General features: G+C 40.2%; 1 protein-coding gene across 1 annotated transcript; it reads right to left on the bottom strand.

The window, feature by feature from the left end:
- Window positions 1-49,856: 49,856 nt before the first annotated feature.
- Window positions 49,857-130,890, bottom strand: PARM1 (prostate androgen-regulated mucin-like protein 1). The gene is made up of 4 exons (XM_075202127.1): window positions 130,504-130,890; window positions 82,726-83,466; window positions 67,201-67,279; window positions 49,857-52,524 (listed from the first exon to the last, which is right to left on the bottom strand). Exons 1-4 carry the CDS (start codon window positions 130,586-130,588, stop codon window positions 52,440-52,442), a joined length of 990 nt encoding a protein of 329 aa, XP_075058228.1. The 5' UTR covers window positions 130,589-130,890; the 3' UTR covers window positions 49,857-52,439.
- Between the last annotated feature and the right edge of the window lie 13,289 nt (window positions 130,891-144,179).

The following is a 144,179-nucleotide window of genomic DNA, read 5'->3' as shown; positions in this document are numbered from 1 at the left end:
GGGTCTTGATCTTTCCCTACTTTATCCTCCAAATTTTTGGTCTCCATTATATGTAGCACAAGATACTGCAGAATGTGTGAACTTGGTAATATTGCAGTACCAATGGACTTATACTGCTGGATTGGTTTTGCAAATTTGGTTATAATTATTATTTTTTATTTTTTTTTTAAATTTTTTATTTTTTTTTACTTTTTTCTTATTTTTAAAAAACTTGGGAATAGTGGGGAAATAACTATGCCCTTAGAAGCACAGAGCACAGGACACAGCACCACTGGACTGAACAGGACACGGCACAGGACCCAGCAGCACTACGGAACTCAGCAGGACAGAGCACAGGACACAGCACCACTGGACTGATACTGCAGAATGTGTGAACTTGGTAATATTGCAGTACCAATGGACTTATAATGCTGGATTGGTTTTGCAAATTTGGTTATAATTATTATATATTTTTTTTTTTTTAATTTTTTATTTTTTTTTACTTTTTTTTTATTTTTTAAAAACTTGGGAATAATGGGGAAATAACTATGCCCTTAGAAGCACAGAGCACAGGACACAGCACCACTGGACTGAACAGGACACGGCACAGGACCCAGCAGCACTACGGAACTCAGCAGGACAGAGCACAGGACACAGCACCACTGGACTGATACTGCAGAATGTGTGAACTTGGTAATATTGCAGTACCAATGGACTTATAATGCTGGATTGGTTTTGCAAATTTGGTTATAATTATTATATATTTTTTTTTTTAAAATTTTTTATTTTTTTTTACTTTTTTTTTATTTTTTAAAAACTTGGGAATAATGGGGAAATAACTATGCCCTTAGAAGCACAGAGCACAGGACACAGCACCACTGGACTGAACAGGACACGGCACAGGACCCAGCAGCACTACGGAACTCAGCAGGACAGAGCACAGGACACAGCACCACTGGACTGATACTGCAGAATGTGTAAACTTTGTAATATTGCAGTACCACTGGACTTTTACTGCTGAATGTGTGAACTTGGTAATATTGCAGTACCAATGGGCTTATACTGCAGGATTGGTTGTGAAAATTTTGTGGTAATTAAAAAATATTAAAGTAGTTTTTGGTATTTTTTAAAAAAACTTTTTTTTATTTTTTTAAACACAGGGGAATATTGGGGAAATAACTATGCCCTTAGAAGCACAGAGCACAGGACACAGCACCACTGGACTGAACAGGACACAGCACAGGACCCAGCAGCACCACTGACCTCAGAAGGACAGAGCACAGCACACAGCACCACTGGACTGATACTGCAGAACACAGCACAGCACAGCACAGCACAGCACAGCACAGCACTAAACAGCACAGCACAGCACAGCACTAAACAGCACAGAACTAAACAGCACAGAACTAAACAGCACAGAGGACCACCTAACACACCCTCCCTCTACCCTGATCAATGCCCGAGTGAAGATTGCGGCGACTAGCGGGGAATTTATAGGATCCGAGTATCGCGAGATCCGACAACGGGATTATGAGTCAGAGCCTCAGTTTCACTTTTGAATTTGGCGCCAATACCCGGATCTGTCTCGGATCCGACTCGGATCCGCAACGTTCGGGTGGGCTCGGATTTCATAAATCCGAGTGCGCTCATCCCTAGTTCAGAGTGACTGTGCTTATCAATAAAAATCTTGTTCTAGCTGTGGTTGACTCTGGGAGTGAGCATCTGCCCATCCCAAAACCATAACTACTTGGTTGCCCAAGGTGAAGGTGCTTTGCATACATGAGAGGACTGAAGAACACGAGAGAACTTTTCTGCCAGTCACACACAGAAACCAAACCATTATGGTGGTGGTTGCCATAGTGCCTAAGCTGCCGCATCCGCTTATTCTGGGATGAGACTTCCCACTGTTTAAAGAGGTCCTCTGAGAGCAAGTCCAGCCGGACATGTCAGCAACTGATTCAGCAGTCAGAAGCCTGGTCTTAAAGCATCTGTCCAAGAATTCACAGTGTTTGGATCTTGATCTTTGGGTACTGCCAATCTGGAATGCTATCCTGGGGGACACTGAAGAACTTCCACAAAAGTTTCACAATTTGGAGAAACTTGGACAGTCGAAGACAGTGGTAGGTGGCGATGAGTAGCGACTTCGCAGATGAGCATTCCTCGCCTGTCGGTGAGGACACAGACTGATCCACAATATCAACCTTGTTTCCTTTGCAGGACTTTGCTCATGACCAGATTAATGAGGCAACTTTGGCACATGCATTTAAACATGTGATTGAGGCAAATAATGTAGAAAAAGACACCCAGTCTGCATATTTTGTTATTTAAAAATAATTTTCTGTATAGAATTGGTATTGTACAAGTGAAAAAGGTACGTTAATGTTTCCACAGGTTCATGTACCTCTAGTGTTAAAGCAGCACATACACATATCTGTGGAGGATACATGGGGAAAAATAAAACACAGGAATGAATACTGATCAGGGTTTACTAGCCCATTGTACATATGGCAGTGAACAGATATTGCCGGTCATATCCCATTTGTCAGAGAACCTGTCCCAAAACCATGTATAGGACACCACACATATCAATACCTATAGCACAGGTCCCTTTTGAATGTATAGGTATGGCCCTTGTGGGGGCACTGGAGAAGTCCACTCGTGTACACCACAATATATTAGTAAAGTCCAGCACCATAGCTAAAGAGGTCTTGTTGATGTTTACAAGCTTGGAAATATCCAAGTAAATTCTCACTGACCAGAGCACCGCGCTCATGTCCAAGCTGATAAAGGACATGTGTCAGCTATTTGTGGTGACAGTTCTTCATACCTCCGTGTAAATCCACAAGCAGATGGCTTGGTGAGCACTTTAACCACACATTAATGCACATGCTAAGAATGACCGTGGGGCAGGAGAAAAAAAGATTGGGACACTCTTATCCCATATTTTATGTTTGCCATCTGTGAGGTACCTCAAACATCAACAGGGTTTAGTCCTTTTCAGTTATTGTTCGGGTATTTTTGATATGTTGTAGGAAGAGTGGGAAGAGCAAGGCCCCAGACAGCCAAATCTGGTAACATTTATGGCCCAAATGTGTGAGGTGATGGGAACGATAGGGCCGATTGTACAACAACGTGTAAAAGACACTCAGGAACGGCAAAAGAAATGTTATGATAAAACTGTTGTAGTTCGATCTTTCAATCCTGGGGATAAGGTCCTAGTTCTGGTCCCAAACTTTTCACCCACTGGCAAAGTTCTTATGAAGCCCTAGAGGCTGGTCTGAACCAAATTCACTTTAGGGATTTGCAAACCGCAGCACATCGGATGCAGTTTGAGTTTTCAGATCGGAAATCCTGTAATTTAGGTCTAAAAACCTCATACAATGTGTGGTGGTTTGCAAACCACACACAAAATCGATGGTTAGTAAAATCTCCCCCTCTTTTTGCTGCCTGGCTGAGTAGTGCATTTTTATTTCTGCACTGTTAGTGAATTGCCTCTTACTTTATTTGCACCTTTTTTGCTTTTTGTAAATTAATCAATCATCTTTCATTTTTCCTCATATAAACACCACACTCATGAATTGAAAATAGGAAATGAGTTTCTAAAAATGAAATTGATAAACCAAGTTCTAAATATTATCACATTTTTTTTGAGTGCAACATAATAACTATGTTGGAGTAAAAAGAGCATGTGAATTCATATTGTCATATTCATTTATAATATAAGACTTTTACTAAAATATTATAGTTCATTTTATATTACTATTAAAGTAATTTAAATACAACAAATAAAAAGCAACGTACAAAGAAATAATAATATTGCGTTCTATATATTGCCTGGATTTCAGTCATATATTCATTTATTAACATTTTTCTTTTTATTAATGTCTAAACGTATAAAACATTGGTGAATTTTGCCATTATTTTTCTTTGGTAAAAATGTTCCACATTAATCTGATTTATAGTTAAGTACTGTTACTCGCCCTACAACCTCCTGCTCATTTATATTTGTTTGTATTTTGCAAAGTTTTTTTGAGTTTAGATTCAGCTTTTGCTGTTTATTGGTGGATCAAATGTCCTCTTGGTGTATTATCGTCTGGAACAATCTGCTTCACCTCTGTTGTTCTCACTCAAAGCTGGGAATTGCTGTCTACACTTAGCAGTGTGAAGTGTACGGGGCTAATAATAACACCATTACATGGAAAATCTAACAAGGTCTGTGCGACAGTGCGTTGAACAGTAATTTACTGGTAATGCACGCAACATACTGAAATTGATGTGGAGTGTTACAAGTTTGGAGTATTCATGAAAGGTAAAAGTCTGTTTTGAAAGGTCATTGAAGGAAAATATACTTAATGTAGAATTAAGCAAAACAAAATGTGATTTATTAAAAGTAAACTTTCCTACTTTTCCTTCAATATCAGAAAAGCTTGAATTACTTAAAGAAAATGCTCATTTCTCTATGCTATTCTTCTGTGACTACTCGCATCTTGAATCACAAACTTAAATAAAATAGTGCTTCTTAGAAGGAATGCATACGGTTTGTTTTATTTGTGCGTTGTACTATGTTTACCTGTTTCTGTATCATTTTTTTTTTTTTTTTAAATGTCCAGTAGTTGAATTTGGTATACATAGTACACAAAGCAAAATGCTGACTATATCCATGGTAGTCAATCTGACAGATTCTGGAAAAGGCCACACAGTGCTTTTTTTTAAGCTGCTCTCTTTCTAAAAATAAAACAAGAAAATAAATTAAAAAAAATAAAATAAAATAAATATATATATATATATATATATATATATATATATTTTTTTTATTTTTTTATTATTATTTTTTATTTTTTTACCTGCATTTACTATGAACCCCTATGTGGATCTTCTCCAGGGAGCTTGTGAACCACTAGGCAGCATCAACACTGTTGAGTATGACAAAAGTAGCAGTAATGCCGAGTAATATATATATTTATGTAATACATTAATATGCCACCTCAGTACTTCTAGTGCTCACTAGTGCCCAGTAATGTACCACCACAGAAGTACTAGTGCTCAGTAATGTGCCACCACAATAATCATTGCATCTAGTAATATGTCATCAGGAGTGCCCTAGGGTAGGAGTGGCTACAAAGTACCAGGACCAAGGAGTTCCTTGAGGGCAAGGTGTATTATAATGGAGGAGATAAGAGGGGCCCACAGCTCCAGTCTCGTCTATCCATCCACAGCCCCCTATGAGAAAGATTACAAATAGGGACAGGCTTCCATTTGTCTGGATGGTTACAGCACTGGCTTTTGTCAAGGCTGTGCATTCAGACAGGAGGGTTCAATGAGTCACCAGATCAGAACCCAAATTTAGTCGTAGCAGTGATTCTCCTTCACTTTGGAATTGAAGTCACTTGTGGTGAGTAGCAGGTGCCTCCATAATAAAAATCACTCATTAATTGAGTTTGAATAGAGAAAAGTACTCATTCTCCTGTTTTGTGTCATTGTGCGTTTTGCAATGAGCATGGAGAAAAGAAAGAAAGATATAGAATTCCCTGAATAAGTCAGACGGAAGATTGTAACCAAGTGTCAGGCGTCGTCCCTCCACGTGTCTTCTGGAACCGCTGTCAGTCTCGGTTCCCCCTATGCAACCAGACGCCATACATCCAGCTTCCCGGAAGTATGCTGGGCAGCGGTATGCGATCTTGGCCCAGGTGGCGGCTGGTGATGTCACAGCCACCGTTAATTAGTGTCTGGCCATTTCTATTTAAAGAGGTCTCTGGCACCCTTGGGGTGCCAGAGTATTAGGTCCCACCTCTACTCTAGCGTTTTGTGTGTTTACCTCTCGGTTCCTGGTTATTGACTTCGGCTTGTTTCCTGACTACCCTTTGCCTGACCCTTGCTGCCTTATTCTCGTAGATTTTGACCTTGGCTTGTTTCCTGACGCTTCTTCTTGACTACGATTTGGTACCACCTTTGTCCGCTTGGTTCTGACACAGATCACCTGACCATTCTTCTTCTACCTCACTGGCAGCTATACTGGAGAATGCGACCTGCAAGTCCCTAGCAGCCAATTCCATACCTTCTTGCGGCAGTCCCTGGTGAAGACCAGGGGCGCTTTAAACTCCTCGCCTCCAGTTTCAGCAGCTCAAATACCAGCAGGTAGCATCTCTCTTGGGCGTGACAGTATACTCTGGCCATGTATGAAGGTACATACAAACCCTCTGCCTGGGATCTGCTTCTCCATCTGACCCGTCAGGTAGAGCAGCATGAAACGGACCAAGCCCAGATATTACAGTGTTTTCAAACTGTTGTCTCCTGCTTGGACTGTCTACAGAACTTTTTGGCAGCTACCTTGCAGACTCCTATGCCACAACCCTCAGCTACTGCTATCCCCTCAGCTCTGGTCACTAGTGCTTCCAAGGCCATCCGGATCCCTTCTCCCGAGAAATATGATGGGGACCCTAGGAGATGTAGAGGTTTCCTCAACCAGTGTGCTATGCAATTTGAATTGAATGCAGAGAGCTTCTCCTCTGAAAGGGCCAAGGCCTTTATTATTTCCCTGCTTTCTGGTCAGGCCTTGGCCTGGGCCTCATCTCTCTGGGAGCATGATAACCCTATACTACAGAGTTCCATCAGGTTTATCGAAACCTGTCGTAAGGTCTTTGACGAGCCCGGATGCGTCTCTTCCACTGCATCAAGTCTGTTGAACCTTCGCCAGGGGTCTCTTCCTGTGGGGCAATATGTGGTCCATTTTCGTACCCTGGAGTCTGAATTGAAATGGAAAAATGAGGCCCTTGTCGCTACTTTCTGGCAGTGTCTCACTGACCGAATTAAGGATGAGTTGGCCTCTACAAAGATCCTTCTGATCTGGACTCTCTCATTTCTGGACTCTCTCATTTCTCTTTGTATACAGGTGGATCTTCGGTTTAGGGAGCATACCCTGGAGAAAGACCGTTCTCGACGCCCAACACCGTGGGAGCGACCAATCTGCATTGGTTCCTCCGGTGGAAGCCGGTGCTTCAACCAGGGAAACCAATGCAGATTGGCCTCTCCCGCCTTATGCCCAAAGAGAGAGACAGTTGATTCAATAATAAACTCTGCATCTATTGTGGGTATCCTGGACACTTGCTGTCTTTCTGCCCGAAGAAGCCGGGAAACACACCCTCCTAGCCGGTGGCAGGGAGGCTCTATTAAGAGTGTGGAGTACTTCTTCCTTTTCTTCTACTTGACCTGAATTTGTTATGCCTGTCTTCCTAGACACTCCTAGTGGGTCCATATCTACATCAGCCTTTGTGCCCTTGTATTGACCATTGACATCTCAATGCCATTGCCGTGAAGAACCGCTACCCGCTGCCCCTTATTACTGAACTGTTTTCTCATATTAGCGGCTCCAAGATATTCACCAAGCTGGATCTCAGAGGGGCATATCTCATCCGCATACATAAAGGGAACGAATGGAAGACTGCCTTTAACACCAGGGACAGGCACTATGAATACCTAATAATTCCCTTCAGATTATGCGATGCCCCAGCAGTGTTTTAGGCATTCGTGAATGAGATTTTCCGAGATCTCCTTTACCACTCTGTTGTCGTATATCTTGATGACATCTTAATTTTTTTTTCCAAACATTCAGTCTCATTATTCTCATGTTAAAGAGGTACTTTCACGTCTGTGAAAAAAGCACTTGTATTGCAAGCTGGAGAAATGTATATTCCATGTCTCTCAAGTATCCTTTTTGGGTTACTTAGTCTCTAGTTCAGGTCTGGAGATGGATGTGGATAAGGTTTCTGCCACCATGAATTGGCCTCTCCTGCTTGGCCTGAAGGCAGTTCAGCGATTCATCAGTTTTGCAAATTATTATCGACAATTTATTCAATATTCTTCCAGTCTCATCGCACCCATCACTAAACTTACCCGTAAAAACCTCCAACCCTAAACAATGGTCCTCTAAAGCGGTGGCTGCCTTTTCATTCTTAAAAAGACCTTCTCTTCTGCGCCAGTTCTTATACAGCCGGACCAACGAAGACCATTCTTTTTGGAAGTAGATGCTTCCTCTGTTGATATAGGTACTATCCTTTCCCAGAAGAATTCCTCTTCAAGCCCATTTTTACCGTCAATATTCTTGTTTTGTGACTTAACTCTTACATTTCGTTCTGGATCCAAAAATTCCCGGGCCGATGCACTTTCTCGCTCCTTTGACAAGTCTGATCTTCCTGCAGTCACTGAACTTCATCCTGTAGTCAACCCCGCAAACATTGTAGCCCTCATCGGTACCAAGACCCCCCTGTTGGCTGTTCCTTCCTGGGTACACACCTTCATGTCAAGGCTCTAAAGTGGGCACATAATGCTAAATTTTCTGGTCATCCTGGAGTGTAAAAGACTTTAGCTCTTTTGGCACGTAATTATTGGTGGCCTACCATTCGGCAGGATGTTCACAAATTTGGCGCTGCTTGCAACATTTGTGCCAGGCACAAGAGTCCACGACATCCATCTCTGGTACTTCTCCTTCCTGTACCAGAGATGGTACAGGAAGATACCTGTTCCTGACTATCCTTGGTCCAGCATTTGAATGGATTTTTTTACCAATCTTCTTGCAAGCCACGGCTTCAGCACCATCTGGGTAGTGGTGGATTGGTTCTCCAAATTGTCGTACTTTATTCCTCTGAAAGATCTGCCATCTGCCTCTGAGTTTATCAATGCAATTATTAAAGAGATTTTCCACCTTCATGGTTGTCTGCAAGAGATTATCTCTGATTGGGGAGTTCAATTTGTATTGGCTTCTGGAGATCGTTCTGCAAAAGCTTAGATATTGGGCTAAAATTTTCCTCTGGGTATCACCCGCAGACCAATGGACAGACTGAAAGCATTAATCAAGATTTGGAACTGTTTCTAAGTTGTTTCTCCTCAGACGACCAGTCCGAATGTTAACATGGGCTGAATTTGCCCACAACAATCATATTCCTGAGTCCTCGGGGTCCTATCAGTTTTTCATTGTATTCGACCAAAATCCTTTACTGCCTACATTGGTTCCTAACACCATCTCTACGGTCCCTGCTGCGGATACCTTGGTGCGTAAATTTTCTCACATCTGAACCAAAACGAGAACCAAACTTCTAGAGTTCTTCTACCGTTACAAGGTGGAAGCTGATCATCGTAGGAAGATGTTCCCTGATCTCCATGTGGGAGATTGGCTTTTATTAAGTTAATTTTGTTACTTACCAAAAAACTTCATCCAATGCGATTATTGTGGTTCCAACGCACAAAAATATTTAATTGCAAAATATAGCAGGGTTTACAGTAAGCCATCATAACGCATAATAGATATTACAATAAAGCAGGAAAGTATAAAAACACAGAACACATTACATTTTTTCGCTAGCGATCCCCCTGGGCCCAGGTTAAGATACAGTCATGTTGTCTGTTGTCAGGCAGAGAGATCAATGGCACAGAGAAGCTTGCTTATATGCAGTTTCAGTTTACAAAAACAAATTGATTATGTCACTATGTACACATACGACACCTAGAGAGGTCTTCATTGGCTCAGGGTTCAGGTCAGTCCAGTATAATGCAAATCATAGGTCAATTCAAAGGATTCTACTCATAAGGTGTGGCCTGCTCACTCCAACAGCTCAGCACATGTTGTGCCTAAGAGAACTGACCTAATCCAGTTTTCACCAACCTATTCACATTCCAAACACAATATCATTTTGAGCATTAATCCTTTATCTTTCATAACTAGCGATCGCTAGGTTAGCTGCATTATGGTCTATCATCTTTCCCATGTCAACCTCAGCTTCTGGTCCATTGAAAGGGTTTCGGCCCCGAAGAGAGGTCTTGGCATTTTTGCTAATCAGCATTGGTAGTGTACAGATGTAACAATAATTGGCCACCAGAATGGTTCCATATCTTGCTGCCATATATGTCACCTAATCCAGCCACTTGTCTCATCAGGTATAGTACTACCCTGGCAGTGATTACTCTTTAATTATGATGAAGGGTTGCATAGCCATGTTCTACATCCACATCCCAATCAGAAGTCAGAGGTGTAAACCCTATGTAATTAGAAAATTAGAAGTGAAGACAGACTAGTGAAATTTTACCAATACTATTACAGCCGCTAACACATCTCTCCTTTCAGAAATTCAGAAATCCCACATTTGGTGAAGGAAGGAAAATGTCAAACTGAGGTTTTTTTTTTTTTTTAAAAAAAGATGAATAAATAAGAAGAAAAAAAGAAGAACAAAATGAGCACAAAAGTAGAATTTGCTAGTGCTACCAGACAGCAGGTGGAAAATGATTTTTGTGTTTTTTTATGTTGTGACTTTAATAAAGTATTATTTCAGGATATATTTTCCACATATAAATTTGTTTAAGTGGGTCTTTATTTTTATTTGTGGCTCTAATTATTCTGCAAGTACTCATATCAACATTAATTAGTTACATTTCACTATAATACAGACTAAAAACATTGTTTTTAGTCTTTCCAAAATCTGTTTTCCAAAATCTGACTAAATGTGGGATAAAATGAATTTACATGTGCCTGACTTGTCACTAAACTGGCAGCATTAAAAAAAAATAATAATTATCAAGTAAACAGTAACCACAATTAAAGACACTGGTAAACAAACACAGCCAACAAAGGTATTTTCTGATAACAAACCCAGATCTCAAGAAAAAATATTTATTCCCTTTATAAGGTAGTGATGAGCAAAATTAGAGGAGAAATGGATATTAATTTTATGTTTGTCCGAAAGTATTTGGTATTTAATACAGAAATAGTTTCTGAACCCTATTAAGTTATAGTGTATTCTATTCTATTAATCCACTATTATCTGAAAAATGATAAATACATTGTCCCCAGGCTTCAGTTCTTTGGCATGTTGTTAATGACAAATGTTATTTACCAACACTGTATTTTTGCAAGCCTCAGGATTACCAGACACTGTTAAGGCAGGCATCTGTTTCAAATAGTATGCAATTAATCTATTATGAGACATCCTCTATTAACATTTCCTCAGTTATACAATATCCTTTTATAAAGTCATAACAATTAATTCAGTCTGCATTTTTATTGAACCAATGTAAGAGTTCAAAGTTCATACTCTATTAACCAGGTACAACGTTATTTGTAACTGTAATAGAGACCTGGTGTTCTGCAATAATAATGATACAATGCCTTTGATCTTATTATTAACTAATCTCATTAATTTTTGGGATATAAAGAAATTTGCGACTTATTTGTTGTTTTAGTCACATCGAATAACACACACCCGTGACATCTTACTTAAGATGCATTATTTTACACAACCTTTTTAAATATTTGCCTTGAACCACGCCAACTGTAAACAAGGTATTCCAATTGTAATGCTTACGCATCCCAACTAGAAATCTGTAAGAGCAACTTACGTGATTCCTCCGTATGACCAGGCTTTATGCCGCCTAAGTATTACACATCTATTGATCTCCACGTCAGATAGCCCACCATTATGTGTTAACCGCTACAGAATACCAATCTATCATTCACTTTGCTATACTGCATTATCAATAGATTTATCCTTTCCCTCAGTTGGCTAAACATACAAACAGTCACAAGGTACACAATCTTTTACTTTACAAAGATAACCTTGAGATCAAATATACAGTACATGAAAGGCTTACATACAATTCCGATAATACATTATTGATTCAGTAGCCATATGGTTAATATAGATTTTACTAAGCTACTTCAGAAGTGAGTTATAATCCACATGTTATTTGTTATACTATTCTGTTGTTGTGTTAACTTTATATTTCAGTATTCCTCATCTGTGTATTTAAATTCAGGGATTGCATTGTATGTGGGTGTGTGTGTGTTTATATGTTACCCAGTTACCCAGAAGGAACGTGCATATGTTACCCAGTAGGAACGTGGTTCTGAGCGCCATAAAGGAGCTCAGTGGTGGCAGCATTGTAAGCCCCTCCTACTTCGGCAAGAGGGCGCATTTGGGATAACGAAAGGGAACGGTGGCAAAGTAAGCCCAGCCGGTTCCCAGCAACAACAGGCAGGGTGGCATAGGCGGTCCATCCTGTCACATGAGTGTGTTATCAGTATTTGCTCTTTTTCTATGCATATTTATGTAGAGAGTGAGAGAGAAAACAAGAAACAAGTGTGTGTGTGTGTGTGTGTGTGTATGTGTGTGTGTGTGTGTGTGTGTGTGTGTGTGTGTAAGTAAGTTAAATGAGAGAGAGAGAGAGAGAGATAGATGAAATTATGAGTAGATAGGAAGATAAATGAGAGATAAATAAGAGAAATAAAGAGAGTACCAGCATGCCTGAGATAGGAAGTATCAAGTAGCAGGGGGAGGGAGCCAATATGTGTGAGCATGTGTTTAGGCCTGTGTGTAGGCCTGCAAAAAGTATGCCTTTGAGAGAGATGGGGGGAGGAAGCCAGCCAATGTAAAGCATGTGTAAGAGAAGGTTAAACATTATATAGCTTATGGTGGAGAGGATGCATAATACAAGCCACCAACTGTCCACCCCAGCGAAGCCCCACATTTTGAGGAACTAACAGAGCAGGTCAGTGCTGTGGCTCCTATTCAGAGATCTGTGGCTGAGGTCAAACAACTGTAAGTGAACACAAATATTTTTCAATTATATTGTGCTCAGAATACAGCAGCAAAATTGCCACCTTCTTTCAATATTGTCAAGTACACAAATGTTGTGCAAATTCTGGGAATAACACACCCAAAACCTTTACTGAATACAACAAAACTAAATTTTTTGAATATTACATTAAGACCTGTTTTATGTTTAAGAAATTGCGCATGGGTGTGTAGCAGTCTGTAATTAATGTGCGACTTTTACACGAAAAAAAAATCCTATATTTAAAAAATCTATATGTATGTCTGCACCAGTATTTTGAACTTGTTTTTGCCAGTAGATATTGCAACATTCTTAACTTTGGACATTTCACACAGGTGGCAGGACTTAAAGTACAGGCTTAAGAATAAACTGCGAAACCACCACAAATGTTCCAGGGAAATAGGTCCCATGGAATCCTTGGACCTCAGTCATGCATTAACTAATTAAATAACTGTAATGTTGTGACTAATTAAATCTTAACACCTCCACCATCAATGTATATAGTCCCGTGTTTTCTAAACTTATCTCCACTTACCTTTTTACACCTACCCCACCAAAGCTTAGGGCCCTAAGACTGCAACTTAGTCAGCCTATTGGATAATCTGGCCATGTGGTCAAGTTTATTTTGCATTTTCGTGATGATCGCTTGGAGAATAATTAAGTTAAATGGATGCATATTTAAAATTTATATCAAGCCGTATCCATATTGTCAATTGATTTCATATAACTTTTTCTACAAATGACCCCACATATACACAGAACAAAAAAAATATACATTTCACATGTGAATTCACTAGTGTGTGTTAAGAAATCTACTTATATAATGCTAAAAGTAGGATGTTATGGATAAACACATGTATGATTTTAATGTTATTTTTTTTCCTATTATGTGAGCTGTACATGCCGAGGAATCCAGTAAGGGTAAAGATGACCCCACAGGCGAGGACAGCAATGACGGAGGAAGAATCCTGCTGCTGGATATCTGGACAGGGGCAATATGTCAATATCTCAACAATTATGAAAAGATCAAAAAATGAAGCTCGTGGCACTAGGTTACAATCCAGTACAATAAACCGTGAATATAATAAATCATAACATACCAATCAAAATATGAACTTACAGTAAGGCTGCAAGTTCTCTTTTTACATCTGTTTTCAAGAGCAGTAATCTAAAACAAAACACAAACAGCAGAAGCACCAATCATAGCATAGTAAATAAGACAACAAATATCCATATAAAGAAGAGATGAGTGGTTCGGATTCAGAGTTATCCAACAAATCCAAGATTTGGGGCTCTAAGTAGATAGAAAACACGACTCTTTTCTTTGCAACAAAATTGAATATGAAAATAAGGCAAAACGTAATTTCCAGGAAAATATGGAACCAAATTGCTTGTTATACGGGAAGTATATCATTGCACTTCCTGTTAATGCGTTCTGAGCTGGAACACATTCCGCTGGAGTGTGCATTTGATAGTGGAGGTGCATTATTGCACCTCCTTGGTACATGTATTATATACTCATGGGGAATACACACCTGCTAGACAGGTGTCCCAGTGAATCACCTAGGAATTGGTGCATTGGAAGATGAAGTAACATTGGTGACAAGTAAGAAACAAGGGTTAATGTTAACCTAAGGGGCTCTACCTAAAGCAGATTTTATATTTAGTGTGTAGATTTCCTTAATGTATTTTAAGGTGAATAAAAATATAAATTAAATAATAGCAATGAAGAATATGAGATCATGTATTATTTATTGCAGAATGCACTCCAAATATGTCTATATGTTTAATAATGCAGTTACTCTAATATTAATATATTCTTGATAAAACTTTGTCCAAAAGGGAAGTAAGATCCCCCATTGCATCAATGATTTTGAGACCAAAAATAAATGATTTTATCTGTACAGAATCTTGATCTTTTAATAATCGGACTTACAAATGTTCCTAGGCACTAAAGAGATTCTAATAAAATTTTGTTGTTTGTGTTATAAGTTGGATGGTAAGGTACCGAAATGAGATTGTCTCCCAAATTTCTTTTGTGTTGTAAAGTAGAACAATTAGTGCATCTTATATATTCTTTATTTATGCATTTTAATACAGAGAACAACTCTGCAGTAACAAAGCAGGATATTCATAACATCCATTAGTCTAACTTGAGAGGAGTGATGACTCTGCAAGTTTCAATAATTTATAGCTCCAAATAATCTAAAGAATTTCAAGCCAATTCTTAATCAAACTAAAAAGTATCAAAATGCAGGGATTCATCACATGGTCTGAGATTTTAATAGTGTAGTGCACTACTAATATATTATTGCTGCAAAGTGTTGTACTGCTGCTTCTGATACAATACATACCACTGACATTAACCTCATATAACCTGGATCAAAAAATATATTTTATTAGATACCCTACATGCAGGGCCGGTGCAAGGTCTGTAGGCGTCCTAGGCAAACTTTCAGCCTAGCGGCCCCCCCCCCACCCCCCTCTCCCCCCTGGGTTCTCACCTAAAAAAAAAAAATACAATTTATAATACCCAAAAAATAAATAAATTAAATATACTTACCGTTTTTGATGATCAGATGCAGGGAGGCTCTTCCTTAATGGCTGCCCACCGCTCCTCAGCTTCTTTCCAGAAAAAGGAGAGGGGTGGAGCAGCCTGTGCATGCTGGGAAGAGAGGGGGGCGCTGGGTAAACTTTACTCCTGACAGACAGGGGCACAGCAGGCGGCGCCGGGTAAACATATGTCACCTGATCACTGACGTCAGTGATCAGGTGTGCAGCCCGGGCGCATCTGACAGCGGCGGCGGCGGACATTTAAAAAACAGCGGCGGCACCGCGCCGCCGCTGCACCTCTATCCCACATCTCTCCGCTGACTAGATTTTCATTGTCATGCCTGGGCATAAAACAAAAAAATCCACTTCTTATGTGTGGAATTATTTCTACCCAAATCCAGACAACAATTGTATAGCCATTTGTAGTGTATGTGAAGCCACAGTCAGTCGAGGGAGGGACCTTAACCATCTTGGAACCTCGTCTATGTTACGCCATTTAACGAGAGTTCATGGCAAAGTGTTGGGAAAAGCTGAAAGTTCTTCCCAAAAGAATACAAGCACTCCCTCATCAGCTAAGACCCTCCGCTCACCGACATACCGACGGCTACAAAATACACCCACCACACCATCCTCATCAATATCCTCAGTAGCGCTCGGAGTTAGCCCGGCATCCCACTTAAGGCTGGATGACTCCGGCACTATTATTGATTCCTCTGAAGAAAGCGTTAGTCCTGCTGCTGCTGTTGCTGCTGCTGGGGGTGAATCGTCATCCCAGAGGCAGGTTAATAAAATGAGCAGTCCTACATTTCAGCAATTAACTGTGAAACAATCATTTGCGAGGGGAAGCAAATATGACAGCAGTCACCCAGTCGCCAAGCGAATCACAGACGCAATGGCTGCAATGTTAGTGTTAGATCTGCATCCAATCTCCACAATAAACGCAGCTGGTTTTTCACAGTTAATTGAGGTTTTGTGTCCGCGTTACAGAATTCCATCGCGACACCATTTCTCCCGTAAAGCTATTCCACAACTATACCAAAAAGTGTGTAAAAATGTAGAGATTGCGCTGAAAAATGCCATTCTGCCCACTGTTCACTTAACCACAGATATGTGGACAAGTGGAAGTGGCCAAACCAAAGACTATATGACTGTGACAGCCCACTGGGTTGGTCATTCACCTTCACCAGCAGGAACAGCAGCAGCATGTACACCACTACGTAACATTTGTCACAGGCAGGCCACTCTTTGTATCACCGGCTTCACTAACAGGCATACGGCTGACAATTTGTTACGCAAACTGAGAGATGTGATTGATGCATGGCTTATACCACTCGGACTCTCCCCAGGGTATGTCATTTCAGATAACGCCAACAATATAGTGCGAGCATTACAGCTGGGTGATTTCCAACATATTCCCTGTTTTGCTCACACCATCAACTTGGTGGTGCAGAGCTTCCTACGAAATAACCGTGAGGTGCAGGAGATGCTTTCGGTGGCCCGTAAAATTTCAGGCCATTTCAGGCATTCAGCCACAGCATGTAGGAGATTACAGCAGCTCCAAGAGCAGTTTAACTTGCCCTGCCACCAACTTAAGCAAGAGGTGGTAACTCGGTGGAATTCCACCCTGTACATGCTTCAGAGGATGGAGGAACAGCGCAAAGCCATCCAAGCATATTGCACAAGTCATGACATTGGGAAAGGAGGGGGGATGTATTTCACTCTTGCACAGTGGGGAATCCTTTCAGTGCTGTGCAAGGTGCTGAAACCATTTGAAGTTGTGACATGTGAGGTCAGTGCAGACTCTGCTAGTTTGAGCCAAGTCATTCCTTTAATTAGACTATTGGAAAAGCAGCTTGAGAAAATGAAGGAGGAGCTGAAAGCAAGCAATTCAGCAAAGTATGTTGGCCTTGTCGATCAAGTACTTAATTCGCTTCACAATGATCCTCAAGTTATTAAGATCTTGAACTCGGATCAGTACGTTTTGGCCACTGTGCTTGATCCAAGGTTTAAAACCTACATTGAGTCTTTACTTGTAAATGAGCGAGATGTGAACTTTTGCAAGGAGCTATTGCTCAGCAAGTTGGCCGCTGAACTGGGCCTCGGCTTGACGACGTGTCCTCCTTCACTTTCTCAAGCTGTTGCTCGTAAAAAATTAAATTTCCAAAAAAGAAGCAGGGAAGACACAGGGGGCAGACGAGAACAATTGAACATCTGGGCTGGTTTGAAGGATTTTTCAAAAAAATGTGTCACTTTGCCCATAACTCCATCCAATATGAGTATAAACATGCAAAGGATGGTGGAGGATTACTTTCAAGAGGTAGTTGATATGGAAATGTCAGACAGTCCCTTTCCTTACTGGGAAGAAAAGCAGGCCATTTGGAAACCCATGTACAAACTTGCTTTGCAATACCTAAGCTGCCCACCCTCCAGTGTGTACTCTGAACGAGTGTTCAGCACAGCAGGGAACTTAGTCAGTGATCGCCGTAGAAGGTTACTTCCCAAAAATGTGGAGAAAATGATGTTTATAAAAATGAACTACATCTTCCACGAGGAAGGCTTTCACCATCCAAAACATCCAAGCACTGACTGTTCTCTAATGGCGGATTCAAGCGGCGATGAATTGATAGTCTGTGATGATGACGTACACACTGATGAGGGTGAGGATTAAGCTGAAGATGATGCCGATAACATCTTTTTAAAACTTTCTATGTAAGTGTAGGGTGCAATCTACCCCCAAAGAGGAAAGGGACTTGTGGCATTTCCATATCACATACCATCTTGAAAGGCTGCTGTTAGGGCAATTTATCCTTAAGGGTAGGGTGTCATAGACGGAGTGACCCCAAACTGTCTTTCTCCATGTCAATTAATATTGTACAGTCTATAATGGCTGAATTTTTTAGTATTTTATACAAGTGGAGGGGGGCCTAGAGAGACAGAAACCAAACTGGCTTTCTCCATGTCAATTAATATTGTACAGTCTATAATGGCTGAATTTTTTGGTATTTTATACAAGTGGAGGGGGGCCTAGAGAGACAGAAACCAAACTGACTTTCTCCATGTCAATTAATATTGTACAGTCTATAATGGCTGATTTTTTTGGTATTTTATACAAGTGGAGGGGGGCCTTGAGAGACAGAAACCAAACTGGCTTTTTCCATTTCTTTACATATTTAACTATAAGTGTAGGGTGTAATATACATTCAAAGACGATGGCTGCATTGCCAATATGCATAGATGGAGAGGAAGACAATCTGTTTTGTGTGTAGAATAGGCCTACCAACGAAGAATTAAACTGTTTTTTTGGATGATTTATTACCTCAACAATTAGATTACTTGTCTCTAAAACAGTTGGAGCACTAAATTGGGTTAATTTAGGCCCAAAAACATGGATTTTCCCAAAAAATAGCAAAACAAAACCAAACAAAACCAAAACCAAAACCAAAACACGCAATGGCGGTTTTGCAAAACCAAAACCAAAACCAAAACACAACGGTAATCCAGATCCAAAACCGAATCCAAAACCAAAACACGGGGGTCAGTGACCATCTCTAACATAAACCAATCCCAATCACATATGTCCAGCCCTAGGTCAGTGGTGGAAAAAAATATGTAGAATTCAGAAGCCAGTCTCAACTATAGCAATCAGCATGGTGCTGTAAAGCAAAAGTAAACTTCTGGCCATATCATAATATTTATGCTAAGCAGTCACAGGATTCAGCAGAAGTGGGGCTCACAGGGCTGAAAGCTCATCACAGGGCAACATGTGAGCAGCCCACATCCTACCCAGGACTTCATTACTTCTAAACCAAATGAATGCTGAATCTATTGGCTGCATCACAATAAATATTAGAATGTAGTCGAGGGGATCCTACCCTTTAAGAAGCCAGGTAAAATGGGCAATAATCACCTCAATAACATCACTCCCAAAATGAGATGGTACATTGGCACCTCATCATCTTGGTCCTGTGTCAGTTCTTGCAGCCCATTCATAAAACACATTTCTAATGTGAGGCAAGATGACAATCTGGTCCCATATCCCTTCCATTTCTCGGTCACAGCTCTTATTGCGTTTAGAGAAGCAGTGTGATGCTAATAACCTATATTTTCTCCTGCAATCATCAGCTGCTACAAATGTTATTCTGCTAATTTGTTTCATATGTTCCCACAACTCTTATATTGTAAGCTCATTTGGGCAGATCCATCTTTACCTTCTGTTTCATGTCTTTGTATGTAATTCGTTTGCGTTATATGATGCCCTCAATGTGCAGCGCTGCATATTATGTCAGCACTTTATAAATAAAATAAATAAATAATGATAATAATTACTATGCTTTCAGTCACTGCATTGTTAATGTAATGAATTCAAATATGAAGCCCAGGTGTTTGCAGTCACACTGCATTCTGCAAACAATGTTGTACGTGCAGTGATTGTTGGATGTATGGAACTCCAGGGAGAAGAGCAATCATCTAATAGGCTGATCAGGCTGCAGCCTAGAGCACAGACTTTGCTACTCTTTTTTCCTCTCCAGTTACTTTTGTTTTTAGTCTCTGGACTCATCGGAGCCGGCTTCGGTCTAAAGGGGCATGTACAGGCAGTTTCAATTATATGACAGGCAGCAGGGTAGCAAATCCAATAGCTGTTAGCTGCTTGTCTGTACAGGCCTCGCTTCCTAGTCTGGTGTCGCGAGATTACCAAATCCTGCTAGACTGCACTAAGAACCATCGCCTGTATTGACAGACAACTAAGAGCAGCATATCGTATTTGCCACCAGGCTGCCTGTGACAATAACTGCTGTGCCTGTGCTCAGAGAGGAAAAGAATGTAAGCACGTAAGTTAGCCTTCAGCAGGTGGAGGTATAAATTGCCTGAGGGTTGCGGGGTGAAGAAATGGTTGGAAGAGGGGGGTTGATGACATAACTGGGGATGGAAAAACATGGCTAGGCGAGTGATGAGATGGCAGAGGGGGGGAGTGATGACATCATTGGGGGGTGAAGATATGGCAGGGGGGTGATAACATGCTGGGGTGTGTGAAAACATTGCTGGGGGGTGTTGACGTGGGGGTGATGGAACATCTGGTGGAGTGAAGTAGCGGCTGGGGGATGATGACATGGCTGTGTGGGGATGATGACATGACTGGGGATGTGAAAAAAAAGCTGTGGGGGTGATGATATGACTAAGGGGTGAGTGATAATATTATTGGAAGGGTGAAGATATGGCTGGGGAGTAATGGCATGGCTGGGATGTGTGAAAACATGGCTGGGGGTGTTGGTGTAGCAGTAGGGGTTATATTATGGCTGGAGGGATGATAGCATGGCTGGAGTGAGAAGACATAGCTGGGGGATGCTGATATGACTGATGGGTGATGTGTTGGCTGGGGGATAATAAAATGGCTATGGGGTTATGAAATAGTGGGGGACATTTAAAAAATACAGCAACTTGTGTCATTTTGGATATATCAATTTTTGGACATTTTCATGTGAATTGTGTGGCAGTAAAGAGAATGCCCTCTGTATTGTGTGGCAGTCACAAGAATGTTCTCTGTATTATAGGGCAGTTACAAGGACAACAGGTAGCCAATTATGCGATAACAGCAAAAAGAAAGAATTGCACAGGCTTTCTAAATTTGAATGCTAGTGAATACTACTCAATATTTTCTAGGCCGGCCAGAAAACATAACCAGGCCCAGAACAAGGGTCAACATCCCAATTGCTGTTTTTAACATCATAAGTTGGCTAATTTGGCTATGTGCTAGGTCAAAAAGCACCATGACTGCATTGACAAAGTAAATCCTGTAATATTTGTTTTGGAAAATTCATTAAAGTGAAGATCTCCAGCTGCAGAGGTGGGAATTCGGACCATCATTCTCTACTTATTATATCAGAAGTAGGAAGTGACAATTTATTGGCGTTTTTTGGAAGAATTGTAATATACTATTTGGTTTGGAATTAGAGTTTTTTATATTGCCACTGGGTTCCTCAGCATACCTGGTGAGAGGAATCTCACAATTAGGATAATCTCACCTCTTCTCAAACACAGTGCCTCCTCCAGACTAAGGTTCTCTCTTAGAGGTTGACGATTTAAGCAAGAACTAACAAGGTTTTAATGAATTTTTGGGGGGACACTATTGTGGGCTAGTGACTACGTTCCTGCTTTTTTTTTTATTACTTTTCCTTTAATTTTGGAATTTACTCTACTTCAAACCTCTTTGGACACGTTCTTGCATTATGGCCTGCACCACCACATACATTACAGCAAATGGTTCTCTTTCCTCCTTCTTGATATGTACTCCTTGTCTCTCAGGTGATTTGTGTTTCTTTCTATTTCCCATTTGAGGTGCCTCTGAAGCCTTCCCTTATCATCAGGTCATTGTGCTTCCCCTGTTCTTGGATCAATTTGAATAGTTTGGCTTCCCACCTGGACACCTGGTCTGAAGGGACCACAGCAAATCTCTTCAACATACACACCAGAGACTCCAAAATCCCTTCTCCTGACATTGCCTTCATTAATGTTAGGAAGGAGTTGGGATTTCTCCCTTGCTCAATAAGTATGGGCCACTGGATTATGTGTCCAAGCCTCTTGGAGCAGTTGTGCTAAGCAATGTTGGTCCACTTCTCCAGCAAATGCTCCTTCATCTACCACTATCTGGTGTATCAGCTTGTCAAGCCGGTATAAATTCTCTGACAACTTCACTCCAGGCTCCTGGCAAGTGGTCCTCAACTGATATAGCAAGTCTTCTACATCCTCCACAAGCACATATGCATCTACTAGAATTTGCCAGGCTGACTCCTCAGGCTTCCAACAGCTGCCAGCTTTTGAACATTGCTACTCCTCCAAGCATTGGGTAGAAGTGTTCCTCCTCGACAGGTATCCTTATTCTCCACCTGGGACATGTTTTATCCTTTTTATATATGAGAATGTGTTTATTTGTTTGTAGCCTACTTTACTTGCAGTTCATATTGGCTAGAGTACATTCTCTCTTTGGGGTTGCAGATCTTAGAAAGGTCTTTTGAACTTGGACCAGAGCTGGATTAAGGCTCTGGGGGGCCCGGGGCACTTTAGACAGGGGGGCCCCTATGATGTAACATGGTTATCATTTTATACAAATGCACAGGCAATACAGTGTGCACTACTGTTAATTGCACACAGCTCTGCCTTCACCAGCAGTACAGTGTGAAGCGGGACATACCTCCCAACTGTCCTTGTAGTCGGACCCAATCCTGACTACACGAGACAGTCACCCAAATTCAGGACTGCCCGACCAGATTCAGGACAGTTGGCAGACTGTCCTGCTCTCTTACCTGTTCTTATCACTGACCCCACCTGTGGCTGCTGGTGACTTTAGCTCAGTTGCTGCTTGTCTGGATTCTGGAATGTTGGAGGCCCTATATGGAAAAAAAAATGGGTACATGAAATTTTAGAAAATTCCAACCAGCCCCAGCATTATTACCACAATAGTATTCCTATTTAATATATAAACAAATTTCCCTTCCTCCAAACAGCCTCAGCAATAAATTAAATGGCGTTTAAAAAATATAACCATTTCCCACATCCACGGCATTAAATAATTCATATCCACATTTAATAAAAAGACCTAATTTTCCCCAAAACAGACCAACATTCATTTTTGAACTTCCAAACCACCCTAGCATTAACTTTTAAGGTCCAATCACCCCATCTTAAATTGATAGACCCCACTATTAAATTAAATTGCCCCACCATCACCCCACAATAAAATAGCACCCATTAAATAATTAGCATCCACCTGCAATCCAAGATTAAATTAATAACCTACCTCCCACAATATATTAAGAACCCCCCTTCCCTCATACTTTTTATTAACATACTACCCCCTCTCCCTCACACATTTTATTAACATACTACCCCCTCTCCCTCACACATTTTATTAACATACTACCCCCCTCACACACACACATTATATTTACATACTACACCCACAAACTTTGTTCTATCCATGCACTGTATGACCTTGTTCTCTTCACACATGGGACGGCACCTGTCATGTGGTGCACGTCCCATGTGACACCAATAGCAGCCACACATAGGGTAAGGGGGGGAACGTATAGTAAGGATCCGCGGCCAATGATAGAAGTAATAGAGACTTGGGCCAGTGCAGGGACCTGCCCAAAATAGTCTCTTTTTTTCTGTCCGGCCCAGCGGGCATATGCCCCCCAGCTCTCTGTCCCAGCCCATCCCTGAAATTAGCATTGATACTGCACATTAAAAATAAAGAAGCACTGATAAAATGACATCAGTTTTGACATATATATATATATCAAAATTGGTGTCATGTTATCATGGTTTCTTTTTTTTGAATGTGCGGTATCATTGCTATATATGTGAGTGTGTGTGTGTGTGTGTGTGTGTGTGTGTGTGTGTGTGTGTATGTATGTATGTATGTATGTATATATATATATATATATATATATATATATATTCTCTAATAATGATTAGATGATTAAGGATTATGACCCAGACCCTCTCCTGTCACCCACAGACACTCAAACCCTCTCCTGTCACCCACAGACACTCAGATCCTCTCCTGTCACCCAGACACTCAGACCCTCTCCTGTCACCCAGACACTCAGACCCTCTCCTGTCACCCAGACACTCAGACCCTCTCCTGTTACCCACAGACACTCAGACCCTCTCCTGTCACCCACAGACACTCAGACCCTCTCCTGTCACCCACAGACACACAGACCCTCTCCTGTCACCCAGACACTCAGACCCTCTCCTGTTACCCACAGACACTCAGACCCTCTCCTGTCACCCACAGACACTCAGACCCTCTCCTGTCACCCACAGACACACAGACCCTCTCCTGTCACCCACAGACACACAGACCCTCCCCTGTCACCCACAGACCCCCCATGTTCAGTCACCTTTGGTCAGGCCTCTGGCTGGCAGGTTAAGCTGGCCACTCTTCATGCCGCCTTGATCAGCCCCTGGGGCACCGCCGGCTCTCTGATCTATGAAGCTGTCCCGGGATTAGGAGCTGCTGCTGCTGCACATGCGCAGCAGCTCCATTTCAGCCCCTTTTAGAATGTACAGCAGCCGCGGTGCTGCTTGTACATCAGGCCAGCTGACACATTTTGTGAGGGGTGAGGGGTGAGGGGGAAGGGGGGGGGTTGCGCCTACGTCAGGGGGGCCCCACAGCCGCGCGCACAAGCAGAAGAATCGGATCACCAACTGACAGGTGATCCGATCAGCGTGTGGCCGGCAGCGGCGGGGGGCCCTCAGAGAGAGGGGGGCCCGGGGCACATGCCCCCTGTGCCCCCCCTTAATCCGGCCCTGACTTGGACTACCTCTTTACTGGACCTGGACTTCTCTGAATCTCTGACAGCTTACTCTTTGGCAATAGCACTCATCTCTGGGATTGTCAGTTCCTTTTGTGATTCTGGCAGCCTCTCCAGTAACCTGGCAACTTTCGCTGTTAGATTGTCAGATGTTTTGGCAACACTGGCAGTAAAAGGGACATGCTCTGATGTCAGTTCCTCATCCTCCACTTTTTTTTCCATCCTGGAATGTGTAGTTTCCCATGATCAAGGAAGCATTGGACTGCCCCCTGTCAGCAGCTACTCCTCCCCTGTGTCTTAACTCGAAATTCCTGGGTCCCAGTCTCCCTATACAGGTGGGTTACATTTTCAATGTATTTATTGTTTATGATGCACTTAAATACTTCAAAAACTATATGCTTATACTTTAAATTTTTTTATATATATATATATATATATATATATATATATATATATATATCCTGGGCTAATTTCAAGCAGTATACAAGGATTATTGGATGAATTAGGCTTACTTGCTCCACCACAAAAAGATATAGCAAAAGTAGAGTCAATTTGTATCCACAATGCACAAAAAAAAACATGCGCAAAAACCCTACAATTACATTATTTCTCTGACAGGCAACCTGAAGATAATGTTGGTCAGACAATTTGACACATTAGAAATTGAGATCCAGTTGTCTCCCAGACAACTAAATGTTTGAAATGTTACATCTGACATTGAAAAGATTGCTGCTTTGAGGTTGGGGTAGACAATACATATACCATGTTTTGCTGAGCTGCTAAGTCTTGTTCTACAGCAATAAATGCTCTTTCCAGATTACAAAGACAGAAACAGAACAATTGCTTAAGAGATTGCATGAGCCAAGAAAAGCTGGCACTTACTATGTTAGGTTACATTCAAAATATATGAGAAATATTTTTTTTCACCCAAGTAAATGGCAAACAATAGAGGACATTTGTAAACGGCTTTGCCCCTTTGAGGATGCAGCCAAATGTAATAGTAGTGACTGCTGTGGCATTAGTGACATTTTACCCATTATTTTTTCCTAGAGCAGTGTCGTTAAGCTATATGCAGCAGGATAATCAGGGTAAAAAGGAGAGTTTTAAAGAAGCGCATCCAATTTATTTGGACTCCAAGGTGCCACCATATATTAATACTCGTCAGTAAGTGTTAAAATGTAAACATTTTAATAAACACTAAAAAACATAGAAATATAAGCATAAAGGAAACAGTATATAAAAATACCAATTTAGAACCAGGATGATCATTTGTGTTTTTCTTGTTATCTTTTTTGAGCAATAAGGTTGTAGCACAACAACCTTTTAAGGAGCAACCATTAATTCAAACATGGACATTCAGTGGATTTGTTTATATTTATATGTCTATAAATATCTAACACTGGAGGTATTATATTGATTGGTCAGCGCCCACAGTCATACTCTCTGTTGGGGGATATATCAATATCTACTTTAGGATAATCAGAGTGATCACCAGTGTTCACATACACATACACTATACATGTTAGTTATTGAATTGAGGTGTTTCAATCAGACCCGCTGCCAGAGGGGTATAAACAGTGGTGCTGAGAGGGGGGTTGGGTGGGTACAAACTACCGGGGTCCAGCATGCCTGGGGAGCCCGGGCCCCACCGTGAAGTAAAAATTATTTTTAAAAATGATTGGGAAGGAAGCAAGCTGACAGGACCAGGGACGGGCTGGGCCGGGGGGCAGGGGGGCATCGCCCCCCCGGGCTGCTCAGATCCACGGCTGTTAGGGCCAGCCGCCCCCCGGAAGCAATATAAATGTGTTGCGGCCGCGTCATCAATGATGCGGCCGCCTGTGCGGCGTGTGCCCCCCGTGCTAACGTCCGTCAGCCCGCGCCTGCCCAGGACAGTGTGTGATATCATCACATACTGTCCCAGCAGCCGGCACAGCAACGAGGAGGAGAAGCTCCATCTCTGAAGCAGCACAGTTTAGTTAAGTATGCTGTATCTGGGGGGGACTTATACCATGACTGGGGAGGAGGAATTATGCTATGTCTGTGGGGCACTCATGCTATGTCTTGGGGGAGGATTATGCTTTTTCTGGGGGGACTCATGCTATGTTAGGGGGGGGAGTATGCTGTGGTGGGGGGGGATTATGCTGTGTCTGGGGGGGGATTATACTATGTCTGGGGGGGGACTCTTGCTATGTCTGGGGGGAATTATGCTGTGTCTGGGGGTTTGAATTATGCTGTTTCTGGGGGGGGGGGGATTTATGCTATGTCTGGGGGGAATTATGCTGTGTCTGGGGGTTTGAATTAAGCTATGTCCGGGGGGGGGACTATGGTATGTCTGGGGGGGAATTATGCTGTGTCTGGGGGGGATTTTGCTGTGTCTGGGAGGACTATGATGTGTCTGGAGGGGTTCAAAAACTGTTAAATATATATTAGAGATATTCACTGACCCCCGTGTTCTGGTTTTGGTTTTGGTTTTGGATCTGGATTAACTTCGTGTTTTGGTTTTGGTTTTGGCAAAACCGCCCTTGTGTGTTTTGGTTTTGGTTTTGGTTTTGCATCTGTATTTTTTAGAAAAGAGCTAAAGTATGCTAAAATCACATAATTTTGCTCGTTTTTAGTTCCTACATTATATTAACTTCAATAACACTAATTTCAAGTCACAGGTCACAATTTTATTTTCATACACTTTCAAACAAAGACTGCAGCAGTTCTTGCCAGTAATAAGAAGAAGGCCATTGTCATGCCTGGGCATAACATCAAATAATCCACCCTTCATGTGTGGAATTATTTTTACCCAAATTCTGACAACAGTTGTTTAGCCATTTGTAGCATTGTAATTCCACAGTCAGTAGAGGTAGGGACCTTAACCATCTAGGATCCTTATCCATGTTCCGCCATTTGAAGCGAGTTCATGGAAAGTTCTTGGGAAAATCAGAAACTTATGCTAAAAAAATAACAACAAGCAGTCCAGCATCAGCTACCTCCCTTCTCTAATCTAGATCCCAGCACCTGCAATCTACACCCCCAACACCTTCATCATCAATATCCTCACAAGTGATCTGAGATAGTCCTGTATCCAAGTTGCTAATGCGAGATGACTCCTCCCCTATCCATGACTTCTCAGAAGAATTCTTGAGCATTAGGCCCACTGCTGCTGCTCCTGGTGCTGGGGGTGGATCTTCAACCCAGAAGCAGACCAAGAAGAAGACTGCTAGTAACTTACAACAATTGACTGTTAAACAATCCTTAGCAAGTATGAAAGCTGTCACCCAGTCGCAAAGTAGATCACAAATGCCATGGCGACTATGCTAGTATTAGATCTGTGTCCAATATCCACTATTAATGCAGCTGGTGTGAGACAATTACTTGAGGACTTGTGTCTTCGTTACCATCACAACATCATTTTACTAGAAAAGCTATTCCTCACCTCTACCAGAAGGTTTGTAAAGATGTAATTATTGGGCTATAAAATGCCATTCTACCCACTGTACACTTAACCACAAATATGTGGACAAGCGGAACTGGGCAAACTAAAGATTATATGACTGTGACAGACCACTGGGTTGGTGATTCACCTTCACCAGCAGAAAAAACAGCAGCAGCATGTACCCAAGTACGTCACATTCAGGGGAGGGCTGGCAGACTTTAGCCCAGGGGGTCAAGCACACAGCACTGGCCCATATGTAGCCGCCCATCCTTAAAGGGTCGTTTTTGGTACAATATATGTTTATCTATATAAAAAGAGGCTATTTTAGTGTTGCTTGATCCATATATATATTTTTATGCCCAGACCCAGAGCTGGATTAAGGCTCTGGGGGGCCTGGGCACTTTAGACAGGGTAACCCCCTATGATGTAGCATGGTTATCATTTTAGACAAATACACAGGCAATACTGTGTGCACTACTGTTAGGTGCACACAGTTCTGCCTTCACAAGCAGTACACGGTGAAGCAGGACATACCTCCCAACTGTCCTAAGCGAAACAGTCACACAAATTCGGAACTGTCCAAACAAATTACCTGTTCTTGTCACTTTCACCACTTGTGGCTGCTGGTTACTTTAGCGCATTTGCTGGTTGTCTGGATCCTGGAATATCGTAGGCCCTATTTGGGAAAAAGATGGGTACATAACATTTAGAAAACTCCAACCAGTCCCAGTATTAAATCAATAGCGCCCACATTTTATAATTAGGCCCCAACATTAAAATAATAATATTCACATTTGCTAAATAGATCTATTTCCCTCCAACCAACCATGACATTAGATAGCAAACATATTTAATACATAAACCTATTTCCCTCCATCCAAACAGTCCCACCAATAAATTAAATTGCCCCCCACCACCCCTAAAACAAAATAGCACCCATTAAATAACTAGCCCCCTCCTGCACTTCCCCATTAAATAGCCTACCTCCCACACTAAATTAAACCCCCCCTTCCCTCACACATTATATTGACATGCTCCATACACACACACTTTACTGACATCTCATACACACTTTACTGGCATCTCATACACACATTATACTGACATGCTGCCCATCACACACACTTTACTGACATGCTTATATATGTGTATTGGGGAAAGCGCTCTAATTCAGTAATATACAAACACCCTGTCACGAGCAGCACGCAGAGAGACTCTCCCAAGGGCTCAATGTTAAACCTATATTCCAATTCTACAGCCCTCAGTGTCAGGACATATATAACAACACATCTACAATCTCAATGAAAACAAATAACATATAGCATGTGAAGACATTTGGTTTTCCACATTAATGAACCGTGCACTGTGCAAATCCTGGTTACACCCATGCACTCTCCACCTTGCAAATAAACCTTGTAGTTAAACCATGTAAATATACATAACAAGAGTACCGTTGTAGGCTCAAAGCTGGATAATAGCGTTACTCCATAGGAAGATACCAGTCTTCCAAATGGCTGTAGATTATATATGATCCGTAGTGGTCAAATCTGTATTCCTGAAAAACCTGACCGCCCGATGGTAAACACTATTTGCAGTCTCAATGTCCAGCCAAAGAAACACAACCAAATGATGCTGGGTAATGTAGGCCGTATCCTAGGTGTAGTGATAGATCCTCTGACGTTTGACACTGATGTAACTGCAAACACCGATGGTGCCCTCCGATCCGTATACGCCACCCAAGAAAGACCAAAATAATCAATCAGTATAAAAAACTTTATTGTGCCATACAAAGTACATCAGTACTTACACTGAGGTGATGGTCAAGATGTTCATAATACTTCTCAACGCGTTTTGTTCCCATAAGGAAATTTATCGAGAGTGAGTAATGACTTAATCAAGGTGCCTTATATACCTATTAAAACATTTTGATTGGTCAGTTGAAACCAATACTGGATTTCTCATAGTTAACTCTTTGTTCACTCAATCTTTGCATTGCTTATATTCCTATCTATTAATACATCCTGCAATAATTATTATTAAAATAAGCTAAATAAAACAAATTGATGAAAAAGCATCAATATAAATTAAAATAATATATCATTACAAAAATTGAGTAATAAATACAAATGGTATACATGATAAAATTATAAATATATATATAAAAAACACAATATCAGTCACAAGTTCAAATGAACATATGAATTTAAGGACCACATAATAATACATCAATCCATATTAAATAATACTTAAATTCGTGTCTTAAAATATCTTTAAGTATATGAATATTCCTTCATAGATTCCATTATTACATTGCTATAACATACTGTGTTATTAATTACTATATATAAATATAAATATAAAATTGTTTCTAGAATAGTACCCAACCATTATTATTCTCTCATGGTCATGTCACTACGACATATATTTTAAACCCAATTGAAATAATTGTAAGGGTAAAATGGGGCTTTCACTAAATTACATCTGATATATTTAAAGGTAGCTACCCCTATCACCTTACAGTAATGAATTAATTTTGAAATCGATGTTCATCCCCCTAGGGGCTAAAGTCCTCAACTTGAACATCCACTTCATTTCCTCTATGTTCAACTTTTTAATGTAATCGCCCCCCTCCAATCTGGTTTAATTTGAGTCAATGCCATGAATTTTAAACCAATGGGGTTTCCTCCATGGTGTGCTGCAAAATGCTGTGGTACACTATGCAGCATATTCAATTTCCTAATATTCCGAATATGTTTGCTAATGCGAACTTTTAGTTTTCGTGTGGTTCGGCCCACATATTGGATATTACATGGACATTCCAGTAAGTAGACTACATTTTTACTACTACAGGTAAGATGTTGTTTCACTTTAAATTGTTCTAATGATTGGTTGGACTGAAATACACTGACAGGTTTATTAGATCTCAAACCCAAACATTTACAATTTGTACATGTGCCACAATAGTGGGAGATGTCTATAAGCCAATTCTTTGGTTCTGATTCTCCAGGTATATAACTATGTGTAATTTTCAAGGCCAAATTGGGTGCTCTACGGAACACCAATTTCAGTTTAGGGGTAAGATGGTATGAAGTTCATCCTTCAATAACACATGCCAGTGTCGGTTGAGGATTTTCCTCAATTGTGGAGCCGATCTTGAATATTGGGTTATGAACACAGGTTCTTGAAATTGTTGTATTTCCTGGTTGTTAGCTGATTTTGGCTTATATTGTCACCAGGTTTGCCCCGAGTTATGCTAATTTGTTTATGAGCAAGTGGGAGGAAGAAAACATCTGGTCCTCCCACAAATTCGGGGCAAACCTGCTGCTCTGGAGGCGATATATAGACAACGTCCTCATTGTCTGGAAAGGAACACGCACGCAATTGGATGAATTTCTGCAATATATAAATCATAATCAGAGTAATCTTGTCTTTACCCATACTTGTAGCAAAAAACAGAGTAGAGTACCTAGATCTAGCGATATATGTAGAAGGGAATCTCTTTAAAACCAAAACATTTAACAAACCAGTAGATGTAAACGGATATATCCTGGCTACAAGTCACCACCATTATAATTGGTTAACCAATATTCCCCAGGGTCAGTTTCGTAGAATTCGTAGGAACTGTACGGATCTTGATGTATATAAGGAACAAAGTACACAGCTGCGAGATAAATTTCTCGAGAAAAAATATGACCCTGATCTAGTAACAAGAGCCTATGAGTCCAATAGAGATATAGATCGTTCCACTTTGCTCAAATATAAGCCAAAATCAGCTAACAACCAGGAAATACAACAATTCCAAGAACCTGTGTTCATAACCCAATATTCAAGATCGGCTCCACAATTGAGGAAAATCCTCAACCGACATTGGCATATTGAAGGATGAACAACTTCATACCATTTTACCCCCTAAACCAAAACTGGTGTTCCGTAGAGCACCCAATTTGGCCTTGAAAATTACACATAGTTATATACCTGGAGAACCAGAACCAAAGAATTGGCTTACAGACATCTCCCAAAAAGGGGGTTTCTACTATTGTTGCACATGTACAAATTGTAAATGTTTGGGTTTGAGATCTAATAAACCTGTCAGTGTATTTCAGTCCAACCAATCATTAGAACAATTTAAAGTGAAACAACATCTTACCTGTAGTAGTAAAAATGTAGTCTACTTACTGGAATGTCCATGTAATACCCAATATGTGGGCCGAACCACACGAAAACTAAAAGTTCGCATTAGCGAACATATTCGGAATATTAGGAAATTGAATATGCTGCATAGTGTACCACAGCATTTTGCAGCACACCATGGAGGAAACCCCATTGGTTTAAAATTCATGGCATTGACTCAAATTAAACCAGATTGGAGGGGGGCGATTACATTAAAAAGTTGAACAAAGAGGAAATGAAGTGGATGTTCAAGTTGAGGACTTTAGCCCCTAGGGGGATGAACATCGATTTCAAAATTAATTCATTACTGTAAGGTGATAGGGGTAGCTACCTTTAAATATATCAGATGTAATTTAGTGAAAGCCCCATTTTACCCTTACAATTATTTCAATTGGGTTTAAAATATATGTCGTAGTGACATGACCATGAGAGAATAATAATGGTTGGGTACTATTCTAGAAACAATTTTATATTTATATTTATATATAGTAATTAATAACACAGTATGTTATAGCAATGTAATAATGGAATCTATGAAGGAATATTCATTATACTTATATTTTAAGACACGAATTTAAGTATTATTTAATATGGATTGATTTATTATTATGTGGTCCTTAAATCCATATGTTCATTTGAACTTGTGACTGATATTGTGTTTTTTATATATATTTTTATAATTTTATCATGTATACCATTTGTATTTATTACTCAATTTTTGCAATGATATATTATTTTAATTTATATTGATGCTTTTTCATCAATTTGTTTTATTTAGCTTATTTTAATAATAATTATTGCAGGATGTATTAATAGATGATAGGAATATAAGCAATGCAAAGATTGAGTGAACAAAGAGTTAACTATGAGAAATCCAGTATTGGTTTCAACTGACCAATCAAAATGTTTTAATAGGTATATAAGGCACCTTGAATAAGTCATTACTCACTCTTGATAAAGGTTCTTATGGGAACGAAACGCGTTGAGGAGTATTATGAACATATTGACCATCACCAAAGTGTAAGTACTGATGTACATTGTATGGCACAATAAAGTTTTTTATACTGATTGATTATTTTGGTCTTCCTTGGGTGGCGTATACGGATCGGAGGGCACCATCGGTGTTTGCAGTTATATTACTGTCAAACGACCGAGGATCTATCACTACATCGAGGATACAGCCGACATTACCCAGCAACATTTGGTTGTGTTCCTTTGGCTGGACATCTAAACCGCAAATAGTTTTTACCATCGGGCGGTCAGGTTTTTCAGGAATACAGATTTGACCACTACGGATCATATATAATCTACAGCCATTTGGAAGACTGGTATCTTCCTATGGAGTAACGCTATTATCCAGCTTTGAGCCTCCAACAGTACTCTTGTTATGTATATTTACATGGTTTAACTACAAGGTTTATTTGCAAGGTGGAGAGTGCATGGGTGTAACCAGGATTTGCACAGTGCACGGTTCATTAATGTGGAAAACCAAATGTCTTCACATGCTATATGTTATTTGTTTTCATTGAGATTGTATATGTGTTGTTATATATGTCCTGACACTGAGCGCTGTAGAATTGGAATGTAGGTTTTACTGACATGCTGCCTATCACACACACACATTTTACTAACATGCTGCCCATCACACACACATTTTACTGACATGCTGCCCATCACACACACACATTTTACTAATATGCTGTCCATCACACACATTTTACTGACATGCTGCCCATCACACACACATTTACTGATATGCTGCCCATCCCACACACACATTTTACTGACATACTGCCAATCACACACACACATTTTACTAATATGCTGTCCATCACACACACACTTTACTGACATGGTGCCCATCACACACACTTTACTGACATGATGTCCATCACACACACACACACACTTTACTGACATGCTGCCCATCACACACACACTTTACTGACATGCAGCCCATCACACACACACTTTACGGACATGCAGCTCATCACACACACACACACACACATTTTACTGACATGCTGCCCATCACACACACACACATTTTACTAATATGCTGCCCATCACACACATTTTACTGACATGGTGCCCATCACACACACACACTTTACTGACATGGTGCCCATCACACACACTTTACTGACATAATGTCCATCACACACACACACTTTACTGACATGCTGCCCATCACACACACACTTTACTGACATGCAGCCCATCACACACACACTTTACTGACATGCAGCTCATCACACACACACACACACACACACACACATTTTTCTGACATGCTGCCCATCACACACACACACATTTTACTAATATGCTGCCCATCACACACATTTTACTGACATGGTGCCCATCACACACACACTTTACTGACATGCTGGATGTCATTACAACATGATTTATCCTGCTTGGACTATCCTGAGGATATGTGATTTCTGATAACGCCACAAATATTGTTAGAGCATTACAACGGGGGGAATTCCATCACATTCCCTGTTTTGCTCACACAATCAACTTGGTGGTACAGAAGTTTTTAAAAAATAACAATGACATGCATGCGATGCTGTCTGTGTGCCGAAATATTTAGGGACTCTGCAACAGCATGTAGAATGCAGCAGCTGCAAGAAGAATAGAATTTAGGGGAAATGTACTTTAGTCCAGCGCAGTGGAGAATTCTTTCCGTGTTGTACAAGGTGCTGAAACCATTCGAAGTAGTTACCTGTGAAGAGAGTGCAGACACTGTTTGCTTGAGTCAAGTGAATCCCCTAATTAGACTTTTTGAAAAGCAGCAAGAGAAATTAAAGAAGGAAATGAAACAAAGTAATTCCACTAATTATTTTGGACTTATAGATTAAGTACTTTATTCGCTTCACCAGGATCCAAGAGTTGTCAACATCTTGAAATTGGATCATTACATTTTGGTAACTGTGCTTGATCCTAGGTTTAAGAGCTATGTATTTTCTTTCTTTCCAACTGACCCAGATCTCAAGAGATGCAATGAGCTCCTGGTCAGCAAGCTGACAGCTCAACCGGTACTCCGCCTCCAGTTTCTCTGGAAATTGCTGCTAGGAAAAAATCTTAGCTTTTCCAAGACACCCAGTGGTGATGTGGATGAGTCTGCACAACATTTTGACATTTGGTCTGGTCTAATAGAATTCGCCAAAAATCGTGACAGCTCTTCCGTAAAATGAACTACAAATTCCATGAGGAAGGCCATTATCGGCAATTACATCAAAGTACACAGACTTCTGTGATGGTGGCTTCCAGTGATGATGCATACCTATTGTTTGAGGATGATGTACACACTGATGAGGGTGAATATGATGACAGTGTAGATTGGAGGTGCCAAGATCTAGCTGAGAGAATGGAGCTAGCCGATGCTGGTATGCTCAGGGCCGTCGAGAGGGGGGGGCGAGTACTAATAACCCGGGACCTGGCATGCCAGGGGGCCGGCCCGGGCCCTTGCTGGCGATGATTTTTAATGTGTTTTTGTTTTTTCATTTTTTTTTCGTTGGTGGGGTGGAGCACGGTAGTTAAAAAAATAAATAGAAAAAAACATACTCACGTGATCACTGAGCCGGCGTCCCTCCTCTCTGTTCCATTCAGACTGAATGCCGGGCGTGACATCATCATGTCACGCCTGGCATTCAGTGATGAGGAGCGGGGCAGAGAGGACCAAGAAGGAAGAGAGAAGAAAAGGAAAAGGTAAGTAAAGGAACAGAACGGAAGCAAAGGGAGGAAAACAGGGGGAGGGGGGCAGCATGGCACAGTGGGGTTAAAAAATGGGGGGGAGCATGGCACAGTGGGGCTAAAAAAAGGTGGGGAGCATGGCACAGTGGGGTTAAAAACCGGGGGGGAGCATGGCACAGTGGGGTTAAAAAACGGGGGGAGCGTGGCATAGTGGGGTTAAAAAAATGGGGGGGAGCATGGCACAATGGGGTTAAAAAACGGGAGGCAGCACGGCACAGTGGGGTTAAAAAACAGGGGCAGCATGGCACAGTGGGGTTAACAAACGGGGGGCAGCATGGCATAGTGGGGTTAAAAAACAGGGGCAGCATGGCACAGTGGGGTTAAAAAATGGAGGGGTAGCATGGCACAGCGGGGTTAAAAAAAGGGAGGGAAGCATGGCACAGTTGGATTAAAAAATGGAGGGGTGGGCAGCAGCATAGTATAGTGTGATAAAGGGGAGCCAGGTGAAGGCAGCATGGAGGACGCAGCGTGATCATAAAGCATGGCGATGATGAAGGGGCACAGTAATGTGTGTGTGATGGCACAGGGGACTTCTGGCAATGTAGTGTGCGTGAGGTAGTTGGTGGCTAATTAATAGTTGCTATTTTGTTTGTGGGGAGATGGTGGGGAAATTTAATAAGATGGGGTGTTTTGGGGGCTATTGAATGTGGGGGTGACTTTGGGGAGAATGAGGTCTCTATTAAATGTGACTATGAATTATTTAATGGCTGTGATGGTTGCAGGAAATAGGTATATTTCTGAAATGTAAATACTATTAATTTATTGCTGGGGCTGTTTGTAGGGAGGGAAATTGGTTTATTTATTAAATGGGAATACTATTATTGTAATGTTGGAACTGGAGGAAGGCCTAATTATTAATCGTGGGTGGTATTGATTTAATGCCAGGGTTGTTTGGAATTATCTAAATGTAGCCATTTTTTTCCAAATAGGGCCCCCAGCATTCCAGATATCCAGACAAGCCGCAACTAAAGAAACCTGCAGCCACAGGTGGTGAAAGTGAGAAGAACAGGTAGGAGAGAGCAGAACAGTATGTGAACTGTTGGGATTCTAGGGACAATGGCAATTTTTGGTGAATGTTCTGCCCAATGTAAGGTGCAGGCCAACTCTTTGTGTACATACTGCATTCTTTCTATACTGCACTGTGGTGCTAGATGTCCTGAAAGTCAGAAGAGCTTGGACATATGTGACGCTCCGGTGAATTCAGGGCCTAGTGATTTTGACATGCTAGCCATGCCCCAATGGCGCATTTGCCACGCCCCCAATTGCATGACCACACCCCATTTTTTAGCATGGTTGGCTATAAGGGGGGCCCCATGAATTTGCTGTACCGGGGCCCTGAATTCCTCTTGGCAGCCCTGGGTATGCTTGGTAGTATTTTGGGTAGAATGGCATGTTGGCAATTTTATGTTTTTCTACAGTAAACTTTCACCTTTATTAGAGAGGTGTTTTTTTCTTTTTAAAGATACAAGCTTTTTATTTACGTTTTTGTTTCCCTATCTGCAGATTTAGACCAAGATTGCCAGCCCTATTATTTCTATTTCAGCAATGACAATTAGCAATGGAGCTCTTCTCTTTGTTTTTTTACCTATATAACACAGTACAATGTGACTGCATATTTAGAAGACCAAGCCTGCCAGCCCTAGTATTTCTATTTCAGCAATGACAATTAGCAATGCAGCAATGGAGCTCTCCTCTTTGTGTGTTACCTATATAACACAGTATAATGTGACTGCAGATTTACAGCAAGCCTGCCAGCCCTAGTGTTTCTATTTCAGCAATGACAATTAGCAATGCAGCAAAGGAGCTCTCCTCTTTGTGTGTTACCTATATAACACAGTATAATGTGACTGCAGATTTACAGCAAGCGTGCCAGCCCTAGTGTTTCTATTTCAGCAATGACAATTAGCAATGCAGCAATGGAGCTCTCCTCTTTGTGTGTTACCTATATAACACAGTATAATGTGACTGCAGATTTACACCAAGCCTGCCAGCCCTAGTATTTCTATTTCAGCAATGACAATTAGCAATGGAGCAATGAAGCTCTCCTCTTTGTGTGCAACCTATATAACACCGTACACTTTGACTGCAAATTCAGAAGTCCAAGCCTGCTAGGACTAGTATTTTTATTTCAGCAATGACAATTAGCAATGGAGCAATGGAGCTCTCCTCTTTGTGTGTTACCTATATAACACAGTACAATGTGACTGCAGATTTAAACCAAGCCTGCCAGCCCTAGTATTTGTATTTCAGCAATGACAATTAGCAATGTAGCGCTCTTCTTTGTGTGTAACCTATATAACACTGTACATTATGTGACTGCAGATTTACAAGACCAAGCCTGCCAGACCTATTAATTCTATTTCAGCAATGACAATTAGCAATTAGCAATGCAGCAATGGAGCTCTCCTGAATGTCACTGGAGACTTTGAAGAACACTGCTACCAATCCTCTTTCTATTCTACCTATGACGCTGCCTAACTGCTCTACAGATTCCGTGCCGACTTGGCTCGGTACTCGGATCTGCTAGGTTCGGGTGTGTTCGGTTCCCGGGGAACCGTGCCCGAGCACATCTAATATACATATATATATATATATATATATATATATATATATATATATATATATATACACACACACACACACATTTTTTTTTTTTATTGAAGGTGGAGATTCCTGCTGTGATTGCCGGCAATGTGCACAGCGCAATGTCCGCGTGCCACATAACCAGCAATTGAAATTCCTGTATGTTACTTTATGAATAAATTAGTTTGCAGTTTTAGGTAATCTTCTCTCATCATTATTAAGTTTATGTTGAAGGGTTTTTGAGCGCCTCTTTTTTATTGTGTATTTATCTTTCTATGGGGTTGCAGAGCTCCTAGAGGCATCCATTTCTTTTATACAGTTACACTTGTGTTTTATTATCTGACCATTTCCAAACATACAGATATCTATGATTATTTTTATCACATACATTTTGCTTGTTAAATAATTATATACTGCATGATCTGTGTTGTGTACTGTGTTGACTAATTATTTTACATATTTCATGTACATTTTCCAAACAGGTCCCAACATTCCAGGATGCATATATTGAATCCAGCACCAGGCTGTGAAAGCTGCAATAACAGGTAGGTGAGAGTAACACTCATAATGGAGAAGATTCAAGAGCATCATGGCTGCACATTTTTACTGGTTGTATAGTAAAAATATCGGCTCATTTTTGTTCGCACCTCTATGGTGCGCAAGCAAAAATCAGCAGATATTTCACTAAAAACAATATGCACAAGGTGTCTCCGTGACCGTTCTGGAGACGCCGCACAATTTTTTTTCTAATTGTATCTCCCCCAAAATGTCATGTTTAAAGTGACGCAGCCACACCTCATGTGACCACAACTCCAAGACTGTGGCCTCGCTCCCTTCGGCAGACGCCCCTCCCCTTCTCATCTATGGAGGTTGGGTGCCCTTGAATATAAATTCAAGCACCTAGCCATGCAGTCTCCATTTTCAAACATTTGTGATACGAATGGGACTTTCTGAAGAGCTCAGTGACTTCAAGCGTGGTATTGTGATAGGATGCCACCTTTACAATAAGACGGTTCTTGAAATTTCATCCCTGCTGGATATTCCACGGTCAACTGTAAGTGATTTTATTATAAAGTGGCTGCATTTAGGAACAACAACAACTCAGCCACAAATCAGTACCAGGTAAAATCACAGAGCAGTGTTAACGACTGGTAAGGTACATGGTGCGTTAAAGTCGCAAATGCTCTGCTGATTCCATAGATGAAGAGTTCCAAACTTCCCCTGGGATTAATGTAAGCACAAAAACTGTGTGTGGCGGTAGCTTAACGGAATGTGTTTCCATGGCCAAGCAGCTACATGCAAGCCTCACATCACCAAAACCAATGCCAAGCTTCGAATGGAGTGGTGTAAAGCACACAAGCACTGGACTGTGGAGAAAAGGAAACGTGGTTGAATTTCAAATGGCCAGGAGAAGGACCACTTTACAAATATATCTTGCAGGATGGCCCCTCCAAGATGCATGAGCACCAGTGTTCTTTATCATCCAGGGCACGAAAATGTCTAGTTATAACTCTACTGAAATGTGGAAACAAAGAAGGTGCGTAAACCACACCCAAATAACCATTTTTATCAGAAGTAAATCAGTCTTTCATAGAATGCATGGATTATATGTAGATTAAAACATAAACATTGTCCTTGTATATAATATTTGTTTAGAACAAAACAAGGCACTGGAATGCAATTACATTTTTAAGACCATAGTAGGTAAAATTAAATATAGGAATACAGCATACAATGATGTTAATATATGTACAAACCTCTGTAAGTAATGTTTCTATAGATCAGAAGGTCAGTAAATGGCTGTTGTGTAGTGAAAAACCAGACGCCTCATTTTGTAGAATAGTGCAAAAATGAGTTAAACTTTTGAGATAATATTTTTGACTTGACAAAGACCCCTGCGGGTCGAAACGCTTTAGTTTAGTGGAAAATTAAGGTGCACTATTCCTTGAATCAATCCAAATTGAAACATAGAATCTACACACAGGCAGGGCCTGATCAGCCAACAGGCTGACCAGGCTGCAGCCTGGGGCGCTGGGTCCCGGGGGGGCGCAGTGCCGGGCACAGTAACATTTGTTTTTATACTTCAATTTTTTTTTAATTACCGGTGATCGGCGCATTCTTCTTTCAATCTCGAGGCCGCCCCTTAGTCTCTAGGGGGCGTCCCGACTGTCAGCGGATCCAATTAGGAGGCAGGTAGGCAGCTAACAGTAAATCCGAGGATGTTAGCTGTCCTGCCAGTGCGGGCGCGCTGTCACTTCTTAGTGTGGTCACGTGAGATTATCACATCTCACGTGACCACACTAAGCAGTGACAGCGTGCCCGCACTGACAGGACAGCTAACATCCTCGGATTACTGTTAGCTGTCTGTCAGAAGACAAGCTCCAGCGTCTGAACAGAGGAGGAGCAGAAGACAGCCAGGTAAGTTCTGTCCAGAATATAAAAGAAGAGGATGTGATACAGGTGGCAACTGTGTAGGGGAGGGGGGGGGGGAGATTACTGTTGTGGGGAGGGGGTTAATGACTCGGCAGCTATGGGTTTGAAGAACTGCCTGGGGGGGCAATGGGGTGGTCAATTTGACTGGGGAGGGGGTTAATGAATTGCCTGCAGTGGGTTGAAGAATTGTGGGGGGGGGGAGGTAATATATTGGCTGCAACAGGTTGATGAATTTACCTAGGGGGGGTTACTGAATTACCTGAAACTGTTGATGAACTAGCTAGCGGGGGGGGGGGGGGGGGGTGTTAATGTATTGGCTATGGAGGGCTAATGGATTTGTAAAAGTGAGGTGATTAATTGGCTGGGGGATGCGTGAGCAAAAAAGTGGTTGGGTGGGTGATGATATGAATGGGGTGTCAAACTTTCTGGTGAGGGTTTACAAAAATGACTGGGGTAGGTGATGAAATAGCTTATGGGGGCCATGATCTCTGTATTGTGTGGCTGTGACGTGGATGCTCTCTGTAGTCTTAGCGGTCACTCATTGGAATGTTAAATACTAGACAGATGGGGCTGGTGGATGTTAGTGTATGATTATAGATAATTTTTAAATATTTTATTGTCTATATGTGCCTGTACTAGGGGGTTGTTTTATTTGGTCATAATGGAGTGTTGTGTTTGTATCATTCAGGGTTTGTTAACATTTTGCACTATAATAAAATTTTTGCATATTTTCATTACAGGACTCCAAGTTTCCAGAATCCAGCCAGCTAGCAACAACGCTCCAAGAACAAGCAAGAGCATCAGGTAGTCTACGTTGCAAGATCAGGTAAGAGAACGGCGCAATTTGTCTAACTTTCACTGCGGAATCTTGCTGTAATGACATTTTAATATGTTTGCACAATTAACTGTGTTTTATGCATTAATATTGTACAATTGTGTGTGTGTGTGTGTGTATATATATATATATATATATATATATATATACAGTGGTGGAAGTGGGCTGGTATAGACTGTTATATGCCACAACGCCAACGCCACTTCTACCTTCTTCATTGTAAAACTTTTACCACTGTTTATAAATTGGTGGTGGGTGGGGGAGGGGTGGGGGGGCGGCAACCGGTGTATTAGCCTAGGGCGGCTGGAACCCTTAATCAGGCCCTGCACACAGGATTGCATCACCACTAGTGTGTTTGAAAACTTATGCTCCAATTATTCTCTGTATTGTGATCCATTGTTTTTTTCCTCTCCTTGTCTTCCCCATTTCAGTCGAGTTGATAAGATCTTTGAACAGAGTGGGAATTTTAGAAGTTTCACAGCTTGAAAGACACAACAAAGAAACCTAATCTGGAAGGTGAATCAATTAAGTGCATATACAAAAAGGAGAAGAAGATGAAAGAGGAAAAAATTGCAAAAAAGGACATTTAAACTGAATACTTTTTCATACATAGTTATATTTATAGACGTTAAGCACTTTTGTATCCTACTCTGTAAAAATGTATTGATCATAACATTTTTTAGAAGGACATGTATAGCAGCACCCTATTAATTCAATTTTGTCCTCATTTGTGTTCTCATAGGGGGCAGGGCCATCTCTTCCATCTCCTGCGGTCCCGTTAGCTCGCGATCCGGCTCCCTCCCTGGTCCCCTCTTCCGTGCTGTGCTCGCAGTGAATATTGGGAGTGACATCACACCCAACATTCACTGCAATCACTTTTTTTACATACATATATATATTTTTTTACACACACATACACTATATATATATATATATATATATATACATATATATATATATATATATATATATATATATATATATATATTTAGGGGCCCAAGTGCACTGCATTGCCTGGGGGCCCATAATGTAGTTAAGGTGGCCCTGAAAGGGGGTGGCCCTTGGTACACTATTGGCAACAGTTCTTTGGAGCCAGACAAAGTTTGTTTGTTTTTTATAACTAGGATACCATATGCCCGTGACCAGTCCTATATTGTATTGCTTGCAACACACCACCTGAATTGTGGCTTAATTGCCGTTGCTCCGTGGCTCTGCTCAGTGTGAGCTGCTGTGAAGAGCAAACATCTGACCTATTCCCTTTCCTCTACTGAACACCAAGGCAAGGTGATGCTTGGTAAAGGAAGGGGCCCTAGGGCTACTTCTCACACCAGTTGACACAGCATAGCTCCATGTGGGTGGACGGGGTCTGTGCAGAACATCAGTGACTTTATCAGAAGGTGTCACTGGTGACCGTATTAAATAAAACATGTCCTGTGGCACAAGGTGTGTGGGAAGGGGAGCCAGCAACTTCCTGACATTTATCTAACACCAGTGGGTAGCCAGTTTTAGAGTTATTTTAAACAGTTCAGCAATATTGTTTTATAGAGAAGGACGGGTGATGTGAGCGTCAAAATTATATTTGAGATTAATCTGATAGAGATCAGGTGAAAACTCCAGGTCAGAAGTAAACAACTTCAACACATGTTTATTTTTCACCAGAACCCAACAGGAAAATTAATACCTTCCCTGCTGAGGCTTCTCTCACCCCTTTCCTGAGCCTATTTTGACACTGGTCGCATTTCTACATCAATATCAGTAATTTGTTTATGCAGTACCCACACAAATGATACCATGTTTTTTCAGAAGAATGAATTTTAGGACAAAAAAAAAGGTTTGCTTATACTCTGTGACTCTGTAGATACCAGTACTGAGGAGATCAGGCCGCCTCTTCCTTCAGTTCTCACTGACCATGCACACACTCACATTTCAGCGGTACAGGGGAGTGTTTACACGGGTTGGGTACTAAATTTCAATGATAAAAACCCTGACACGACTTACCCCAACATCCTGATGTGTGCCGCACTGTGGATGGGTGGGAATACTTGCCCTTCAGCTATTTCAACAGTCAAGAATAGGAAGATGTTGGGTATAATAGTGTAGTCATCAGGATGTTGAGGTAAGCAGTGTCGGTGTTATGGTAGTCGTAGAAATGATTACCACCAAGTTTTTACGGGCCTGATTCATTAAAGAAAGTTAAGCAAAAGTAAGCAAGTAAGGCAAAACCATGTTGCATTGGAGGGGGAGGTAAATTTAAAATGTGATGGCAGATTTATAATTGGGTTAGAACATGTCCTAGATCAACTTTAAAGTTCAGTGTACAAATAAGCTATCAAGTATTTGTGCGCTACATAAAAAAATAGCCAGCATTTTTCTTATGTGCAAAATAATAAACCAATTTGCACCCTTTCATTGTAACATGGTTTTGTCAAGAAAACTCGAGTAAGAAAACGTACTCAATTTTATGCTTAACTTTCTTTAATGAATCAGGCACAATGACTCATCCTTAGCACTATAGAAGTATTTGTGGAGGACGAGACCCACTCATCCTTAGCATTGAAGGGGTTAATAACAATCATTTTTTTATTCAAATGCTCAATTAATAGGAATATTTAATTTAAAAATGGATACAGTTCCCTTTAACAGTTTAGATATTTATAGTGATTTTATTTTAAATTCCAAGTTAAGTATATTAATTAATTTACATTTTTTTCTGTGAGGAATGCGGAACTGCTTACTATATAGTATGTACTTTCTAGCTTAGAAAGAACATTATAGAGTTTTGCCATGCCATAAAACTGTAAAGGAAAATCAATAAAAGTGCCAAGAGATTTGTAGCTCTGTTTTAGTATCCCGATCTCAGAAAAGCAAAATAGCATATTGATGAGTATGGAGAAAATATCTCATTGTTTGCTGAAATTGTATTAAACATTATTTTAGCAGACCTTATATAGACTCTTATAATTTCATTTATGAATAGAAACACTCCTGTAACACACCTACATTACATTTGTATTTAAGTTTTAAATGTAATTATTTTTCAAAGTAGACCTCTAAAAAAGAGCCATTCTACTGTGCACAGGACAATTTAGATACATGGGCCACTTATGTGCGAGGAAACTAAGTGAAACAAACAAAACACACAAAAGCACAGACATCCAGTTTAGCATGCACATAATCTAGCGAAGAGCAAAACATCTTTCTTGATGAAATCATAATTTTGAAACATATCTAAGAGCACCTCAGCTAACCTGTGGGAAATGTTTTTCATACAATCATGCAGTTTATTCATGTTGACCTAGGTATCCAATCTCTGATGCAGGCATTGTTTGGTCCCATTGGCAAATTCATTGCCCTGCGGTTTTTCTCTTTAGCTATAACTCATTATTAGCCAACAACCAAATCCATCTGAAGGCAATCATGGCTGTACCTCTGGCCTCGTGTAATGATTTGCAAAAAAAATCTGCTGTGTGTCTACTTATATAGAACAGCGAGGCTCAATAAACAGACAAATATCCCAGTGGCAGACCAAGAAAGCAGAAGTCTAAAAACGGGCCTCCCACCCACCATTTCCAAGTCCCCCTTAATCACATATCTTTGTTTCCTAAGAATACTATGTAACATAGCTCCATGACCCCTATAAAATGCAGCCTTATGACCTATTCATTAAGTAAAAAAAGAACAGTGGATAATTTGCCCCAAGACCGTCATATAATGCCGTAAGCATCAGAATAAACCACGTAGAAGACTCACTTTTCACTTTTTGTCGGTCTGAGATGCGACCCTATGCATAGCGTAGGCATCTGTATACAAGGCAAGTGCATTTCCTGCCTCTGTGTTGGTGTAGCCCCCTTCCCAGTCCTCTACTTACTTCAGTTTTAAAAAACAATGGTGGTTATACAGGAATTGCTAACAAGCATTTGCTTGTGGCTGATATAGATGTGAGCAATTGCTCAACCAGCAATTCTTTCATATCTCAAGAAAAAGGCTAAGGAATCCCTTCAGGTTGGTGCTCTAACATCCTTTGACAGCTCCTAAACATCACCTCCACACTAACTTCCTTCCGACCCTTACCTCTTAGTGCAGTCATACCCTAAACCCCAAACAGCATAACCCTAACCCTTGCGCTCTCCGCAGAATACTCCTAAGCTCCCCTCAGTTTAGATCTCATTGTAGCAGCTCCCAGTCAACAAAACGCTGACAATGTAGCACTTAAGTAGCAAATACCACTTGACACATTCATACTTTGAAATGTATGAATAGATGCCTTTCATATAAAGTTTCAAAATATGAATGTATACCAGTTGCAGATTTTAAGGCCTGGTTTTGTAGATTCTGAATCTGTTGTACATCAGACATTTTCTTGTATGTTGCTTGCTGGATGGAAAGTTTCATATTACATTATTATCAGTAATGTTCTGTCTGCAGCACTTATATTGTGTGTTAGTATAGTTTATGGTTTTGGTTTAAAATATATGTTCAGACTGAAGAAATAAACCTTATTAGATAATTAACAAAGATTTTCTAGATTAATATATCACTTGGTGTTTCCTTTAAGGCCCCATACTTTATTATATGTTACCATCTACAACTGACTGTAAAATATGGTAACTTATAATTCTGCAACTTTGGGTTGAGGTCATTTAGGTTAGCACAGTGGAAATTTTATTTGGTGGAATATACTTTTCATAATAAGAAATCATGTGTAACATTTAAGTAATCATAGTGGAATTGTTATATGATTGAGAGTATTTCTTTCTTGGATAGATACTTACTGTATCAATACTTCTGCACCAAATTAAGATTCCTGAATGCCATATATGCAATACAGATATGCTCACATAAGTATAGTTATTGTTTTGGCTGTTCCAACTAATAAAGCTCTTTGAGTCCTGGTAGTGAATTCAATAGTCAATATAGTTGTATTTTTCATTCTTTTCCATGTCAATAGCTTCATCTTAAGAGCTATCTATCAATTCATATCATGTATTGAAACTAAGGCCAATTCAGAGCTAAGAGTTTCAGGTGCCGACAGAGAGATAGAGTGTTTGTGTGTGTGTTTGTGTGTGTGTGTGTGTGTGTGTGTGTGTGTGTGTGGCCATGGCATGTATTGGTATTGGCATGCCAGGAATAGTCCATTCAAAATTGATAAGATCATTTTCCATCATGCTCAAAAATCCAGTCTGTAAATGATCACTGACACAACCTGTGTGCAATCACCTGCCAATGGCACTAATAAGCCAACATGGTTTTCTAGCCGAATATTCAGACCTGTCCAAGTTACCCACCCAAGTGTCTGAGTGTTGTCAGCATTACATCTTTCTATAGAAAACAGTTTAATTGTATTTTTTGTGCATTTAAATAAATCAGGATATGCTAAAGATGGCATGGCCTTAAATATTATTTTAAAAAAAAATACATAGTCCATGAAAAAAATAAACAAAAATAGTTTATTATGGCCCAGCCAACAAGAGCAAACACTTAGTAGCAGATATAATATCCCTATAAACATTACTACGTGAAGCATAAGAGACAACAAAACTTGTGTTAGGTTTTCGAATATAATCTTGGATATTAGGATTGCTGACTTGAAGGGCCTCATTCTTCAAGAAATGCAAAACAAACATAATGTGCGCTTTTTTTAAAAATGCATGTACATAGGGTATTACACATGTTGTTATTAATCAAGGAGCAGATCTTTGGAGAGAAGGTGTTATACAATGCGTTTAGAAAAGGCTGAGTTTATAGACAATAGACAAAATGGAGGTTGATCTAGAAGTTACCATACTCGCAAGATGGCTGCCACTGTAAAATAATGTGATGATCATGATTGGGCAAAATGGCTCCTATGTGAGGTCTGTAATGCTAGCAGCTTCCATATGAATGGTATGTGAATAGTGAATAATGGCTGTTGCAAAACATGATTAAGTTTACAATACACATTTCGGACTTTGACTGAGATAAGTGATATGAAATAATAAGAGAATAAATGGTAGACATTTAATTGTGAGATAAATGAGAGTTTATAGTGTGAGACTATGACTTTGTTTAAGATTGGGGGTTATATTGTGAAATGGATGGAAGAGTGAAATGTGTTTTTGAATGCTTAAAATGAAGTTTAGCTTGAGAGCGTGCTACTCCTCCCCCTCGCCCTACACAGATACAATACAGTCACACACCTTTTGACAATAGGTAAAGCTGACTCTCACACACACAATTACAGCACACAATAGCTGGGGAACACACACACACCCAATAACTTGTATATTTATAAAATAGGCAATGAATGTAATGTATTGTATAAACATCTATGCCAGGGGTTGGCAACCTTTTTCTATCGGTGTGCCGGAAAAAATCTAGCCGAGCCCAGGTGTGCCATAAATTCATATTATGCCACAATAGTGCCCCAAAATCATATTATGCCACAGTAGTGCCCCCAAATCATATTATGCCACACAGTAGTGCACCCAATTCATATTATGCCACATAGTAGATCCCTCAGTTCTTAATACGCCACATAGTTGTGTCCCCAATTCAACTTATGCCTCATAGTTGTGCCCCCAATTCACATAGTAGTACCCTTAATTAATATTATGCCACAGAATAGCGACCACAATTTATATTATGCCTCATAGTAGATCCCCAGTTAATATTATGCCAAATAGTTGTGCCCCCTGTTCACATTATGCCAAAGTAATGCCTCAACTCATATTATACCACAGATAAGTGCCCCCAATTCACATTATGCCACAGTAATGCCCACAATTAACATTATGCCACACTAATGCCCACAATTCAAATTATGGTTCACATAAGTGCACCAATCACATTATGCCTCACATATATGCCACAATTCACATTATGATACACATAAGTACCCTCAATTCCTATTATGCCACAGTAATGCCTCCTATTCAAATTATGCCTCACATAAGTGTCCCCAATCAAATTATGCCTCACAAAGGTGTCTCCAATTAAAATTATTACATACATACGTGCCCCCAATTAATATAATGTCTCATTAGGCAGCTTACCCTCTCTTTCTGTCTCTCCTTGTACCCTCTCTCTCTGTCTCTATCTGTTCCCTCTCTCTCTCTTTGCCTCTTTGTCACTTCTCCCTGCCTCAACTCCAGGCTGTCACCCACACACACTATCTCACTCTCTCTCTGTGTATAGCCTCTCAGTATATCTCTCTCTGTCTCTCCCTGTGCCCTCTCTCTCTGTCTCTGTCACTCCCCCTGCCTCCACCCCACGCTGTCACCCACACAAACTCTCTCCACGTCCTGGTTGCTGTCACTTCCATTCCACTTACTGCTATATCCCACACTGATTCTACCAGTCGACCACTTTACCTTGTGCTGCCACACTGCCGGTTAGTGTACAGCTTATCTCTCTCTGCCTCTCCCTCAATAATAACTGGCAGGGAATTGGGGATGTAAGTGATACTGGGGACAGCACTTAATTGATAACTATTAATGCACTCACCTCCCATCCGCTCCTCAACGGTGCCCTTGAGAACTGCTGCGCATGCGCAGCAGTTCAATGTTAGCGATGTCCTGCAGTGACAGCCCGCCTGGCGTGCCGGACTAGAGGGCGCTGCATGCCATGTCGGGCACGTGTGCCGGGGGTTGCCGACCCCTGATCTATGCTATACCACCCATGTTAATAGAGCATACAAAACCTGTTGAGTTTTTATAAAATACTGTTATATATATTATAACACAGTATAACAGATATAAGCTTTACAATTAAGAATACAAAACATTTCAAATGAAGCTACATCTTCTGGGCAGTTTTTCTTGAAGATATAAACATAAGTTATAGAGATATTGGTCCTGTGGATTTAAGGGAATATAAGAACTATATTTCTTAGGTAAAATCAAAACTGCCTTAGAGAGGAGTTGATGGCAAAAGTCATAAATAGCGCTATTAAATGGGTTTCAACACATTCGCCAGACTATTAGGACCCATAGATATACCACCAAGAAAGACACCCTTTTACAATTGGCATTTATGTTGCTTAATGATTCAGGCCTAAAATGTTTTCTCCAAGGATAGCATGGCTCTCACAAAATGACCGATGTATACAACTACAGGGGCTGGGAGGTGACAGTAAAAAGTAGACATTAAGAAAAATAGACTTGGAGAATATGAGGCAAGTTGTAAGTAAACATTAGGGGAAGACAGAGTAATGTGCAGTAAGACAGAACCTTAAAAATTATTTTTTATTCATCTTCAGAATTTTGAACAAAGTTTCCATCCAATATACCAATGCTCCAGTAAAAGACAATGAATAGAGATTTTACATTTTAAGCCTCAACAATTTATTTGCTGAAATTGACAAACAAAAAATATACAGCCTGTGTAATATATACATGTCTTAGTTAAATCGTGCTGTGCTCCACGAGCAAGGACATCCAGTGTCTAAGGGTTATTTTTTAACATGGTTGATAAGAAATATTTCTTTGATGAATGTTGTTGTTGTTTTTAATATGATAATTCCAAAGTAGCAGATTAGATAAAAATAAATAGCTATAGCTACACATACACCTTGAATGCCAAAGGCACATGTTAGAAATGGAGTGCATCTGACTAGCAAATTCAAACAAATCCATATATTACCACTTCACACATTAAACGTATGCACCAAAACTAATGTGACAGGTGGGTAAGAAAAAAAAAATATATATATAAAACGATATATCAGGGTGGATTTTTGGCAAGTAGGTGAAACACAAAGAACATTAAAAATAAATGAACAATGCACTGTACCAATTTACACTGAGAACATGTCTTCATTTTTTGGTGCCCACAGTTGTTCCAATTTGACAAACTTCCTGAAGAATAAACTGCTCAGTGAGAGGATCTAAAGCAGTAAGTGCTGGAGTTTGAAACAAAGCATCGATATCAGATTCTAGTTTCATTCTCATTAGTGCATCGGTTAAAGTAATGTCACGGCATAGATTGGTTACAGGACCCATACTAAACTCTTAGCTTTCAACATTCATAAGGATAAAATAGGCCACAACCACTAACCTGCCGATTATCTTTGCACATGATCCCAATCAAACCATGCCCCTTTTACCTCTTGAATTTATTTAATTATGTCCCTAAATGAAATACCCGAAAAAGCCATACAATAGAATACTGTATGATACAATACTTCCAGTGTTAAATGTTCTTAAAGTGTTGTCATGTTAAAACAGTGTGCAAAAGGCCAACATTAAAGTGAGAAATGTGGTCCAGTGAGAAAAAGATAAGGCTAACATTAGGTACAAAACAAGGCCACAAGAAACTCCTCACAACACAGGATTTAAGTAGGTTTATACAGTAGGCAATATGCACCCTATTTCATAAATCTGTCACAATCAAGATCACTTTAGCCAACTTAATCCACGTTTCTTACAGTGGCACAAACTGTGTGTACATCACCTGACTATTTCTAATGCAACCTAATTTGATCATGTTTCTATTCTACCAGTCCTATTCAGTTTTTCATGCGGGCAGGCCACCTATATACTACAAATACATGCTCACAGGCAACATTCATTTCAAAATTATTATGGGAGAGTGAGTGATGACCATAGTTGCCAACTTATTTAAGTTGGCTTCCAGGAGCCTGCCGGGGGGAGGTGGACGTGATGGGGGCGGGGCTCCAAAATTTGCGACATTTTGGTCCCGCCCTCGTGACGTAATGACGCAAACGCATCATTTGACAGCAGGGGGCGTGGGCCAAACGCCGCGATTCACCGGTAATTGCGGCATTTGGACCTAATTCTGCCCACTTCACTAGGAAGTGGGCAGAATTCTCCAGATGCGGGAGATTGCCACACTCTCCCGGGAGTCCATGAGACTCTCGCGAAATGTGGGAGTCTCCCGGACATTCTGGGAGAGTTGGCAAGTATGGTGATGACACATAGGTAAACAGGGCCTGTATACTGAATGCATACAAATAACAGATCTGCATCAGATAAGTGGAGAATCTGCATCCACAGGAAAGTGTTGGCAAAACGCATCTGACCTACGTGCTACTGGTTGCTCGACCCTGTACTGTATGACTAAGGGACTAGAATATACTAGAATGAAGAGGAAAAAAACAAAATGTAAAATTTAGAAATGAAATGATAAAAGCAGTGAGGTAGAGTTCTTCAAATGGTGGTTTCAAAAGGGTCACTATGTCTGTAATCTGAAATGTCCTAATGTCTATTTCGGTCACTAGTTTCAAAATTTATTTTCAGCAAATATTCTCAAAAATTTGGTAAGAATAGTTTCTGATCTGTATAATCTTAAATACAGTTGCAATCTGGTTATAACAGTACTTCATTTAATGCAGGAAGCTTCTTTGGGTTGCCTAGAAAGTGCTTTTAATGTTTCCTAGAACACTTTAAATGAAAGGATACTTTATGTGTGCAAAACTGCTATTTAATGAAAAAATATATAATCAATCATTTTTATCTGATCTAAGGCCATTAGTTATTACATTTTTTGATTTATAATAACAATCTAACTGATTAAGTTTACTGGGGAGGTGGGGTGATGTTTAATGAAGTATGATGATTGATGATTAATTTCATTAGCTAGATGCATATTTTACAGAATAGTACATAAATATCACTTTGGTTTTCAGTTCATATTCATTACTTTGTTCAATGCACAGCAGACAAACAGCGTGATAGGTCATTTCAGCAGGCCTGAGAATTTAAAGGTAAAGCGTATTTGTTGGTCTGACCCAGCACAACAGTAATACAAACAACACAGTTTTGTTCTTCTTGAGCTTGAAATCCTTCATTCATGAGTCGTCATACAGAGGATTGTTGTAGTTTCCTAGGGATCCATAATCTTGGTCTTCTAGTAGTCTTCCATAGGATGAATGCCTGCAGAGCAATAAACGTGAAAAGTCAATAAAATTCCCACAACATATGGTAAACTGGGATGAACTACAGTATGTCACTAATGTTAACCCCAAAATAAGTCACATTTAAGGGCATAACTGTATCCAAAGCAAACTATGTAACTACTAAGCAGCCCAATAATGATGGGGGGCAGGCCCAGGGGCTGCACATGTTTCTAATGGTCCCCTCTGTGTAGCTTTATTAGGAATTAGCAGGAAAAAAGGAATGTACAGTATGTGTAGTTCAGATCACATGTCAGGCTTGTAAAGATTTAGGGCCTAATTCATTAAGGAATTTAGGCAAGAAATTTCTTACTTAATGTTCAAAAACATGTTAAAATGAAAGGGGTAAAAATTAGTTTTCTACTTTGCACATAAGTTAAATACTGGCTGTTTTTTCATGTAGCACACAAATACTTGATAGCTTATTTGTACACTGAAATTTAAAATTGATATTTGTATGCTAGATGAAAAAACAGCCAGTATCTAACTTATGTGCTAAATAGAAAACTCGTTTTCACTCCTTTCATTTTAACATGGTTTTGTCCAGGAGACTTAGGTAAGAAATTTCTTGCCTAAGTTCCTTAACGAATCAGGCCCCTTAGTTATTGTTATTATTATCATCATCATCATCATCAATTTGTTAGGCGCCACAAGGTTTCCGCAGCGCCGTACATAATACAAACAGGAGACCATACAGGGTGACATAGTACAGAGAGTTAGTTATTACATAATGATTAGGTATTGTTTTGGGACTCTCCACCCCTATTACTTTGTGGGGATGGAGAGTATAGTAGTATTGATTGATCTCCTTGGAGATCTCCCTTGGTAAAACAGGGTCCCTTCATGAGAACAGAAATATCTATATACTGCTGACATTTAAAAGAGCTTAATACCATGCTTATTTTATCAATATTACTCCAAAAACTTTGGGCAAACAATTATCTACTGGAAACAAAATAATATAGCAGTTTCCTGGACATCTATATGGCTAACAGATATAGTCTCAGTGATACTCTGAACTCAACTCCAGATAAAGCAAATTGTTACCTTGTAATATTGTTGTTGCTGTTATGTAATAATTGTAGTTTTATTTTTATTGCTTCAATATGAAAACACAATCATATCAACAAATAAAATATCCCCTTGTTTAACAAATACACATTGACAAGTAAGAAATTTCAAACACGTAGTTTAAAATAAGCCATTCCAGAATACCAGTCTCCTGGGTAAATCCATTTGTATGGCAGGCCTTATTGGTTTTTTATAGCATGACATGGACTTGTGTTGAAATAAAATATCTACCTACAGATGGCCTTTTGGAGACTTATTTGTTCTCCTAATTCTAGGCAGAGAATGTACAGCAATGACAAGCCAGATGTGGTGGTTAGAACTGTCTGGAAATGTGTCATAAGACGGAGAGACTGATGCAAAAATCTTCCCTCCTCAATCAGACTTCAAAATCAAAAGAGACTGTCATTGGCACAATCCCTCTTTATAGAATTAGCCAACTTTTAGCCTTCACTAATTGTCCATACCATGAACACAGCAATAAATGTGGGTACTTAATAGCTAACAATAAACATAAATGAGTTTAAAGCTGATGCTACATCACTGACAAAAACACTCATACATGTTGTCTGGTATGCTCTAGCCCTTTTATTATTGCTTTTCAAAATGCTGTGCGGAATGTTCGGGAGACTCACGAATTTCTGGGAGAGCGGGTCAACCTCCCATTTCCTGGCCCTTCATTAGTTAAGTGGTGGGGGGGGGGCCTCAGGATGCAATTTACGTGTCATTGTGGGCTCGACCCCAGCTGTAATAGGCTATAAAGTGTGATGCCAGTGTAGAGGGCGCAATTCGACTAGCCCTACCTCCACATGCCCACCTCCCTCCTGATCTCCCAGAGCACTACTTGCCAAAGTTGGCAAATATATCCTTAATGTACTTGCTCTTCCAGTTTAAACTGTCAAGTCTACTTTGAGAACCTCCTTAGAGGTGTAACTTAATAATATGTTTAACGCAAAACCGAATCCACCTCTAAGATGTGTGGTTTGCTTGCTTCTCCAAGCCCTCCTTGCATTGCATATAAAAGTGAACTCCCATGATCAACCTCTCCTAGCACAAGGGGCAACAAGTTTAAGATATGCTCAACTCAAAATACTAGTGCAAGTTGTGTGCATGCGCAGTGTGACAAATTCTACGCAAGTCACAGTTTTACCTGCTACAAATGGAATTACGTCCAAAAGAGCTTTTATCAATAATGTAGAAGTTAGACAATTAAAACAAATGTGTAATTGGTTGTTAGGGTTACTACATATGTCCACTTTGCAAGTAAGTAATCTGCAGATTGCTGCAGGTCTAATTTTCTCAGTTTTGTTTTGATTGCATGAATATATCTCTTAAGAGCATTTGGCTCTCACAGCAAGTCATCTAATCCTTTCTCATTTGACTATTAATCCATTTCCTTATAGTTTGTTCATTTTGTAAATGTAATTATATATGCAATATGTCACAGCTGAATTTCCAGGTTAGATAGCTATCTATTAACATGCCAGCCTAAATGCTGACTACAGAAGTGTTGAAGTGCTACATTGTAATCAGAACAGGCAGGCCAAGGTTTTGCTTTTGCAACTACTGATGTAACTGATGAATATCAGTTGTTTATATATAAAGCGCCACTAATTTTGCAGCGCTGTACAAAGAACTCACTCACATCAGTCCCTGCTCCATTGGACCTTACAGTCTAAAATCCCCCACATACACACAAACAGACTGACAGAGACTAAGCTCAAATTAAAATCAGCCAATTAACCTACTAGTATGTTTTTGGAGTGTGGGAGGAAAACAGGGAGAACATACAAACTCCACAAAGATAAAGCCATGGTCGGGAATTAAACTCATGACCCCAGTGCTATGAAGTAGAAATGCTAACCACTATGCCACCATGCTACCCTTATGTAATATTCTACAGATCTGTGTTTCTAAGTTATTACCATACCATTTTATGTGTACAAAATTGGACAATTATGTTATACTTTGCTTTTGTGAAAACTGCCTCCTATGTAATATAATTAGTGGAAAATTAAAACCTATTGTCCAGTGTATGGCCAATATAGTGGTTAAAATGTTGCCTCTCCTAAAAGTGGTGTTACACAACCGACAAAACCCTAGGCAAAAGAAATGTAGCATTTCCCAGTCTAATATTATTATTAGCATGTATTTATATAGAATTTGCATACTCCACATGTAAATAGAAATAAGGGACCCTGCTAGCACGCTTAGATGCCATAGATTCCATATAGGTGACATTTCAGGGAATGCTTAAAAGTGTTGGAGGGAATGCCAGCGGGTGTTGGCAGCCCAAAAAAAGTGATATATTATATATGGAGATTTTTTGAGACATATGCTGGTGCAGATTTAAAATTAATTTGTAGGTTAGTAGTAAGTGGTAGTAGTTTATTTTAGACTTTGTAAAGTTCTGGCAACCAATGTAGGGACTGGCAGAGTGGAGCAGCTGAAGAATGTTTGGCAAGACAAATTAGTCTAGCGCTGCATTAAAAATGGATTGTAGACATGAAAGTCTGGTTAGGGAAAGACCAGTTGGAAGGTAAATTAAATAGTTAAAGTGTTTATAGAGTCTTGTGTGAAATATGTGCCTACTCTAGAGATTATAATTATCATTAATTTAGTTCTACTAAATGATATCTAGAATCTGATTGGTTGCTATCGGCAACATCTTCACTTTTTTAAACCTACAGTTAAGTAAATATACCCCTGAGTTTGAGGTGCTGAGATGGCAATCAATTTGAAATGGCAGACAGACATTTAGTAATCTGGGACAGCACAGATGGTGAAAGATCCAGAGAGGACAGATTCATTTGGGTGTCATCCACTTGGAGGTAATACTGAAAGCCAGAGAAAAGTGTTGGTTTCCAAGAAAAGTGGTATAGATAAAGAAGAGCAGAGTTCTTAGAACTGAGCCTAATGATACTCTAATTGATAAAGGAGAAGAGTTGGATCCAGAGAAACAAACACTGAAATAGTAATATAATAGGTAAGATGAGAACCAGGATAGGACAATGACCTGAAGATTTATGGATTTAACTTGTATGCAACATAGAGGTCAATGAGAATTACAAGAAACTAGTGGATATAAGATTTAGCAGTGATCAAATCACTGACCACCTAGTTAGTGCAGTCTCTGCGGAGTGATTAGGTAAAAAGTCTCATTGAAGTGGGTCCAATAGGTTGTTTGAGAAAAGAATGCGCGTGGGATGAAAGTAGGAAAGCCTCTCTAAAAGCTTAGAAACTTATAAGAGTTGAGAGATGGGACAGAATCAGAAAGGGATTTTGATTTTAGAATTAGTTTTTTCAGAATAGGAATGATTACTGCAATGCTTGGCAAATGATGAAGTTTGTTCAGTTTGCAATGTTCAGGGCATTTCAGTAGAAGTGGTATATACTAGGAGAGTTTATTTGAGGAAGTCATCAGACATGCAAGACTTTCGCCAATGACATTCCAGTTTGCAGGAGAGATTTTAATTACAGCATGTTTCCTTTGTTTGACACAGCTGAGGTCATGGCTGACATCGGGATGAAACAGTACCAGGAGAAACTTAATTAAAGGTTAATTTTGCTAGTATGAGATTAGGATGTGGGTCCCCCAGATCAACGTAGGAGAATGTAGAAATTTGGGAAAGAGGTGAACAATTGTTGAAAATTAATAGAACTTCTATAAGTACAAGAAGTCTTGGTTGAGTTAGAGTACACAGAGGTTAAACTGGTGGAAGAGTGATTTCAGATGATCAGGTGATGATGTGAAAGAGGGGAAAGAGTGTTAAAGAAATCAGAAACGGAATAAAGTTGAGAGAAAACAAAATCAGGCAATCATGATGATTAGGAGAGTTGTTCCATTGGGAGAAGTGGAGAGAGAAGACTAGAAGAGTAGTTTGCAAGTAGGAGTAGAATGTTGATCATCAATTGGGATGTTGAAATCACCCACGATGATGGTAGGGATGTCATAGTATAAAAAATGAAGGCATCAAGGAATTACTGGGGTAAATCAGGAGGAATATAGTTGTTATGTACTTGCCCTTAGTTTTGCCCTCATTCAAGATGGCCGTGATTGCATCATGAAGTTTCCATCTTGGATCTCTGTTATGAACTTGCCCTTACAATAGCCCTTATCCAAGATGGCCGGGACTGTCTCATGAAGATTCCATCTTGGATCCCATTTCCTGTTTGGGCCTAGAAAAGGCACTTCCTGTTATGAAGCCTTTGCACGAGTATTGTGTTTGTCTCTGAACCAGATGCTTCCACAGAACCTTGCCTCCTTGTGATTTGGACTACAAGTACTTGATACTTCCACCAGACCTTTAACCTCTTGTTACTTTGGACTTTATTTGTTGGACACTGGAGATTTATTTGTATACCAAAATAAATCCTTTTGAATTCAGAAATACCTGGCTATTGGGCTCGTTTGTGATACCAGAATCGTGACAGGATACTCGTGCCCAAAATGACGGAGCCCGCCGGGTCAGAACCATCTGCTTTACAGCGACTTGCGGATCTGAGTTTCCACATGCATTCTGCTTCAAGACAGCTACAGGAATTTCATGCAAAATTTCAAGAACTGGAGACCCAGTGTACAAATAATTTTCAACAGCAAAATCAACACGTAACGGAGTTGCAAATAAATGTTCATGAACTCAAAGATCAAATAGCGCTACAAAATGGAGTTATTACAGAACTACAGGTGCGGCTTCAAGAAGTTAATGCTGTAGCACCTTCAGCTGCAGTACATCAGCCCACACTCCCACTACCTCCGGCCCGATTCTCAGGTGATCGTAAAAAATACAGAGGTTTTATTAATCAATGTAATATGCATTTTGATTTACATCCTACTTATTTTTTGACTGATGTACAGAAAGTACGTTGTATTCTTTTATTGTTGAAAGATGATGCCTTGGCATGGGCTTCTCCTTTGATAGAAGCAAAAAGTCCCATATTACAAAATCTTTCTAATTTTATGGATGCAATGAACCAGATATTTGATGATCCAAATCGAAGTGCTACTGCTGAGTCAGTTTTATTAAAAATGCGTCAGGGAAGACGTTCAGTGGCTGAATACACCTCTGATTTCCGAAGATGGATTTTGGACACTGATTGGAATTCGGCAGCTAAGCTGTCTGTTTATCGAAAGGGGTTATCTGAGTTCATTAAAGATGAATTATCTAGAGCTGATGCACCCACTGAATTTGAAGCCTTTGTTAAACATTGTATTCGTATTGATGCTCGTCAAATGGAGAGGAAACAAGATAGATGGGGTTCCATGTGGACTCGTCCTAATTATCCAGAACCAGCAATATCAAATTACTCTGGAACTCCTGCAACACAACAAATTGAGGAGTCTGAGCCAATGCAAATAGATACCATTCGCAAACAGATTTCTATTGAAAGAAGAGATCAACGACGACAAGAAAATCTCTGCTTGTATTGTGGTAAATCTGGACATTATGTTTCTAATTGTTCTCAACGACCTCGCAAGACAGTTGCTACATTAATGGAACCTAAAGACTCGGACCAGGAATCTATTATTTCATGCTGCTCACATCAACTGAATGCTATTATTCCTCAAATCTCTTCACTGTCTACATTGGAGAGAGAGAACAGAAGAATAAAGAATCATTTTTCAATACCAATACAACTTAAGATAAACTCTCAACTTATTTCAACCATGGCAATGCTGGATTCAGGAGCCAATGGTAATTTCATGGATATAGATTTTGCTAAACAAAACCATATAGTATTTCAAGAAAGAAAGACCCCTGTATTGATGGAGACAGTTGATGGGTCCCCTCTGAATTCTGGTCCCATCACACATGAGACAGAACTTATGTCCTTGATGATAGAACCCAATCATAAGGAGGAACTCACTTTTTTTCTCATCTCTTCTCCAAATTTTCCCATAATTTTGGGTCTCCCTTGGTTCACTAACAATAATCCAGCCATTAACTGGGAGTCTCAAACCCTATCGTTTCAAGATACTATCAGTGTGGTCCCTCTTGTACAAAAAGAGAATCAGACCTCAGTGTCCCCCTCTTCTGTGGAGGAACAATTGCCTGTTCAATATCAGGATTTTGCAGATATCTGTAACAAACAAAATGCTGACAAATTACCACCCCATCGACCATATGATTGTCCCATTGACCTATTACCCGGGGCTGCTATTCCTTTTGGTCGGATTTATTCATTAGCTGATCCTGAATTAAAGACACTAAAGACTTACCTGGAGGAAAATGAAACTAAAGGTTTTATACGTCCTTCAAAATCTCCAGCAGGGGCTCCTATTTTTTTTGTAAAAAATAAAGATGGATCTTTGCGGCCATGCATTGATTATAGAGAATTAAATAAAGTTACTATAAAGAACAGACATCCACTTCCTCTCATTCCAGAATTATTGGAAAGACTGCAGACAGCAAGTATTTTTACAAAGCTTGATTTAAGAGGAGCGTACAACTTAATACGCATTCGACCAGGTGATGAATGGAAAACGGCTTTTCGAACAAAGTATGGACATTATGAGTACCTCGTGATGCCGTTCGGGTTATGTAATGCCCCTGCTACTTTCCAACATTTTATAAATGATGTCTTTCGAGATTTGCTTGATCTGTTCATTATTGTATATCTTGATGATATCCTTATCTTTTCTAATTCTTTACCAGAACATCAAGAACATGTTCGAATTATTTTACAACGGCTACGTATAAACCAATTATACATCAAGTTGGAGAAATGCGAATTCCATCGTACTCAAATAAAATTTTTGGGTTACATTATATCCCCTCAAGGACTGTGTATGGATCCCTGTAAAGTGCATGCTGTGGTAGATTGGCCCATACCTAAAAACATCAAAGATGTGCAACGATTTATGGGCTTTGCTAATTTCTATCGACGTTTTATAAAGGACTTTTCTGGAATTGCTGCCCCCATTACTCAGCTCACAAAAAAGGTTTCCTCCTTTCAGTGGTCACCAGCAGCTGATAAAGCTTTTTCCATTTTGAAAACTAAGTTCACGTCAGCTCCTATATTAATTCATCCTGATCCTACACTCCCATTTGTTTTGGAAACTGATGCATCAGATTCAGCTATAGGAGCAGTAATTTCACAAAGAGTAGGAGAAAAAATGTTACTTCATCCCTGTGCTTTTTATTCAAGGCAAATGACTGCTCCTGAAAGAAACTATGATGTGGGAAATAAAGAACTTCTTGCCATTATAGCTGCTTTTTCAGAATGGAGACATCTTTTAGAAGGTGCAAAGCATCAAGTGATAGTCCTCACCGATCACCGGAATTTGGAATTCCTTAAATCAGTAAAAAATTATCTCCCCGACAAGCTCGATGGGCTCTCTTTTTAAGCCGTTTTGATTACCTAATTTCCTATAGACCTGGATCGAAGAATGGAAAAGCCGATGCCCTCTCAAGAGCTTATGCGGAGAATCCTCAACAGGTAAAGCCTGTTCAAACAATAATTCCTGATTCAAATTTTTTGGGGGTTATTTGTACAACGGAGTTATTAACAGAGATCAAGAATGGATATGATATGGATTCTACCCTCATGAATCCTCCAAAAAATGTTAAATTATCTTATGACAACAGAGTCTGGCATATGGCACATCAACTATACGTTCCAGAAAAAGCACGGTTAAAGGTCATGCAACTATTCCATGACTCTAAATTAGCAGGCCATAAAGGACTTCAGAAAACTCAAGAACTGTTAAGCCGTTCATTCTGGTGGCCCAACTATAAGGAAGATATAGCAAAATATGTATCCTCTTGTACAACGTGTGCCAGATTTAAGACTCCTCGTGCTTCTCCTTTTGGACTACTACAACCTTTGCCAATACCTACACGTCCATGGGATTCCATTTCCATGGATTTTATTGTAGAACTTCCGAGATCTAAGAATATGACCACTATCTTTGTGGTAATTGACAGACTGACAAAGATGGCTCACTTTATACCCTGCCAGGGTACTCCTACAGCAAAAGAAACAGCTGACTTACTTATAAAAGAAGTTTTTCGTTTGCATGGCGTTCCTAACGATGTGGTGTCAGACCGAGGCGTTCAATTCACATCACGATTTTGGAAACAGTTTTGCAAATCCCTTGGCATTGTGGTGAACTTGTCCACTGCATTTCATCCACAGTCAAATGGACAAACGGAGCGAACAAACCAAACACTTGAGCAATATCTCAGATGTTATATTTGTCACCTACAGGATGATTGGGTTGATATCCTCCCCATGGCTGAGTTTGCATACAATAATTCTCAACATTCGTCTACAAGATTTAGCCCTTTCTATGCTAATCTAGGATATCATCCAAATATTTGTCCCAATCTACCTTGTGACTCTCCAATTCCTGCTGTGGAAGATAGACTGATTATTATGCAAAATAATCTTGAATTATTAAAAGAGACTTTGAAAACTGCTCAAGAAAGATATAAACGTGATGCTGACAGATCACGAAGGGCTGCTCCAACTTTTAGTATTGGTGATGAAGTATGGTTGTCAACTAGACATTTAAGAATGAAGGTACCATCTGCTAAGTTGGGAAGTAAGTTTATTGGTCCATATAAGATCATTGCACAGATTAGTTCAGTGGCTTTTAGATTGGATCTTCCTGATTCCATGAAGGTACATCCTGTTTTTCATGTATCATTACTAAAACCTTCAGTTAAGAATCCATTTCCTGGTCGCTCTTTGCCTCCTCCTGAGCCAATTCAAGTTGATGAGCATGAGGAATTTATTGTCGAAAAGATCCTGGACTCTCGTATGTTTCGAAACCAATTACAGTATCTGCTACGTTGGCAGGGTTATGGGCCAGAAGATGACTCTTGGCAATCTGCAAAGGATGTTCATGCCCCACTTTTGGTAAAAGCATTTCATAGACAGCATCCTGGGAAACCTGGTCCTAAGTCGTCCAGAGGACGTCGTTGAGAAGGGGGCATCCTGTTATGTACTTGCCCTTAGTTTTGCCCTCATTCAAGATGGCCGTGATTGCATCATGAAGTTTCCATCTTGGATCTCTGTTATGAACTTGCCCTTACAATAGCCCTTATCCAAGATGGCCGGGACTGTCTCATGAAGATTCCATCTTGGATCCCATTTCCTGTTTGGGCCTAGAAAAGGCACTTCCTGTTATGAAGCCTTTGCACGAGTATTGTGTTTGTCTCTGAACCAGATGCTTCCACAGAACCTTGCCTCCTTGTGATTTGGACTACAAGTACTTGATACTTCCACCAGACCTTTAACCTCTTGTTACTTTGGACTTTATTTGTTGGACACTGGAGATTTATTTGTATACCAAAATAAATCCTTTTGAATTCAGAAATACCTGGCTATTGGGCTCGTTTGTGATACCAGAATCGTGACAATAGTTCACAGCAACATGGAAAGAAAAGGGTCTGGAAATCTGATTATTAAGCACTTCAGAATATTTCAAATAGACTGAAGAAATATGGGCAAGAACTTTGAATGTGCAGAGTGGGAAAATGAACAGTCCAATCCCTCCTTCTTGTCTGCTTCCAGGCTTGAAGTTGTGGGTAAAGCAGAGACCAGTTTGTGAGAGGGTTGCAGGTGGACCAATGTCTGATATTGTGAGCGTGTTTTAGAAGAGGTCATGGATGCCTGATAATTTGTTATAGACAAAAGGGGCATTTCTATTAGTTGCGAGTTGCCTCACACGTCATTTTTGTGTGTAATGTAAGAAAGTGCAATTCAATTACAAGTCCCACAGTTCTGGGGCCTGATTCCTTAAGGATCTTAAATGAAGAGGTATCTTATTTCAGTCTCCTGAACAAAACCATGTTACAATGCAAGGGGTGCAAACTAGTTTTCTGTTTTGCACATAAGTTAAATACTGACTGTTTTTTCATGTAGCACAAAGATACAAAGATACTCTCCTGATCTCTTACCATCTCTATTGGCCCACGTTACTGACTGTTTTTATGCCAGTTCATCTTAGATGTCCTCTTGCTAACTCGAACTCAATCTTTCAGAAACTTAATAACATTCTCCCCCCTACGAACAGAAGTTACCTGATATTTCTATTTCTGTTGACAACATGACAATAAGTCCTACCACACAAGCTCGTTGCCTAGGTGTGATCCTTCACTCAGAACTATCCTTTGTTCCCCACATCAACTCTATATCTAAATCATGTTAAATACATCTAAATAACATTATCAGAATACGCACATATCTCGCACAGGACACTGCAAAAACTTTAATTCATGCACTCATCATCTCTCACATTGATTATTGCAATTCCCTCCTTACTGGTCTTCCCCAAATCAGACTCTCACCCCTACAATCTATTTTGCACATAGCGGATAGATTGATTTTACTTCCAAATTGTTTGTCCACTGCTGATCCACTATGTCAGTCTCTACATTAGTTGCCTGTTTTTCCACCCAATCCAATATAAAATACTTCTACTAACATACAAGGACAACAACAAAAATGCATCTCCTCACTTGTCTCAAAATATCTCCCTACTCGACACCGCCGTTCTGCACAAGATCTGAGTCTCTCATCCACAGTCATTACCTGCCCCATTGCAGGACTTCTTTCGGGCTGCACCCACTCTATGGAATTCCCCCCCTTGCACAATAAGACTTTCCTCTACGCTTTAAGCGTTCTCCGAAGACCCACCTCTTCAAGTACACTTATAGAATTCCTCAACCATCCACTTAGCATCCCTAGGTTACTCTATTACTACCCTTCACACAAAACAACACTATGACCAACATTGCTGTGTGACTGGATCATATAGCCCACTAAGCCCATTTTACCTTTGCAATTTCACAGGACCATTATGCAATATGTAGCACTCAACCTCATGTATCAAACTCCCATTGTCCCATAGATTGTAAACTTGCAAGCAGGGCCTTCCTACTTGTCTGTCTGTATTACCCAGTATTGTTTTATTATTGTGTTTGTTCCCAATTGTAAAGCGCTATGGAATTTGCTGTCACTATATAAACAAATAAATTATATGATATTTGCAGTAATTTAATTAACACTGCTTTGGATACTTTGCTTCACACATTATAAGCAGTGCAAACAGTTTTGAGATAAGATTCACTTCCCTTCCAAAGTTCCAATAACAGCTAATAATAGTATGAAATAACTAAAATAGTCTAAAGTACAGGAGGATTAGTTTAGTGAACTGATATGTACCAACTTCCCAGTTTAGCTCAGTGTTTACTGTTGGTTATGCAGAAACAAAGTGGTATTACTGCCCTCTTCATATACACAGCAAGCAGCAACTATATAATTCTGATTGCTGTTATATACAAAAAGAAACATAAATATTCATTGTCAAAATCCTTAGACTAAAGGGATATAGTTCTTAAAAAAAACAAAGTGCATACAGTGGACTGAAAAAGCATTCAACCTCCAAAAAGTCAACAGATTTGTCTGTATTACGAATATAACACTTACACAGATTGATCCAGACAGTAACTTTATTGCATTCCGTAGACTCTTTAAGTAAATTTTCAAACTCATAATTCATGGATAAAAGACCCCCTAATTCAAATAACATTGGTCATACTGTGAATCTAAAGGAAAGCTGTGAAATTGAAGACCAAAGAGCATTCTCTTGAAAATGAAGGCTAAATGATAGAAAGGCACAAGCTAGGAAAAGGCTACAAATTAATATCCAAGTGCTTGGTTAACCCAGTGAGCACCGTTGGATCTGAGGAAATGGAAACTACATAATACCACACAGACACTGCTTAGACAAGGCTGTCCCTCCAAGCTCAGCGTCAGAACAAGAAGGAGACTTGTGAGGGAAGTCACAGAGAAGCAAACTATCCCTTTAAAGGAGCTACAGAGTTCAGTGTCCTGAGACTGGAGTGAAGGGACACCAGTCAACCATATTAAGAGCTCTGCATACAACTGACCTGTATGGAACGGTGGCTAAAAAGTAGTCATTACCAAAGAAAAACCACATCAAAACACATTAGTAGTTTGCCAGAGAACATCAAAGTGACCCAGCTACAATGTGGTATACAGTTTTGTGGTCAGAGGAGATAAAAATTTAGTCTTTTAGCTCCAATTCAAAACGCTATGTGTGGCGCAAACTTAACACTGCCCATTCATCAGCAAACACTAACCCCACAGTGAAGTATGGAGGTCTGGGCATCTTGTTAAAATTGAAGGACAAATGGATGGTGCAAAATACAGGGCAGTGATCCCAAACACAAGGCCAAAGCAACACTGGCATGTTTGAAAAACAAAAAGGTTCTACAATGGTCAGGTCAAAGGGTTACTTAAAGAAACTTTTTTTTTTAATGTGTAGAAGTTTATAGATAGAACTTTTAACTTATTGATCTCTATTTAAATAAAATTATTTAAATAGTATAATCTTATACTTCCTTCTTTATTGATATATATATCTTAATTGAGAGCTGCATATGAAAATGAGGTCTAAGAGTTATTATTGTTATTATTATTATTATTATTATTATTAATCTTTATTTATGAGGTTTGCAGCGACTTACAGAGGGCAAACAACAAGACAGTACATGGTATAACAGTACAATACAGTAAACAAATAACACTACAACTCACAACATAGCTACTGGTAGTCTGCAAAACAAAAATACATAGGTAATGAGAAACAGGAGGGAAGAGGGCCCTGCTCACTAGAGTTTGCAAACTAAAGGGAAAGTGGCAGACAAACGATTGACACGTGGGGTGAGTCAATGTAAGTGGATCTGAGGACAATAAGCAAGAGAGGTAGAGATGGAGGATTAAAGAGGGTGAGGTATACTACATGGTGAAATGGTTAAGTGGAGGACTGGTAGGTTTTTCTAGACAGGTGTATTTTCAATGAACCTTATACAGGCTAGGGAATAGTATGATGGAACAAGGGAGATCATTCCAGTAGTGGGGAGCAGCATGGGAGAAATCTTGGATAAGGAAGTGAGAAGTGGTTACAGAGGGGAGGGGTCATTGGCCAACCAGAGAGGGCAGCAGGGAATATGTGTGGAGATGAAGTTGGAGATGTTAGGGAGCAATAGAGTTGGACAAGACCTTGCATGTGAGGGTGAGGAGTTTGAAGAGGATTATGTAGGGGAAGGGGAGCCAGTGTAAAGTGTGGCAGAGAAGGGAGACCGATGTGGAGTGGCGAGACATGAAGTCTAGCAGCAGCATTATGTATAGATCGAAGAGGAGCGACATGGGAGTGAGGTAGGTCAGTAAGGAGAATATTACAATAGTCGAGATGAGAAATGATCATTAAGTGGATAAGAGTTTGGTGGCATCCTGGGAGAGTAAGGGTCTTATATGGGCAGTACTGCGGAGCTGGAAGCGGCATGATTGGGCAAGAGATTGAATGTGAGGGCAAAGGAGATGGAGGATTCAAGAATGACACCTAGGCAGTGGAGTTGGGGAACAGAGGAGATAGTAGTGTTGTCAATAGTGCTAGAGAGGCCAGGACGGGAGGAGACTCTTGACGGAGGGAAGACAATGAGTTCAGTTTTGGCCATGTTAAGTTTGAGAAAGCACAGGGACATGGCAGTGAGGCAACTGGACACCTGATAGAGGAGGGAAATTATGCCTGAAACTATATCAAGACACTTACCTAATCTTCCAGAATGCTGCTCCTCCAAATATTAATAAGACGAGGACAATGACAATTACTGTAATGGCAGCAACACTTCCTGTACAAAAATGGAAAACAAGAGAACACTGATTAAATTACTTGTCACTTACACACAACTACACATTAAACAGATATTTGAAGAGACAACACATATCTAAACACATGTTATATTTTGACTGTGTGCTACCAGAAGGGGATTGGGTGGGTACAAAACATCCAGTCCAGATGGAGCACCAGCCCATCTGACCCCATCTGCCATGTTAAATGATGGGCAAAGTGATTGCATGGACCAATGGCTTCCTATGGGTTCCCAATGTCACACCACTGCACGAGCAACCATGACTTTTGCTTAAGCCGTGTGTGCAGCCAGGGGAAGGGGGCTGCCCAGTCACACACCCTGAATCTGTGTATACGGCCTGGGGTGGGGCAACAAAAATCTGCACTGTGACCCGTGAAACAATTGGCAACCCAGTGTATTACAGCTATACAATTTTCTCTACATTCACCCTTTTAGATATTGGCATGAAGATAGCCATGTTTTTGACAGCTATGAATACTTATGAGTATTAATTGGACACAGAATAGCACATAAATAAATGATGATGAACTGGTAGGAGCATGGTCAGTGTGATCCTGAAAATACTGTCCCATTATCAATCTGCCAGACTTCAGAACATTGCTGTGAATAATTGCTACGAAAAATCACATGAGATCAGTGTCACTGGAACTTCTGCCCATATCAACAGTTAAGTTAATTAGTGCCTCGTACCCACTGACACTAATGTGTTTTATTACAGTTTTTAACACTAGTAAAACAAATATAAATTGTAAAGATCCACTGCAATAACAGTCACAGACAACAGGTGTCACTGTACCATCAATAAAGACAGTCATATATATATATATATATATATATATATATATATATATATATATAAATAAAAGGCTAATGCTGCTCCTCACCTTTATAAATCATACTTGCCAACCTTTCATTAATGCTTTCCGGGGGATCCCGGGGAGAGTTTGGCTTGTGGGGGTGGCACTCATTGAATTGCGTCATTTTGGCCCGTCCCCCACAGTAAAATGACGTGATTCCCCGAAAATTGCATCACGAGGCTCCAAATTCTGCCCACTTCACTAGAAAGTGGGCTGAGTCAGGAGAATGCCCTACTCTTTCGGGAGTTCAGGAGACCAACCTGGAATTTGGGAGTCTCCTGGACATTCCGGGAGAGTTGGCAAGTATGCTATGAATACACACACAAAATACACAAACAAAATTCGGTAAAATGTTTGCAAACGACTGTTTTGTGTACTTGATTATTCCTAGTGACTAGATTTTCCTCTTTTTTGGGGCTTTTTTTGTTTGGCTTAGTTAGGTTTTTTGTATGGCAGTTACCATTTATAACGACCTTTGCTATTTCAAATTGACTCGATTTTCTATTCATTCATTTTAATTGCACTTAATGTTAAATTAATAGGAATATACTGATTAATTTAAGCAACAAAGTGTAACTTTGATGTCACCCAAAAGGCAAATATCTGCTGTGGGAGTAACTGCACAGCAAGAAGAAGCAAAAAGATGAAGGGGCGGGGCGGGATAAAGCTGACAAATTATGACTGATGACCAAAGACAACGCAAACGTGATTGTCATCGCTATACAAATATGACTCCTCAGCAACTAGCATTAAAAATGTAGACGGAGCATCCCAGTTTTATACCTAAGTTTTTAATAAAGATATATACGCTAATAATTGTACAATGTAAGGCTTTTGCTCAGGGTGCTCTATTCGTGTTTTACTATAAAAATATAACAGGTACACTTTATAATGTAATAAACATGGAGAAACTATGGGTTTGGGTTTGGAAGATAACACCATACACAAAAAGAACTCATTATAAATCATGGAACTTTTCATAATTGTTTAATGCAACTTGATCTAAATGACTACAATTGAAGATGATATTATGTACTGGGATTACATAGATAGCTAGGGTAATAGTATTTTGCTATCTGGAAGGTAACATTGTATAGTCAAACATATAACTTATGTCACTTATCAACTGAGATAATAAAACAAAAACACAAGAGTTATTTATGACTATTTTTATGTTGCACCTTACAGGGCATTGCCTCACATACAGCAGTAAACAAGGAATTCACGTGCATATTGATGTCATACAAAAATAATATATGTACATATATGTGATAGGACCAACTAAGGCTGATTACCCACTGTCACTTGAGGATGGAGGGGTTAACGGAGGACAAGGGCAAATACTAGTGCCTGTGGGTTCATTGGAATCCTTGGGTTCCATTCCCAAGCAGTTTACATGTTTTAGTAGAATTTTAAATGCTAATAAAAGTGTAAAAAAAGGCTATACAAAATTAGAATGTTACTTTTTGTACCTGTAATAAATGTAGAAAAAGACTAATATGCTAATCCTTAAATAGAACATTCTTACAGCACCTATATTTCTGTAAACATGTCAAATGAACAACATCACAGTAAGGCTACTCTAACCTAGGCTTCATTTTGCAGCTTTAGTCTTTTATTCTTTTTATTTTTTTTGGCTATTGCAAAATTCAGGACGATAATATTTTTCACATAAATAGATCTGAGTAACAGTCAAAGTCAGGTTAGCTCTAGAGCAGGCCTGTCCAACCTGCGGCCCTCCAGGTGTTGTGAAACTACAAGTCCCAGCATGCCCTTCCAGCTATCAACTGGTTGTCTACTGGCAAAGCATGCTGGGGCTTGTTGTTTCACAACATCTGGAGGGCCGCAGGTTGGACAGGCCTGCTCTAGAGTTATTCACTTATCAATAAAACAAGCAATTGAATAGCAACTGCTATGCTTGCTCAATGCCAGGTTTCATTTCAAGATTACACTGAACTGTCAGCCACTCCCCAGAATTTTTAACCTCTGATTCTTCCTTACTGTCAAAGTGCCATGTAGTGCAGGAAGTGAATTCGTTCACCTTGCCTTATAACTTTTGTCAGCAATATATATAAATGCCAGCAACGCAAGTAAAGACTGTTGTTTACCAATTTCTCTCACACGTAAAGCTTCGGCTAAAAAAATACAGGAAACAATTTCATTGAGTATGTCAGCCACAGCTTATTGAGTGGCACAAGAATGGACCATTACAGAACCATCAAAGGAGGAGGGGAGTTTAGGAATGAGTATCGCACAGATACCAGACTCCTGCTCATCTGCTATTTCAGAGGACTAGGGTGCTATTGGCTAAACTTATCTGTGGCTGGAAGTGTTCTTAAAAAACAGTTAGGCTGCATAAGTAATTTAGTTGGGAGGTGTAACATACCTCTATGTTTTGCACATAGCACATATATTTGCATTCACATATGCAATCAGTTGTGACACGCATACCTTACCTATATGTACAACAAGATTAGCTAGTATTTGTTGCATTAAAACTTCCAGCACACCATGCTAGAAGTTAGAATATAAAAGGGCTGCCTTAGGCTAGTTCACTGGTCTCTAAGTGATGGCCCAAGGGCCAGATGTGACCCTTCTGTGCTCCTGTGGGCTGAGAACTGCCTGGGAGCAGCTGTAATCTAATATTTTTCTTTTCTATTTTCCACTCCCCTCTACTGAATTAATGATTGCTGGGTGGGTTTAAGGGTGAGGGAAGCCAAATATTTTTACTCTGCATGACATTAGGTATGGTCTACCAATTTCTAACAAATTATTAACACTCTTTTAATTAATACAGTTGGTGTAGGTCCCCATTGGACCAACACAATATTAGGCAGGTAGGTTTATTGTAGTAGCTGATCGGAGTATGCTGTACATTGGGCTTTTCATTAATTAAAAAATGCCCTAAGAACAGTCAACTGTAAAGTAGAGTAAATAAAACTTTGGTCCCCCATAGATAAATAGAATATAGATCTTTGAAAGACATATTCTGTGAGTTTGCATCTGACCAATGCTTGGAATACAGCTACACATACCAAGAAAAGCTTTCTTACCCTTTTTTTGACCTAAGGCCAAACCTGACAAATATGTGCAACTTGACCCAGACAATTTACAACTTATTTTTTAGATATGTTACTGTGTGTGTTTATGTCTTTCTCTCTTTGTTTATATCAATGTTTGCTATACACTAAAGCTGCATTACCACATAATCATTAAATGTTACTCACCTGCTCCTAGTCCTTCCCTAAGCCCTAGAGCAGGCCTGTCCAACCTGCGGCCCTCCAGATGTTGTGAAACTACAAGTCCCAGCATGCCCTTCCAGCTATCAACTGGTTGTCTACCAGCAAAGCATGCTGGGGCTTGTAGTTTCACAACACCTGGAGGGCCACAGGTTGGACAGGCCTGCCCTAGAGGCTGCTCCTCCATGCAGTCATTTTTTCCCGAGGCGCCTTTGTTGCTGTAATATAGTACCAGCTAAACATTTACATTCACCACTTTAAAATGGCTGCAGAAGGGATGTGTGAGCAGAGGACCAAACAGAAGCAATAAACTCCATCAGTAATATGCACGGCTTGTGGCTGGGGCTGTGAGATGAACCACAGAGCCCTGGAATAAACGGCTGAATGTTGTAGCCCCTGGAGCTCCAGTAATTGAAGCAGCAGGTGAGAACCATGAAACAATTAAGTGGTACTGCAACTTTAACACTACTGCTCTACGTTTCAAATCAGCACTAAAACTATACCAGTCAATCAGCAATTCATTTTTATCTGTCTAGTGAAAGTCAAACAATAATAGCAAAGGCTGATTGGTTACTATGATTTATGCAGATTTACATTTTTTATTGATTTCAGACACTGTGGGGCTAATACCCAGTTCTAGGTAAAAAGGGTGTAAATTGCTCTAAAAAAAGAGCACAGAAAAATAGCGTATTTCAGTTAGAACACCCTTTTCTCCCCTGCCAACCTCTCTAGGTACATGTGGGCTTAAATGCCAGAATTAAGCATGTCTGCAGAGGCATATGCCTGCGCCCACATTCTAGGCATCTCCACAGCGTTTTCACGCTGTGCATCTAGCGTACCTCCTACTCTGCAACAGTCTCATTGCTGCTACCTCCAAACTGGAAAAGACAAGGAGCTTCAGCATATTTTTATGCTCAAATGTGACTATTTGTTTGTATAATACATAGAAGCACTTTCCACTTCACATTTTCAATGCTTTTTTGCTACATTCTTTGACACAATTGTGCAGGTCAGCAAAAGTAAAACCTCGATTTATAGTACTGCCTGTACATGTGGATTACCCCTTTAATTAGTAACAACTTTTCCTTTTTTCATCCAAACTTACAACTGTATGTTAAAAGTCCCAAAGTAAAAAAAAATATTATTTTCAAAATCTTCATAACTTATTTTTTGAAACGTCATGCATTTCATAGTGATATCTAAAACTTAAATATTTACAGTATATCCAAAACCAAAGACAGTTTTTTCCCCAAAGTCACTTATGATGTGTAAATGTTATTTGAAATTCTTGGTGCATCTGTTGTAAACATTAACAACTTATTATTGAGTTGTCAGTATTTATTCTTTATTAATCTTGCTTATGTTTATTGTAATGTACCATATATCATTCTCTTTAGCTGACTTTGGTGTTGACAGCTCATTTGTTTCAGTTGCTAGTAAATTAATTTCCTCAATGTTTGGGAGACAAACAAGGTAGGCATCTTGCCTGGTTAGAAGATTAAGGATCACTTTTCAAAGATGGATCACATTTCACTGCCTGCAAAATGATACAGTATCTTGATCATTTAGATGGCTCCTTGATGTATTCTGTACAAGGTTTAGTAACTGTTCTTTAATGAAGCAGGCAATCAAAGAAAGAGCAGCCAGTAGTTGCTCACAGGAATGAACAATGTTTTTTATTATGAGCTGTGTAGACCAGGCCTGTCCAACCTGCGGCCCTCCAGGTGTTGTGAAACTACAAGTCCCAGCATGCCCTTCCAGCTATCAACTGGTTGTCTACTGGCAAAGCATGCTGGGGCTTGTTATTTCACAACATCTGGAGGGCCGCAGGTTGGACAGGCCTGGTGTAGACCATCAGTATTGTCAAGTCTTGATTTTAATTTTTAGCTTCCCTAGGCCACCTGTTTGTGGAGACCCAGCATCACAATAATGCGTGGAACTAACCCCTACTTAAAAAAAATATATAGAAATGCTTTAGCCCATGGTAAAATTTTTGTAGCATATATAAGTGACATATTATTAATATTAATACATCTTTATTTTCAGTTCATTTCTAACAGTATGTAAGAGATGACTTTTTATTGAAGCCAATAATTAGATAATATGCTAATATGTTTATTTGCTATAACCTATAGTGTTATGATTCAACAAGATATTAAATACCAAGGAGTGTTTTCTTGCAAGATAACACCTGTTATGATAATGAAGTAGTTTATTCTTTATAAAACTTTTTTTGTGAGCTTGCATTCTGAATTTTAACTGCTAGCTCTGCACATACAGTTGTTAAAAATATATTGTTAAGACTATCTTTTTTCCTGAAATATTCTATAACGCATAGTTAACACAGGATTTTGCCTGTTTAAACCTGTGCCCTAAGCCTAGCCACGTGAGGGTTGGAGTATTGTCCTAAACGAAGGTTGTTCAAGGAAGGGCTCATTAGCATTCAATAAACCAGACACCAAAGTAGGGAAGCAATTGCTTCCTTAAAATAATAATAAATAATTAAAATAAAAGGTTATAGGAAATAAACTATACAATTAAGCTGGGAGGTGGTTTGGGGTAAAGAAATTTTACAAATAACTGCATTTTTTGCAGGGTGAGTTTAGACATATAGGGCCTGAGTCTTTAGGGCATGAATCTGGCTGTTCTGAGCGTATCCTCATCAAAATCGTTCTGCGCATGTACAGAACCAGTCTACGTTTTAGGGGAGTGAAAAGGTGGGGAATGGGTGGATTAACGTAGGCAATGTAAACTAAGCCACTTCTCAGTGCGCTGGATTTCAGCCATATCTCCTGCACCAGGAAGGGTTCTAGTCTAAGTGCTGTACCTGGTCTGGCGGCAATACAGCCGCTGGAACCGGCACACACAAGATAGTTGTAAAAGACAGATTTAAAAAATCCCTCAGTATTGAGGGGAGTGTGGAGCAGAATAATGTGTAGGTAACTGTGTAGCGGGATATATACTATAAAGCAAGGATGAAAGTCACCTTATTAAACTTACCCCTTGTGTATAGTGTGAATGGTTAGCAGCTGTATAGCAGATAACACAGTGTATTTATCTTTTCCCTGCAGCTCTTTAGTTGGCTGTAATTATTTGTATGTATTTCATGATGAGAAAAATTCAAGAATTGGTAATATTTTTTATAATATAGGTTAGAATTGTAAATGCTCATCAGTTGGAAAAAGTATGTGTCTCTTTCTATCTGTCTCTAAATTTGTAATTCAACCTATGCATCTTCTTGTGATCTATACCTTGGAAATAAGTAGATAAAAATCTTTGGATTGTAAGAAAGCGATGCCGAGTGATATTAAACTTTCATAGGGTACAGTACATTTTGCACCACGTTGTCTATCAACAAAAAATATAAAAGAACCAGTGATAACCATGTAAAGAGAAAACTATTATTGTGACATTAATTGTTTCCCAACTAAAGTGGTCTGACGTCCCTAACAATGCCTGGACAGCTTATGGTAAGTAATTTTTCAGAAACTCAGGTAAACACACTAAGCACACAGACACAGAGACAGACACTGGGCACACATACAATGGTAGAGACCCATATACAGGTACAGATACTGTGCATACATATACTGGTACACACACTGAGCACACAAACACAAGGACAGACACTGGGCACACATACACTGGTACACATACCGGGTACACAGACATTGGGCACACGTACACTGGGCACACTTACACTGGTACATACACTGGGCATGCATAGACTGGTACATACACTGGGCACAGTTATACAGGTACAGACACTGGGGATGTATGATGAGGTGGTATTCTGTGGCAGTCAAAAAAATGCTCTTTTTACTGTATGAGGTCACTAAGATCCTCTCTGTATTGCGGTCATAGGAATGCTCTCTGTATTGTATAGCAGTCATAGGAATGCTCTCTGTATTGTATGTCAGTTATGGGAATGCTCTCTGTATTGCATGGTGGACACAAGAATGCTCTGTGCATTGTATGGCGGTCAATAGGATCTATTGTATGACGGGCACAAGGATACTCTCTATATTGTATGACGGTCACTAGGATGCTGTCTGTATTGTATGACGGTCACTAGGGTGCTCTTTGTATTGTACATGTATCACTAATACTGACCAAATTACCATGCAGAACAGTATAAACCTTGCATTACATTTTGTATGGTGCATCCATGGGGAACATTTACGTTTAATTCGGTGAAAAAAATATTTTCATTATTCATGCTAGTGTGTTTACAAGTAATCACAGTTTTATTTAAAAATGCGCTTTTTATCTTTGAAATCCCACTCTTAAACCTAAGTAGAGATACAGAGGGCATTGGGAGGAATAGAGGGCATTGGGTGGAATCTCTTCTTGGGGGTAATGGCACACACCACCATGGTTTGGACACCCTAAGGTTTTGCATAGAGGTAGGCAAAGGCATTGTGGGTTTTTTTATTTATTTTTTTAAATTATACGGTTAGGGAGACATTTGAATCGGTGGCAGACCCAACTACTATTAAATTAAACCACAAAAGGAGGAGCGCAATGTACCAGGTACTTAAAAGTTGACAATTTATTAAATAACAACATATAAAACAGGATAAGCAATAATATTCAAAAGCTTATAACATAAGTAACATTGGTATTGGACAATTGCATAATAAACAGACCTAATCTATTGCATAATCAGGATACTTGGCCACAATAGAATAATATCTAATACCATAAGATATACCTGGCAATGCCGTTCAGGGGATCCAACCCGCGGGTTTTTAGGATAAAAAAGATTTTGATGATCTTGGAGTTAAAACAAAGGACAAAAAGAGCCACTTGTATCAATTTTCCAAATTGGGAATCACCGTTTAGATGTTATCTTTTCCTCACATAAGTCCAGCTGGTTATTGGTAGTTAGCCGGACAAAGAGATGGCTTGGTACGATATGCAATTAAAGCATCCCCCATAGGGAGCAATCAAACATCAGAAAATCAAGTTAGTGTTGTGATTTTAGACGTTACCGGTGATAGTATTTCCAAATCTAGTATCGATAATCACATTGCTCGTGATCTATAACAGTGCCCAATAGAGCTAGATTTCGTAGGCACTAGGAAAGTACATGCATATATACTTAGCTTCACTTTGTGAATTCATGGATATCGGATCCCGATGTAAAGTATTCAAAAGGCTCCAGCAAATATGATTGACAGTCAGCGGGAAGATACCCAGCATAGATCCCAAATCCACTTTTAGTGGTAGGCTGGCCAGCACCTGATAAGGGTTTTGAGATATATCAATCCTTCCTAATCCTACTATTAAATTAATGCTAACAATGGGAACTCTCTGCTGCTGGATTAAGCTGCTCCACTCACACTCAACCACTAGTGTGCTGACTTTGCCTACTTGTGTTTGCTCCACCTACCAGTGCAATGCTATGTCTACTTGTGTGTTAGCTCAGCCAACTGTTACAGGCGGACTCTGCCTACCATTGTGTTTTGCATTTGCCTCACCTAAAACCAATGTGGCAAGGGCTAATGGTGAGTTGACTCTACCTACTTTTGTATGAGGCCACTTTCAGAATTTTTTCCAGGGCCACTTTAAGTTCCCAATCCGCCCCTACACTGGATCCTTGAGAAGGGGATCTTACTTTTTTGGGTTGATTATCTTTGAACTGAGGATTAGCGTGGCCAAGCCCCCATGTTGGAGCCCCCTCCCAGGGAGATTTGTGAAAAAGTTGGCAAGTATAATAAATATATACATATATATTCCATTCACTTACATTTTCCATACTGCCACTTCTGAATTTCCACTTTAACCAATGTGTGTGTGTGTGTGTGTGATATGTTTATATATGTGTGTGTGTATATGTGAATAAACTGAAGAGAAATCAAAATCAAATACGTTTTTGGAGTAAGCACCCTTTGCCTTCAAAACAGCATCAATTCTGCTAGGTACACTTGCACCAAGTCAGAATTTTGTAGGATTATAGTCAGGTGTATGGTTAACCACTCATTACAAACAGGTGATAATGATCATCATTTTCATATGTAGGTTGAAACACAGTCATTAACTGAACCAGAAACAGATGTGTAGGAGGTTTAAAACTTGGTGAGGAACAGCCAAACTCGGCTACAAAGGTGAGGTTGTGGAAGAAGTTTCATGTTACAGGTAGGTGGCTATACTGCATCAGCAAGGTCTCTCCCAGGCAAAGATTTCAAAGCAGACTGGGGTTTCAAGATGTGCTGTTCAAGCTATTTTGAAGAAGCACAACGAAACAGGCAATGCTGAGGACCGTAGATGCAGTGGTTGGCCAAGGAAACCTAGTGTATCAGATGAAAGACACATCATGCTTACTTCGCTTAGAAATCTGAGAATGTCCAGCATTGCCATCAGCTAAGAACTGGAAAAAACTGTGGGACCCAGCTACACTCATCTACTGTTCAAACAAGTCTGGCCAGAAGTGATTTTCATGGAAGAATTGTGGCCAAAAAGCCATACCTCGATGTGTAAACAAGGCATGAAAACATAGGGACTGGAGAGCAGAAAATGGCAGCAGGTGCTCTGGAAAAAATGAAAATATTTGGGTATAACAGAAGGCAGTTGGCTCTAAGGGCTGGAGAGCGGCACAGTAATTAGTGTCTGCAGGCAACTGTAGATGTATGCTATGTGTGTTTGGTGGAAGTGACACCACTGCCATCCACTTGCCGTTCAGGAAGTGGTGGTTGACAGGAAATACCTGACAGCCATCTTCAGTTCTCAGTATATAGCACACAGTAAAGACATGTTCTCACAGTTCTCCAGCCTCTTCTATTGATTTAAACTCAGACAGTTCTACAGCAACAGTGAAGCATGGTGGAGGTTCCTTGCAAGTTTTAGGCTGCATTTCAGCAAATGGAGTTTGGGATTTGGTCAGGATTAATGGTGTCCTCAATGTTGAGAAATACAGACAGGTACTTATTCATCATGCAAAACCATCATGGAGGTGTCTGATTGGCTTCAAATTTATTTTGCAGCAGGATAACACCCCCAAACATACAGCCAATGTCATTAAGAACTATCTTCAGCGTAAAAAGTCCCTGGAAGTGATGGTATGACCCCCACTGAGCCCTGATCTCAACATCATCTGGTCTGTTCGGGATTACATGAAGAGACAGAAGGATTTGAGCAAGCCTATATCCACATGAGATCTGTGGTTAGTTCCTTTAAAAACTGTGTGCAAATGTACCTGGAAGAACTGATGCTGTTTTGAAGGCAAAGTATGGCTATTAACACTTCTATTTTTGAAAGCATCCATACTTTGAAACATTTTTCCACATCTGTCTAAATCTTTTGCACAGTATTGTGTGTGTGTGTGTGTGTGTGTGTGTATATATATATATATATATATATATATATATATATATATACGCACACACACACACACATATGTATACATATATCTATAATATAAAAGCCTAGCGGCGTGTGTTAGTCTGTGTGTGAAAAAACAAAAACAAGCTGCAGCGCCACCTGCTGGGCGGAGTTATACACTGACCTACTAAATTCTTAGCAGTATCTAATATATAAAAGTAAAAGCCTAGCGGCGTGTGTTAGTGTGTGTGTGTGTGTGTGTGTGTGTGTAAAAAACTATTTTCTTAGAAAGGGCTCATCCAATTGACCTGAAATTTGGTATACTGACATTATTTGACAAAAAAAAAATAGAATAGTGAAGTCAGTTAACTTTCATCATCCCCCCTTCCCCCCGTGGGAGGGGTAGTAAAGGCTAAATTTACGAGTTGAGGGCTCAAACTCATTTTCGTGAGGTAATTTTACCTCATGAACACACATTAAAAAGGGCGCTTGCGTCGGGAAGTAACGCTCTTCCCCTGAGGAGGCCTGGGCTAGGCCCAAATGCATGACAAGAACCTTTTTAAGACCTTAAGTAGCTTGATTTGACTAGAATGCATGAGTATCATGCACGGGTGAACTTGTGTGTGTATATATATATATATATATATATATATATATATATATATATGTGTCATCATCTACATTGATTTATATGGCGCCAGCAGATTCTGTCATGCTTTACAATAGATAGATATAGATATAAATATGTATATTTAATCATGCTAATATTAAAAGCTGTGGAACCAGCAAATAAACATTTGTGTTTTGCCATATAGTTGTGCTGCAAGTTTATATTATGCACACAGTTGTGCCCCCAGTTCATATTAAGCCACCAAGTTGTGCCCCCAATTTACATTATGCAGGATAGATGTGCATCCAGTTCATATTAAGCCTCAGACTTACCCTCTGGAGACTCAGCATGCACACCATTCGTTCACTAAAGCAACTGAAGATTACTGAAACGCACAGCAGTTCCATTTCAGCCATCTTTGGTTGCTTTAGTAAAGCAGATGCGGAGCTCCGGCGTGTCAGCCAGAAGTGGTCCGCCTGCCAGACATGGCGGTGGTTGTCGAACCCAGCTATAGACTGTATTGCACATTTCACTGTACTGTAATAGAAGTTTAGCTTAGTAAGTCATCAATGCTCTTCTGTGGGAAATACTGTAGAAAAGCAAAATAGATAAACTGTGCTAATGGTGTTATAACATGTGACCCACTGGTCATTTGTTGGTTTCCCCTTTATCAGTAACCTCTCTCTTATCTGATAACTCTGAGGATCTGGAACAGATGATCTAAGTTTGTGCCAAGAAATTGCCTGATAAAAAACACAGCAACTTTATTTTAGGTTACTGTAGATATACATTTTCAACATCTGATATGTTTCTCAGACTACATAGTGTGGTTTTTCAAATAAAAGCATATTTTTTTCCCATGACAGACTTAGAACTGAATAATAAGGGCACAGTTCAAACATCTCTGCTTCTTCCCATTTTAGGGGATTTATTTTTTGTTTCCATATATCAGTATATAAATGCTCATTTAAATTGTAGGGGGATCATCAAAAGAGATGAATATAAACATAGCAATGGAAACCCTCAGTGTTTGTTTAATACAACAATAGGGAATGGTTGAAAGTTGAACGATATACTGTAATAGCTTTATTATCATTGGCAAGTGTCCTAATCTGAGGTATCTGTTTTGAAAGATGATGGTTAGTAAACATTAAGCATGAGCCTTGTCTGTAAAAGAGTGGTGATGATATTCTCTGTGCAATACATATGTGGCTGGGCTCTCTAGATCCTAAAATACACAGCGTTAACAATGCTTACTCAATGCTATAAACTTCTAAAACCCATTTCTTCAGCGAAAGCTGAGATAGGGCTTCTCCTTACTTATGAAGCATTTAAAGCCGGTGAAAGCTGCTGTGCTCCTATTAGAATCGCCATCCCAGGATAGTGTTTGCAGATACTGCATACTTGCCAACTCTCGGAAACAAGTTTCCGGGAGAGGGGGCGTGACTGGAGGGCGGGAGGGGGCGGGACGAGGCCAAACGTGTCATTTTGGTCCCGCCCCCCACGAAAACGTAATTTACGTCGCGGTGGCGGGGCCAAAATGACGCGATTGGACTCGTCCCGCCCCCTCCCGCCCTCCAAAATGGCATCAATCACCAAGAATCACGTCATTTGACGCGATTCTCTGTGAAATTCAGGATGCGGGAGAAATGCCAACGAGCCCGGGAGACTGAACCGAATTTCGGGAGAGTTGGCAAGTATGAGATACTGTGCATAAGATAAAATGCTTTATTATTTAGATAAAGCACTTTTTCTTGTTTTAAATATATGATTTTTCTTTCAATGTTTTATTTATTCTTTTAAATATATTTTTAACTATTTTTATTTTTTATGACAAGTGGAATTGGAAGCTCAAGTTTGAGCCTCTAGTTTCACTGCACATGTATGACTTGACAAGCTAGTGGCGAAGCAGTAAGTTCAGCCTTACCACTTCTAACCAATATCTCCAGGGAGCTATATATCACTCAACTGCCCGGGAAAATTTCTATTGATGAATGGAGGTGAGAGAACATTTTCTATCACTGTTAAAAGCCATGTTTTGGTAAATTGAGGCCTATGTCTATAGTTATAAAAACAGTAATTGTTTAGAAAAAGGTTTAAAACTGAATACATAAGATTGATATCCATTAAACCAAGTTTGATCATTTAAGAAAATCTTCAGTTAATAACACTGTCCAAACTTGGCAAGCTTTTCTCTTATACATCATAAGCATCAGCTAAATCTCACCCATATCAAAAACATGCCACAAAAATGACAAAATGTAATTGTCCATTATAATTCATTGTACCCATAAACATATTAAAAATAAAGAGGAAGGCTGGCATCCTTTGGCCTAAGGGCAAACAAAGTAATGGACCAATCTCTTCTAGCAACAAAAACAATGAAACTTGGGGTTTGTGGCCATGGTTTTACACAGCCATATAAATATATGGAAATTCTTATTTCAAAAAGCTATAATGAGACATTATACAGCTTAATCGAATTATAGTGACCTCTATAGAACACAGAGAGCATTCTAGTGACATATGTGCAATATAAAGAACATTTTAGTGAAATCTATACAATACACAGATCATTGTAGTGACCACTATGGAATACAAAGGGCATTTTAGTGACTGATACACAATACAGAGAGGAATTCAGCGACTGATACACAATACAGAGACAATTATAATGAATGATATGTAATATGGAGCGGCACTTTGTGATTGATATAAAGTACAGAAAGAATCTAATCACCTATATACAAGATAGATATCCTTTTAGTAACAGATTAACAATAAAGAGACTATCTTTGTGACACAATGAGCATTCTAGTGGCCGCTTTACAAAACACAGTGGATACTAGTTACCATTAAACAAAATGCAGTGCATACTGGTAACCACTACATATGGCTTTACAATGCAAGACCCTAAATACCTGGTAGGTTTACAATGCAGATCCTAGTTCTCTGATGGTTATGTAATGCAAATCCCCTACATTTTTAATGATCTTACAATGTAGACTCAGTCAAATATGTAGAGTGCACCAAGTCTGTATTGTTGACAGACTGAAACTTCAGATAGGAACTATGGGGGTAACAAAATATAGTTCCAAATAGTCTACTTACACTTTCAGCTGAGCCACACTGGTTCTTTGCACAGTGGAGACAGCTTGGATGTGCCAGGAAACCATCATACCCAGTAGATGACTTCCCAACCTTTCAACAATCAGTGAGTCAGGAACTCCCAACACTATAGTGAATGGCCGCTGCTATTCACCAGTCACAGAGTTGGGTCTGCCCTGACTGACAAGAAGAGATTGGCCTCTGTCTCCCTTCCCATCTCGCCTCTGAGTGAAGTAAAACATGGAATTACAATTGCAACATTCCTGTCTTGTATCACAAAACACTCACCTGTACTTAGTGCCTTTTGAAGCCCTGTACTACTTTCTGTTGATGCAGTATTTACGGCTGTTTCTTTTTGTGGTGACTCCTGACTTTTGCTTACAGGAACTGTTGATTCTGTACCACCAGTAGTTGTGCCACTTTCTACTGGAGTAGACAGTGTAATAAGCAATTGTGTAGTTCCTTGTGTGCTTGGCTTAGAAGATGAGATAACATCCCCACTACTAGTCTTTGTACTTTCGCTTGTACTTGATCCAATAGGTGTGGTTACTGTGACTATCTGTTTGCTTGTTGTCATTGTATCTGTGCGGGATTCTACTGGTCCACTTGAATGCTCATTTAAATTTGTGGTGGGGGCTTCAGCACTCACCACTGCAGGTATAGTAGCTTCAATACTTGTTCCTGGGAGGCTTGTTTTAGTTGGTAAACTGGTGGAATTTGTTGCGTTTGTAAGGTTGTTTACAGTTGTGGAATTTGAGGTTGTTTCAATTTTCACAGTGGTAGGAGAGATTTTGGCAGTTGTTACTACAGTGGTACCATCGATGTCTGATATTGTGGTTTGATTTGAAAGTTCTGTTTTATTATGCGACATAAATGTTGTCGTCACTGCAACAGACGGAGTAACAGTGCTCGCACTTTCTTTAGTTGTTGGAGGTTTTGATGATTCCAAATGAGTGGTCACTGGATCAAAAACAGTGTTCGATGTTGATTCTAAGTCCTCTGCAGTTGTAGCAATTTCAGCATTTAGTCCTGGTAAATAAAAGTACAGATAATTAAAAAAGTGAAAGTCAGATGTAGAGAAATACGTTTTGCATATTATTGAAGTAACTCACCCCATTCCCTGAGAGGAACAAATGTAAAAAAACGCCTAAGATGCATGATGTAAATTTACATGGTGGCGGTCATAATTATGACACTGGAAATGTCAGCATTTAAAATGTTGGCAGGCTAAATGCCTACACTTCCGTTATGCTGACAGGTTGACAATCTCTACAGTGTTATTGCGGACCTGCACAATGTCGCCAATCATAATGCCAATATTAAAAGCCACAACGGCATTGGTATTTTAATGTAGGCATTCTGACTGGCAATATTGTGCATGTCGCCAATCACACTGTCAGCATTATGGAAGTGTCGGCATTTAGATTGCTGACATTTTTATGTCGGAAGGTTAAGTGCTGACATTTCCAGTATCTCAATTATGTATCCTACCCAATTTATAGAGTAATTATAAGTTCTAACTAGTTAAGTAAGCAATGTATTTAAAAATAATAAAATAGTATCATTTAATACCTAAACATGGCAGCAAATATGTAAGAGTATGTACACACTATATAAAGCTAATTTACACCAGTCATTTAATCATCATTTGGCTGAATATTTCCCATTGATTTCTATTCCATTCCTATAGCCCAATGAATGACGCACACTGCACTACATGTAGAGACCACTATGAAATGAATGGGGGCTATAGAAATCAATAGGCCACAGACATCAAATGAGCTGTACAGCACTGGGGGATTCCTGTATAAGTGTGCCAAGCCCTTAGGGTACATGGCAGCACAGTGGCCTAATGGTTAGCATTTCTGCCAATACAGCACTGGGGTCATGACTTCAATTCCCGACCATGGCCTTATCTGTGAGGAGTTTGTATGTTCTTCCCGTGTTTGCATGGGTTTCCTCCGGGTGCTCCGGTTTCCTCCCACATTCCAAAAACATACTAGTAGGTTAATTGGCTGCTATCAAATTGACCCTAGTCTGTATGTCTGTCTGTGTCTGTGTTAGGAATTTAGACTGTAAACTCCAATGGGGCAGGGACTGATGTGAATGAGTTCTCTGTACAGTGCTGGGGAATCAGTGGTGCTATATAAATAAATGGTAATGATGATGATAGGGTACTTCCCCTTACAGACACATGTTTGAAATGCATATGTTCTGCCGGACGCATCTCAAGAGGCGTCTAGATGTAAATCACTAGCATTTACTCCAGACTTACATCAAGAGTAAGTATATTTATATCACACAATGGCGTAGAGAAAGCATAGAGATATGGCTTAACAGTGTTAGCAGCAAATGCTAAAGTTTACATACCCTATTTGTACACAATATAATAATGTATTGAAGTGTCATATACACAAGACACAATAGCATCTTCACACTGTTCTTTGCAAATGCAAAATACAAATGAAATTAAATAAAAACATCTGTTGTTTTTCCCTTAAAAGATCAAAACAACATCTATAATGCAAATAATCATCAGTAGCCACACTAATAAATTAAGTACTATCAGCTAGAGGGATCAATCTGCAATTAGTCAATCAGATGGGTCTAGCAAAAGCTGATGATCATCATCACCATCATCATTGTATCTTGTTACACCTCCAGCAACTACTAGCGATACGACTTCCCACAGGTATATATGCATCTGCGTCCAGGTCTACTTCAGTTGCAATTATGTAAACATGCCATTACTCTACTTGGCCTACTTGCCTGTCCCACACTCTACAACAGTAAGGAGACTGTAAGACTGCTGTAAGATGCAACAAAACCTGTATAGAGAGAATGCGTTCGCACATTTGGTGCGCATACACAGTATGGAAGTGCGTATTTTAAGCAAATAAAACAAGTTCAACTGTACATGAGCTCCTTTGGGTACAAAAAGGACCTTCCTTGGTCTCCACTTTTCCAGAGGAACCTTACAAGTGAAGTTCCCATTTTAGTGTGAATAAATGCTTGTAATTTATATTTGGGGGTGGCAACCTTTTTTATTTATTTACTAGCTGAACATCCCTCATCCATTTCAATAGACCATTTCAATAAACAATTTGTTCATTGCTATGCCACATAAATCTGGATGCTTTTCGCAAAAGCAAGCAAATTTGTCCACTGCGTAAAAACCACATATATACCGCATGAGAATTGCATATCAAACGCATGTACATATGCATACGGCTTTATATACAATATGGAGTAATTTTAGCTGGAAGGGTGCTCTATGAAATATTACTATCAAATAGTGATATTTCTATAGCTATTAAGTAGGGATGAGTGCACTCGGATTTATGAAATCCGAGCCCACCCGAACGTTGCGGATCCGAGTCGGATCCGAGACAGATCCGGGTATTGGCGCCAAATTCAAAAGTGAAACTGAGGCTCTGACTCATAATCCCGTTGTCGGATCTCGCGATACTCGGATCCTATAAATTCCCCGCTAGTCGCCGCCATCTTCACTCGGGCATTGATCAGGGTAGAGGGAGGGTGTGTTAGGTGGTCCTCTGTGCTGTTTAGTTCTGTGCTGTTTAGTTCTGTGCTGTTTAGTTCTGTGCTGTTTAGTTCTGTGCTGTGCTGTGCTGTGCTGTGCTGTGCTGTGCTGTGCTGTGTTCTGCAGTATCAGTCCAGTGGTGCTGTGTGCTGTGCTCTGTCCTTCTGAGGTCAGTGGTGCTGCTGGGTCCTCTGCTGTGTCCTGTTCAGTCCAGTGGTGCTGTGTCCTGTGCTCTGTGCTTCTAAGGGCATAGTTATTTCCCCAATATTCCCCTGTGTTTAAAAAAATAAAAAAAAGTTTTTTTAAAAAATACCAAAAACTACTTTAATATTTTTTAATTACCACAAAATTTGCACAACCAATCCTGCAGTATAAGCCCATTGGTACTGCAATATTACCAAGTTCACACATTCAGCAGTAAAAGTCCATTGGTACTGCAATATTACAAAGTTTACACATTCTGCAGTATCAGTCCAGTGGTGCTGTGTCCTGTGCTCTGTCCTGCTGAGTTCCGTAGTGCTGCTGGGTCCTGTGCCGTGTCCTGTTCAGTCCAGTGGTGCTGTGTCCTGTGCTCTGTGCTTCTAAGGGCATAGTTATTTCCCCACTATTCCCAAGTTTTTTAAAAATAAAAAAAAAGTAAAAAAAAATAAAAAATTTAAAAAAAAAAAAATATATAATAATTATAACCAAATTTGCAAAACCAATCCAGCATTATAATTTATAAGTCCATTGGTACTGCAATATTACCAAGTTCACACATTCTGCAGTATCAGTCCAGTGGTGCTGTGTCCTGTGCTCTGTCCTGCTGAGTTCCGTAGTGCTGCTGGGTCCTGTGCCGTGTCCTGTTCAGTCCAGTGGTGCTGTGTCCTGTGCTCTGTGCTTCTAAGGGCATAGTTATTTCCCCACTATTCCCAAGTTTTTTAAAAATAAAAAAAAAGTAAAAAAAAATAAAAAATTTAAAAAAAAAAAAATATATAATAATTATAACCAAATTTGCAAAACCAATCCAGCATTATAATTTATAAGTCCATTGGTACTGCAATATTACCAAGTTCACACATTCTGCAGTATCAGTCCAATGGTGCTGTGTCCTGTGCTCTGTCCTGCTGAGTTCCGTAGTGCTGCTGGGTCCTGTGCCGTGTCCTGTTCAGTCCAGTGGTGCTGTGTCCTGTGCTCTGTGCTTCTAAGGGCATAGTTATTTCCCCACTATTCCCAAGTTTTTTAAAAATAAAAAAAAAGTAAAAAAAAATAAAAAATTTAAAAAAAAAAAAATATATAATAATTATAACCAAATTTGCAAAACCAATCCAGCAGTATAAGTTCATTGGTACTGCAATATTACCAAGTTCACACATTCTGCAGTATCTTGTGCTACATATAATGGAGACCAAAAATTTGGAGGATAAAGTAGGGAAAGATCAAGACCCACTTCCTCCTAATGCTGAAGCTGCTGCGACTAGTCATGACATAGACGATGAAATGCCATCAACGTCGTCTTCCAAGCCCGATGCCCAATCTCGTAGTACCGGGCATGTAAAATCCAAAAAGCCCAAGTTAAGAAAAAGTAGCAAAAAGAGAAACTTAAAATCATCTGAGGAGAAACGTAAAGTTGCCAATATGCCATTTACGACACGGAGTGGCAAGGAACGGCTTAGGCCCTGGCCCGTGTTCATGACTAGTGGTTCAGCTTCACCCACGGATCTTAGCCCTCCTCCTCCTCCCCCCCCCCTACAAAAAATTGAAGAGAGTTATGCTGTCAGCAACAAAACAGCAAACAACTCTGCCTTCTAAAGAGAAATTATCACAAATCCCCAAGGCGAGTCCAAGGGTGTTGGTGGTTGTCAAGCCTGACCTTCCCATCACTGTACGGGAAGAGGTGGCTCGGGAGGAGGCTATTGATGATGTAGCTGGCGCTGTGGAGGAACTTGATGATGAGGATGGTGATGTGGTTATTGTAAATGAGGCACCAGGGGGGGAAACAGCTGATGTCCATGGGATGAAAAAGCCCATCGTCATGCCTGGTCAGAAGACCAAAAAATGCACCTCTTCGGTCTGGAGTTATTTTTATCCAAATCCAGACAACCAATGTATGGCAATATGTAGCTTATGTAAAGCTCAAATAAGCAGGGGTAAGGATCTTGCCCACCTAGGAACATCCTCCCTTATACGTCACCTGAATAACCTTCATAGTTCAGTGGTTAGTTCAGGAACTGGGGCTAGGACCCTCATCGGTACAGGGACACCTAAATCCCGTGGTCCAGTTGGATACACACCAGCAACACCCTCCTCGTCAACTTCCTCCACAATCTCCATCAGATTCAGTCCTGCAGCCCAAGTCAGCAGCCAGACTGAGTCCTCCTCAATACGGGATTCATCCGAGGAATCCTGCAGCGGTACGCCTACTACTGCCACTGCTGCTGTTGCTGCTGTTAGTCGGTCATCTTCCCAGAGGGGAAGTCGTAAGACCGCTAAGTCTTTCACAAAACAATTGACCGTCCAACAGTCGTTTGCCATGACCACCAAATACGATAGTAGTCACCCTATTGCAAAGCGTATAACTGCGGCTGTAACTGCAATGTTGGTGTTAGACGTGCGCCCGGTGTCCGCCATCAGTGGAGTGGGATTTAGAGGGTTGATGGAGGTATTGTGTCCCCGGTACCAAATCCCCTCAAGATTCCACTTCACTAGGCAGGCGATACCAAAAATGTACAGAGAAGTACGATCAAGTGTCCTCAGTGCTCTAAAAAATGCGGTTGTACCCACTGTCCACTTAACCACGGACATGTGGACAAGTGGTTCTGGGCAAACGAAGGACTATATGACTGTGACAGCCCACTGGGTAGATGCATCCCCTTCCGCAGCAACAGCAACAGCTGCATCAGTAGCAGCATCTACAAAATGGCTGCTCATGCAAAGGCAGGCAACATTGTGCATTACAGGCTTTAATAAGAGGCACAACGCTGACAACATATTAGAGAAAATGAGGGAAATTATCTCCCAGTGGCTTACCCCACTTAGACTCTCATGGGGATTTGTGGTGTCAGACAATGCCAGTAACATTGTGCGGGCATTAAATATGGGCAATTTCCAGCACGTCCCATGTTTTGCCCACACCATTAATTTGGTGGTGCAGCATTACCTCAAGAGTGACAGGGGTGTGCAGGAGATGCTTGCGGTGGCGCGCAAAATTGCTGGACACTTTCGGCATTCAGCCAGTGCCTACCGCAGACTAGAGGCACATCAAAAAAGCATGAACCTGCCCTGCCATCACCTCAAACAAGAGGTTGTGACGCGCTGGAACTCCACCCTCTATATGCTGCAGAGGATGGAGGAGCAGCAAAAGGCCATTCAGGCCTACACAGCCACCTACGACATAGGCAAAGGAGTGGGGATGCGCCTCAGTCAAGCGCAGTGGAGACTGATTTCCGTGTTGTGCAAGGTTCTGCAGCCATTTGAACTTGCCACACGAGAAGTCAGTTCCGACACTGCCAGCTTGAGTCAGGTCATTCCCCTGATCAGGCTGTTGCAGAAGCAGCTGGAGAAAGTGAGGGAGGAGCTGGTAAGCCATTGCGATTACACCAAGCATGTAGCTCTTGTGGATGTAGCCCTTCGTACGCTTTGCCAGGATCCGAGGGTGGTCACTCTTTTAAAGTCAGAGGAATACATTCTGGCCACCGTGCTCGATCCTCGGTTTAAAGCGTATGTTGTGTCTCTGTTTCCGGCGGACACAAGTCTACAGCGGTGCAAAGACCTGCTGGTCAGGAGATTGTCCTCTGAAGAGGACCGTGACATGCCAACAGCTCCACCCTCATTTTCTTCCACATCTATGGCTGCGAGGAAAAAGCTCAGTTTTCCCAAAAGAGGCACTGGCGGGGATGCTGATAACATCTGGTCCGGACTGAAGGACCTGCCAACCATTGCAGACATGTCTACTCTCGCTGCATTGGATGCTGTCACAATAGAAAAAATTGTGGATGATTACTTTGCTGACACCATCCAAGTAGACATGTCAGACAGTCCATATTGTTACTGGCAGGAAAAAAAGGCAGTTTGGAAGCCCCTGTACAAACTGGCTCTATTTTACCTGAGTTGTCCCCCCTCCAGTGTGTACTCGGAAAGAGTTTTTAGTGCAGCGGGGAACCTGGTCAGTGAGCGGCGAAGGAGGTTGCTTCCTCACAACGTTGAAAAAATGATGTTTATAAAAATGAATAATCAATTCCTCAATGAAGTACAGCACTGCCCTCCAGATACTACAGAGGGACCTGTGGTTGTGGAGTCCAGCGGGGACGAATTGATAATGTGTGATGAGGAGGAAGTACACACTGTAGGGGGAGAGGAATCAGAGGTTGAGGATGAGGACGACATCTTGCCTCAGTAGAGCCTGCTTAGTCTGTACAGGGAGAGATGAATAGCTTTTTTGGTGTGGGGGCCCAAACAAACCAATCATTTCAGCCAAAGTTGTTTGGTAGGCCCTGTCGCTGAAATGATTGGTTTGTTAAAGTGTGCATGTCCTATTTCAACAACATAAGGGTGGGTGTGAGGGCCCAAGGACAATTCCATCTTGGAACTTTTTTTTTTGCATTATATGACCAAGCAACAGTCGTTTGCCATGTTCAAAAAGTAAAACCAAATGTAAAAAAATTCAAGAAATTAAACCAAAAGTAAAATGCCGTGTCATAATTTAAAACAAGAGGTATTGACGTGCTCTAAAACTACTGTATTGTTGTTTATATTTTATAAACACTACACTTGAAAGCTTGAGTCTTTCAATAGAAAAGTAACTGTCCATTGCACGAATATTTGCAACAGGGACAATTTTAGGGTTAAGAAAGTCAACTAATAATAACACTTCGACGCTGTGTGTCTTTATAAACACTACACTTGGAAGTTGGAGGAGGTATTGTGGCCCCGGCACCAAATTTACTACCGGGGCCACTCCACTGTGCAGTCCATATTTAGGTGTATCAGATATTAAACAACGGTGACAGTTGATGCCCAATTTTTTAATTATATTGTGGCCTCGGTACCAAATTGTGTACCGGGGCCACCCCACTACGCAGTCCAGATACTTGTTTGGTGGAATTCAGACCAGTTGAGGGTTTTATTATTATATTGTGTGGACCACTCTATCTATACCACACTACAACTCTATACCACTCTATTTCCTACTTTAATTCTATTTCATACTTTAATTCTATTTCCTACTTTAATTCTATTACTAATTAATTACCATAAAGAGGAACAAAATAAACCAATTTTACCAAAAGTATAATATGACTTAGACTTACAAACACTACACTTTAAAGATCGTGCCTTTAAATGAAAAAGTCAGTCTTCATTGCACGACTATGTGCAACAGGGACATTTTTTTGGGTTTACAAAGTCAAACAATAACACTTCGACCCTGTCTGTCTGGGGTCTCTCAATGACGAATTGTCTGTACCATGTTTGGAGGAGGTATTGTGGCCCCGGTATCAAATTGGGTACCGGGGCCACCCCACTATGCAGTCCAGATACTTGTTTGGTGGAATTCAGACACGTGGAGGGTTTTTTAATTATATTGTGGCCTCGGTACCAAATTGTGTACCGGGGCCACCACACTACGCAGTCCAGATACTTGTTTGGTGGAATTCAGACCAGTTGAGGGTTTTATTATTATATTGTGTGGACCACTCTATCTATACCACACTACAACTCTATACCACTCTATTTCCTACTTTAATTCTATTTCATACTTTAATTCTATTTCCTACTTTAATTCTATTACTAATTAATTACCATAAAGAGGAACAAAATAAACCAATTTTACCAAAAGTATAATATGACTTAGACTTACAAACACTACACTTTAAAGATCGTGCCTTTAAATGAAAAAGTCAGTCTTCATTGCACGACTATGTGCAACAGGGACATTTTTTTGGGTTTACAAAGTCAAACAATAACACTTCGACCCTGTCTGTCTGGGGTCTCTCAATGACGAATTGTCTGTACCATGTTTGGAGGAGGTATTGTGGCCCCGGTATCAAATTGGGTACCGGGGCCACCCCACTATGCAGTCCAGATACTTGTTTGGTGGAATTCAGACACGTGGAGGGTTTTTTAATTATATTGTGGCCTCGGTACCAAATTGTGTACCGGGGCCACCACACTACGCAGTCAAGATAGATAGATGCGTATTGCGTATCATAGATAAAGTACATTCAGTGGTGTGGGGCAAATTGAAAAATATTCAAAATGCACTGACATTATCAAAAACAAGAGGTTGTCACACGCTAAAACTCCAACATGTATATGATGGAGAGGATGGAGGAGCAGCCGTATGTGTAGTGTAATGCAGATCTGTTGAAGGTTTTTTATATATTTTATTGTGGTGCCCAGTGCCCACTCCTCTACGCAGTCCAGGTACAATTATTGGTGCGAATCATAAAAGTTCAGGGTTTTTAATATATTGTGGTGACCCACTCCTCTACGCAGTCCAGGTACAATTATTGGTGCGAATCATAAAAGTTCAGGGTTTTTAAGATATTGTGGTGACCCACTCCTCTACGCAGTCCAGGTACAATTATTGGTGCGAATCATAAAAGTTCAGGGTTTTTAAGATATTGTGGTGACCCACTCCTCTACGCAGTCCAGGTACAATTATTGGTGCGAATCATAAAAGTTCAGGGTTTTTAAGATATTGTGGTGACCCACTCCTCTACGCAGTCCAGGTACAATTATTGGTGCGAATCATAAAAGTTCAGGGTTTTTAAGATATTGTGGTGACCCACTCCTCTACGCAGTCCAGGTACAATTATTGGTGCGAATCATAAAAGTTCAGGGTTTTTAAGATATTGTGGTGACCCACTCCTCTACGCAGTCCAGGTACAATTATTGGTGCGAATCATACAAGTTCAGGGTTTTTAATATATTGTGGTGACCCACTCCTCTACGCAGTCCAGGTACATTTATTGGTGCGATTCATAAAAGTTCAGTGTTTTTAATATATATTGTGGTGACCCACTCCTCTACGCAGTCCAGGTACATTTATTGGTGCGAATCATACAAGTTGATGGTTTTCTTATTATATATATTGTGGTGACCCACTCCTCTACGCAGTCCAGGTACATTTATTGGTGCGAATCATAAAAGTTCAGGGTTTTTAAGATATTGTGGTGACCCACTCCTCTACGCAGTCCAGGTACAATTATTGGTGCGAATCATAAAAGTTCAGGGTTTTTAATATATTGTGGTGACCCACTCCTCTACGCAGTCCAGGTACAATTATTGGTGCGAATCATAAAAGTTCAGGGTTTTTAAGATATTGTGGTGACCCACTCCTCTACGCAGTCCAGGTACAATTATTGGTGCGAATCATAAAAGTTCAGGGTTTTTAATATATATTGTGGTGACCCACTCCTCTACGCAGTCCAGGTACAATTATTGGTGTGAATCATAAAAGTTCAGGGTTTATAATATATTGTGGTGACCCACTCCTCTACGCAGTCCAGAAAGATACCTTGTTGCAACGTTTTGGACTAATAACTATATTGTGAGGTGTTCAGAATACACTGTAAATTAGTGGAAATGCTTGTTATTGAATGTTATTGAGGTTAATAATAGCCTAGGAGTGAAAATAAGCCCAAAAACTTGATTTTTAAACTTTTTATGTTTTTTTCAAAAAAAATCCGAATCCAAAACCTTAAATCCGAACCGAGACCTTTCGTCAAGTGTTTTGCGAGACAAATCCGAACCTCAAAAATAACGAAAATCCGGATCCAAAACACAAAACACGAGACCTCAAAAGTCGCCGGTGCACATCCCTACTATTAAGTACATCATATACAGTGAGTGACTATAATAGCAATAGCATCGAGCAGTTCTGATGTCGTTTCATGACTGTATACCAGACCAAAATTAATAATAAAATACTGAATTAATAATTTAATATATAAATTGATCATTTCAACAGTTTTGGATTAACCATAATTCTTTATGGTCACCTTTGCAATAAGATGGTTCGTTAAATTTCATCCCTGCTGGGTATTCAACTGTAAGTGATAATATTACAAAGTGCAAGCATTTAGGAGCAACAGCAACTCAGCCACGAAGCGGAAGACCACGTAAAATCACAGAGCAGGGTCAACCACTGCTAAGACATATGGTGCGTAAAAGTCGCCAACGCTCTGCTGATTACATAGCTGAAGAGTTCCAAACTTCCACTGACATTAATGTAAGCACAAAAACTGTGCAGCTTAATGGAATGGGTTTCCATGGTTGAGCAGCTGCATGCAAGCCTCGCATCAGCAAGACCAATGCCAAGCGTCGGATGGAGTGATGTAAAGCACACCGACACTGGACTGTGGAGCAGTAGAAACGTGTTCTGAGGAGGGATGAATCAAGCTTCTCTGCTTGACAGTCAGATGGGTCTGGATTTGACGGATACTGGGAAAACATTACCTGCCTGACTGCATAGTGCCAACTGTGAATATTGGTGAAGGAGGGATAATGGTATGGGGCTGTTTTTCAGGGTTTGTGCCAGGTCCGTTATCTCCAGGGCAATCTTAATGCTTTAGCATACCAAGTCATTTTGGACAAAGCTATGCTTCCGACTTTGTGGCAACAGTTTGGGGAAGATCCTTTTTATTCCAACATGACTGTGCCCCCATATATTCATATTGGGCGGCACATGAGCATTTGAAGTCGCACAGACTTTTGTGGGCTTACTGTTGCAGGAAGTTAAAAGCTTAGAACACTGGTCTCTATCTTGATTGTTCTTATGTTTTGATTAAATCACAAAAGTAGACAAACCATTAATACTACACCCAAAGCTATCAAAGGCAGCCAAGTCTTTTTTTCTGGGATTCAATTCCAGGAGATAAACAATTAATATGTAATAATTTTATTCCTATGAGAAGCCCTTCGTGGAAATAAGTAGTAGCTCTGAAGGAGAAACAGTTCCCTAATAACTAAAGGATGCATTGGTATATTATCCTTCCTCAAACGTCTTAAGGCATACTTGCCAACTTTTAGTTACTCCCCTCTAGGAGATCCCGGCAGGTCAGATGGCAGGTGCAGGAGATGATATGGGGGGGTGCAATCATGTCACTGTGGCCCACCTCTTGTTGTGCAATGCCGCAAATCACAGCGTGGGTGAAACCATGAGGACATGAATCACGTCAGTAAGCAACATCTCTGCCCAGAATCCGAGAGGGTGCATGTTCTTCCTGGAATCTGGGAGGACTCCCCAAAATTCAGAAGCCTCGCCGACATTCCAGAAGACTAGGCAAGTATGTTTCAAAAGGTGAAGTTTCCAGAATTTAAGATTTTAAATGAAGCTCCCCATCTGTATGTGATCCTGGTATAAGTAACATTGTATGATGTGTTATTTGTATCTAAGCTTATCTGATTATCTATTTGTATTGTGTAAATATATGCACAATTTGTGTCTAAGAGTGATGGTAGGGAAACTATATATATATATATATATATATATATATATATATATATATATAGTATACAGGATTACATGTGTACATGTGTAGTATATAGTGATACATATATTTAATATAAGCACATACAGTATGGCTAGGAAACTAATAAATAAGAAATGATTATAAGAAGATAATACAAAAACACAATGAGTTAACTCAGATCATAAAAGAGACAATATTTCTGGGTATAAACTGGTGAACTGGAAACTGCCTCTGAGTGTGGTTTAGTAGTGTGGTATATTATCTTACCTGTTGAATTGTACTTATAAGGGCTATATGTGCTGTTTATTTGTTCTAAAAAAAAATCTTGTGCTGTAGAATGTATTTGTTTGCGTGTCTATGATAAATGTAAGTATGAGTCAATAGACTGTCCTCACTTATAATACATAGTGGTTAAGTTGATGGTAAACATGCGCTCATATAAGCCATTGACACACACTGATGAGTTACTTAGTGGAGCTGCTTAGAGATGTGTGGTGCCAAAGTCGTTTCTGAATCAGCGAGATTTCCCTCTTCATGGGTTGATGTGGTACAAGACAATGGTTGGAAGGTGTTTTAAAGATACTCCTTAGAATATCTGTACAATTTAGTTGCGGGTCCACTCATGTAAAATAGCAGAAAACGTGCAATGTCTGTTAATACTAACTAATTCATTTGGAGTATATCAATTATTATTAGTTATATCAATAGTTATGAATTTGCCAAACTACTGGCATCTTTATTCAACACTGTACTGCTATAAGCAGCAGTATGAATTAGCTACAGTGCGGCAATCAACATTTTAAAAATGGTGATCAAACAGTAAGTAAAGCAATCTGCTGCCCAGTTGACAATGTCTTTTGAGACTTTACTGTGTTGATTTGAGGGCTCTGTTCTGCCATCCCGATCAAGACTAGCACAACAAGGATTAACAGGTATGGCGCCAGTCACTGGTGCGTGTGGAAAGAATGGGTGCTAGGAGGGGTGTAAGGGGCAAAACAATGCTTCTAAAGCAATAACCACGCCTCCAATGCAATTTGGCCACATCCCCTGTCCTGATTCCCGGCACTCCAAAACTGGGAGATACAAATTGTGATTCAATAATATATACCATGTCTTCCAACTGTCCAGATTTTGGCAGGACATCCCAATTTGTGAACCACAAAGGGGACTGGGATTAACAGGAAAATGGGTGGCGTTTTGGCCAAATTTGCTAATTTGTGGGCAGGGTTTGGTCAACATGGGCATGGCTTATTTTGTCCCGCTTTCTGGTTTCTAAATGTTGGGAGGCTAGGTGACTTTAAATATGTTTAAGCCTTATCTAAATGTAACAGAGGAGGAGGTTATGTAGATGCAGAAACGTAAATGATTTGGAGTCTATTTATCAATATCATCCTATTTCTGGAGAAGATCATGGTGACCACTGAACAGTAACTAGTCAGTTGTCATATGTGATTGCTCCCTCAGTAGTACAGTCTCTGAATCATTTGGGTCCCACTCACATAAAATCTGTAAGATGATTTTCTTTCTAAACATTGATATTGTAATAGAAAATGAAATTTCCCTATAGGATGCCTCTATTACAAGGGATAATGGTAACGCCGGGTAAAGGGTCTGGCAGTTATTATTAGAGACAGGAAGGAGGGGAGGAGCAAGCAGTCTGTCACTTAACACATTCTCCTCTCTGGCAGGGCTGAATAGCAGAATAGCAAATGTAGTTAATCTAATTCACTCCGGTTAAACAGACACTTTTCGCTTAACGATAATCTGCAAAAAGTGGGTAAAGGCCAGAGGGGAGGTCTACAAAAGTCATCAAGTATGTACTACATCCTGCACATACATTGCTCTGAGCTAAACCCAAAAGATAATATTTGGGTTACAGTTATGTTAAATAGAAACAAGCAACCTTCCTAAAAATATCAGCAAGATACATTTTTCTTTTAGTAATTCTACTGCAAGTTTCATTGGAGACTACATTTTCATGTGAGCGGTGTCCCGTAACTGTCTGGGCTTCTATTAAGAATGTAGATGTGGAGTTTTTTGTTTATATAAATAAAAATAGATTTGTGAAAATAAGGATTGGTATTTCTTCCATAAGTGCTAAAAAAGTATGCCGATTTTAGTAACTCCAAACACAATAAACTAAATATCGTTATTATAATCTAAAATAAATGTTCTGTGTGACTCCCACTCATGTCAATAGGTCTTATGAGTGGAATGCGTGTATTAAGAAACATTACAAATTTGGTGACTCACATCTATGTTTGCTACAAGAAAAGTAATTTGCATATTCTGCTTTTACTGTAATTTTACAATGCACTGCCAAGCATCCTTTTTTCTGGATTCTCTGGAAAGAATGCTCTATATGGTGCTCACATTTTTTTTCTACACTGATTCAGTGTAATTTATATTGAATGCTGAAAAAGAGTATAATATTCCATTTAACTAGACATTGCTCTCCTCCCCCACTTTATATGGCATGCTTAAACACAATAGTTAGTAAACAGGTTCATCTATGAGAAGCTGCCTACATTTACATATCAAATGGTGTGAGCTAACTTCCTGTGAAATACCTTGCTCCTCCCCTTAGGAACTGAATAGCCTTTTGTGGTTCTCTATTAATTCACGTATTGTTTTCCCTCTCTGGACAACATGCACATGACAACAGGACTGTTTCATAAGCCATTCCGGGCTCTGGTAATATTTGAACATGAAGGGATATATAATGGTTAAATATGTTTAATATGTTCATCATTTAGTGGTAAAGTGTTTTTAATAATCACCAGTATAAAGGACAGTAGTCCATAGGCATATGTTAATATGTGTAGCAATACTGCAATAACGTGTAGGTCACTACGGGGGTACAGTGTGTGGGACACAAATACTTTAATGTGTATTGCACTGCTGGAACAATACGTGAAGCACTACTGCTATAATACATGTGGAGATCTGCAAAATTGGGCAACTATGATGTAGCATGTTTACATTGGGTGCCAAAGGAGCTTGTTCCACCACTGTGACACTTTTTCCATTTTCCATTTCCCTACAGTGCCGCCATGTATTTGTATAGCCAATGAATATGCATTCATTTTAAAGTTAAATACTATACTTTCTTCAGAAGGCCACTTTAAACACTAGAATACTTTTATAAAAGCATCATCCATAAATAATAGAGCTAGATATAGTACACAGATTGTGCAACAGTAAAGAAAAACTGGAAATAGTAAATAAAAGTAATCAGAAACAAAATGAAAATCACAAAAACACCAAAAATGATCCTTGCAAAGCTGTTGCAAAATACATGTAGTGGTCAAGGCTACAGAGCTTTCAGCCTGGTTATTTTTATACAAATATGGTAACTTTAGGTATGTTTTCACTAAGGTTTACCTAGTCTTCATGAGTACTGAAATTACATTTTAATGTTTTTGTACTTTTCGATACATATTTATGCTCATTTTTATAGTCAATGCACCTTTTGATAAATATATAATCAAGTTTAATAAATGTTGTCAGGTGCCAAGAGACTGGTACGGTAGGTATTATAAATGGGGCCATGTCTGCCTTTCCAAAAGCCCCATCCAAGCAGGATTATAGGCTGGGAACAAACCGGGAAAGATGGCTGGAAAGACAAATAGCTTCCAATAGGGTCCAAAGCTTTCTCTAATTTTTCCCTATCTACTAGTGCTGGTTAAGTGAAAATCGCGGGGACCCCACGGAATTTTTTTTATTTTTTACTTTCTATTCTTTACCATTTTTATGACAGGGCAGTGTAACAGTGATGTGATGTGTTGACAACAGGCTGCTACAACACAGGAGAGTTTGCCAAACACGGGAGTGTTTACATCGCCAGAGATGACCAGCGATTTTGAAGATCAGGGTCAAAATCGCAGCTTGATACATTTCAGATTTTTTTTACTAAAATCGCGGGTCATCACCCGCGATTTTCCGCGATTTTAACACACTGTCAAAATCGGACCTCGATACATTTACCACTTAGACTTTCATCTGAATTTGGGTTTAGGCTTTTTCTGACAAACGGCTATAGAGGGCAAGTGGTACTAACTCATGTTTTCTTTTAATTGATGATGTTATAATATTTTATAAATAATGTAATATTATGTACCATACACTGTTAGACTACACGTATAGATTTATCTGAGGATATGGTCTGAGGTACCATAATTTCATTAATCTTTAACTAATAGTAACTCATATTACTCTATCAACCATCTATGTTTGGTCACATGAGCCATTCCTATTGCCCAGCGGACACTGTGCACCCGTATTACCCTATCCCTTTTTTTCCAGTTTTTTATGTCAAATGGAGGGGAGAAGGGGCCCAAAACAGTATGTTGCGTAGGGCCCGTGGTGGTCTTAATCCAGCTTTGGCCATTCCTTAATACCTATTCCCTAGTACTAAGAAGCTTGTGCACTATTGTGATCCAATATCCTTTGGGAAAAATTGCATTACAAAACTGTATTAACTTAATGGTATGGAACGAAAACAATGCAAGCGCTATTTAAAAAGATTGCCAACATTTGTACACGTCCTGCTATTTTGCCACCTCTCATCCTTCTTCCCTTAGATGAAGAACCCCTTTGGGTCCTAGTCCACAATGTCTATCACTATGCAGATGACTGAAACCATTCCAGCCAGTCAAGTAACTAGGGCAGGGGTGTACTTTGTATGCAGCAGGGAATAGTTCCTGTTAAATCAGATGTAAGCTTGCGAGCAGGGCCTTCTCATCTCTTTGTCTGTTTTACCCAGTTTGTTTATTAGTTTTACGTTTGTCCCCAATTGTAAAGCGCTACGGAATATGTTGGCGCTATATAAATAAATGATGATGATGATGATGATGATGATGATGTTCCACATCGTATATAGCCCCAAAATTGGAAGATTTAATTATACTATTTGCTTGTTGTTTCTCCTATTATTATCTTAATTGATATGCAATGGTCAATTATGAAGGTGCTAAAATGTGAGCTTGCAGCTCAAATTAAATTTTTTAATGTCACGTGTCTATTTTGGACAAATGCATCCATTTATACAGGAAGCACATGGATTAGCACGTCAAGATAATGACATCTGTGAGTGGTGCAGAAGTGTGCATCTTCTAATGTGAGGACCTGGCTAACACTGTGAGGAACAGGGTACTCTTTGCTTACTATTGCACCCACATGTAAAATTAAATTTTATCTTGAAGGAGTTTCAGTAGGTGGGGAATGAGATTTTTCTGCAAAGGAACTTTGAATGTGCTGTACATCAGAAGTTAAAAGTTATTTTCAATGGGATGTTTTTTGCACCTTCAATTGTGTAGGCAAAATTCTACCAACATAATAAAAATATTCAAATGTTCAACTATGACATATAAATGACAGCCCTGATCAAAATGAGGTTCAACTTGGAAATAATTTAGGGAAGCATAATTAGTTAAAGTGTTTCTTATTTTTTCACCATGCACGTTTCCATCTGGACCAACAAACGGATGTGTAGAATCTTTTTACAGGGGCAGTTCAAAGAAGCAGAAAGGGAGTTTGCACCTATGTGTTCGATAGGTGAATCGCTATCGTATCTTGGAAGATTGCTGAAGGCAATTAGGAAACCACAAAAGCAGAAAGCAGCCTGGGTCTTATAAGAGGCATCACAAAGAAGTAACAGCAAAAAGTACAAATGCTTCTTCTTCGAGAATTCAGCAAATGATATGAAATACGGCTATATCTAAAGGAGGCAAAAATGCAAAAGACAAAGCGCTTGCCTTGCAAAGTTCCAAACTCTTTTCAAACTAGATGAAGTATGGCACAAGACTGACCCTCTGCTTGATACTATGCTTTTATTATAACATCCTTTCAACCCATTTCTTACAGGAACAAGCGCCTTTTGCGAGAAATGATACACTAACTCATTCTTTCTGGAAAATTGCTGTACACATTGCAAAATATAGACAGATAAATCAAACAGTGGGTGCAAAAGTTAACATGAATCCGTGAGAACTGTACACGGAGAATAGCTACCCAAAGGATTAAAAGGCATCGCCTATCATAAAAGTATATTTATTACGCAATGCTCTTCTAACTACAATAGTCAAATATTATACAATGCGAAAGTAGCAAGTTTATTTTATCTAAATGCTTTTGTATTGTTTAGCTACAGCATTTAGCTAATGCTTAGTGACCTCCATTGTTTTTCTCAGCGATTGTAGTCACTTAACACTCATAGAAAAATTAATTAACTACTTCCTACATTACCATCTTATTGTTTTCCTACCTGGTAACAAGAGTAATTCAGAACAATTTGGCATTATTAAAGCAATTTAAAGACTTTGTTTAACAAATGACGCCATAAAAATGATGTGGATAGATACACAACACAATTATATCAACTCTTTACAGATGGAACTGCCACTAATTCTAAAAGCCATCTTACTGCACGCCATCCAAGTCTTTCTAGCATGTTGATGCAGGATTTTGTGATCAATTAAATGTAATGAAATAGTGAAGCTTGGCCCAGAACTATCTCCTGCACTATGACTGTGTTATGATAAGAGTGTGAGAGTTATCATTGTGTGAATAAAGCAATAGATACAGCATAACCAACAAGGTGACACTTTTCAAAAGTCCCCAGGTCCAGGAGCCCAGGACATTGGGCCCTGGATATTCCATTCCATATAGATTTCATATGAAAGGGCCACCATCCACTGACCCCTCTACACTTAGACTTTCAGTGACAGCATGGGAGTCTAGTATTAGAGTCAGGAACTGCCAAATGAATCCTGGTCCTTTAGTGAGGCTCACAGCATTTAACCTTATATGCTGAGGTGCTTTCACATATACATTGTCATAACATGTCTCTACTATTTTCCAATGCAAAATCCTCAATCTATCTAAGATAATCAATCCAAAGGTACTTCACATATCGGGTCAGTAGGCAACAGAGCATATGGTGCCTGGCTTCAGATCTGCACCAAGGCCCAATGACCCAAGTCCTATACAGCAGCCGCGGCGCTGTCAAAGAAGCGTCCGCGGCAGTGCTGTATTGTATACAGCACCGCCACGGATGCTTCTTTGACAGCGCCGCGGCTGCTGTATAGGACAGCGCTGCCGAAACGGAGCTGCTGCGCATGCTCTCTCTCTCGTGGTTTTTTTTTTTCTTGGGGGGTCAGGGGGGGGGGGGGGAAACCCCGGAAACCCCCCTGACAATCCTGCGTGCGCCCCTGACCATTATATGCACGGGACAGCCCATCTCAGTGGACAGGTGCAAAACAAAAGTGTTCTTTATAAATGAGGTCTGTAGTGATTAAAGGCAGGAGGGAAATGCTGACATTAACTTTTATGATATTCTTTTTTTTAAATGTAGTTTTGGATGGTGATCATTAAAAAATACAAAGTTGCACTTATCTGCTATGATACACTTACCTTCTAAGAATCATTGCCACGACCCATTGGTCCAACACTGCAATCCTCTCTGCTACTAAAAAGGGCCTGTTTTACACAGGATGAGCCAGTGTTGATGTCCTACCATTGTGAACTTCTCATATACAGTACATGACTGCAAAAGTCACAGAGGCAGAGCATCAACAACACTACAGCTCAGGCTAGCAGTAGTAGAAGAGGAAGTTGCAGCACTACACTACTGGAACAAAAGGGACATTCTGGATGGGAATAACACTGCAATGATCTACTGTGATTTTACATTTTAATTACCTCCACCCCAAACTACATTTTTATTGTTGGGTGTAAAGTTATGTGATACAGGAGTAGTGAACAACTAGAAAAAAAACAAAGATACTGTGCAGTACAGGGTTTAAACCAATGAACATTATATGAAGATACTGTGGACAGGAGAAATAACCCCGGTGATAACAGAGGGAATATTTATGAAGGTAAGAATGGGATGAGGCCAGTTTTTATTTGTTTCTGCAAGTGCAACAATAGATCAAAGGTAACAAAAGGGGAGGGACTCTGTACTGTAAGAAGGTGCAGATACGTTATAGAGGACCTGTCACATATCGTATGATCTAGTAATAGGGAACTGTTAGCATTAGGTTAGTCAACTATTAAAGGGCTCACCGCGTATGTCCCCCTAACCTTCACATCACCTTTATGACTTAACCACTTATATAAAATAAACACACGGAGTCATGTATAAGTTGCGAAATATGAAGGACATATTTTATTAATTAGTTACTTTTAACTAACCTATGGTGGCGGAGAAAGGGCACTGCGAGACAGCTCTCAAGCTGATATAACCAGATAACGTGGGAACTGGCGAAACCGCCCAAGGGGATCTCATCCCAAAACTATCATGCGCTGAATTGGCGTCAGAGTGACTGTACCCCTTCTAAACTCATGCTGCCCTCCCTCACCGAGCCAGACAGGGGACCCTCCTCACTGAAGGACCAAGAAGTTACTGGTGCCACTATGGGGACAGTGACCTGCGGCCAACAAACATTATCGCCCACTAAACAGCTGCTGAATGCAGTGCTTTCTCACCGCAAAAATGTTTAACTTAACCATAACTAAGGAGTGGGTGGGTGGGATCTCTTGCTGAAGAGTGAAGAAAACCAGGAAATGCAGTCACCTATATCAAACCAGGACCCTCCCACCAGAGCTACCATTGGTCGGGCCCCACCCTGATGTTAACCCTTAAATGAAAGTGTTCGTTCTGTTACAAACCCTGTCGCCCTTTAAGTGCGTTCGACCTAAAAAGCCTCACTTGTCATTATTTGGGATGTCTGTTTTATATGCTATTTTCTTTGATTGAAAAATCAGTGATTTGTTTAGGCCCTGCATCCACCATACAATTACCTATTTAAAATGGCATCAGCTACCTGGTTTTGCAGGTTTTTGATATAAAAATGTTGGCACTCTAGGTAACCTAATTGTAGCGCTGGCCTTGACTGTAAAAGTGGTCTGATAAGAAATGAAAGCAAGAACTGCATTGCATATGGGAAATGGTATGTAATAATAGATGAATAATGACTTAATTACCCATAGAACACTGCTTTCCAAGACATGCAGAAAATCAGTAACGTTTGAAATCCCTCTATTGCATAACAATTCAGACAAATCTATTTTGCAATAATCAGTTAAGCAGCAAATTAGTAAAAACTGGGTTACCATACATTCTTTAAAAAATACATGTATACCAAAAACAAAACAAAAAAATAATTTGTCCTGACCTTTATAATCTTTGCAATTACAAGAATGCAGAAAATCTACAATGTCAGAAACCATTATAGTAACTGCTGTACACATATTTCTGTGCAATTTTTTATGATCCCCAAACAAAAAAATATTTTTTACAATACCAGTTGCATGTACAGGCTTCATCAAAATTACCCATGACATTAATAATTATGCCCTAAAAGTAACTATGTGAATACAAAGAACTATCAAAAAATATGCTAAATCCTAATTAAAGACACTAGTTTAGCTTTACATTTAAGCAATTACTCCACATCTTGTAAAATAAGTGATAAGAAAATATATATTATTTGACACATAGACAGACATATTGGGCCTGATTCATTGAGGAAAGGAAAGCAAAAAATGAGTAACTTTGCACCTTGGCCTAGATGCAGGAAGTCTCAGCTAGGTGGGAGACAAGACTTGGATGCAGGAAGTTCCAGCCAGGAAGAAGATGGAAGAAGTTATAGACCCTGGTTTATTAAAGAAAGTAAAGCAAATAAAAGGAGTAAATTTGCACCTTGGCAAAACCATGTTGCATTGGAAGGGGAGGTCAACTTAAAATGTAGGGACAGATTTATAGTTGGAGCAGGGCATGGCCTACATCAACTTTAAATTTCAGTGTAAAATTAAAGCTATCAAGTATTTGTGTGCTACATGGAAAAACAACGCGTATTTAACTTATGTGGAAAATAATAAACTAATTTGCACCTCTACCCCTTGGATTGTAACATGGTTTGTCTAGGAGCAAAGATAATCCTTTTTTGGCTTCATTTTGTCAATCAAAGGAGAAGTTTCACTCAGAAACCCCTAAAAGACACATAGTCTAAAGTCTTTTCTTTGATCTGGTGAAATATTCCACTATCCGATGTTCTCCTCGAGACCATCAGCATCTATCCATTTAAAAGGCACATTTAGAGGTGCTAGAATCTCCTTCCTGGACCACAGAGGATTTGGTTTAAAGTTTAACATTAAAATAAAAAATATTTAACTTAATCAAGTTCATTTTCTTACAGGTCCATATATAAAATGAAAATTTAAATTGGTGTGTCTGTAATATTTGATTATGTTTTCATAATGGAATAAAATGTATGTTTTAATAATGACAGAAGAACACATTTTCCTTTGTGATCGTCCAAGAATTTCAGCCTTAAACAATTATCAAACAACATATTACAATTTCTGTTATGTTAACAATATACTGATAAAGAAACATTGTATTTACAAATGAAATCCTTTCAATGTGTCTTTAGAGCTCATATGGAAGAAAATGATCATTATTAGTGTAGTAGTGCTGTATATACAGTATGGGCATCTGTCACTCTTAAGATTGTCACTCCTAACATTAAACTTAACACAGTAGCCTGTAAATGGTTAATGCCTCTAACCCACTGGTGTCAAATATACGCTTTTACTAGCGTTTTTTTAACATGAGTAAAAGCATGAAAACAGGTCAGGGAATAAAACCCACTGGGCCCAATGACATTAAACCCACTAACAGTGCACTTGGCGTGGAGATGGTTTCAGTTTGGTGCTACTTTTTGGATGCTATCTGCTCTTCTTTCATGCAAGCATTTGTTACCATAGCATGTCAAACACAATCACAGTTGACATGCAGAGTCACTGGTGTTTAATGCCACCCCAGCATGTAACCAGCTTAAATAACCTTCTACTTATTGGGTAGAGATATGAAAAATTACTTTTAATTCAAAAACAACTTTAGAAACGACATTCTTCCTAACCAATCTACTGACCGTCTTTTTTGTTTTTAGAAAATAGTGCATTTTACCATCAGAAACATGACATGCCAAATAAAAGGAAGCCGTTTTTAGTCACAATACTGCTTTTCTGCTATAAAAATAAATATAAAGTACTTAAGAACAAGCAATAAAAACACTCCAAATTTCCCATCTTCCACTTATATAGCATAAACTTCTAAGGGGGGGTATTCAATTAGCTGCGATGTTCTCAGAGACGTCGCAGCTGCGCAGTTTCACAGCTACTATGGTAAAAATATACACTCACTCTATGGGGTGCGAGGAAAATGAGCGGATATTTCAGTTACAATATACGCACAAAGGGCCTTATTTAGAGTCGGACGCAATGTGCGTCTTAGACATGAAAGAGCAGGAGTGGGAGTGTGCCGCAACTTGGTAGGGTATTATGAGTGGCATGCAACCCCAGTTGCGTCCCACTCGTAATACCCTACCAAGCTGCAACCAGTTTCTGCAGCTAGCTAACTACTTGCGCCACCTAATTCCTGACGCACTTTTTCTGTCTTTTTTGATGTGTGTTCCGCCTGCGTATTGATCCGACTAGGGCAGTTTTTGCAGGTAGACGCGCATAGTATCTGAAATATTCACGGTCACGCCCACATAACTCTGTGTTCTACCCTTTCCCTCATACCGAGACACAAGCTGTTGCAGTGTACACTTGCGTCTGAAAAGCAGACGGAACTGCAGGGAACTGTTGCTTACTGCGCATGTCCCATCAGTGGAAATGTGCAGGATGCGTCCGACTCTAAATGAGGCCCAAAGTATCTCCGGAATGCCAGCGAGACACTTCGTGCTAAATTGCCCCCAAAGAGTCTGATTTACTTAGCTTTTTAGAATTCTAGTTTCCCATGGGTGGCCACAGTAGCAGACATTGACAAAAAAATTCCAACTATATACTATTATTGGCTATTCTAAAGCTATTGCCAATGGTTCTTTAAAGCAAAATCATTCTTAAATTAATTAGGGATTTACTGTTTAGAGTTATAACATTATTTAAATATCCTTTAACAATAAAAAATGCACATGCCAGACCAACAAACATTTGCACAGGTGTGAGAAGTATAGAAAATGTTCATGTTCAAAATGTTCATCCTTTATACATTTATGTTAAAGAATTCCAGTCTTCTATACCATTCTCTTTTTTAAATATTTAGTTGGTGAATGTGATGGAATTATGATGAAATACATTATTGTTGGAGAAGAGCCATGCACTTTTAACCACTGTTACCCAATTAAGTCTATGCAAGCTTAGTTAACAGTGAATAGACGATGTAACTACTATACTAAAGTCAAATTTAGTAAAAGTGAATTAACTCTCCAAATAAAAACATACAGGCTTGCATTTTGCAAAGTGTATTTTAGTGCTTCCTAAAAGTACTAAGTATTATCTACTAAAGTCTTCATGGTTAATATTATCATATTTAATAGGAAAACATATTAGAGGAAACACGTCATACAGCCAACACACCATATATAGCCAACAACATTTATACAACAACCATTTAATTATAAAATAATAACAATATGCCGTATTTAGACAACAAAGTGATTTTTCTTGATGATTTGATATAATGAGCTGTGCACTTGTCTGAAACTTTCCTTCACAGCATGCTCTGTGTGCTCATTATCGCTGTTTTATTTATCATTAAGCAGAGGGTTTTACAGTGTTTCCTCATTAAGCAAGTTTTTTTTAAGAAGCATGCACTTAGAAATACTTTTGAGGAATAATAATTTCCCAGTAAAAACAGAGCAGAGGTAAGGGCAGGTGAAACAGTATGGTAAAGCACATAATGTCTCAAACTAGCAGGCCTCCATATTACATGCAGCTTACAAATACTAATCACTATACATGCTAGTAAGAGTGACCTGCACATATGCAGGCGATAAGTGCGCGGGTATAGTGTTTACAATACATCGTTATCTAACCAGTTGGCTTATATCCTAACATGTACCATGGTTTTTAATGGCATGAAGTATATTTTATTATAAGCTGTACTGTAAAAATGCAGCTAGAATACCCTACATGTATATCTCCCCTCAACAATGTCATACAATATGTACAAGGTATTAAAAAAGTCCGGAGCAATTCCCTTAACAGTTGTTAAAGATGTTGTTTGCAATTACCTCAGACTGTAATTCCACATTTGATGCATTTATGTTATATTAATACAGATAAAGACTATCAAACGTTTATTGGACAGTTAAGAAGTGGTAGAGAAGAATCTCTACAAGGCACGGTAGTGGTGAAAGGAGGTTTATTTTATTAGACCCAGCCGCAAAAATCATAACATGTCACAGTGACCTCCACAACACACAGATAAAATAGTATTACATATTACGGTACATTTTCTATCATGTTTTTTTTAATTATTAATACATTCCAGGGCACCGCTTTGAATAGGCAGCTTGTCATGGCCAGTTCAAAACTAAATGTATTTTTGTGGAGCAAAATAATTTAAACAAGATAAATTAGGGCGTTTCTTACTGTGTGCATGTTCATTTTAGTGGCCTATGTCCTACATTTTCAGGGAACAGCAAACATTTACTGTATGTATATCTATCTATCTATCTATATAACTATAGCTATCTATATATATATATATATATATATATATATATATATATATATATATATATAAACACGTTACAATTTTAAACATAGAATAATAAAGTGGTTTAACTGAAACTGGGTCAACTCAACAAAAACATTTTTTTCTGTCTGAGGCTGAGAGATTAGACAAGGACTCAAATCAATGTTTCCACCAGCTGATATATATCTTATGTTTCACATTTTTTTTACACGACAAAATAAGAAAACTAAACACAACTCTCTGTATGGCGTTTATAAATGTAAATAATCTGTTTAACACAGACTGTGGTAATTACCCATAACAAGGTCTAGTATGCTATTTTTCAATATCGTGGGATATCAAGCCTGCAAGATTTTACAGCCTACATGAATTGACAGCTGTTGCTAAGATAAAAGGAGAATTTCAAAGATGTAGGAACATATGATATCCTAGGCTAACTACTCACATTTCATAAATGTATGCATTGCCAGACACAGACACTAGAGTACAATATAAATAGAAATTAAAGTTCATGTAAATTTAAGGGAATTTAAACCACTTTGCTGGAGATGACATGAAAAGAAACATCAATGTCATATATTGCCAGTGATGCCAGCGATTCTGAAAGACTGGGGGTATTCAATAAAAATGACTAGAGGAAAAATGGAATCATTATGTAAAAGCGACATCAAATTCTATAAAAATAACATTAAAATGACATACATGCAAAAAAAAAAAAAAAATCAGACAAAGTAGAAGAATATAAGCAAATAGATTTATTTTCATAAAAAAAGCACATTTTGCTTTTGTCTCCTAAACAAAATACATACATGCTGTGAAAACCACTTTTATTTTGGAGTATCACCTTTTTGTATTTTTAATCTAAATTTATGCTAATTCCAAGATTATGGTGTTAGTCTAAACCACCATACATTTAACTTGCAAATTATTTAGAGTGAAGTAGCCTACATTTTTATAACGTAGGAGTTTCAACCAAAGTCAGATTCTTTTTTTTTAAGCCACATTTTTCCTGTAAATCATTCTTATAAAATAACCCACATAGTTACAAGAATAACCAGAACAGACAAGAAAATGCATGCATGCCAGCCAGACACAATTGCTTTTCAATTGATTCATTTATTTGTAATGTAACACATTGTAATGTACTATTTGAAATAGGGTCACAAATGAACATATTACTACTTCATTTTTCATCCTATGTCCTTTCCTAGTTGCAGAGATTCCTTTATTGATTCATTAGTGGTAGGAGGTTAAATGTAGATGATACGTTAATTGGCTTCTGACAAAATGGAACTTTCTGTGTGTGCGTGCGTGTTTGTGGTAGGGAATTTATACTGTAAGCTCTGCTGATGTCAATGATTACTTATTCTTATCACATTGTGATGTTATATGAAAAGCTGTCTAGAACTGAAAGTAGAGGCAGCATAGAAAACAGAATGGGTAAGTAACTTTATACCCCAGCACCACCTCAAAGTAATGGTGTAAATCTTCTGTGTGCATTTTTTTTTCTGTGAGTACCCTCTTTTAAACAAGGTGCTCCTTAAAAGGTATTGTCTAGTGATCACCAGACAATAATACCCTACACTACAGAAAGTGTTATAGAGGGGTTATAATATCCACATCTCACCCATCCTGACATCAATAAAGGGGTACCTTTGTTTTATGCAGTAGGTTTTGTAGTGTTCAATATGGTATGCCTTGTTGTGCTACCCATATCCAGGGGCACACACAGGATTTTTAAGGGGGGGTTTCTCCCCCAAAAAAAACATATAGAGAGAGCTGCTGCGCATGCGGCCGCGCATGCCTTGCAGCTCCATTTCGGCGACACTGCACTGAACAGCAGCCGCGGCGCTGTCAAAGAAGCGTCCGCGGCCGTTGTATAGTACAGTGCCGCTATGTAGGGACACTGTTCTTCGCGGAGGGGAGGGGTTTCTGGAGAACCAGAAACCCCCCCCTGAGTGCGCTCCTGATATCACTCCTACACATTTTATGTAGTTTATTCAGGACTGTGCAAGCTAGCAAAATAAAAAAATGCTTAACCATTTTCAAGTGCAGATTTTATTATAGAAATATATGTGCAGAATCCTGTATTTTACTTTTATGGAAAGCAAGCTAAACCACTAAAAAAAACATATTTAATTTAATTCACTTTCTATGGCAATTTTGGGTAGATTTTATTGTAGTGATAAGAGGTATAGGCAAACTAATGGACTTATCTGATTACTAATTTTTCTGTAAAAAAACAAGGTATAATTTGTGTTGGAACTGCAAAAAATAAATTACTATTATTAATGTTGGAATGTGACCAACCCAAAAAGTAACAAAACAGGCTCAAGGGGCTAAAGGTCAAGGATACCATGTGACATAGAAAGAAGGACTTCTGACTAAACTAGTAGGGTAGGTTTACTTTACATATTTTAGCTTGATAACAGGAGATGGAAATGTTTTGGAAGGGACAGAGCCTGCTGGTTTTGTTGTTATGCAGGGAAAATGAATCAGCAATTTTGGCTAAATACATCCCAGGGAAATATCTCACCTCCCTCTTCAGTGCTGTTAGCCCATTTTATCTTAGATTACATAATTTAGTTTATCAAAGCTCTGTTTTTTGTTTCAGTAATCCTAAATGGGAGGATGTTCAAATAGTAAAGTGTATTTTAAAGTGGAGCTTCTGGGTAAGGTTTCAAATGACTATTTGATGGGATATGCAGTCACGCATGTGTTGAATCCAAGGTGCCATGTCATGGTAGGTGATAGGAGGACAGAATAAGTGGGTTTATATCAATGCTATGTATATATTGAAGTCAAAATGCAATGTGCATTTTGTTGTTTATATAACGTATGTATTGTAGTCATTATTACTATTATTACCTGGAAACTTAGTTTATTATGTTGGTTTATTTTACTGGCACACAATCTACTCAACCAATTGGGTAGATTGTGTGCATGTGATTATCTGACTGATCTGTGATTTAAGCTTGCGTTAAGCTGGTGCAATCAACCAATTGGCACCAATACTGTAAAATACATGCCACAAAATGAGTGTGATACCTGGTAATAAGCCAATAAAAAACAATTGGATTGTCATATCTATGTTGGAAATAGCAGTTGGAAAATAATTACTATCGCCCATTGTGTGTGGTCATCTGCCGCCAGGTCTGGGAGTTGTGAGCAGCTGTGTCCCATCTAACTGGGCCACCATATGTGCTGCTAAATTGGAAGGTGATGCTGTATCTTCACCTGAGAGGCAGGATTGTGTGTGATTAGCTTGATGCTGATGCTGCAAACGTGACTCTGCTTGATGCTGCAAACGTGACTCTGCCCATGTCATTCTTTTATATTTACTTTCTCAATGCATGCATGATATTGTGTGAGGAGACCTAACTTATGAGCAGCATAAAAATGTACCAAACCAAACTGGAACCCAGCTCTTCTGCAAATAACATACAATTCAGTTTGGATAAATCAAGTACATTGCACACTACTTAGCATACATTAAATTGCTGCAAGGTTTATCTGGGAAATAGTAAAATTACTTTCTTAAGGATGGACATGAACTCATACAGTGTTTCGTTAATTTGAAATAAAGTATATTATTAGAAATAGAAATTAAATAATGCATATGATTTCAAAAAAAGAAATAGAACTAGTTTCACTTTAACATACTTTTGCTTTGTAACAATTTTGCTGTAACAAATACAATGAAATTCGCCTGATGCAATTATCGTGCAGATCGCACAATAAATGACATTGTGGTCAGATAGAGCATAACTGTGTTCGCTCCCACAATTTTGTTTTATCGTACCAAAGCACATCGCATCTTGTTCGTTGGTTTTATAAATGTCTTAAAAATCACAATCGAGGATGGAACTATGTCGGGCAAACGTGGAATTGTGTACGCACTCACGACCAGCAGTGTAGGGAGATAACTATAGAGTGTACAAAGTCACAATCTTTCAGCAGATGGTTATGAGAGATGAACATCACAGATTTGAAGGTAAATTGAGTAGGTATGTAGGCATGAATCGGCATGATCATCAGGATTTTCAGTCATTGGTAAAATCATTACAGAAATCGCATCTGAAGTAATTTTCTATAGTGTGTACCCAGCTTTATACTATTACTGAACTTGGTTTCAAATCCCTCTACATTACCAAACTAAAGGCAAGGATAATCTTCATTATTACAAAATACACATAATAAAAATAATAAAATGTTGTTGTTGGTGTGAGTGTATGTTGCCATTTTTATATGTTAAGTATATATAATGGCTGGGACCTGCAGGTAGCTATTCATTTATTCATTAAAACCAGGCCCGGCGCTCCCATTAGGCAACCTTAGGCAGTTGCCTAGGGTGCCGGGACCTGCAGGGCGCCGCTGCCGCTGACTAGATTTGAAAATCTAGTCAGCGGAGGGAAGTGGGAGAGAGGTGCCGCCGCTGTTTTTTCAACTTCCGCCGCCACTTGCAATTAATTTCGATGCCTCACCTGATCACTGACGATAGTGATCAGGTGACAGGTCTTTACCCGGCGGCGCCTGTGCTGTGCTGCATTATCACACTGTCTGTCAGTGATAGACAGTGTGAATAAAGTTCTTTCCCCCTCCCCTCCCAGCATGCATCGCTCCGCCTCCTATGTGAAGAAGGCGAGGAGCAGCCATAGGACAGAAAGAAAAGAAAAGAAGAGAAGTGAAGAAAAGAAAAGAAAAGAGAAGAGGTTTGAAGAGCCCCCCTGCATCTACTGAAGAGGCTTCAGGAGAAGAAAGAGCGAGGTAAATAAAATCAAATTATTTATTTATTTATTTAGTCTTTTTGGCGGGGGCGGCGGGGCAGGGAGGAGGGGGGGTGGGGGCGTGGAATTTTTGCCTAGGGCGCCTAAAACCCTAGCACCGGCCCTGATTATAGCACATTTTATCACTTTTTCTTGTTTTTAGTTTTCACATCTGATTGTGGGTAGCGGGTCAGTCCTTTATTGGCTTCCATCTCCGTGGTTTTACTGGAGGTTAGAGTGATATTTAGGTTCCCAAAAGTTCCCTGAACTTTTTTGAGGCTCCTTTTTTGAGGGTGGGGAAAACATTTTTCCCTGCTGGGAGCCAAAGCTGACGTCAAGAAAAAGTGGCCTGTCCTAGTCTTGTGGCTAAAGTAGACAATTTAGCAGAGGCGATTTAGCAGAGAAAGAACAACCAAACCCTAGTGAGGCAGCAGCCAATTTATCGTTAAAGTATCCTTAAAGAATTATTCATGACCCAATTGATAGCAATCAGATTAAGTCAATCAATCACCCCAATAATACATTTATTACTAACTAAATCATTGCAGCCAGTGGTCGAAGTGGGCTGCTATACAGTGGTATCATCATCATCATCATCAACATTTATTTATATATCGCAAGCAAATTCCGTAGCGCTTTACAATTGGGAACAAACATTAATAAGACAATACTGGGTAATACATACAGACAGAGAGGTAAGAGAACCCTGCTCACAAGCTTACAATCTATAGAATCTATGCCATTCCGCCACTTTTCCTACTGACTTAATTGTAAAACTATGAAATGTCATTCACTTATACTTTCCATACAGCCACTTCTAGATTTTCACCTTGACCACTGATTGCAACTATATGACGGGGTGGTTATATATTAATTGTGAATGTGCATGGGGTCTTCTTTGTTAATTAAGAGAATTACATTTGATTATGCATCCTTGTTATAACAATACTCTCATTGTAATGACATCTCTGACTTGTATACAAGGGAGTTCAATACTGCTCATACCCTATAATACTACTGATTGTGTTTTGTTTCTAATCTCCTGAGTAACATTGTATTTGTGCTTTTAATTACAAAATTAGTGTATCATTTCTGTCACTTGGACTTGGGATTTTTGTAATACTGAGCAATGGCTTTCCTCCACCAATCATGACTTTAAAGAATGGTGTAATGTGAAGAAACCTGCAAGGGGAAGTAGCTTTATACTGTGAAATTTCTTTGTACTACTTCTGGCTTCAAATATTATCCACAGAAACTACTTGAAAATTGACGAATGTAAATGGAAAATACAAATATGTTTTACTAGGGAAGTGGTATTTCTATATCAACATATGATTAAAACAGTTAAAACAATAATGCAATTTGCAAATAGCTGGAATCTTTTTGAAATATCTACCCTACATTACCATACAAGCTTCATCCCCTATCAATAGCTACCAGCATACGGCTCCATGACCTGTATAATGTAAAGTCCCAATGTCCAGCATGTTACGTAGCTCATCTGTGCAGAGCAGTAGCCCATCAGTATGCAGAACGTTAGCCCCCAATGTGCAGGGCAGTCAATCCTCCACTGATCACTGAGCATGGCTGTATCCCATCATTGTGCAGAGATATCGCACCCCATTACGCAGAGCAGAACTCCCAGAGTTCCATTAATTAGCAGTGCCTGCTTGTAGAAGTGAAAACCAGTCAGTTGAGTTCCAGCCATGGTGGGTTTTCTTTAGAAACTTATGTGGAAGTTGTTTCTTTCATTTTGCCCTTTTTTCATAGAGTTATATAGTTAGTTGTCAAGCTCATATTTTTTCTCATAGCCATTTGATCAAGATGAAATCAAACATACCCAAACACATGGTCCAGTTTTCAAAAGAGCAGTTTCGTAAGAGGGAGGAAAATAAGGCAGAGGTCCCTGGGAGAGATGAGTTGTGCACAGGCAAGCTGTCTACGAGAGGTGAGTTGTGCACAGGCGAGCTGTCTACGAGAGGTGAGTTGTGCACAGGCGAGCTGTCTACGAGAGGTGAGTTGTGCACAGGTGAGCTGTCTGGGAGAGGTGAGTTGTGCACAGGTGAGCTGTCTGCGAGAGGTGAGTTGTGCACAGGCGAGCTGTCTGGGAGAGGTGAGTTGTGCACAGGTGAGCTGTCTACGAGAGGTGAGTTGTGCACAGGTGAGCTGTCTGCGAGAGGTGAGTTGTGCACAGGTGAGCTGTCTGGGAGAGGTGAGTTGTGCACAGGTGAGCTGTCTGCGAGAGGTGAGTTGTGCACAGGCGAGCTGTCTGCGAGAGGTGTGTTGTGCACAGGCGAGCTGTCTACGAGAGGTGAGTTGTGCACAGGTGAGCTGTCTGCGAGAGGTGAGTTGTGCACAGGCGAGCTGTCTGCGAGAGGTGAGTTGTGCACAGGCGAGCTGTCTGGGAGAGGTGAGTTGTGCACAGGTGAGCTGTCTGCGAGAGGTGAGTTGTGCACAGGCGAGTTGTCTGCGAGAGGTGAGTTGTGCACAGACGAGCTGTCTGAGAGAGGTGTGTTGTGCACAGGTGAGCTGTCTGCGAGAGGTGAGTTGTGCACAGGCGAGCTGTCTGCGAGAGGTGAGTTGTGCACAGGCGAGCTGTCTGGGAGAGGTGAGTTGTGCACAGGTGAGCTGTCTGCGAGAGGTGAGTTGTGCACAGGCGAGCTGTCTGGGAGAGGTGAGTTGTGCACAGGTGAGCTGTCTGCGAGAGGTGAGTTGTGCACAGGTGAGCTGTCTGCGAGAGGTGAGTTGTGCACAGGCGAGTTGTCTGCGAGAGGTGAGTTGTGCACAGGTGAGCTGTCTGCGAGAGGTGAGTTGTGCACAGGCGAGCTGTCTGCGAGAGGTGAGTTGTGCACAGGCGAGCTGTCTGGGAGAGGTGAGTTGTGCACAGGTGAGCTGTCTGCGAGAGGTGAGTTGTGCACAGGCGAGCTGTCTGGGAGAGGTGAGTTGTGCACAGGTGAGCTGTCTGCGAGAGGTGAGTTGTGCACAGGTGAGCTGTCTGCGAGAGGTGAGTTGTGCACAGGCGAGCTGTCTGCGAGAGGTGAGTTGTGCACAGGTGAGCTGTCTGCGAGAGGTGAGTTGTGCACAGGAGAGCTGTCTGCGAGAGGTGAGTTGTGCACAGGCAAGCTGTCTGCGAGAGGTGAGTTGTGCACAGGCGAGCTGTCTGCGAGAGGTGAGTTGTAGACGGAGAACGCAGGAAATTGTGGAACCCGCCAGACTTATTTAGGTCCTTTAAGATGGTAAAAATATTCTCTTACTGAGTCCAAGCTGGTAATCAGACTGCTCCCTGGATCAACACAGCCTCATATGTGTTTATTATTGGCAGTTGCCATGTGTTTCCTGTATGGCTAAGGAGTCTAATCCTTTCCTGAATCTGTACAGTGCATGTCAATAAAATTCTGAAATGTGTGTAACCCTTGAGTCTGCAATATTGCTGATTTCTATTATATCCCAGGATAATGAATATGTGACTTGCTAAATTTATTACATTATTACAAGTAAAAGACAAATTAAGAATTACAATAGATCACAGTTGATGAATTTTCACAGCTCCAGCTTGGGGGATTCAGAGAGGAGACCCGTGAAGTCAGGGGCACTTAGGACTTAATGTCGTGTTTTACGTCATAACACCTGCTCATGATAATCATCAATGGTGAGAAGAGCATGCTGACAACAATCATATCATCCCACTACAGTGGGCAGAGTGGGATGATGCAAATTTCCTCATCACACTGGGTTCCAAACACCGCTTGCCAGTCTGTCTGGGCTTCAGGGAGATTGACAAACACGTAATGGATAGATTTCTTTCATCTTTCAGTTACCGCTTCTAGAGACATAAGTGTTTCTGCTACTTAAATAACACAAAAGGTATAAAAGTGGAAGTGGACCAAATAATTTGGGGTTACAACATGAAGAAGGGCGAGAGGTTCCTCCACCCAGCTTCAGCTGCATACTAATTAATAAAAAGAACGGGAGGAGCCACTCTGAAAAGTTGTGTTTTTCTGTGTACTTGTTGGCGTTAAAATAAAGTATTTTGAATGAGCACAGAGAACTTCAACTGTGGCCGTCTGTACGGTGAGTAGCCCCAAATCATGTATTGATTCTGTTGCATTGGTAAGGGACAATGAGGAAGACACAGACTTGGGAACACAACTAACCCTTAAAATAAGACATTGAGGTTATATTGTATAAAGCTGCAATACAGAGAAAATCACCGAGACATACAGACACAAGCAACAGTAAAAAAAAACATATACAGCTCCAGCAATAAGGGGCATATTCAATTAGTCCCGGGATCACAGTAACATGCCGGAAACAGGGCGCAAAGGTAATCCACGCCACCTAAATAACGCTGATTTTTCTTTCCTTTTGCAACCATAGGTTCGCTAAAGGAAAATCCGTGTTATTGCAGTACCGTATTTCCTTCCGCAAAGCGCACTCCGCGTGTTATCACGATCACGGTACCTAAATATGAACTATGTTTGGGTAACAATTTATCCTCACAAAATAACGACAAACTATATACTTCTAAAGTTAGCTATGAACATACATTCATGTAAACTTCCTTACATGTTGCCAAAGTACTGACTTCTGATGGGTTTTATCTCGGTCATATTTGTCTACTATGACACGTTTGCCAACTTCATATACACTGTGATGTCCCATCAACTCCAAAACAGGTCTGACATATGTAACTAATTAAACAATAACGTCAGCAAGTCTTAAATAACTCAGAGTCATATGTCAGTACAAAAGTTACGGCTCAAAATGCTCTAATTGCCATTGTTGACATGCAAGCAGGGCCTGCTCACCTATTTTTTCTGTTTTACCCAGTTTCTTTCTTACTGTATTTGTCCCAAATTGTAAAGCGCTACAAAATATGTTGGCGCTATATAAATAAATGATGATGATGATGATGATGTGGTTCATTGAAAGCCAGGAGAGAGGGAAATGTTTAATTGGTATGCTATAAAAAAGCGGCAATATAGGCTATACATAAAAAGTAGCAATTATTTCAAGTATGTCCATATTCTTCAAGGTGCAGTAAAAACAAAAAGTCAAAATATGAAATTAAGTTTTTTAGCACTGTGAGACCTGGTAGTTTTCTAAGCTCTGACTGTGGTTATAACAGCGTTGCTTCATTTGATGTTTTATATTGGATGGATGGTCACCTCAACAGTAACAGTGACAATTTGGCCAGAAAATAAACAGGTTTCCCACCAGAACAACAGGTGCACAAACTGTTGCAATATTAGGTAATCATAAGATGGGAATATTTGCCTACTGTTTGGACGTACCATCTGGGAGATTCCAGAGCAGAGATACATAGGGCAAGGTGCGGGGAACGTGACAACGTGATTCGCTTCATCACATCCCTGCCCCTCACTGCTCAAACGCGAGGTCTTTACAAGAAGGAGAAGCAGGATCTGGCTGGGTGGCCTACTCACAAATTACACCCAATCAGGTAAGCTTATTTGAAAAACTACAGGTCTTTGAAGGCAATAAAGCATACTGGAATGGAACAATGGATGTTGAACAGCAAATGAAAGACATATGTAAACATGTCACTCTGCTGTATTTGACTAACTGCCAAATCATTCACATAATAAATATTTAATATCAACAGGTCACCTGTTCCCAGCCTTGTAGATCTAGCGGCATGCATTTATTCCCAAAAAAGCAAACTACTTACAAAATAGCAGATTATGGCTTCATTTTAATCCTGCTTTGTAAGTAAACAGGAGTGGAAACTAGTGAATGCATAGAACAAGATGATGCACTGTAATTTTATGGCAAACCTATTTTCAAGTTCAGTAGGTTTTCTATCCAATGTGTAACAATTGCGTAACATAAACATACAGGTAGTGAACAAACAAACAAAAACACCTTAGTAAATGATGGTCACCGAGGATATTGAAAGCAAGGTCTTCCATACAGATGTGGCTTATACATTAATTAGGTAAATAACATTCCAGCATGGTCAGGGTCATGTAAATATGTTATAAGACTATAATTATGGCTAGTATGGCTGCAAGAAGAGACCTGAGTGACTATGATTGTTGCTGCACATTTGGCAGGAGCCTAAGTGATCAAGCTGTTGTTGCGCATATGGCAGGAGCGCAAGTGACTGAGACAGCTGAACTTCCTAATGTTTCACAAGCAATAGTGTCTACAGTGATGTCAGCATGGAACCCTGTGGGAAAGCATCATTGTGATGATGATAATTATTATTATTATTATTTATGATTATTATTATTCTTTATTTATTAAGCACCAACATATTATGCAGAGCTGCACATTGTGGGATCATAATAAAAAGTACATACATTTACATGAAACAGATAGTAAAGAGGACATCATTAGCAAATGGCAACAGTGGATGTATATCAACTTCTCCATTGTAGAGACCTGGTGTCATCAACGATCCCCACCACACAGAGGAAGGTGGTGTCAGTGGAGGGACGACTCTTAAAAAATACTGGAAAGGCACTCCTCCCAACTATCCTGATTTATATGGGACAGAGCCGGTTTGAGGGCTCTATCCTAATTTAGGCGGGACAGTCCCTATTTGAGGGCTCTATCCTGATTTAGGCGGGACAGTCCCTATTTGAGGGCTCTATCCTGATTTAGGCGGGACAGTCCCTGTTTGAGGGCTCTATCCTGATTTAGGCAGGACAGTCCCTGTTTGAGGTCTATATCCTGATTTAGGCGGGACAGTGTCACTCTACTGCACCGGTGAATGCAGCATTCAAAATGTATTTATAGGGGTACAGATATCGGGGTGCATCCCAGTGTGATAAACTCATCGGACTTGCCCCTGGAGAAGACTTGGCCACACTTTTTGACACATGATCACTCCCCCTTTTCATTTGTGTGCCACTACGAAGCGTGCACGCTGTCCCGATTCCCCAGCTGAAAAAGTTGGGCCGTATGGAAATGGGCAAATCCATTTTATTGAAAAAAAATTCCTTTTAATCTGCACATAGTTCATAATATGTGAAATGTTATATGTAAGAAATTAAGTCACATATTCAGTATATTATGTCATGCTGCAACATAACTTCAGCATGCTGCAGACAAAAAGGATAAGCACAGATTTTTGAGGCATTCCTACTTTAAAGTGGATGTCTACATTTCGTTTTTAAATTACACTTTAGATAAAAAAAAAATTAACACCTTTCCATCCAGGTGTTACTGAGAATACATATTAATGCTTATTTAGCCACGGTTGGTTCAGTTCCTGCAGGGAGATCCTCATTGTCAAGATCTGCAAGCAGAAGCACCATGGAGAAATCATCAGCGTGCCACTTGCTGACGTCATTGTGATCCCAGCACTAGTGCTACAAAACATGAGACTGTCATGCACAATGTATTAAGGAAGCAGTGCCGTGACATTATCTACAGGGTACTAGCAATTTCCGGGATTGGCAACTGCTAGCACACAATAGAAGCACAAGGGAAGCATTCAGAGGAAAGCTTCAACATACAGTGATGAAGTGGCTGAAGGTTCGGTATTTGCAAATAACATTATTCTAGAAAAGTATAGTTTCCTTTTTAATCTCATTTAAAAATGGCTGTTTATTGAATGAATATGGAGAAAGGGAACAGCCAATCAAAATGGCACAAAAAAACCTAAGCACTATAAAGACAAAACTTGCCCTCAATGTCATGATTTTTTTTAACTTGCATATTTAGCAATAAATCCATGCCTTTATGCACAATTTGCTTTAGGCTTTCTCCAGTATAAATTTCACTTTACAAATCAATTCAGTAATAAAATAATAATATCTGTAACAATTGTTTTTTGTTATCTAAAGAACGGGAAGAAGAAAGCTCAAATTATTTTTCATGGAACAGAATTTTTGCTGGTCAAAATTGATTTGACTTACCAGAAATGGGGCTTAACATTGCCCCAAAAGGTCTTTTCTGGGGGGGCTGGGAGAGTTACCAAGTTTGTCTTGATGAACAGAGACAGATATACTACTGACTAGATTGTGGTCAACAGAACCAGAACATAGTAATCTGTTTATCTCATGTGTCGTGTCAGCACATTCAGTGAGATGTCATTGCCTGATAACGTTCTATGCAATACAACAAGCAGGATGTCTGTGAGACAGTCCAATGTGCATGTCATATTCAGCATCTCGCTAACATAAACCACAACAAAATGTTTGTATTGCCAAGCTCAGCAGCTGCTCATACACGGACCTGCACATTACACAAACTTCTCATCAATGAAACTGCTGAAATGCACAAATCTCTTCACCTAGTATGCAAAGGATCATATAAGTAAAGAGCTTTTCTTCTCTTTTCTACAGTATGTCATTTATTTTATTTTATGAGGGGGCTAGGGCAATTTGTGCCTTCTTTAGTATTATTTTTGATTAGACATTTTGGACCTCATTTAGAGTCGGACGCAAATCCCGTTTTAGACGCATCTAACACAAAAACACTACCACGCATGTGCAGAAAGCGCCAAATCCGCCTGCATTTTGGACGCAATTAACACTTGCGACAGCTTGCGACTTAATACGAGAGAATGGTAGGAACGCGGAATTGTGAAGGCGTGACCATGTAAATACATCCTAGTCGCAGTGAGGCGCAGACGCAACACACGTCAAAACAGGGCTTAAAGCTGTGCGGCAGGAATTAGGTGGCTCAAGCTTTAGCTAGCTGAAGGAACTGCTCGCAGCTCGATAGGGTATTACGAGTGGGACGCAACTGGGGTTGCCACTCGTAATACCCTACCAAGCTGCGGCACACTCCCACTCCTACACTTCTAAATGAGGTCCTTTAAGTGCATTACAAATAAATCAACTGGAAAATATAAAACAAATACCAGATACTTTTATATGATTATTATCACATACACTTTTATACAGTATAATCCAGAAAATTATGTCAAAAGTTAAAATACCAACAAAAGAAAGCAAAGATGTAGGCAGCACTAACAAGATCATATTCGCATAAAAGTAGACATTACTGCAATCCTCCTGTATAGAGGAGAGCAGATATCTCATTAGTTAATGTTTTGAGCCAAACACAAGGCCCTTAATCAAGACAGAGCCAAAATATGTGCATTAAAATCTATTTTTTATACATACATGACACAACATGATGCATGAGCTCAAAAATACATGTCATGATGCAGCTGCGACATGGGAGAATGACACTGGCATGATGACAACTGAAGCAAGTGCATCATGGGAGCAACATAAAAATATTGCCTGCGGGAACAGCCATCATGGTTGGGGGCAAAAACATTTAAACAATGAAATCATATTATTCACATTAGCCAATCACATTAATGTACATTGTGTTCAAACAATTACCTGCAATCATAATAAATGTTTACAAAAATACATATTTCAAAATTATAATCAAATACAAATGTTCACAATATTAAAAAAAAGATTTGTAGAAAGATGTTTAACTTGTTTCTTATCATTGTGACATAAATAACTATTACTATTGAATATAAAAATTCCTTACAGAACATAGCACTGGGAACTCAATTCTACGTGATCAATACAAGAATTCCAGCCCAATATAAAAAAAAAAAAATCAAAAAAAATCACCTGTATGGATGTAACTTGTTTGTAACTACGATGATTTTTCTCCTCCCAGAACTTGGTGTTTGTTCTGACTTTGTAATTGTGAAGGTAATACTAATACTCCTGGACTATCGACTTGTTTTCTATAGCATATGAAATTGTTCATGTGTTCATTCCTAGTGGCTCTGCAGCCACCAGGAATGTAGAGTCCTATCTTCTATGAGTGGAATGTAGGGCTACCTAACCAATCAGTTGTAGTGTGTAATGGACTTCCATAAATATCCTATTTACCCTGTCTGTGTGTTCACCAATACACAGTGTTCTTCACAAAATCATCCAGCTGCCACCTTAATTCCGTGAGGTCTGAAATGCAAAATGTTCTTCAGGTAAGGATTACAAAGTACCACTTTACCGTTTGTGCTGTTGTTTTTAGCACACAGATGAACCACTACCTCATAATTTGTGTTGGCCAAAACATTACAGCATTTTTTGCTGTATATGCAATAATTCCTGTTTTAAATTTCTGACAGACCGTATTGCTTACTATGCTTACTATGAACAGCAAATACTCTAGCTATATTATAGTAAACATTAAAACTATTCTCGGTTGATGTGTGAACAACTAAAGCTATTGGAATCATATGTTTAACTTTTTACATTTTATGCTTGACATGTAGCAGTGAACAAATATTAAAAACACTATGCATGACCACCTTTTTCCAGGACCTCTCAACATTGTGCAAATTGTGTTATTTCATACCTTCTGTCTCTGAATTTTAATGGAGCTTGAAGCATATAGGTCAGTGTAGGACCTGCATATAATGAGGTACCCTTGACGTTGGGATGCAGGCTTAAATCTTTTGATCAAAATATGAACTAATACCTCATGTTTTTATTTTGCTAGACACAGACAGATATGCAGTGTACAGGATAAGCGCTGACAACTGTTTTTTGTTTTGTATACATGTATAGGCATTTATATTGCCACGCAGCTGGTACCACATACAATATGGGATATACCGAGCGCGGGCTTATTGCCAAGCAGCTGGTACCATATATAATGTGGGATATACCGAGCGAGGGCTTGTTTTTCTCTGGTTTTGTTTCAAAATATTGCCTTTTTGTCATAGCAGCTGTCTATTAAGCCTATTTGAGGCACATTTGGGTGTGGCTCACAAGCCAGCCCTTGCTAGATGTAAACCCCTATACCTGGCAGGTGAGTGCATCTGATTTTAACTGCATTTTAATGGTGTTTAAAGCATATAGGTAAGAGTAGGACCTGCATATAATGAGGAGCCCTTGATGTTGGGATGCAGACTTAAATCATTTGATCAAAATATGAACTAATACCTCATATTTTCATTTTGCTAGATACCCACAGATATGCAGTGTACAGGATAAGCGCTGACAACTGTTTTTTTGTTTTGTATACATATATGGGCATTTATATTGGCACGCAGCTGCTACCACATACAATATGGGATATACCGAGCGCGGGTTTATTGCCAAGCAGATGGTACCATATATGATGTGGGATATACAGAGCGCGGACTTGTTTTTCTCAAGGATTACAAAGTAGCACATTACCGTTTGTGCTGTTGTTTTTAGCACACAGATGAAGCCACTACCTCATAATTTGTGTTGGCCAAAACATTACAGCATTTTTTTGCTGTATATGCAATAATTCCTGTTTTAAATTTCTCACAGACTGTATTGCTTACTATGAACAGCTTATACTCTCGTTATATTATAATAAACATTAAAACTATTCTCAGTTGATGTGTGAACAACTAAACCTGTTGGAATCATATGTTTAACTTTTTACATTTTATGCTTGACATGTAGCAGTGAATAAATATTAAAAACACTATGCATGACCACCTTTTTCCAGGATCTCTCAACATTGTGCAAATTGTGCAATTTCATACCTTCTGTTTCTGAGAACATAGCTGACAGTTTTTTCTATTCTTTCCATAATAGCTGGAAATATGAGGGAAGCTGTATTATCATGGGCCAGTTTCCACCCAAGCCAAAAACAATCAGCATTCCCTTGCCTATCTAACACATAGATGCATAGCCTGTGGGCCGCATGAGGCCCACCAGGTCATTTACTGCAGGCCGCAGAAAACAGGATAGGCGGGGGGGGGGGACCCAGGACGCTGGGACTGCAATACTACAATTGTATTTCCATAACTGGTCCCCCTACATCTATCCTGTCCTCCATTGATTGTAGATATACATTTTTTATCGCATAGGAATTCCTCTTCTTGGAGGAAAGACATGTCACTCATGATTGCACCATATCTGTGAACTTTCCCTGAGGAGTAGCTACTCAATCAGTGTAATTGCAACACCATAGATTGCGAAATTGACAAGTGGCGTATTGTCTATTGTCAGGTGCCATATTATACAATATAGTAAAACATGAAAAGCACATGCACATTCATCCCCAACTTGAAAATGAAGCTTGGGTTTATGGTTGTGCTTACTGGTCTCAGGCCTGCTCGAAGAAGTCCCGGAGTAGATTTACTAAACTGCGGGTTTGAAAAAGTGTAGATGTTGCCTACAGCAACCAATCAGATTCTACTTATCATTTATTTAGTACATTCTACAAAATGACAGCTAGAATCTGATTGGTTGTTATAGGCAACATCTCCACTTTTTTCAAAACCACAGTTTAGTAAATATACCCCTGAAGTTGTACAGTTCTCCATCAGTGGCAAACTACCAGATATACATCTGGCGTCTCCTCTTTCTTTTATTTTCAATTGGGTTATACTAAGGAGTGCAGCGGAGTGTGAAGAATCCCAATGTTTTGGTGAACAACTGTACTCATATACTGAGAACCTGTATATAACAGACTGTCTCTAGAAGACTAATCTTCATTCTGCTAGTAGCAGTAATTACATTTATCCAAATGTTGAAAGCTGAGTACTAATTTTCGTTTTTATAATTGTGAATAACTATAGAAAGGGTGTAGCTCCTTAACATAAAGTGTAACATTAAATAGCGGTGAGTGTATGGGTAAAAGCAATAATGTCTAATACCTTCTTATACATAATAAGGAAGTGCGTGTACGTAGGTAAATATCATAACTTTCACAAACCAACCTTTGAATATCGGACCTATAACTTCATGCCTTGCATTACTTTCCAGTCACTGGTTTATATTACACAGCAGGTCAAACACCTGCTTACATTATCCTGTTCTGTAATAAACCACTAACAAGGAAACAATACTGACATGCTATTTTTAGTCATTTTCAGTAAATTGACTACATACGCATTGCTATCGTGACGTGTACAGTATGCAGTATATTTCTCAATGACTAAAGAATAGTTACCTTGCCTCTTTGTAATTCAGTATCTTTTACTATGTTTGTATAAGGTCGTAAGAAATGTTTGACCACAGTTCAATATAATACTAGTTATATCTGTCTCTCAATGGTCATGGGCATAGTAAGGTATTCAAATATGTGGTAATACAAGGAAGTCTGAATGTCTGATGATTTATACAAGTAGTGTAAACAGCACTGTTATTCTATATACAATAGTAACCATGACACATTTATTGAGCTTTATTTTATTTATTATCATGTATCTCTATAAAAATAGCTTACAGTGGAGCTTACAGTCTAAAATCTCTACCACACAAACACAGTAAGGACGATTTTGTTCAGCAATCAATTAACTACCATGTTTTTTTGACTGTGGGAGAAAGCCCATATATAACAGAAAGGACATACAAAGTCCACACAGATGGTGCCCATGTCAGAACTAAACCTATGGCCCAGTGTTGTGAGACAGCAATGCTAATCACTGTGTCACCGTGCTGCCCATCACAAGTGATATCCTGCTGTGACAATGTACAGCTTCCTGTTCAATATCTATGAGTAAAATGGGGCCAAACTTAAAAGGCATAATTTGCATTTTCCATAACAGTAAGATGTCAACGTGTATACTGTATTATATATGGTGTCACAAAGGAATATACAGTGAGACATAGACCATTGGGTGATCAGCATGGCATATTAAAGAGCAGGATACAATAAAGTAGACATCACACTACAGTATATGGCAACTCAAAGTAAATCACATATATGCAAAGTATAAAAAATTAGCTCATAATGCCAACACAGTTGAATATCTAGCTTAGCTGTAGATGGGACATTAAAGGTGTATTAAATTGCCACCGTTTTGTACCACTGTCCCTTTGCAAACAACAAAACAAGTTCTGAAGTCTCTGGTCTGTTATGAAAGGAGACACAAGCAAGTATGTGAGCCAAACTGATTATTGTGGAAGAGAGAAAGAGATAAAGAGAAACGTTAAAGTGGTTGCCTGCTTTGGTCAGATCATAGGACTAGGAACAAACGCTTCTCATGCTGTACAAAATGTAATCATAGGAAAAAATATTTGGAACCATAGTAAATAATATTTTGGTTTAATATCTTTCATATATCTACATTGCATATGTTTTAATGCTCTCTTTTTGGTTTTACTGTTTTTCTTTTGACACAACTCAATTCCCGTGAAACATCCAGTCTAAACTTGTGACACAAAAATGTGTCCTAATAACATACTTGGGAAATCCAACCTCAAGTGTGCACACACAACCGAAGACCTACTGGGACCTGAGGGTGAAAAGCACAGTTTTCAATATAGCAATGTCAATTGTTAAAGGAATTGTCAACTTCTGGACAACTCCCTTAATATAACCGGTACCACTGTGTAACAAATAGCTTTGCCTCCAAGGATACATTTGCTATCAACTAATTTGTGCTGCAGCTCAATTAAATTACAATCCTTAGAATACTCTTTAATAGAGCTGCATGGATTTCTATTGAAGAGGGCTAGTCAGATTAGGTCCAGCAGCATGAGCTTCTGCACAACTGGCATTCAGGTAGGTGGGGACCACTAGGAGGGGGATACTTCTGTTGACTTCATATGGGAGCATGATATATTAAGGGGGTTTGTCCCACAACCCCTTTAAACAAATTATCTTTTTAGTAGAGAATTAAAGAAACCAATATAAAAGACCAATCATTGATAAACAAAGCAACTTGATATGGTATCTGAAACAGGAATATCTCACTTAATTCTTACTGTACACCAAGTATTCAGCCTGCCAAAAAGCACATAGTATTTATATATATTATATATTATAATACATATTATATATTATGTGTTATCTTTGTTTATTGTTGCCCATTAGAGCCACATATTATTAAGAATATGGGACTTGGGCAGAACACCTAATGTATTTAGTCTTCAAAACTATTCACACAAAGGCCTGCAGAAGATTAAGTGGGTCAGGCTACAACCACGGAAGGAAGGATGGCTATGTCTACAATTAGCTTATCAGAGAATTTACGCATTAAAACAGCACAGAGTAGTGATGTGAGGCTCATATCACACTGGTTTGGGAAGACTGTGGTGTAAAACACATACTTTTATATAAAATAAATCATGTATTCAACTTGTTTAAGCTGGACTCCCCTTTGGTATAAAGTTTGCCAAGACTGCTGAAGCCAGTCCATGATTCCTTATAGATGCTATACGCAGGGAAGTAAGACATAAAGGATCACAGCACCACAACGACTTCACCGATACCCAGGGCGATAACCAAGACTGTGTGAGAGGGATGACCCCCCCCCCAGGGCGCAACGCTGAAGTGGGCGCAGTTTATGAATATTTTAGGTTAATTTGGCTAAAATTGAGGGCAAGGGAGGTGCCAGTTTTCGTTCTCTCCTGAGGCGCTAAATTTTTAAGTTACGACTCTGACGCTACCTAATCAGATGCACACAGCCCATGGATCTGTGTAGTCCCTCATAATCATAGACAAAGGTAAAGTGCTACATACCCATTCAAATGTTCAATGCAGTATTTTATTGAGGCATTTTAGATACAACAAATCGCAACTTTCCAACCAGCTAAAGGTCTTTTTCAGGACCTATGGTTGTATCAAACGTTGTATATTTCTTTTCTTTTACAAATCCACTCAATTTAGCAGCAGGGAAACTATTACCAGAACAAGTAGCAATCACTATGTGGAGACATATTCTGTAATTAATGAACGGTTGCAGCCAGGCAGGAACTTCTATTTGTAAAATGACTGTTGGAAAAAGTAGGAAATGAAAACTATTAAGCATTATCTAAGTGAGTATATCCTTTAAATTGACTTGTCATGGTTAGGGATTCAGTTCCCATTTTCTGCTAATGGTAAAGCCAGGGTCTGTAATTTCTGTTCCAGCTTATAATTGGGAGTTTAGTTTGGGGTTGAGGATAATAAGAAAACATATCCTAAATAAGATTTCTTTAAAACTGTAACTGTAACTCTGTAAAAGTGCAGCTACCTGTCTGTATCCTGAGCATACCTAGCGATAGGGGATGTTTATTGTGGGTCTGGAGAGCAGACATCAAAAGCTCTCTATCTTTTAAACACAGTTTTCACAAAGTGAAAACTGCTTATGTTCATGTTACTAGTCCTGTATTGAACAACTAAGCTAATGTACATCATCTATGTACTGTATAAAAGTCAATGACAATGCAGTTTCTTTTTCAGCAAAAGCATTGCTTACACTTGCTGCTGATCATAGTGACAGTGACATACTGTGTACAATATATGTGTGTATACATAGTGTGTTTTGCATTTATCTATTTAAGACAGACAATAATAAATATATATATATATATCTATATATATATATATAGATATATATAGATAGATATAGATATATATATTTATTTATTTATATTTATAAATATACGCACACACACAAACACAAATACACACTCTGTATAAATATATACTTACACACACACCCACACAGACCTGTCTTTATGGCTCTGTTATAGTAAAAAGTTTTGGGACTATATAGTTTCACCATTTGCTAATTATAATTAGATAAACATGTTGTATGAAAACTTATAAATGTAAATGGTATAATGTAGACATCTATAAATCTGGCTTAATGCTCCCACATATACTTTATGTAATGTATGTATACCACCTCCATGTCCAGTGTATGGGTCCTCTGTAGATAATGACACATTGCGGCCGATAGTCACACAACAGTACACATGTTACTAACATATCCCAGGCAGTGATAGCTAACCACCTGTTCTCTTCACTCACATCCCACTGAGCAGCAACAAGTTACCACATACACACACAAGGAAGTTAGAAAACATAAGGCATTACCTGATAATAAGAGCAGGCAAACAATCGTTGTCCTGCAGATCATCGCGACCACTGGACTCTGAATCCTCTGCTGTTTTAATCCCATGTTGATTTAACTCGCAGGGGCTCAAATTAAAAGGAAGATAGCAAAGGTATCCTTATTATTGGGATCCTGTTGTGGGCTAGAAGAACTGCAGCGGTCCTGAAGCAGAAATCCTTGGGCGGAAAGCTCTTGGGTGATGCATGAAAAGCAGGTGTTTCAGAACCTATGACACACTGGGCTGGTAAGACACCGGTTATTGTGTAGCCTCTGATCTAGTGTCCATGCTTCCTTCTCGGAGCTCCTATCATGACACTCCTGTATGAGACCCGCCTGCACCTTCCCACGCCTCTCTCTCTTCTAACCCTGAATTACACAGTCACTCACGCAGTATACTGTGTGCATGTGACAGCGATCAGCCACACGGCGACCTCTTCTGGGCAATGTGCTGTCATCTCATATTCCAAACAGCCGCTGCCACAGTGTGTTTGTATGGTAGGGAGTCTCAGCAAGAGGAAGCCTTCATATATACAGTACAGGCATATATGGAAGCTTACACCACCAACTTATATGACAATAGCAATTTACCAACCTAGAGGATCATGTGATTTTTCGCTTATTCGCTAACTGGGACATCAAGAATTACTATTTAAGATGACCTTTTTTTAAAAAGAACAAGAAACAAAAAAACTAACTTTTATGGTTTATGAAATATTAATTCTAAAAAAGTGTAAAATGATGCAGTCTAGCGCTCTGCATTTCTAATGATCATTATTAATTAAAGAGGTTTGCTCACTCTGCTCTAAGTTGTAATTATGCTCCTAATTATATGTTATTTTGGTCACAGAAAATAAATATCTTTGAAAGTAACTATTGTTTAGCTAACAAGATGCACGGAAACTAAGTAAATATTTAGTGGAGCAAAACCCAGAATTTACTTTGCTTTTAGCAGAAAATAAAATAAAACCATGATAGAGTTTTCTGTAAACTTTGTTATATAATTTTTTTTTCCCCAAATGTCCCGGAGCTCTAGGCTTGGAATTTGGAATCAAGTTAATGCTTTACTTGATTTCACTATAAATACAATTTTTTTTTAGTTTGTAGAATATTACCTTACAACTATTTACAACTATGAACCAATTGTAGATGCAAATTCAGTAATTCTATTGCATCTCTTACTACGCACTCTTGTTATACAATTTCAATAAAACATTTCTTTTTAACATTAATTTGCACAGAAGAATTATGTTGTGCACTTCTCTCATTCAATGTCTATATATTTTGGGTGACAGCTGTAAAAAAGTCAATGTTACCATTTCACACTTTACATTTAGCATATATTTATATATGCATGCAAAGGCATCAATTGGGGAGGCTGGGTATAAAATACTTGGGATAATCCTTGTGGATTGCACCTGTGGCGTATTATAATAGGGTCAAATAGGCCAATCAGCTGGGGCCCAGAAGAGTATGTGGATCCATGGCTCATGGATCCATGGCTCCAGCCTCCTCTACCCTAGGGATGTGCAGAGTTGGATTAAACAAAGAGCAGTACCTGCACAGTCACATTCCCCTAGGCTGCACATGCACCTACCTGCTAGGAGGGGTAAAGCACCAAGAAGCTGCCAAACCAGGGCACAAACACGCACTTAGCTACCCTGTTTGCATGATATTAATACTACTTATTGCACTTTATACTTTTTGTATTTTGTTTTCAGTGCACTTTTCTTCTGTACTACCCTGTATGCCATGTATTATTACAGTGTACTGTTTTCCATGATCTGTATACGGCGCTGCAGACCCTTTATAGCACCTCATAAATAAAAGATAATAATAAAAATATATGAGCTTATCTCCTTACTGTACTTACAAGAATCATAAGGAAGTCCAACCTTATTTCCAGGTTGCAACTTCCAGGTTGGGCGCAAAAGACTTCCGAGTTGTGTGTGCATATGGTTTGGTGTAATAAGTACCCCCTGCATCCCTACCTGAATGGTCGCTCCGGTACCCATCACCGCCTTCCAGTCTCTAGGATGCAGGGGATGCTTTCTTTTTTACCTTAATTTCTTATTAAAGCAAATGTTCAATCCATAGTACAAAAATAGCAAACACATAGATATACACGGTTATATAACGCTAGTGCCAGGCAGGTAAGCTCACTCACCCACATTTTTGGGTTTGCAGGTAAAGGAGTGCACAGGAGGAGCAGCAGTGGCACTCACAGGGTAAGGAGAACAAAGCAAAGTTGAAACTAAATTAAATTAAATTAGCTTAATGCAGTATCTATCTATAAACAAGAAGGAGAGGAGAACAAGAAGAAGAAGAAGAAGTAGTAATTGACAGATAAGTGGAATGGGAGGAGAGTAATAAGAGAGATAACTGCAGTAATTAGAGGAGAAAAGATTGACGGACTGTGACTGACAGGCCAGCATCACAAGAACTTACATCCAGACTTAAATAGCTATAAGTTTTAAATGTTTGTTTTCAATTCCCTACCCATGGATGCAAAAATTCAACTTTTATGTATGTTGGGTGATATCGGGGTTGATAGGGGGGTGTTTAATAATATTCTAGGATATGTAAAGAAATACTGGACACTTGGGAGGGTAATGACATTGGAATTTGAAAGTGTTGGCTGTGAGTATGTAATTATTAAGGCAAGCAAGACTAAATGGATACAGCTATTAAATCTTTTGTTTGAAAAAAGTTTATTTACTTTGTTTTTATTATTCATATAGCAATACATGTTTGCTGTTCATTTTTTAACTCATATCCCACTCTTTTTTCTGCAATTTCTTATAACACTTGAATTAAAAGAAGAATTGCAGTATTTTGTGAACAAATGTTAATTTATAAAAGTGGAGGACACTAATTTATAGATGGGGGGACTGATGCGAGAGAAATTATCTCAGGGTAAATCATAAGTACAGTATATTAGAGGACCTTATGTACATAAATACCACACGGTGTATGTTATGTTCGTATTGTCGCTACCAGTAAATATTGTCCAATGCAATTAATGTGGTTCCAATGCACAAAGAGATTTAATAGCAAAATATAGTAGAATTACAGCAAACCATGATGAAATATAAAAGGTATAACAAATTACAGGAAAGTATAACTGAATACATTAAAGATATTTAATACTGGGCCAGGGGCCTGCTTATATGCAGTCTGAGTTAGCATAAATAGTGATGATGTCACAAATATATCACAGATAACATAAAGAAAGTTCTTCATTGGTCCAGGGTTTTACGATGTTCCAGTAGACTGTTGGTCTTAGGTCAGTTGATTTGATCTCTCTCCAAAGGAGGGGACAGCTTACTGCAACTGTTGCATACGTGTCTTCCCGCCAACGAGCCAGTTTAAACTGACCCTTATAACAAAGTGCTTTTGAGTATTAATCTCATACCATTCATAACTTGCGATTGCTATGTTTGATCGTTACTCTGTTGACTCCGGATTTCTGCTGGTAAAATATGGATTGGTATGAGACCAAACTCCACACATTTCTGAGGACCTGAACCATAATTACCTTTACTATAGTATAAATAATCTCTAATGTATTTACTAATAAATGAATGTGAATTGGAACTTTAATAAAGGAGTACTTTTTACAAAATGTAAGTGATTGGGGCCCACTACATTGGGGTGTGGCCAACTGTAAGAGTGGGTGTGGCCAGTCAAGGGGGTGTGGTAGCCCATGGAGGACAACTTATAGCACTATAGTGTGGTCCTTAAAGAACAAAGTGGACATTGCAAATTAGGCGAGTTTCACATATATCATGTACACAAAACTATAGATAAAATATGTATCAATCAATAAATAACCTTTATTTATAGTAATAAACACATGTATGAATACAAAAATATAAATTAGAACTAGAAAATTAAAACAAATAACTATTTAGTGTAACACTGAGAACATCTGACACAGCAACGCAAAAAAATATAAATAACATTCCTTAATATTCCAACACCACACAGTAAAGATTTTCAAATCTTTTTACGTAAACACGTTTATAATCTGCTTATCACAGACAGTGCAAAATACCTGCATATATAACCTCCTTCATTTTTTGGAGTGGTATTGTTAAAGTTTAAGACTTAAAATGTTAACACAACAACTATTTAGTTTAACACTGAGAACACCTGACACAACAACGCAAAAAAATATAAATAACATTCCTTAACATTCCTTAATTTTGAAATCACTTTACGTAAACATGTTTATAATCTGCTTATCACAGACAGTGCAAAATACCTGCATATATTAGCTTCTTCATTTTTTGGAGTGGTATTGATGAAGCATTATCGTTAACAGCAATTAAGCTGTTACAGAAGCAATCTTTGCAGAAGAGAAGATGAATGTGCAAATGTATCAATTATGTCATCAAATATGAAATTTCCAACAATATCCCTTTCAATATTAAGAAGCAGAAATGATTCTAACAATTCTTGGCCAATCATTGATCTCAATCTATTTTTTACAATTTTAGGCTTTGAAAAAACTCTTTCGCAAGATACCTGAGTACAAGCTAATGTAAGAAGAGTTTTGTACACAGCAAACAGATTGGTATATGCAGCAGAGTGTGAATTGTGATCATATAGGAGCCGGTAGCAACAGGTCAGTCAGTTTCGACAGGCTTTCATTTTTATATGACTGGACATTGTTTCTTCAATGTTTGTTTCTTCTACATTAACACCAGAAGAGAATATGGCTTTTTAAGCACAGCATAATTCTTCACAAAATTTAGAAGCTCTGCTTTAAGCTGGACAATATCTACCTCAGCCAAATCTGCAACAGTTCTCAAAGCCTCTGTTGGTATCTCACTCTGACCCTTCATCATTTGGTTAAACTGCCTTGGGTCAAAGTAGGTTAAATTCTGAATGAGGCTTTCATTTTTTGAAAACCTTCTATCAATACTCTCTACTGCTTGTTCAAGTACAACATAGTATGTCTGTATTTTGAAAGCCTTTAGAGAGTCTTCAAATGGCTCATCCTGAGATAACTCACCAGGCATCTTTTTTTTCCTTGCTGTCCTCTTTTCTGATAGACTGTTTTGGACTTCAGCAGTTACAGGATGCTCTTCAAGCGAACTCTCAACTTTGTCAATAAATGAATTCACTAATTCAATTACTTTCGAAAATGAAGGTCTAAGCTTCTGAAGCAGACAATTGGCAATGTCAACCATTCACCATGCCTGTAATATGTCCAAGCCGGCAGTCTGCAGATAATCAGAAACTGGAGTTGCAATTTCAATGATCTGCATGAACATAAATGATACAAGTAGTGTTTCGTATCTTGTCCAGCCATGGAGTAAGTACTTTGCCTCACTAATGATTTTACTATCAAACTGTGATGACACTGAAATATACTCCAGGCAAGAAAGCAAGGTGCTGTACAATTCATTGGATTGTGTTCAGAAGATGATCCAAAAATTCTACTTAATGCCCTTTGTTTGCTCCACCAGCGTGTGTCACCAATTTTCTTTAGTCGTGACAGTTTTTCCTGCCCTTGAAGCTGGTTGGAGACATGTTCTGCCCACACAGATGATCTCTTGTAAGACTCTGAAAAAAAACATGCTGTTTTCTCTAAAAGCCCAAATAAAGACTTTACTGGAGTAACACACTGTGTGATATCTACAATGACCAAATTGAGAATATGAGCATAACACCAAGTGTACATTGAATTACAGGACTCTTTTCTTATGTAGGCCTGTACTCCACTGTAGTGCCCACTCACGTTTGCAGCACTACCAAAAGAGCAACCAATAATGTTACTTATGCTCAGAGAGAACATTTCCAGTCGCTCCTTCAGAACGGAAAACAGAGCTTCCCCTAGTAGTGCTTCTGACATCAACAAGACTGAAGAGTCTTTCAAAAACCATGCTGTCTTTGGTATACCTTAAAATGATGCTACATTGTTCCACAACACCAATATCCTGTGTACTGTCCATTTCTACACTAAATTTCACAGCATCTTTCACCTGGCTTATGTTCTGTTTTACCATATTTCCCATTATTCTTATCAGCTTGTTAACAGTTGTTTTGCTTAAAAATGTCACTATTCCACCCCTTCCTTTACTCTTCTGATGGCGTCTTTTCCTGGCCTCACTTTTTGCTACTGCTTGCTCTATGTATTTTTGCAGTACACCATCATATTTACTCAGAAGCAGAACTAACTCAAGAAAGATACCGTGGTTGACGTGACTATTGAGTAAAGTATGAGCAGCCTCATCCTTCCCTCTGTAAGCAAGAGCTTGCTTTGCAATGTATAGTATGATTGCAATTAGGCGACTGATTATCATGCGATTGTGCTGCACTTCTTCTATATGTTTGTTTGCTAAATTTACATTGATTAAAGTTTCTATCTCACTTTTCCTTTCTGCATGTGTGGAGATGGTGCCCGAGAAGCGGGCGAAGGTAGCCGCCATCGCTGTGTCCCTGGAGGGACAGAAGACGTTCCTGGTGCCCCTGGAGGGGCTGAAGAGGTCCCCGATGGTGCCCAGCAGGAAGAAGGAAGAGAAGAAGTACTTACCCGTCCATCGATCCAGCGGCGGTGAGTATAACTTTCTTTCTGCAGGTCCCGTGCGCGGGGGAAGGATGAGCCAATCAGGGCTCATCTTTCCCCGCTGGCCAATCAGCGGCCGGATGCGCGAGCCAATCGCGGCTCGCGCCCGGCCATTCAAAAGATTGGCGCCGACGCGAGCCAATCAGCGCTCGCGCCGGCTGATGACGTCACGCCGGCGACTATATAAGTCGCCGGGTGGCGCCATTTTGGCAGAAGTCCGTCGGCGGAGAAGAGAGAGGACGTCTCTTCAAGACGTCCAGCAACAGGACCAGCGGCAGCGGCGGCAGGGGGCCCTTGTAAGGGCCGTGAGCTACCCTGCTGCCCGAAGACTCCAAGCAAGCGGTGATCGCCGGTGGGGAGCCCTTGTCAGGGCTGAGAGCGCCCCCGCCCCAGCTGCAACAGGAGACCCAGCGCCGAAGCGGAGAAGAGGCACCGCCGGCTGGAGGGTCTGGAAGACCCGGAGAAAGAAGCAGAAGACGGCGTGGCAAGTTGAGTATCCTGCGCAGAGCAGGTAAGTATACTCAACGTTAAATTCGGGTACTAGGCCCGGGGCCACAGTCGGGCACAAGGCCCGTGGCACACTAAAGTAGGGGCACAAGGCCCAGGGACCTGGGCACTAGGCCCCAACGAGTTAGTGGGCCAGTAGGCCATATATATATGATAAAGGGGACAAGCCCCTGTTAGTTAGTGAGGGGGACTCTGAGCCCCAGGTATACAAGGGCACAAGGCCCTTAGGTAGTGAGTGGCCTAGAGGCCATAGGAAGGCCAGAGGGCCTGGTTAGAGGCTGGTAGCCTGTAGGCTATTAAGGGCACAAGGCCCTCAGTTAGTTAGGGAGGTCACAGGCCTCAGGCAGGGGCTAGGACCCCCTAGGTAGTAGGGCATAAGGCCCTAGTGAGTGGGCTCAGAGCCCTGAGGTAGAGAGGGGGCTGAGGCCCATTAATCAGAGCACAAGGCTCTGTGTGTAGCTGGGCAGAGACCCATGGTGTGTAGGGCATAAGGCCCTGGTGGTGTGTGGTAGAGGCGTGGGAGCCTCGTGAGAGTAGGCGCGGTCCTGTGTGAGGTGAGCACACGTGGTTAGGAGGTACGGTCGAGCGTAGGCTCCTGTGGTGCTGTAGCAACCTGCTGGTTGGCTAATAGCGGTGTGTTCGGGTAAGTAGCGGGCAAGGTACTGTATACTGTATTTATTTATTCTGTCTGTGTGGCGAGTGTAGTTTACATTACAGTATTTTGGTGTGCTATATAACTGTGTCCAGGGGCAAGACGTCAGGCCCCCATTAAAGGTAGGCTCTTGTTCCTGTGGTTTTCCTGTGCCAACCCGTGCTGTGGGGGACAAGTGTAAGTACCAGCATACACATAGTCAGGGGAGAACACACGTAGTTTTCCTGTCCCTTAGGTCCCCGGGGTCACACTGGTACCCAGAGGGGGTGGCTGAGTGAGTTGGTGGCAGTGCAGCACACCTTGAGGCAGTTCCAGGGGCGGCCGTGGTTCTGATCAAGGGTCCTCAAGGCCGGTTCCGTGCAGGTGGACCTGTGGTTCCGGACGTAGGGACACGTGTGAGATACCCGAGTACAGGCAGTCGGGCGGTTCAGTTCGATCGGCTGTTCCGTGCGGCAGTCGGCCCGCGAGTTAGTGTGCTGTTCTACTGAGCCTCAGCCGGGCTTAAAGAACCCGTACTTAGGGCCTGTGTGTGACTCCATAGCAAGAAGGCAGCTTCTTGGTACGACCTGGGTGAGGGGGTTAGGAACCGCCCTCCGGTTTAGGCTGTGAACACCGGCTGGTGTTCCCCGTAGCGTGTAACTGAGTAGTTCCGTTAGTGCACCACACCTAGTTAGTCATAGTGGTTGACTTAGTTGCGTTGCCGACCATTAGAACGTTGTTAGGGTCGGGTCGCTGTTGTAGCCAGTCCAGTTTTGTGGGTGCCATCTTAGTCTCACTGAGAGCGCAGAGGGAGGCTGTGTGTTCTTGTCATCCGCAGGAGTCGGGAAGGTGCAGGAGAACCGGATCGGAAGTGGGAGTGTCCCGGTGAGTATCACGCTCGATTCCCCCTTTCGGTTAGGCCCTCACCGGCAGGTGTGTGAGGTACTTGAGGCGGTATTAGTCCTCGGATTAGTCTTGGCCTTCAGTGCCTGTAGTCCCCCGCGTCTTGGCAAGAACAAAGTGAGGAGGTGGCAAGGAGCTTGGACTGACCGTGTCCTTGTCCTTTGCCGTAGTCTCGGACAGCCCTTACCTGGTAGGCACGGCCGTAATCCCTGTCTCTATCTTAGAGGGACGTGATTGGAGGTGACTGCGGCTGCGGATCTGCTGGGATTAGATCGCAGCTGGGAAATCGGAAGCGGACTGGAGGTGACCATCGTTTACAAGGTGAGTTCTTTTCTGTTGCGTCTGTCCCTGTCTTTCCCCGCAGGGGGCGTTACACATGCAAATATGCACTGACAACTACTTGATGTTGGCTAGATTCTTCGCGTTCCCTTACTCTGTCATACACATGGTCTTTATTAACTTGCCATCCAAAAATAAAATTACATTTACGATTGCTACAAAATGCCATACAAGTTGAACAAAATATTTTTTGACTTTCAAAACAGTAAGACAGCCATTTCCTCTGAATGGCACTTCCACCGGGTACCGGTCAAAAGTAGACTTTATGAGCTTGAAAAGGCAAAGAATGAGTAGCATCTGAAGGTGGCTGCACAGGGTGAGCTTTCATAAAATGTAATTTAACAGAAAGGCTGCATAATGCTTCTCGTGCAACAAAAACATTACATTTTTCAGATACAGATGGAATAGGTGAAAACAAGATCTCACTTTCTGCAGAACTGTCCGTATCTTGACCATGGGTCTCGGTGAGGCCGAGCCAACAAATGTTTTCTCCTTAGCCTTCCGGTTCACTTAATACAACGGGCGGACCTTCGTCTGCACACTGATGCTGCAGCATCCTTCTGTACTGTGCTTTCAGAAACATGTTGAAGGCTTAAGTCCTTTGGTTCTACAGTAACATCCTTAGACTTCCATAGCTTTTGTTGGCCTGGTGGATTTCCTGCTTCTCTCAGACTCTTTTGTGACGCTTGCAATCTCTTTACTGAGTCACTGCTATATTTCTTATTTTTAGGCACTTCCGCTTGGCTTTTGTCTTCTGAAACTGCACTTCTTTTTGAAGACATTTTGTAGTACCTAGCAATAACACAAACAATATTTTTGACATCAGTGATGCCCACTGAAGATTGCTTGATGCCCTGACTGCAGATAGTTCCAACTCTGTTTCCCGCAATCATGCATAACAATTTCTTGAATCTCATCCTTAATCATGCTGTCCTACAATCTCTTCATTATAAGCAAGCTCATATATAATGATGCCAACATGGTAAGATAGCACAATTACCAAGATCTTAATATAATTATGCCATCCTATATAGCTATGATTAACACATACACAATATTATAAAGACAAGCCTATCTTACTTCAATATTATCATGCCACCCTAGCAAGACAAAATACACATTATTAAGGGCATGCAACCGCAATATAATCATGCCATCCTACTTCATTATAATCATGCAAGCCTATGTCAACCATATACATGCCATCCTACTTCGTTATAATCATGCCATGCCCTCCAACAAGCCATTCCCTCAAAATATACTAATTATATGCAATGATCACATAATTAGGAACATTATATAATCTCATAATCATGATATTCCATAAACAAAGCCGTTTTCATCATGTCATGCAAACTTAGTATACATTTTCAGAGTGGCTTGCTAAAATGAAATCTTTAGAAACATTCAAAAGATTAGTATAGAGAAATTTTTTCCTACCTGTAAATAATGAGTATCTTTAGCTTTGATTGGTCCTGGATTCTCAATCTGGGTGCAGCTCAATTCAAGATTGGTCAGGTTTTTCTGATTATCTTCCAATTTTCAAATGGGGCCCAGTGTGTTTTCTGTATTGTAATATACAAGAACATTTTATCACAAATGCTTTTGCCTCAGGGCTCTCCCCATTTCTCCTTTTCATCCCTCATGCCTCAGGGCTCTCCCCATTTCCCCCTTTCATCCCTCAGGGCATTCCTGATTTCCCCCTTTCATCCCTCATGCCTCAGGGCTCTCCCCATTTCCCCCTTTCATCCCTCAGGGCTCTCCCGATTTCCCCCTTTCATCCCTCATGCCTTAGGGCTCTCCCCATTTCCCCCTTTCATCCCTCAGGGCTCTCCTCATTTTCCCCTTTCATCCCTCAGTGCTCTCCCCATTTCATCCCTCAGGGCTCTCCCCATTTCATTCCTCAGGGCTCTTCCCATTTCATCCCTCAGGGCTCTCCCCATTTCCCCCTTTCATCCCTCAGGGCTCTCCCCATTTCATTCCTCAGGGCTCTCCCCATTTCATTCCTCAGGGCTCTCCCCATTTCATCCCTCAGGGCTCTCCCCATTTCCCCCTTTCATCCCTCAGGGCTCTCCCCATTTCCCCCTTTCATCCCTCAGGGCTCTCCCCATTTCATCCCTCAGGGCTCTCCCCATTTCATCCCTCAGGGCTCTTCCCATTTCATCCCTCAGGGCTCTCCCCATTTCTCACTTTTATCCCTCAGGGCTCTCCCCATTTCCCCCTTTCATCCCTCATGCCTTAGGGCTCTCCCCATTCATCCCTCAGGGCTCTCCCCATTTTCCCCTTTCATCCCTCAGGGCTCTCCCCATTTCATCCCTCAGGGCTCTCCCCATTTCATTCCTCAGGGCTCTCCCCATTTCATCCCTCAGGGCTGTCCCCATTTCCCCCTTTCATCCCTCAGGGCTCTCCCCATTTCATCCCTCAGGGCTCTTTCCATTTCATCCCTCAGGGCTCTCCCCATTTCATCCCTCAGGGCTCTTCCCATTTCATCCCTCAGGGCTCTCCCCATTTCTCCCTTTCATCCCTCAGGGCTCTCCCCATTTCATTCCTCAGGGCTCTCCCCATTTCATTTCTCAGGACTCTCCCCGTTTCATCTCTCAGGGCTCTCCCCATTTCCCCCTTTCATCCATCAGGGCTCTCCCCATTTCATCCCTCAGGGCTCTCCCCATTTCATCCCTCAGGGCTCTTCCCATTTCATCCCTCAGGGCTCTTCCCATTTCCCACTTTCATCCCTCAGGGCTCTCCCCATTTCCCCCTTTCATCCCTCATGCCTTAGGGCTCTCCCCATTTCCCCGTTCATCCCTCAGGGCTATCCCCATTTTCCCCTTTCATCCCTCAGTGCTCTCCCCATTTCATCCCTGAGGGCTCTCCCCATTTCCCCCTTTCATCCCTCAGGGCTCTCCCCATTTCATCCCTCAGGGCTCTTTCCATTTCATCCCTCAGGGCTCTCCCCATTTCATCCCTCAGGGCTCTTCCCATTTCATCCCTCAGGGCTCTCCCCATTTCCCCCTTTCATTCCTCAGGGCTCTCCCCATTTCATCCCTCAGGGCTCTCCCCATTTCATTCCTCAGGGCTCTCCCCATTTCATCCCTCAGGGCTCTCCCCATTTCCCCCTTTCATCCCTCAGGGCTCTCCCCATTTCATCCCTCAGGGCTCTTTCCATTTCATCCCTCAGGGCTCTCCCCATTTCATCCCTCAGGGCTCTTCCCATTTCATCCCTCAGGGCTCTCCCCATTTCCCCCTTTCATCCCTCAGGGCTCTCCCCATTTCATCCCTCAGGGCTCTCCCCATTTCATCCCTCAGGGCTCTTCCCATTTCATCCCTCAGGGCTCTCCCCATTTCTCACTTTTATCCCTCAGGGCTCTCCCCATTTCCCCCTTTCATCCCTCATGCCTTAGGGCTCTCCCCATTTCCCTGTTCATCCCTCAGGGCTCTCCCCATTTTCCCCTTTCATCCCTCAGGGCTCTCCCCATTTCATCCCTCAGGGCTCTCCCCATTTCATTCCTCAGGGCTCTCCCCATTTCATCCCTCAGGGCTGTCCCCATTTCCCCCTTTCATCCCTCAGGGCTCTCCCCATTTCATCCCTCAGGGCTCTTTCCATTTCATCCCTCAGGGCTCTCCCCATTTCATCCCTCAGGGCTCTTTCCATTTCATCCCTCAGGGCTCTCCCCATTTCTCCCTTTCATCCCTCAGGGCTCTCCCCATTTCATTCCTCAGGGCTCTCCCCATTTCATTTCTCAGGACTCTCCCCGTTTCATCTCTCAGGGCTCTCCCCATTTCCCCCTTTCATCCCTCAGGGCTCTCCCCATTTCATCCCTCAGGGCTCTCCCCATTTCATCCCTCAGGGCTCTTCCCATTTCATCCCTCAGGGCTCTTCCCATTTCCCACTTTCATCCCTCAGGGCTCTCCCCATTTCCCCCTTTCATCCCTCATGCCTTAGGGCTCTCCCCATTTCCCCGTTCATCCCTCAGGGCTATCCCCATTTTCCCCTTTCATCCCTCAGTGCTCTCCCCATTTCATCCCTGAGGGCTCTCCCCATTTCCCCCTTTCATCCCTCAGGGCTCTCCCCATTTCATCCCTCAGGGCTCTCCCCATTTCATCCCTCAGGGCTCTTCCCATTTCATCCCTCAGGGCTCTTCCCATTTCCCACTTTCATCCCTCAGGGCTCTCCCCATTTCCCCCTTTCATCCCTCATGCCTTAGGGCTCTCCCCATTTCCCCGTTCATCCCTCAGGGCTATCCCCATTTTCCCCTTTCATCCCTCAGGGCTCTCCCCATTTCATCCCTGAGGGCTCTCCCCATTTCCCCCTTTCATCCCTCAGGGCTCTCCCCATTTCATCCCTCAGGGCTCTTTCCATTTCATCCCTCAGGGCTCTCCCCATTTCATCCCTCAGGGCTCTTCCCATTTCATCCCTCAGGGCTCTCCCCATTTCCCCCTTTCATTCCTCAGGGCTCTCCCCATTTCATCCCTCAGGGCTCTCCCCATTTCATTCCTCAGGGCTCTCCCCATTTCATCCCTCAGGGCTCTCCCCATTTCCCCCTTTCATCCCTCAGGGCTCTCCCCATTTCATCCCTCAGGGCTCTTTCCATTTCATCCCTCAGGGCTATCCCCATTTTCCCCTTTCATCCCTCAGGGCTCTCCCCATTTCATCCCTGAGGGCTCTCCCCATTTCCCCCTTTCATCCCTCAGGGCTCTCCCCATTT

This window comes from Mixophyes fleayi, chromosome 1 (assembly GCF_038048845.1).
Source record: "Mixophyes fleayi isolate aMixFle1 chromosome 1, aMixFle1.hap1, whole genome shotgun sequence".
Classification (NCBI taxonomy): Eukaryota; Metazoa; Chordata; class Amphibia; order Anura; family Limnodynastidae; genus Mixophyes; species Mixophyes fleayi.
This window is presented reverse-complemented; position numbering and strand designations above follow the sequence as displayed.

Excerpts from the sequence above, each read along its gene's own strand:
- PARM1 (XM_075202127.1), bottom strand. The coding sequence starts at position 130,588 with ATGGGATTAAAACAGCAGAGGATTCAGAGTCCAGTGGTCGCGATGATC. Across the intron at positions 67,280-82,725 it reads TCAAAAGGCACTAAGTACAG|GAAGTGTTGCTGCCATTACA; the intron begins GTGAGTGTTTTG and ends ATTTTTGTACAG. Across the intron at positions 52,525-67,200 it reads GCAGCATTCTGGAAGATTAG|GCATTCATCCTATGGAAGAC; the intron begins GTAAGTGTCTTG and ends ATTGCTCTGCAG.